At 38.4% G+C, this 144,114-nt stretch overlaps 1 protein-coding gene and 1 pseudogene across 4 annotated transcripts; both read right to left on the reverse strand.

The window, feature by feature from the left end:
* The window catches only part of LOC119527176, a 2,230-nt pseudogene extending 411 nt beyond the window's left edge, over positions 1-1,819 (reverse strand).
* A 22,810-nt stretch (positions 1,820-24,629) lies between these two features.
* On the reverse strand, positions 24,630-93,491 carry JAM2 (junctional adhesion molecule 2). 4 transcript variants are annotated; one of them, XM_037833168.1, is made up of 11 exons: positions 92,971-93,491; positions 56,213-56,278; positions 46,261-46,368; positions 44,729-44,881; positions 42,358-42,560; positions 39,804-39,903; positions 36,320-36,427; positions 33,465-33,480; positions 31,060-31,102; positions 28,751-28,883; positions 24,630-25,356 (listed from the first exon to the last, which is right to left on the reverse strand). In XM_037833168.1, the coding sequence occupies exons 1-10, from the start codon at positions 93,035-93,037 to the stop codon at positions 28,755-28,757; spliced, it is 993 nt and encodes a 330-aa protein (XP_037689096.1). In that variant the 5' UTR covers positions 93,038-93,491; the 3' UTR covers positions 24,630-25,356; positions 28,751-28,754. The 4 variants fall into 4 exon arrangements, with proteins under 4 accessions (XP_037689096.1, XP_037689087.1, XP_037689101.1 ...); XM_037833159.1 differs by lacking the exon at positions 92,971-93,491 and adding an exon at positions 87,562-87,667; XM_037833173.1 differs by lacking the exons at positions 28,751-28,883; positions 92,971-93,491 and adding an exon at positions 87,562-87,661.
* Between the last annotated feature and the right edge of the window lie 50,623 nt (positions 93,492-144,114).

The raw sequence follows: 144,114 nt of genomic DNA on the forward strand, positions 1-144,114 counted from the left end.
TCTCTTCCTCTTCCTCCTCCTCATCTTCCTCTTCTTCATCTTCCTCCTCCTCATCCTCCTCATCCTCATCTTCTCCCTCTTCAGATTCGAGTTGATCCCCAGACCATATGAGGCAGCTGTATTAACAAAGCCAATGGATGGGACAACGGTTCTTCTCTAAGAGGATGCCTCAGATGCAGAAGCACTGAAGAAATGCTGGCCGCCTCTTCCGTTATTCCAGGGGGAGTCATTGGAAAGCCCAAAACTGGTGTGAACAACTCTTCATTTGGGCCCATGACTGTGTCCATTAAGTCTTTTGCTGTAGGAGTAACTTTGAGAGACAAAGGTAGGGCAGTAGCTGAAACTGTAGTGGCCAGAGGTTCCAATCTCCTTGACAGCTGAGTAACACCAGGCACATCAGATGAGGGAGAGAAGGACTTGTTTTACCATCTTCACTGGCAATCTTGAGGGTAGAAACCTGCTCTAGTGTAACCAATGATAAAGTGACTTCTGCTTCTTGAATAGCTGGTGACATCTCTTGAGTAATAATGTCTTTAAATTTATTTCCCAACTATTGATATGCCTTAGACTCATATTCTGAGATGTTTTCCTTGTTGGATTCTGTGAAGTCTCCTGTATTTTGGAACAGGTTTACAACTGACACTTTTGTATCTTCCATCAAACTTGTGGGAGTAAAGGAATTTTAATCAGTGAAGGTAGCTGATCTGTTATCCTCAGGTGCTACTAGCAGGGCTGTCCCCATGTGTGTCTCCCCTTCAGGCAGCCCCAAAGCCACATCTGTAGCCTTTGTCAAGATTTCACCCCCTTCCATACTGTCATGGATTAGGTGTGTTGTCCGAGACATTTCAGTTGTCACCTGAATATCTATATTTTCTCCAATCTTCGGGGCCTTATCTGGCTTGCACGCTAAACTTGGTATCACCCTATTCATCACTTAAGACAGGCAGGTGGAACAGCTGTACAGACACCAAATGTGACCTCCCAAGCTCCCAGCGGGCTGTCAGTTTCTGGCTCAACACTTGAGTGCACACACAGTCTGCAAGCAAGTGCTTTGTGGCAGTAAAAAAGAAGTTGTCCTATGCTCTGTGGCTGTTTCCACCTTCTCTGTCATAGGATTGGTGGTTAGCATTTCATTAGTGTTCGCATAAGATGCCGGCGAATGTCCCAGACTTACTCCTTCCCGACTTTTGGTTGCAGACAAGCAATTATTCAAATACTTCAGAAAACCTTGTGTTGTTTCTGTGGTCCCTTCTACAACAGACCAGATGTTGGTACTACTAAAGGGCTCCTCTATCTCATCAATATTCAGAGAAACAGTTGCAGTGACAGCGATGGTTAACATGGCCTTGGAAAATCTGCTTTCAGGAGACATCCTCTCTGGCTGGCTGGAACCAAACACTTGCTCACCTCCTGGAACAACTGACTCATTAAGAATGTAAACACCAGGACCATTAGATAGTGTGAGCCTAGCTCCTACAGGGTAGGTTTCTTCATTAATAGGGAATACTTTATTTAATGATGTTGCTGATGGTCCTGCTGACACTACCGTTGGCTCTTTGGAGACTACCAGTTGGAGCATTTGCTTTGAAGTTATGGAGTTATTTTCTAAGTCATCTGGGTCGATCCTCTCAGATTGACCTCCTTTATGAATATGTGATAGCTCCCTCCTTTCCATTTTGGGGAAACCCAAACATTGAGCAGCAAAGTTGAGAAGCAGGAGGCTGCGGAAAGCCAGACAAATGAGCAATACAATTCGTCTGTTCATAGCAGAAGGAAAATGTGCACATAAATTGGCAGAGCTGACAATTCCAGTAATTGAGTCCTGTGCACTTTCAGGCGAGTAGCCTGTGAAAGGAAGCAGCAGTGCCGGCGCTCGACGGCAGCCCCTGCAGCGGTGGTGGCTGCTTTCTCCGCTCCTTGAGCACTTTTTTTTCCCTTTGATCTCTGAGCATTTTTAAGATCACTTTGTGGAAGACTTTGTTCCATTTGTCCACATTCTCTTCTTCATTGTGTTTTCTGGATTTTTATCCTCTTCCTTTGGGTGGACGATCATTTCTTCTTTCCTTGTTTGTGATGTTGTCTTTTTTTGCACACTGTTCATTTTAATATTTTAAAATGTTAACTCTGGGATTTATCCCTTGAGATGTCTGTTTCTTCGTTATGTAACCAACTGATGATAAGAAAGAGATTTTCTTGAACTTCAGCACTCCTACCAGGAAGGTCTACCCCAGTGTGTAACATTTTCCCGGATTTTCTGGTCCTCTGTCTTGTCCGTTTGCTTGTTAGTTGTTTTGGAGTCCTCATGTTTACAGGAGTTGGTTGTCCCTTCTTTCCCAAAAGCAGACCTCCCTCTCTTGGGTGTTGGAAGCTGGCCTTTGTCCCAAACTGTCCACCTTTATAGTTTGTAAGCACTTTCCCTTGTCTAAAACTGCTATTGCCTAGAGAGCAAACTATTAGAGGAGGGGCATGCCAGAGAGAACTTCCCCAGGTCAGTCTTTCCCAGCAGAAATGGGGCTAGGGACCCACAAATGGGGGTGCAGACTGGCTCCAAAATGCCCTGGGGTGGAGTTTAGGAAGTAGGCCAAGAGCTTCTGTGGCTCCCCAAAGCTGAGCTTTCCTGGCCTGCCCAGCAAATGCTGCCCTTCAGCTAACCGACCCCCTGAGCCCTGAGGAAGTACAATGTCCTTATGTCTCTACTGCCACCACCCCTGTAGGTGCAGGTTTAAACAATGTCTGCCACCGTCTTTGTCCAGGTGGATTGAAACAATGACTGCCCTCAGAGTCAGGTTCCCAACAATCCAAATTTGCTAATCAAGTTGTGATCTGTGATCGGCCGTGCCCACCCCTGGTCTTGGGTAAGAGGAATGTTATGTCCCTTTCTGTCACCAATGAGCTAGCAGGAGGCTGGACCCTAAAGTAGCTTGATGCAGGGAGAGTGGGGATGGGTGCTGGAAGTCACTGCATAGAGAGAGCAATTGACTATTCTTTACTCTCATTCATCAGCCACTTCTACCCGCTCTTCCCTGGATGCTACACAATGTTTTTCTTGCCTCTAGAGTTTCAAAAGAATTGTTTCAGATAGTTCCTGCTTGTTTAATAGTTGTTCTAGTGGAAAGACTGAGTCCTGGAGCTCCTTAGTCCATCATCTTTCCACAATGCTCTCTCACCATGCCTTTTTTTTTTTTAATTTATTAAGGAAGTTGTGGGCTTACAGAGCAATCATACATAAAATACAGGATCCCCATACACCACCTCACCACCAATGCCTTGCATTGCCATGGAACATTTGTTACAATTGATGATAGCACATTTTTATAATTGTACCATTAATTAAAGTCCATGGTTTAACTTAGGGTTCACTGATTGTGTAGTGCGGTTCCATGATTTTTTTTTTTAATTTTTATTCTATTACCATATCTACAACCTAACATTTCTCCTTTTAACAAAAGTGCTGTTAACTACATTCAGCATTGTGCTACCATCACCACCATCCATTACCAAAACATTTCCATCATTTCAGCTAGGAACCTGTACATTTTAAGCCTTAACTTCCCACTCCCAATCCCCACCCCATCCCATGGCAAACTATATTCTAGATTTTGACTTTATGAGTTTGCGTATTCTAATTGTTTCAAATCAGTGAGATGATGCAATATTTGTCCTTTTTTGTCTGGCTTATTTCACTCAACATGATGACTTCAGTTTTCCTCCATGTTGTCAAATGTACCAGAACTTCATTCCTTTTTACAGCTGAATAATATTCCATTGTATGTATACATCACATTTTATTTAGCTGTTCATCTGTAAATGGACATTTGGGTTGCCTCCATCTTTTGCCAATTGTTAATAATGCTGCTGTGAACCTCGGGGAACAAATATCTGTTTGAGTCCCTGCTTTCAGTTCTTTTGGGTATATACCTCATAGAGAGATCTTCAGGTCATATGGTAGTTCTGTACTTAGCCTTGCCTTTCTATATTGATATAACCAGCATGTGTCAATAGGGATCTTAATAAACCTTTAAAGAATTTCTTTGAAAATGTGAAGTGAAGAAGCACCTTCTGTTTTAGTTTGCTAGGCATCTGAAAGCAGATACCAAGAATTGGGTTGGCTTAACAATGGGAATTTATTAGCTTACAGTTTTGAGGCTGAGAAAAATGTCCAAATCAAGGCATCATCAAGGCAATGCTTTCTTCCTGAAGACTAGCTGTTGGTGATTCTTGACTCTTCTGCCATATAGCAAGGCACATGGTGGTGGCTGCTGATTTCTCCCTTCTCTTGTAGGTTTCCTTTCAGCTTCTTGCATCTGTGGCTTCCTCTTCCTTTGTCTGAAACTTATTCTCTCATAAAGGGCTCCAGTAATAGGATTAAGGCCCATCCTGATTAAGTTGGGTCCCACCTTAACTTTAGTAACCTCATCAACAGTTCCTACTTCCAATAGGTTCACACCCACATGAATGGATTAGCTTTAAAAACATGACTTTCTGGGGTACGTACATTTCAAAACCACCATACTCTACACTCTGGACCCCCAAAAGACATGTTCTTTTCATATGTAAAATACATTCATTCCATCACAATATCCCAAAAGCCTTAAATCATTTCAGAAATGATGTTTAGTATAAGGTCTCATCAAAACTGGTTATAGGTGTGGTCTGTCCTGGGGCACACTTCCCCTTAAGCTGTGGATGTGTGAAACCTAGAGAACAAAAGTTATCTGCTTCCAGTATACAAAGGAGGGACAGGCATAGGATAAACAATCTCATTCCCATAGGGAGAAATGGGAAGGAAAACAGAAATTGGATGGAAAACGGAGAAATTGGAAGGAAAAAACTCAGAAAACTTGCAGGGCATACTCCATTAGATTTCAGTTCTGAGAGTCATCTAAAGAACAATATTTTGTCCTCTGGGCCTGATGGAGAGGCAGCCCTGCTGTTTCCAAGTGCTTGTGTGGCAGCCATGCTCTCCTCAAATACTGGTGTGCTGCTCTCCCTGAATATTGGGGTGAAGGTGCTACTCTCATCAAGCATCAGGGTGGTGCCCAGACCCTAGGCTCCACCCTTGTCAAACATCAGGGTGGTGGCAGACTCTCTGTAATCCCCCAGGCCTCTGAGAAAACTGGGGTGGTAATACTCTTCCTGAACAATGGGGCAGAAGACCCTCCCTCACATGGCTGGGCTTGCTCTCTTGGCCCCAGAAGATGCTTTCACTCCCGTCCTCAGCTTCCATGGTTCTGCCTTTGAAGTATTTTCCCCTTCTATCTAGCCCTTTTATGTCTCTTTAGCCCAGGCTGGCAGTGGTTCTGTTCATACAGATCTTGAAAAAAACTTGTTGGTTTCACATGTAATAAACAGGGATCAAAACCATCAGGCAAAAGAACTTTCTGCAAATCTTTTCTGGATAACTGCACTTCCAATCCTGACTTGCATTGAAATGGCTGACTGTTTCCATGCTCAGTTAAACACTCACACAGAGCACTAGTCTCTGGGGACCCACTCTTTGGAAGCTCAGAATTTTCCAAAGCGTGAATTTCTGGTTTCTTTGTGCCCAGGAGTTCAATTCTCAGCTTATCCCTATCTTCTCACATATTACTATATGCTGCAAGGAGAAACGAGGCTGCACTTTCCACATTTAGCTTTGAAATCTCCTCAGCTAACTATTCAAACTTGTCACTTTCAAATTCTGCCTTCCATTTGACATCAGGACTCAATTTTGCCAAGTTCTCTGCCACTTTATAGCAAGGGCCATCTTTCTTCCAGATTGCAATGACACATTAATCATTTCTGTCTAAGACCTCATCAGAAGTATGTTTAGCATCCATAGTTCTGCCAACAGTCTCTTCAAAGCAATCTAGACCTTTTCTATCAAGCACCTCACAATTCTTCTACCTTATACCTATTACCTATTTCCAAAGCCATTTCCACATTTTTGGTATTTGCAATAGCAGCATCCCACTCCCGGTATCAGAATCTGTTTTACTTTGCTAGACTGCTTAAAGCAGACAGCATGAAATGGGTTGGCTTAACAATGGGAATTTATTAGCTTGCAGTTTTCAGGCTGAGAAAAGTGTCCAAATCAAGGCATCATCAAGATGATGCTTTCTTCCCAAAGACTGGCTGCTGGCAATCCTTGGCTCCTCTTCCACATGACATGCCACATGACTTCTGCTGGTCTCTCCGAAGGGTTTCATTGCTTTTGGTTTCTTGCATCCATGGCTTTCTCTCTGAATTTCATTCTCTTATGAAAGACTCAGTAAGAGGATTAAGACCCACTGTGGGTTGTGCCTTAATCTCATCAGACGGTTCTATTTCCAATAAGTTTACACCCACAGGAATGGATTAGCTTTAAGTATGTGATTTTCTGGGGTACATACAGTTCCAAACCATCTTGCCGTCTTCTTAAAATTTATTCCACTTCAAAAAAGGAATAGATTTATACTATAACATTCCATCCTAGCAGAAGACTAACCTACAAAGAAATACTTTTAAAAGATATACAAATATTACCTAATAGTATAGGTGTGATTAAACTAATAAGATAGGTAGAGATGGAGTTGAGGAGGGTGAAACAGTAAGAAGAGACAGCCCAGTTTTCTACAAACAGAGCTAAGTGGTCATAGGTCAGTTGAACTATTCTTATTTAAATAATTGCAGGCATTGAAACAGGGAATTTGCCATTTGTACTTTTTGAAGATAATTGAGAGTGTCAGGAAATCTAGTTGCACAGGGCTTTTCTCTAACCTCCCCAGTACTAGCTGTACTCCCCCCACCTGTGGCAGCCAAGCTGCCCTGGAACAGGGGGCAACTGCTGGTCTAAGTAGAGAACCAATTGACCTTTTCCAGCATATGCTTCATCTCCCTTTCTCTTTCCCTCCTTCTCCCACTCAGAATTCAGTTGAATTTTACCATTCATAATCTTTGATACCTATTTACCTGGTGCATGCTGTTTTTTATCTGTCTTGCAATTATGTGGAGTTTGCTTGAACATCCCCAATCTCTTTATCACATAAACGGAAAGATTCTTTTTGTGACTCACTGAAAAAATACTACATTAAGCACCCTCCTCTGTGCCCTATGCTACAGAGCTATATATTTATAGCCCAATTTCAGTCAAGCAAGTGTTCCCTCTGTTTTCCAGTTGAACTTGATGGTGGGCTTATGAGACATGGATCCTAACCAAGGGCTCATCCTCTTCCTTGGAGCCACTTCCTCTCTCTGGTGAGGTTGCCCAAACTCCACAAACTGCTGCCTTTCCCTCATGCTTTAGCCTACCAGTGCAATCCTTAACCTGCACTTAACCATTTGAGTCTTACATTTATACATTTACAAAGGGAAGTTGCACTCTCTTGTTAGGGCAAGTTGCAGATTCCTCTAAGAGTAAAATAGGAAAATTTATTTGTTTTTAAATACAAATCTATTGTTAGCAGTTAATCAGAATTTAACTGAGGCATGTCATCAGTTTGATTTTCAGTAATTTTTACCATTTACTCCTGGCAACATCTTTACAACTGCGAAAAGGAATGTCAGAAATGAATGGATTTTCATATAACCTCTAGTGATGTCTTTTTACTAACAAAGTTCTGTCCTGTCATCTGTCATTGTTTCTTCCTCATTGTGACCATTTATCTTCAGGTTCTCAAAAAATGCACACAGGAGAAGTAATGGCTGTAAAGAACTACTGCCCTGAATTGTCAGTATATCTTACACCCGTACCACACCAAACTCATTGTCATTTCAACTTCTGTGCTTTGTTCTCACTACTTACTCTAGTAGAAACAGGCAATGGCTCCCTTTGGATGACAGCTCAAGCTACTTTCTCCTGGAGGTTTTTTCCCAGCTCTATCCCTCTCCACCCCAGGTAGACTTGTGAGACTCAACTTCCCAACCCATAGAAACTTATACCAACACTATAGAAATTTATCTTTGCCTCAGTTTCCTCGTATGTAATAATAGTACCAACTTTTTAATGTCATGAGGGTAAAATGAGTTCATGGCAAATTGCTTAGAATAGTGCCTGGTACGTATTAGTAAGCACTTGATAATGGTTACCTGTTATCATCATTATTATTAACCTGTTGTGGTCTTCACTAGACCATAAACTCCATGAGAGCAGAAATTTTGTCTTATTCATGTGTATATTTCCAACATGTGAATAACTACTGTTGAATCAATGAATTTTCATAAAGATTTTATTAGGGGAAATGAGGGAAATAAATAAAAAGTATAAGACTCTTTGCCAGATCATACATTCCCTGTCCTATTTTCATACTCTTCTCTTAAGATATCTATGGAGTCCAAGGGACTAGAGATTTGCTTAGGTTGTTTGCTCCTATGTCTATCCCAACAAAACTTTAGAATACCTCCAACATACCTGTATGGTAAACTCAAATCCACTCCAAAGACTTTTCTCCATCTGTGGTCAGTTTTGTAATTTTATTTATCTTTTTGCTGGAGAGTAGCAGTGAGGAGAGGTTGATGAGTAATTGCTGGGGATTGAATCACGTCCTCCACAAAAGACATAATCAGGTTCCAACCTTTGGTTCTGAGGGCGTGAACCCATTTTTAAATAGGATCTTTGAAGATGTTATTAAAGATGTGCCCAAACTGAATGAGGGTGGGCCTTTATCCAAAATTGTGGAAATCTTTATAGCAAAGGAAATTGAACACTGAAGAAGAAGCCATGTGGAACACAGCCAGAAGCTGGAAATCAACAGAACCCAGAAGAGAAAGGAGAAGATGTTGACATATGCGTTTACCATGGGTTAGAAAAGTCAAGGAACTGCAAAGGTTGCTAACCAGACAGAAGATACTCACCCTGGGAGGAAGCAGTCCTTCTAGCCTGTGAAACTGTGAGCCAATAAATTCCCATTGTTAAGCCAACTCATTGTATGGTATTTGCTTTAGCTGCTAGGAAACTAAAACATGATGAAATAATGCCTGCCTGCTTTCCAACTTCAGAGTGGCATGGTACCATAATAGTTATCTATTATTGCATAACGAATTATCTCAAAACTTAGTGGCTTAAAACAACATTTATGTCATAGTTTCTGTGGGTAGGAATCTGGGAGCAGGTTAGCTGGGTAGCTCTGACCATCTTTTCATGAGGCTGTAGTTAAAGTGTCAGTTGGGGTTGCAGTCATCTGAAGTCTTGACCAGTTTGAGGAGCTACTTCCAATTCTCACTCACATGCCTGGCAATTTAGTATTGATTATACCTCATCAAGCTTGAATGTCCTTAAGATATGGTAGCTGGATAATCCAGGGAGAGTAACCCAAGACAGAAATCAAGGAGGAAGCCCATTGCCTCTTATGCCTAGCCTTGGAAGTCAATTACCATCACTTCTACTTTCTTCTGTTCCATAAAACCAGTCACTAAGTCCAGCCCACACTCAAGGGGAGGAAAATTAGGCCCCACCTACTCAAAGGAGGAATATCAAATTCTACACAGGTTTTTTTTTCTAGATCTTCTCAATCTTTCTCCTATATCTTCAATGCTTAGCATTTCTGAGTTTGGCTCCTTATTCCCCTTCCAATTCTTCCGCCATTGTATGATCATGATGACCACTAGAACCCCTTTTTAGGAGAGTGGTAAGGCAATGACAATGTGTGACCAACAATCTTAAGACCAGAATCTTGAAGCACGAAGCCTTCATGAAGAAGTGGTATGAAGGGAAACAATCACTTCCCCTTCAGATTGGTGGAGTGGGGTGGGGAGTGATGGTAGTAGAGAGAAACCTAGAATGTCTTTTATATCAGTCTTCTTACTTCTTACTTCACAATGGGAGCTGCAGAAATCTTAGCCTGAGGCCTCCACACCATCTTCCCAAGTTGTTTTCACTACTTATTTGCCTCCCTTTTCTCTACAATTCCCCATACCCACCTCCCTCCACATATCACAAAGGAAATTATGGAAGTAAATCAAGCTTTCTTGGTATCAGGGAAGGCAAAGACATTAAACTGAAGCAGCTGCAGGTTCATAATCTCTAAATCCCCTTCACCCACCCATCCCAGGCATGCTTTCTGGTTCATAGTTTCTTATGTAGAACCTGAGAGGAAAATCCCTCAGTCCCAAACATCTTCACCCAGCAATTACCCTGAGACCCTTATCTATGTAACTTCTGAATAGTAGACGTAGGGAAGGGAATATCAAGTCTGCCATTGGAAGCAAGCCAGTTTGCTAAAAATTTGCACTGTGGGTCATTTTGCAAGATGATTGTGGTGGTTTGAAATTCTGAGTACCCCAGAAAATCATGTTCTTAAAACTAATCTATTCCTCTGGGTGTAAACCTATTGTGAGTGGGGCTTTTTGATTAGGTTAAGGTGTGGCCCAGGGTGGGCCTTAATCTTTTAAATAGAGTCTTTTATAAATGGGATGAAGATGGAGAGAGAGAAAAAGCCACTGAAGCAAGAGCTGAAAGCAAGAAAACTCAGTAAATAAGGGAAAGACCTTCCATATACCTTGGCCATGTGATAGAGGAGTCAAGGATAGCCCACAATCAGGCTTCAGGAAGAAAGCATTGTCTTGGTGATGCTTAGATTTGGACATTTTCATGGTTTCAAAACTGAAAGCTCTTAAGCTAATAAATTCTGTTTGTTAAAAGCCAACCCCTTTTACGGTATCTGCTTTGGCAGCTTAGCAAACTAAAACAATGATTTAGTTTTCCAAATTTAATGGCTTACCATAAACATATTTTAAAGAACATTCTACAATATAATCTTCATTATAATCATAAATACATTCTAATTTACTACATAAGTGAATATATAGTTATGAATATATTCTGAACATTTTTATTATTTTAATGACTGTTGAAAGCTAACAGCAAGAGTGTTTGAATCTTAGGAACATATTCCTACCACTAAAATTTTTAGGGTATCAGTGAGATTTTTTCAGTTTCAACTGATTTCTGTACTTCTAACTAACTTTTTGGCCAACATTTTAGAATTGTCATAGTTCTTTTGAACTATGAAAGTTCAATTCATTGTTCATTGAATGTTCAGTTTGTCAACATTACCAAAATTATTGGTTTTCTTGAAACTTCTTTCATTTATGGCATTTATTTTGGTTGGGATGGTTTTAGTCACTTTTGAAGATTTTTATTGCACCTCATAGACTTCATAACAGCGTTTTAGTGAATGCTCAGGGGGCTGCAGCTGGAGAATGTGGGAGTGGACAGAAGGATCTTTCTGCTAGAGAATGATAAAGAGAATTTGCACAAAACATTCTGAGCTGCTGATCACCACTGGCTTGGCCTGTGATTTGCAGGGTCCTCTACTGCAAGTGTATACTAAATGTCTGAATATATGAGTTATAAATCAAGGTAGCAATCCGTTAAGTAAAATCAAGATCTCTCTTCCTGCCTTGATAAACACAACCTCTTTAAGTTCCAGAAGGCCAGGTTCTAATTTTGAATTTCTTGGATTCCTTGAAGTGATGCTCCAAATGCAGCAACATGCCAGAACCAGGCCCTGACCATTGGCTTGCTGCCTGTAGTCAAGCTTGAGAACTACTGCACTGTACATTCTTTTCTACCTTTTCTCCATTCCAGTTCACCATCTGTGAACGTTTTAACAGTTGTACTACAACAGAATGCCAGGAACCATCAGCTTTCCGCCTACTGCCAGCCCCAGGGGCCTCATTGCCAGCTGGATGGTAAGTCATCTAGCTACAAAATCCACATTGGCACCCACTTCTAGCTCCACTGCTGGCACCAACTGTCTTAATCAGTTTCCCTGGGACCTAGACTCTGAGGCAGAAATTTATGTGCATCTGGCTTATTGGGGAGCTGCTCTCAGGAATCAGTGTCTATAAGGGAGTGAGATGAAACTGGGTTGAAAAGTGTTTCTCAATCTCCTCACTATTGACATTTTGGGCCAGATAATTCTTTGCTGTGGCAGGCTGTCCAGTGCAGCATTCACCCCACCCCCTTAATGTGACAATCAAAAATGTCTCTAGATATTGCCAAATGTCCTCTGGCAAAAGAGATCCCAGCCAATTCTATGGAGAGCTCTTCAGACATGCCACAGATTGAGGCAAGAGGGCCAGTCCTCTGCACCCCACCATTGACCAATCTCTGGATCGAGTCTGCCCCTGGAGAAGCAGCATAACCTTTGGCAAGGCGAGCAATTCCTGGCTGGGAACAGTTCCTGGGTGGGATGCAGTATGTTTCGTCAGTAGCCAAGCCTCTTGGCAGCTGGAGAAATGAGTGCTTAGACTTGAGGGGGATATCTTGTGGTGTTCTGCAATGCCCACAGCATGCAGGGTCCTGCTGTGCTGTAACAGGGAGAGGAACCAAACTCTCAACTACCATATTGCTTGAATTTTAGTTTTCTTCCTCTGTCAAATCATGTTTCCCTGCAAAATTGTATGTAAGGATTAAATATAATGTCTATAAAGCACCTACCACTTAATAGAGGCACGATAAATGGTAGCTCTTGTCAATATAACAAAGGAAGCACTATGGACTTTAGTTAATAATGTATCAGTGTAGGTTCATCAGCTGCAGCAAATGTACCACACTAATAACAGACATTAATAATAGGGGAAATTGCAGGGGAGTAGGGGGAGGGAGTATATGGGAACTCTCTTCTCAATGTTTTTTTAGGTTTTCTGTAAACCTAAAATAGAAATTCTGATAGAAAAGAAGAAAACAGAGAGAGAAAGAAAGATGGAAAGACAGGTATTCAGAAAGACAGAAAAAAAGACAGATAGAAAGGAAAAAATGCTTATAGGCAGCAAAAATAGCCTACAAATTAAATTGCAGAACTTGAGAATTATGTGAACAGGTCATTGTGGCTGATTAAATGCCACATCTAGAGAGCACATCTCCCTTACTTTCTGCAGTAGTGTCATAGATCCCATGTCAAAGAAGAATGTTTTCTAAATATGTATGTCACAGCATGTGGTGGGCATTTTGGTTCTCAGGGAGCTGTTCAGAAGGATGCTGATGTATCTTAGCCTGTGTCAGAAGGTCACAAGCCAGTGGAATCTTCACAGCCGGCTCCTTTGGCTGAGCTGGGCCCAGTGAGGCATTGAGGTGCCCTCCTGCACTTAAAGACTTCATTCTCCTTTTCCTATTCCAGTGACTCCAGGGAAGCCACAGCTACCTAGAGAATGAGTTCTTCTCTTGCAAAAGTTAACTTAGTATGAGGTAAGGAGGATTTATAATCTGTGCAAATTAACAGACTAGAAGTATTCTGTTTCTGGACTTCCTTCTCCAGTGAAGGAGCCTCCCTGCTCCCTTCAGGGTGAGCACAATATTGAGCACCCCGTGGTGAGGCAGCACAAGGAGCCTTAGTTGTAGGTACCTTTCTGGGTGTGTTACAACCTATGCAGTACCTGTACAAATTGGAGGCTAGGGCATAATCTAGTTTTCATATTCCTTATATTAGTTCAAAAAAGTGAATTGCAAAAAAGTTTTAATTTTTAAATTTTTTTATTTATTTGAGGAGTTGTAGGTTTACAGAAAAATCATGTAAATACAGAGTGCCCGTATATTCCCCCTCATACATAAATTTTCCCTATATTAGTATTTTCAGTTAATGTGGTACTTTTATTACAAATAATGAAACAATATTATTATAATTATACTGTTAACCAGAGTCCATAAATTACATTTTTCTTTTGGTTGTTGAATCATAGGATATCTTTGTATGTTCTGGATATGAAACCCTTATCAGATATGTGATTTTGAAATATTTTATCCCATTCTTTAAGTTGTTTTCTTTTTATTTCATGCTAAAGTCCTTTGATGCGCAAAAGTTGTTAATTTTGATGAAGTCCCATTTATCTATTTTTCTTCGTTGCTCATACATGTAAAGTCTAAGAAACCATTGCCTAACAAGGTCCTAAAGATGCTTCCCTATGTTTTCTTCTAGGAATTTTATAATTTCAGTCCTTATATTTAGGTATCTGATACATTTTGAGTTAATTTGAGTGTGGCATGAGGTAGGGGTCCATGTTCACTCCTTTGCCTATGGCTATCCAGTTTTCCCAGCACCATTTCTTAAAGAAACAATTCTTTCCCCATTGAGTGTACTTGACACTGTGTCAAAAACAAATTGGCCATAGATTTGAAGACATTTCTGAATTCTTAATTCTATTTCATTGGTCCATATGGTCCATACATCTGCCCTTGTGCCAGTACCATGCTGTTTTAATTCTTGTAGTTTTATAATTAGTTTCAAAATCTGGAACTGAGAGTTCTCCAACTACTTTCTTCTTTTTGAAGATAGTTTTGGCTATTCAGGGCCCCTTACCCTTCCATATAAATTTTCCATATAAAATCCAGCTGGTGATATGACAGAGATTCCCTTAAGTGCTGGGAGCTAACAAAATCAAAGAAACCAGTGACAAAAAAATACCTAAAACCTTTCACCTTTCAATTTGCAGTCTTTACAAATTGGTCCTTCTTTGACTGTGCTGTCTTTAGAGTTTAGTTATCCTATGAAGAATATTAGCCCAAGACAAATGTGAAGTGAGGGGCCTCTCCATCTTTTCTGAGCCTGCATCTTGTCCAAGGCTTGTGCTTTCTCACAGCCTCAGGGATTTTCCCATTCACAGGAATCTGAATGCTGCCTCCACTCCCTAGGAAAAAGACATTCTCCCCCTTCCAAGTACTCTACTTTCTGTCTTAAAGCTGGTAATCTTTTGCTCTAGTCTGCTTTGACTGATTTTTATATGTTTTAGCTGTCTGCAAGCTGCTTCTGCCTGCAGGGCAAGTTCTGGGAGCATAAGACCGCAATGAGTCTCCTGGTTCAGTCTTTCTGGCTGCCACCTGATAGCTCAGCACTGACATACAGGCACCCCAATATGGGTATAGAGGTTACTCTGCTCCCTCTGGAACAGGGTGAGGGTCCCACAATGGGAGCACAAGTTGGCTCTTCACCACATCTAGAAGAGGTGGGGGGGGGCAGCTTTGCACCCTGAGCTTCTCCTACCATTTTTTAAAGCTCTCTTTTCTTGATTCATCACTCTCCCAGTTACTGCAAGCCTTTAACCATTCTCCAGAGTTCTGAGGAAGATGGTTTGCCATTTTTAGCCTGTTCTCAAAGATTCTGTAGGGAAACAGCACCTTGGAGTGTCTTACATTGCCATCTTATTGAACCAAAACACAAAAATTATTTTTAAATGACATCTTTTATCTGTTGCTACCATAAGTTCAAAGTATATTAGGCCATATGATTATACATCCACATTTTGGATTTTGTTTTTGCTTTTATTGTTGCTTTGTAATTTTTTTCATTCAGACAAATATGTAGTGATCACCTTCTATGAGGAAATCACTTTGTGACCTGAATTAGGTTTACTGGGCATATCTATGTATCTCAGGCTGTGGGGTTCTCTCCTCCAAAACTCTGAGCTCCTGAAGGACAAGATTGTGTTTCACTTCCATCTTTGTGTGTCTTATATCTGTATAGTCTGTGGCACACAGAGAACAATTTCATACTGAACACACAGAGCGTATTACTCATGACCTTAAATTTCATCCTAGGACATCTTATAATGTAGTTCACTTTAAGAAACAAAATCCTCAATAGAGTGAAGCTGTTTCTCTATGTGTCGCTCTCTCTATATAATAGAATAGAAAAAAATTAACACTGAAAAATTCAGTAAAATGTCCACATAGGAAAGTCTTATTCTACTCATAGGTGAATACCAGGATTATCTTACCTTGAATTGTATTGATGGATTATTCTTTCTTAAGGCTTTCACTTATCTGTTTTTCTTTCTTAAAAAAGTCAACATCATTAAAAAAGATTCCATATTAATCTATTGAACAGTTTGAGCTTGCTAGGATGAAAACAGAACAATTCAGTTTTCTCCTCTCACTGTCTTTAATCATGCTCTGTCAAATTATGCTTTCCCTAATTTAATGACATATGAGACAGATATCAGAGCCTTCTCGCCACTTGCAATTATTAAAAAATCCAGTTCAGTCCAGTTACAATTTAAAACTTCTGCTTTATATCCAAGTGCATGTTCATAGCCTCATCTCCTATTCTGACATGGGCCAGGCCTGCCTGAGGGTCAGGGGTCTTAGTACACAATTTTATTCTTTTTTTCCCCTTTATTAAATAAGTTGTGCATTTACAGAAAAATCATGCATAGAATACAGCATTCCAACATGCTACCCTTTTATTAACATCTTGTATTGGCGTGGAACATCCGTTACTACTGATGACAGCACATTTTTAAAACTGTAGTATTAACTATAGTCCATGGTTTAACTGACAGTTCACTGTTTCTGTAGTGTACTTCCATGGATTAAAAAAAAATTTATTCTGCTACTCTATATACAATTTAACATTTCCCTTTTTAATTACATTCAGATACACTCCTTTTCTCTTCTGAACCCATTTATTTAGGGGTGAGGCAGGGGAGGGAGAAATTGAAGGGGACATGTTTCTGTTATTTATCTAGTGCTTCCTTTAATAACAACATTAATAATAACCAAAGAGGGTATTATGTGCAAAGTTCTCTTCTAGGAAATTTTTATTAACCTCATTCAGTGTAGGGTTGGGTTTTTTGTTTGTTTCTGTGGCTGTTGATGCCCTTGGTATAGCAGGACTCCAAATTCTGGCTTCCTGGGAAGAGGCACTTATAAGATCTTCAGGGTGGATGGTGGCCTGCGGGCTAGGGGATCTCCCCATTGCACAGATTCCCTGAAATGGGAGGTCCACTCCAATTCCATGTGCTCCAACTCTCTCAGCTCCCACCCCAATGATACAGTCCACAGCCTTGTTTAAGATGTTTGCTGTGGGTTGGACACTGTCAAGAAGGCTCAAGGCGAAATAAGCCAGGCACAAAAAGAGAAATATTATATGCTACCACTAATGTGAACTTTGAAAAATGTAAAACAAATGGTTTATAATGTAGAATGTGGGGGAACTAGCAATAGAGAGCAATTAAGGAAGGGGGAACAATAATCCAAGAAGAACAGATAAGCTATTTAACGTTCTGGGGATGCCCAGGAATGACTATGGTCTGTTAATTTCTGATGGGTATAGTAGGAACAAGTTCACAGAAATGTTGCTATATTAGGTAACTTTCTTGGGGTAAAGTAGGAACAGGTTGGAAGTAAAGCAGTTATCTTAGGTTAGTTGTCTTTTTGTTACTCCCCTGTTATGGTCTCTTTGAAATGTTCTTTTATTGTATGTTTTTTTTTTAATTTTTTTTTTTCATAGTTGATTTAAAAAAGAAAAAAAAGTTAAAAAAGAAAACAAACAAGGAAAAAAATATGTAGTGCCCCCTTGAAGAGCCTGTGGAGAATGCAGGGGTATTGGCCTACCCCACCTCGATGGTTGCTAACATGGCCACAGACATAGGGGACTGGTGGTTTGATGGGCTGAGCCCTCTACCATAGGATTTACCCTTGGGAAGACTGTTGCTGCAAAGGAGAGGCTAGACCTCCCTATAATTGTGCCTAAGAGCCTCCTCCCGAATGCCTCTTTGTTGCTCAGATGTGGCCCTCTCTCTCTAGCTAAGCCAACTTGAAAGGTGAAATCACTGCCCTCCCCCCTATGTGGGATCAGACACCCAGGGGAGTGAATCTCCCTGGCAACGTGGACTATGACTCCTGAGGAGGAATGTAGACCTAGCATCATGGGACAGAGAACATCTTCTTGACCAAAAGGGGGATGTGAAAGGAAATGAAATAAGCTTCAGTGGCAGAGGGATTCCAAAAGGAGCCGAGAGGTCACTCTGGTGGGCACTCTTACGCACACTTTAGACAACCCTTTTTAGGTTCTAAAGAAATGGGGTAGCTGGTGGTGGATAACTGAAACTAACAAACTACAACCCAGAACCCATGAATCTCGAAGACAATTGTATAAAAATGTAGCTTATGAGGGATGACAATGGGATTGGGAAAGCCATATGGACCACACTCCCCTTTGTCTAGTTTATGGATGGATGAGTAGAAAAATAGGGGAAGGAAACAAACAGACAAAGGTACCCAGTGTTCTTTTTTACTTCAATTGCTCTTTTTCACTTTAATTATTATTCTTGTTATTTTTGTGTGTGTGCTAATGAAGGTGTCAGGGATTGATCTAGGTGATGAATGTACAACTATGTAATGGTACTGTGAACAATGGAATGTACGATTTGTTTTGTATGACTGCGTGGTATGTGAATGTATCTCAATAAAATGAAGATTAAAAAAAAAAAAAGAAGGCTCAAGGGCAACACCATCAATGATGCCCACTTGATCTGCAGAAAACTCGGACATACCTACCCTAAGAAATCATGGGAGAGCAAGTACTTCACCATCTCCCCCACTCTCTTCTTTAATATCTTTTTCCAAATCTTTTTCCCCTGCTCAAATTGGGGCTATTTCTTTCTTAGCAGATTGTTGCAATATTTGTAAAAGATACTCTTTAAAATTGCCACCAAGCTTATTTGTCTGAGGAAGGAGATGGGGAGTAGCATTCTTGACAAGCTCATTCTTGCACACAATTTAGATGATTCTCTCTCTGTTGTCTCTCTGTCTGTCTCTCTATGCCTGTGGTGAGGTAAAGGGAAAGGAGAGTGGACTGGGGTAATGGTTTCAGGGTAGCTCTGCCTCTTCATAAACACTGGAAGGGGTAAAGTAAACCAGAATGCAGGGTAAAAGATTATATTGTCTGTATTTTAAGACTTTAGTTTCTATGTGAGACCAAAGGGAGATTTATTTTGTCCAAAATTAAAATTTTCTATGGCACGCTATTTGCTTCTACCTGTCTTTTCAGCGTAAGCACCCTAATTCAGCTTTATTTGACATAGAATCTAGAATAGGGAATGACATCTTAGTATTCTGCACAAGTTGATATAATACCTTGATGCATTTCAGACTGTTTTCGGCATAAAATGAACAATAATTTGCAAGGTCCCTGAGGGACTGGGAAAAGAAAACTTGGAACTATTAAACTGCCCCACCTGGGGAATTCTTACTATTCTCTCAAGCAATAGGGGCTCCTAATTTACTCTAAAATGCATGAGCCTTCCTTAATGTGACATATTGCCCAAGAGTCAACCCCTGAAAATCAGCATGTTGTTCAATTGCGGTCTCTCACTCTCTCTCTCTCTAAGTTAAACTCTGCAAATAAACTCACTACCTTCCCTCCCTATGTGGGACATGACTTTCAGAGGTAAATTTCCCTAATACCATGGAATTAGTAATGGATTCATGATCTAAAGTGGGAAAAGAAATAAAGTTTCAATGACTATGAGATTACAAATAGAGTTGAGTCATTCTGGAGGTTACGCTTATGCAGATCTCGACCAGATATTGCCAACACTATTCCTAAAAACCCTAAGGAACACCCCAGTTTCTATCTAAAATCTACAGTGATTTCCCCAGTGTAACATAGTTGTAAACCACCTCCTTCTACTCCTTTTATTTAAAACTGCAATTTTCAATATACTTATTAAGTTTATTTTTCAGAGACTTAAAGCCTCCAGATTGATCCTAAGCCAGGTAAGTCCTGAAACCCAAAGGTAGCAGTATCTACAAGAAGGACAACCAGTTTCATTCTTCTACCCCATAATGTCAATGCCCCTTTTCAGCATGAAGAAGTTAGAATGGTCATTGCCCAGATTGAGGATGGACAAAAACAAAAGGAAGGAGTTGTAACTGAGAAATTAAGAATTAACAAATGATTATGATTACTGACTCACATATAGATGTTTTTTCTTTCTATATTGCAGAATAGGCAGAAGTTAATACCTGAAATTACTGAAACTCAACTAGTCCCAGCCCTGTGTATACTTACTATTGTAATAGTAATAACTCCATCTCCCCTTGTTTGAACAAAAAATCGCCAGACCAGACTATACATAAAAACCTGAACTCCTTAGACTCTGGGAGACAGATTTCGGGACCGACAGGCCATCCGTTCTCCTGTTTCACATGTAGCAATAAACTCTTTCTTTGAAACCCTGGTGTCATAGATTGGTTTGTGCACATCAGGCAGAGAACTCATCATTTTTGTTTGGTATCAATTGAACACAAAGTATATTTATGGCTTTCTTTAGAAAGTGGAGAAGTTGAATATATTATATATAAAACTTTTTTTCTTTCTCTTTTAATATAACATCCTAAACTTTAGAAAAACAAGTTTCTTGGTCTACAGCAAATTCAATATAATTAAATGTTAGTGAAATATTTGGAAGGAAAGGAGGCTGAGAATGAAAAATTAAATGACACTGGCAATTTTAGGAATCAAGCTATAGTTCTTAGAAACTTCTCAATTTTTATACCAGCATTAAGAAGCGCTAAGGAGTAGCTCACTCAGTGTTGAAAACAAAAAGATCATGAAATGGAGCTTTAAAGCAGTCTGCTTTTGATCACAAAGAAGTTAAATAGGTCCTTTGTTGACACAAATCATTCACTTGTTTTGAGAAGATTTCCTTAGTAGAAATTATACAGACATTTCACATTCTAGTATGTCTTAATTAATGCATTTTTAAAAACTTGGTCAAATAATTACATGGCACATATTTCAAAGCAATAAACAAGGTTAAGTAAAAGGTACTAATCAATGCAAGTTTATAGTTTACTCTGAATTTTCTGATCAGCAGTTACTACTAAAAACATCTCCAGAACTTATAGAATAAGAAACAAGAGATGGAAAATTAAATTTGAAAATTGGAAAAATATTTTAAGCACTTTTGAAGCACTAAGTATAAATGGACACCTAATAACAAAAAGGAGTAGGATAAGAGAAAAATAATTTCTGTGCTGCCTCAAATCATGGAAGCAATACTTTGTGTTGACTTAGATAAAATAACTGGATCCAATAAAAACCATAAAAATATTTTACAGAATACATTTTATTAATATTCTAAAAATCTATGGAGAAATTTTATCAGTAACTATTCTTGAACTTGCTCTTTCAGAAGTGTTCTTTTAACTTGTTAAAATTCATTCAGGCTTTATTGGAGACCTACTATGTGCTAGATACTGCTAAATACTTTGGGGCTTATAAAGATCTAGAAAGCATGGTTCTTTCTGCAAAATACTTCCAAATAGGGAGGGATATCAGACATGCACATGAGAGAAAAACCAGCAGTACCATATGAGGATCAATAAAGCAGTACAGGTATTTAGAGAAGAAAAACTTTTCCCAGCAAGGGCAGTGAGGGTAAATTTCTCAGAGGTGGAATTTAATCAGTTCCTTAAAGAGTACATGGAATCTACATATCTTGTGGCCAGGAGAATCAGCATTCTAGGTGGAGGAAGTATCATAAGTGTATTTACAGAGGAGGAAAAAAATGGATGTTAAAGTGACCATAGTTCAGTTGTTGGGTGAATGAGACAACCAAAGAGGAATTCCAGGCTAAGGAACTTAGACCTTGGTAATATATAGGTAAAGAGTGAAAGGAGAAGGGAGAAGAGGGAGAGAAGAGTGGACATTGTTCAAAAAAGTCATCTGACAGTATCTGATGGATGGGGTCAGGCGATGTAATGACTAGAAGAGGAGGAAACCTTTAGCACAGGAGAGATTGAAATTGTAACTAAGAGAAGGGGCACTGGGAGGAAGCAATGTTCCTGAGGACAAAAGGTGAGACAGTAACCAAAGCCAGAGATAAAAGGCTTGAAGGCAGTTACAGAAGAAACAAACATGCCAATGAAGGATGGATGGAGCCAGTGAATAAATGGCAGGCTAAGATAGGGAGATTTAGAGAAGGGACGGGTGCTAATGATGGTGGAATTTACATGTATTCATCAGGGTTAGTATCGATTTTTAAAAAACTAATTTTAGAGACTTGGTCCTCTGTGGAGAGCGGATAAGAATGAAATGGCCCACCACAACATTTAGACTGGAAAAAGGAGAAGGGGAAGACAGAAAGGTATTATATGCTGTGAGGTTAGGGAAGGGCAGACAGACTGGAGATTCTGGAAAATGAAGGGCACATGTGGTAAGAATGAAAGGCACAATTGTGAATGGAATCACCAAGGAATCGTATACTTGAAAGTGGTTAAAGTGAGAAATTTTGTTTCACGTTGTTACCATAATAAAAATAAAAAAAAAACCAAACAAACCAAAGCATGGAACATATACCACAAGAAGTAAACCCAAATGTAAATTATGGATATAGTTAATATTATCATAATCTTGGTTCATTAACTGTAACAAAGGTACCACACTAATGCAAAATGTTCCCAATAGGGAAAACTGTTTGTATGAGGGGGATATGAGGGAACTCTGTCTTTTTCTGCATGACTTTTCTCTAAACTTACAACTACCCTAATAATTTTTTTTTTTTTTTTTTTTTTTTTTTTTTTTTTTTTTTTTACAAAAAGAGAGAAGGACACAAGAATTTAAAAGGGAGGAATGTTGAGGGTAGAGGGAAAGCACTGTGGTCCTGGATCTAATGGACCTGTCACACAGGTCCCCACTCTTCACTTAACAGTTCTGAGAACTTAGCAAGGCATTAACTCTATTTCCTCATCTATAAAATAATGACACTGTCTACTTTATAGCAATGTTGGGACAAATAAATGGGATTTTATCCACCCATACCTCCATTTACCCCTATATATTCTCTGACATATATAAAGTGTTAAATAAATAGCTTATACTTTTATTTTCAGAGCAGTTTTTCAGAGGTTGGCAGGCATTTCAACTGAGAAATGAGATTTTAACCTTCAGCAGCTAAAGAGCTAGGCTTGTAGCTACAGATGATAAGAGGGTGTAGTTTCCTGGGTTTTATTTAACAATAGGTGGACAGCTCTTTGCCTGCACTGTTGAATGAGGCTAAAAATTTAACAAGATTGGCTATTTTTATTTACGTGGATTTTAATCATACAAAACCACCTGTGGATGAAGTAAGTTCTTTACAGAGTTGTACTGAAAAACAATTGTTCCAGATTTAGTTAGGTTAACCCCCCCCCCAAATAAAAATAAATTAAATCTAGTTACAACAGCAATAACAATTAGAACAAAACAAAACCTTGCTATTAAAGATTCCAGAATCCTAACGCTTATACAATAGCATTTCATCATAATAAAATCGAATAATCAAATCAAATAAAAATGCCTCTAAGAATTAGTGATTTTACCAATTGTTAGTGTTCAAGTCCTTCGAATAAAAACAAATGGAAACACAAGTCTCCAGACACCAGTGACCCACAGGTGGGTATTATTTTTAAAAATTAGAAAATCACTGCTCAATACTATATCCTTTGTGTGAGAGAAAGCATTCTTTATACAGTGATTTTTACTTAGCTGTATATAATATTTAAAGATAATGTGTAATATACTTGAGACAAAGTGTTAGCCATTAACACTGCATAAAATGAATCCTCTGGCCTATCATGTCTTGTAAAGAAGCTTTTCATCTACTAGTAAAGCTAAGGCACTAGATATTTTTTCCCACAATGTAGCTTAGTGTAATTTAAACTGAAGACATTGAACTTGTGTGATGGTAGGAACACCCGCAGGGGCATCTTTGAGAGTCTCATATTCCCTTGGCATTTGGCAATGCGAGAGGAAAGCATTCTTCAAATCAAAAAATCTTTCAGTCAAAGCATGGGCAACATCTAGCCTGACTTCTTACCAAAACTTACAGATATGTGTATTTTCATGGTTTACTGCCAACGGTAACTGTCTGGAGACCAAATGCTGTCCACTCCCTATTTTTGGAAATAAAGTTTTATTGTTACACAACCACACCCATTTGTTTATTTATTGTCTATGGCTGCGTTTGTGCGACCACGGCAGAGTTGACTAGTTCGGCAAAGCTTAAAATATCTACTCTCTGGCCCATCACAGGAAAAGTTTGCCAAGGAATGCATTAACCTTTGGGGCACAGCCATGTTAAGAAGCCAGACCTCCAGGAAGGGGCTCCACAGAGGAGTCGAGGAACAGGAATCTGACAATAGGCATCTCCCCAGTCCCCTAGTATCCAGGTACAAGGCTAGGAACCCGATGGGTGCTCCATTTTTTAGCGAATCTGGGGAATTTGCCTTGCCTGCTGAGCAGAAAGGACTACTTTAAAAGCAACTTATCCATGTTCAATGTTCGTCAAAAGTAGCAAGTGACCGTCTCATCCAAATTTGCCAGAAGGGCAGGAAATGTCCTAGCCTTGTTTTATTTTTAATATGAATTGAATAGTCAAAATAAGTTATAAGTAATTATGTTTTCAAGGGTCCAATTGTTCTTACTGTTTAATGACTCACTGGAATTTTCACTTTTTAATCCTAGCTGGGGGACTTTGTGATTCATCAGTTGAGAAACCAGGTGATTCCACCCGTTTTTTCCAGTTGAACCACCTTTTATGGTATGCATATTACGTGTCAAGTGGGGCACTAGGTGCTGGGAGCCACAGTGAGCAATTTCATCTCATTTTACCTGCAAAACAACTTCTTCCTTACATATCCCCACTTTGCTATCTGCCGGATTGTCAGATCACTTTCCCTAAAGGCAAGATTCCAGAATTTCCTGATTTTTTTTGGAGGGAGAAACCTGAAGTCACTGCTCACACAGGGAAGAGATCTGCAGGATTATGTGTAGGCTCCACTTGCATGAGTTCTGAATTCAAGCTCCAGGAGATGGTACATACTCCAGCAGTCACTGATACTCTTCAAAGGGGTCTTAAGGGAAGAAAACAGTAATAGGCAGCTCTGGAGGTGAAATAAGCCACTCGGATTTGTGTTTGACTCTCAAAATCATGTTTAATGAAGAGATGAAGGACAAACACCAGGAGAGTCCCATAGTGCACGTCTTGTAAGCTCTGGCTATTAGGTATATTTCTTCATGTTGCTTTTGGTTTTCATCAATGGTAGTAAACTCAAAGCACAGATCCTGGGATATAAAACCCACCTCTGCCACCTCCCCTCTGTGAATGTATTTGTGATAAAAGAATAACAGAATAAGGATTATATTAGGGGAGAAAAGAGGATTCTGGCAGAAATTAGACCAGATGTACATTTTGCCTCTGTCAGAGTATTTTCTGAATCCTCTAAATCAGACCCATGCACAAAGGGTGTGTGCAGTTAATATTTTCATGCTCTGTGGATTATTTTCACAATCAGTATGAGATATTTTAGTAACATTTTCTAGAAGTCAGACCATTTATTAACATTTCACAAACCCCAGACTATTACAAAGTATTTTGATTCTTTTATCTTAGTCCAGACACAAGAAGCCAGATGGTATTTTAGATGTTGACAGAACTGTGTTTAAAATGTTAACCAATTTCAGGTGATTTAGCAGTCCTAAAAATGATAACAAAATACCAATTTCATTTCCTCCGGTACCTCTTTGCAAATGTGAGACAAAGCAGAGTTTTATAATCATTTAATAACCCATGATTTTGGTATATCTCAAAGGTAGACTTCTTTTAAATTATAAAGGATTTTGTGTGCTTGAAATCCTAGGGAAAAAAAAAAAAGAAAAACCCAGTTTAAATATAATGTATTAATCCATATTGCAAGAAATAGATATAAATCTTATGGGTATAAAGCCATATAAACTATGAGAATTTTACAGATAAAAACCAGCACATATTTAACTAAATCTATTTTATCAGGAATTAATTAAATACTAGGAGACAATGTACTTTGAAACTCTGTCCAGAGAGTACAGAAATGAAACTAGAAATTAGAGCAGGATAAATCTTTTCTGCTCAAGTCTTAGCTCCAGTTTTTCTCATTTGTAGATTTACTTGCCTAGAACTTTTATAACTGAGCTTTCAAAATGTACACAAAAGAGATAATATATTAAACCGTGAAGACTTCTGTGACAGTATCGTAGGATGGTTCATCAATACGTATTGCAATCACCTTTTCTTTTTTACTTTTTCTACTATAGGGGCCGTAAAATGTAAAAACACAATATCCTAGCACCCGCCTCAGCTAGAGGTTGCCATGTGTCAGAGTTCTGGCAAACAAGATGTAAACAGAAGTCCACTGGTATAATCACTTCCCCTTCTCACTCCTTGGAACAGAAATGTAATTGCTGGAGGTAGGGCAGCCATCTTGTGACCCATAAGAATAAAAGCCACAAGCCAAAGAAGATGGAAGGAGTGCAGGCCATCTAAGCTATCATGGATCTGCTGCAATAAACTAGGACTCAGACTTCATGTTATATTAGAAAAGCAAATAGCCCTCCATTTAAGTCACCATTATGGGGTTTTCTGTTACCCCACCAAATGCAACCCTGATTAATGTGATACCATAGAGAACATTTACTTTAACCTTTTTAGTTTTCCCAAATCCTTAAAGAAATATGGTTTACGACAGACAGACATTTTAATCACTTTCACTTATATATAAGAATAGTGAGAACCAGAAAAGCTAAGTGATTGGTTGAGGTCATATAACGAATTAATATTTAAATTGGGATTACAACTCAGGTTGCTCGCTCTTTAGTGCAGTGTTCTTTTCATGTGCACACTGCCTACCACCCTGCTCATTTTTTCCTTCTTTTCCATAAATATTAGGTAAAAATCTATTTTTTAATAGTCCTTTCTCACTTCCTCTCTTAAACTTTCTGCGTCCCCCTCTTTCAAGTTGCACGTACTGCCATTTTGTTTTGGAAGGTTTGTTGGTCAATAATAGGTTTTATCCCCCTATCTAAAATACAAAACCCTTGTGGCAGGAACCAAAAACTACTAAACAATACAGTATTTCCAAAAACTCATAGAAAAGGAATGAGAAACTAAACTGTGTACTGAGTTGGTGGTGTAACCACATAGAGAATGTCCTAAGTGAATCTAAATCATAGTAATTTGACTTAATCTCTATAGTGGAATATAACTTAAGAAAAAACAGACCCACATTAAATTCTCAAATTGTGTTCTATAATTATATTGTTGCTAGTAGTGTTGGTATTGTAATTCTGAGACTTTGTACATATATTATGGGATACAACAAATGATAATTATGTTTGTGCAGTTGAAAACTGGAATTCTAATTGATCACCTTTGGAGAATACTAAGCATTCAACTCCTTATTTTGATAACTGGGAAATAAAGAGAAAAAAATCAAACATTTGTTACATAAAATCTCAAGCAAAATTTGGTTTGATCTCAAAGTGTTTAATGGAATCAGTTCTTGAATTGGGGAGACTCCAGTCACCATGAGGTAGAGAGAACTGTTCCTCTGAACAAAGAGAGCAACAGATTTCTAGAGGTAGAATAAGCAAGTACATTGGAGGAGAATTTCTATTGGTTAGTGCTGTACTGGTGGTTGCTTAGGAAAAAGGAAGTTAGCTGGGGATAACTGATAAAGATCCGGCTGTATTTAAATTTGGTCTTCTGGGTGAGAAGGGCATTTACAGTAAATAATAACTTGCTTAGTTTTTTGGTTTTGCTGAGATGGGGCTTAGCACAGGTGCCTCCATGTTGGGCCCCCTAAATTTTACTTATCACATTTATTCTTTCTTCATATGGCAATAATACCTCAGGTTAATGAACTATCAATGAGGAAATGTTCCTCTTTAGAGAAGTATTCCAACTGGTGGATGAAGAAGGAATGATAGAAATGGAGGATCACCATTTCGCAATGGTAGCAACAACCATCAGTGACTGCCAACATCGCAAAAGACACCCATGTCCTACGTACCTCCTTTGGAAGTACACAACACAACTAAGAAGCCTTCTTGCCAAAAAAAAAAATCAAGCCTAAATCTGATGAAGCCTTTAGATCTAACTGTACAACTTACTGGAGGGAAAGACAAATGTATTAAATGACATGACGGGATGCATTCAGCAATATTCAAACTGTGGGAAACTCTACAGGAAGAACAACTCATTTTCTTCAATAAATTATATTGTAAGATTAAAAAGAAAGAAGTAGAGAGAAAATCTATAGATTAAAAGATATTTAAGAAACTATCAACCAAATGCAATGTATAGATCTTATATGGCTCCTGATTTGAACAAACTTTAAAAACTAAAAAAAGATTATGACAACTGAGAAACTGGAAGACTGGCTAAGTAAATGAAAATTATTTTTTATGTGTGATAATGGTATTGTGGGTATATTTTTAAATGCCTTTATTTTTAAGGGAATATACCAAATATGTATGGATGGAATGATGTAGTGTCAGATTTGCTCTAAAATAATCCTGGAGCTAGTAGTAGGGAGAGAGAGATGAAACAAGACTGGTCTTAAACTCATACTTCTTGAAGCTGGGAGACAGGTAAATGGAGGCTCATTATACTATGCTCTGAACTCTTGTACATTTGAAATTTTCCATAATACTCTTAATTATAAAGCTGAAAGAATAATATTCTAAGTGGAAAAGTATGGCTCACAACTCAGAAGTCATTGACAAAATTAAATAAAGATAAAATGGTCTAAATAAAAAAAATTGAGTAATTGTGATCTTACTCACAGATCTTACATTTTAATCACCCTGTATCTCATAGGGAAAAGAAAAATACAGAATTTACCCCCGACAACCTACCCACCCACCCAGGGAGTAGTGCTTTGCCAGTGAAAAAAGAAACAGGGAGCAGTCCTTATGAGTAGAGAGTGGTATGGATTATGATTTACTTCCTTCCTTCTCTCTTTTTCTCTCTCTCTCTCCCTCCATCCACCCTCCCTCCCTCTCTCCCTTCCTTTCTTTCTTAAGCCATCATTCTGAGTGACCACATTTAATTTGGTATAATCTACTTCCTCTTGTAGTTTACTTCTAACTTTGGATAGCATACTTAAAAAACAAAGCCTATTAATAGGGTTTATGACCCACTAAAATACTGATAAGAATTTGATTCCCTTTCAAGACTCAACACAAAAATAGCCAGGGGCTGTCTGACATACCTTGTTAAACCCAACATGTGGATCCCAACCGAGGACAGCTTGAGGCTTGAATCCCAGAGTAGTTCAGAGCACTCTGACCACAGCCTGGTCTCAATTCAGAAAATCTCTGGGTGACTGGATTAATTCTGGGATTCTGTGAAAACTTCTAAACTGTTTAGAGTGAATCTTGTGGATTCAATTTAGTGTCTTAAGAAACTGCACTTCATTTAGATCAATGGAGGCCCAGTGTGACCCCTTCTTTCTCAACAGCCTTGGATCCTCCAGACCAGTGGTTCTAAATCAGGGGCCGTTTTGCCCCCAGGGGCCATTTGGCAGACTGGAGACATTTTTTATTTTCATGACTGAGGGGAGTGGGGGTGAACTACTAGCATCTAGCATTTAGGGATGCTGCTAAACATCCTACAATGCACAGGACACAACAGAGAATTATCCAGTCCTAAATGTCAAAGATGACATTTGGGGTCTAGGTCAAAGATGACTTTAGCTCTCAGCTGATGAAGGTAACTCAGAAGAAGACAGAGATTGAGTAAAAGGCCTTTGTTTGGCCACCTTAGCCACCAAGTGTCTCCTTCATGTTTGATGGGATGGGAATATTTTATTCCACATTCAAGAAGTACTTTCCGTAAGAGTAGGAGCAAATATGGAGTTACATGGTGCTGGTTCCCTAATTAAAGAATAATTTGCTTTCACGGACAGTAAACTTCAGAATAAGGTGATTCCTCTGATAGATCTGGAGTAGACAATGAATTTTAAAGTTAAATTTTGATAAATATTTTAAACATCAGTGACACTAAGAATCACTTAAGAAACTTGTTTACAATACTGATACCCTCACTCCAAACACCAAATCTACTGAAGTCTAAGAGAATCCCTGCTATAGAGGACTAAGGAATTCTGAGAACCAGAGCTCCATTTCTCAAGGAAGGGCTTAAACCCCTAGTAACTTGAAACATCCATCTCCACTGTATTTCTGAACAAATAATCCAGAATACTGAATATCTATCTATGGTGGGTTGAAACATGGCCCCTAAAAGATTCTCTTCCCTATGGAGCAAGGGTCTTTGCAGATATAATTAAGGTAAGGATTTTGAAGTAAGATTGTCCTGGATTAGGGTGGGCCCTAAATCCAATGACTATGCCTCATAAGAGATGGGAAAGGAGAAGACTCACAGACACAGAGAGGAGAAAGCCAGTTACTGGAGTTACACAGCCTGAGTCAAAGAACACCAGGAGTGATGGCCACCATCTGAAGCCAGGAGAGGGGCATGGAACAAAAGCTCCCCAGAGCCTCCGGAGGGAACCAACTCTAAGGACACCTGGATTTTGGGCTTCTGGGTCTCCAGAACTGTGAGAGAAGAAATGTCTATTGTTTTGAGCTGCCAAGTTTTTGGTAATTTATGGCTCCTGTCAGCAATAGCAGAGTGTCTCAGCTTCCTAGGGCTGCTGCAACAAAGAATCACAGGATGGGTGGCTTTAAAACACAGACATTTATTGACTTTCAGTTCCGGAGGCTAGAAGTCTGAAATCAAGGTGTCAATAGGGCCACATGCCTCTGAAACCAGCAGGGAGGAACCTGTTCCTTGTGTCTCTCGGCTTCTGGTGGTGGCTTTCCCGAAAGTCATGGTGTTCTCTGCCTCCGTCTTCACATGGTGTACCCGCATCTGTCCCTGTCTGTTACGTCCTATCTCCTCTTCCTATAAGGACTCCAGTCATATTGGATTAGGGCCCATCCTAAACCAATTTGGCTTCATTTTAACTAACAGCAGTCTCAAAGAACCTATTTCCAAATAGGATCATATTCACGAAACCAGGGCTTAGGACTTGAATGTACCTTTTCAGGGGACACAATTCAATCCATAACACAAAGGATATTTCACCTTCCTAAAATTTCCGAACGCTTTGATCAGCCATAGATCTATGGGAAGTGATCTTAACCAATTGCTTGGTCAAGCTTCCAGGAAGCAAGATACCTGGGTCCCAGCTCCACCACTATTTTCCTGTGAAAACTTGCATCTCAATTTCATCATCTATAAAATGGAGCTGATGATGCCAGACCTAGCAATACTAAGGAAGCAGAATAATAATAGAAAACCTCATAACAAAAAATCATGATACGGTAAATTTCACTTTCTATAATTACACTACAAATCCCAGACAGAGGAAGGAAGCTAAAATTTATTTAGCTCCATCTAAATACCAGTGGTAGATACTGGAACAAAAGACAAATCCACCACTTCCAAACAATTACTTTGCTTCCCAGCCTTCTTCCCTGAATATACGTTCCTTAGATATATGTAAAAGTTACTCACATTTTCACTCATTGTGGTGGCTTTCAATGTATAATTATTCTTCCTGTTGTAGAATATAAAAGATAGTATTTACTAGATTATCACTTTCAATTCTGAAAAACACATATCCTCTTTTAGTTAATATTACTCCATACATCTGTGCAGCAAGAATACAAACATTTATCTTAGACAGCTAGAACAAAAGGCAGCAACCACAATTAAGTGTCTTCTGTTTATAGACAATATTCACAGAGAAAGGTATATGTGACACCCTTGCATCTAAATGCAACCTAGGGTTAGTATACTAAAGATTTTTGGTGTACTAAACAAACCACAGACAGTTTTCAACTTATTATCATTTAACGTTTTTGAAAGCTTGATTTTAAGTTGACTATTATAATTTGAAAATTAATTTTTTTTCCAAGGAAAAGACGGTTTACACGGCGGCTAGGTTCCAGTTATCCAATTCATCATTCAATAAATTTTGTGGACCATGGATTTGAGGACTGAAAGGAGAGGTGTTTTAAAATAAATAGGGTAATTTTCCTACCAGATTGCCATGTGGGTTGATAGAGACACTGTAAATAAGGGAAGAATAACCCCCTCATCCCAGCAATCTCATCCTCTCTCTTTATGTAAGATGATGACCTTTCTCTGCTCAAAACCCTCCAATGATTTCCCATTTCAGTCAATAAAAGTGGAAGTTCTCACAATAGCCTGGAGCAGGAGGAACAAGTACACAATCAGGCCCACCCTGCTTCTCTGAATTCACCCTCTTTGCTGCTGCTTATTCTTATAACGTGGATCTTATTCTGGACTTCTACTGGGATATTATGAGACTTAGAGACCAGAGTTGAACAGGAAGTCTTCAAAAGACTTAGGGGATGACAAGGCATCCAAAGCCACAGCAGCTGGGAGAATGTCCACAGGCCGAAAGTTAGGTCTGCCATTTCCATACACATAAGAAGGACAACTGCAAACCAAGTGCATATAAATCGAGGACTTTAGTGATCTCATCCAGATGTCATACACTTACAACTCCTAAATTTTTATATCCAGTTAAGGTACTCCCCCAAACTCCAGATTTATATATTTAGTTATTTACTAAGTATCTCTACCAGTAGGTCTAATAAACTTCTCAAATATTAAAATTTTGAAACACTCCAGACCTCTCCAACTACCCCCATCCTCATTCACAAACTTGCTCCTTCTAAAATCTCTCACATTTCAATAAATGGTAACTCCATTCTGCTCATAATCTTGTACCCATCATTGATCTCTCTTTTTCTTAACACCCACATCCAGTTAATCAGAAAATTGTCAAAAATATGTCTTGCATTCTATCATTTCTCATCATCTCTGGCACTGCCACTTTGGTCCTAGACACCATTTTCTCTTGCCTAGATTATTGCGGTAGCTTCCTAACTGATCTCCCTGCCTCCCCCTTTTGCCACATTATGGTTGGTTCTCAACAGAACAGCCAGTCTGAGCCTTTTAAGGTTAAGTGATATGATGCTACCTTGCTGCTCAAAACCCTCCAATGACTTTCCACTCACTCAGAACAAGAACCAAAGTCTCTGAGATTGCCTAGAAGGCTCTCTCCATGATCTGGCCCTAGCTATTTCTGTGTACTCATCTCCTCCTCTTTGTGCTTCTCTCATTCCATTCCAGCCACACTGGTTCCCTTGCTGCTTCTCAGACACTCCATGCATGCCGGGCCTCCAGGACTTTCCATTTGTTGTCCCCTCTCTGCTTGAACACTCTTCCCATGAAGATTTGTATGCTTGCTCCTCTAACTCCTTCAAGTCTTTCTCAAACATCACCTTTTCAGTTAAGCATTTCCTGATCATCTATTTAAAATGTCACTCTTCACTCCCACCCTGTATAGTCTCTATCCTCATACCTGCTTTATTTCTCTTCATGTTACTTAATACCATCTGATATACTGTTTACTTATCTGCTTTCTTTCTGCCTCTCTCCACTAGAATGTAAGCTCCATAAGGCAGAGTGTTTTGTGTGTTTCATTCAATGTTATATCCCCATTCCCTAGCACAGTGTTGGGCACAAAATAGGTATTCGATAAATACTTGTTGAATGAAAAACATGACTGAAAGTAAAAATTTGTCAATTTTCAATTTAGCAAAATACAAAAAATACGTTTGTTAAAGTAGTATTTTGGAAATGTCTCTGAAGTCAAATGTATTGGTCTTATTTCTTTTATAAGTAATAGTTATTCACAAACAGGCATGAAACTGGAATTAGAATGTATTTCTCAAACTTGAGTAATTTCCCACAGAATTAAACCTATAAAAATGGGTTTCTTCTGTTTTTTAAAGAGATGATTAAACTTTTGTTTTTGAAGAGATGATTAAGGTTAAATTAGTTGTTATAGGACAAAAGCCATGCATTTTAAAAAGCATACTTACTGGAAGGAGGTTTCTTCTACAAAAGAAAATAGGAACATATTATTAATGAAGGAGTTGATAAGGTATGATACAGATTCATATAAAATGAGTTTTAGCTTAATTTCCTTTTCTTAAGGCTGACATTTGTACCTTCTAAATCAGGATTTGGTGAAGTTTTTCTGTGAAGGGTCAGATGACAAATATTTTAGGCTTTACAAGGCAGAAAGCAAAGTCAAGGATATTATGTAGGCACTTACACAAGAGACAATACAAATTTCCAAAAATGATATTGATGAAGCTCAAAATACAATAACTGAGTACAAATCCTTGTGATACAGGTCTATCATGAGAAGACTGTAACTGTTTTGGGGGAAAGCCATTTCTCTTACTTGGGCTTCACAGTTAGTGCTCCCTTTCACCAAATTGATTGCAAATGGTCATCTGTAAAAACCAGTCTTATCTTGGGAGCTGTTCTAGTTTGCTAATGCTGCGGAATGCAAAACACCAGAGACGGATTGGCTTTTATAAAAAGGGGGTTTATTTGGCTACACAGTTACAGTCTTAAGGCCTTAAAGTGTCCAAGGTAACACATCAACAATCGGGTACCTTCACTGGAGGATGGCCAATGGTGTCCGGAAAGCCTCTGTTACCTGGGAAGGCACGTGGCTGGCATCTGCTCCAAAGTTCTGGTTTCAAAACGGCTTTCTCCCAGGACGTTCCTCTCTAGCAAGCTTGCTCCTCTTCAAAATGTCACTCACAGCTGCACTGAGTTCCTTCTCTTTGAGTCAGCTCATTTATATGGCTCCACTAATCAAAGCCCACCCTAAATGGGTGGGGCCATGCCTCCATGGGAATATCTAATCAGAGTCATCACCCACAGCTGGGTGGGGCACATTCCAAGCAAATCTAATCAGCACCAAAATGTCTGCCCCACAAGACTACATCAAAGATAATGGCATTTGGGGGACACAATACATTCAAACTGGCACAGGAGCTATAGTGGTTTGGGGCTATGTATCCCCAAAAAACATGTTCTTAAACTTAATCCATTCCTGTGGGTGTGAACCCACTGTAAGTAGGACATTTTGATGAGGTTACTTCAGTTAAGGTGTGACCTAACTCAATTGGATGGGTCTTAATCCTATTTCTGGAGTCCTTTATAAGCAGAATGAAATTCAGACAGATAGAGAAAGCCACAGAGAGAGAAGCCAGAAGCTGGAAGTCAGTGGAACCTGGAAGAGAAGGCCACCAAGTGCATTGCCATGTGACAGAGGAGCCCAGGACCAGGGATCACCAGTACCAGCCCCAGAATGCCAGTCTTCAGGAAGAAAGAACCACCTTGATGAAGCTTTGATTTGACTTGATTTGGACTCCTTCCAGCCTCAAAACAGTAAGCCACCATATTCCCATTGTTCAAGCCAACCCACTGCATGGTACTTGCTTAAGCAGCCAAGGAAACCATAACATGAGCCGTAAAAAAACAGGTGGTGGCCAGATTTGGCCTATGGGCTGTAGTTTGCAATCTCTGTTCTAAATGTAAGATCAAGAAAATAATTCTCTTACATAGGATTTCTACCAGTTGAAATTAACTAACATTCTTAGCCAATGGATTCCTAATGTCCAAGTCAACACTTTAATTAATTCAGTATTTTAAGAAAAATTTAAGTCCTAATTGAAAATACTCAGATAGGTATTCTTTGAAGTACAGTTAACAATGACAAGAATTTTGAATCAATCTTATCTGTTGTGTACTCTCACTGGTGGCCAGTAGGTGGACTCAGCTGGATTCCATTCAGAAAATTACATTACACTGGACTAGATTGGAGCACTAGATACAAAAGCAGTTATTAATTCACAGAGCAGTTATTCTTAACTATAGGGAATCTCCTGAAACCATTTTCATGGAAACATTTTATGACATATACTATTCAGTTTATAGGTATTATTAAAAATCCTTAAAGTTTTATTTTGGTATAAAGTATTTTTAAAGCTAAATTCCAGAATTAATGTTCACTATATATCAGTCTAAAACTTGTTCCATGCTATAAATTTATTATTTCATCAAAAAAACTACTTTATATACTAGAGTCAATGGACTTTTTTCTTGGATTCTTGGATAATTTTAAGGTCTGGGGTGAAGATATGCATTAAGAGAATAAAATCGATTATGTTTAAATCTCATTCATATACCTCACACTGTAATGGGGGTTTAAGAGTCACAAAAGCTCTGTAGGGGTTGAATTGATATTTTTGAGCCCCAACCCCTAGTACCTGGGAATGTGACCTTATCTGGAATTAGGATCTTTGCAGATATATTTAGTCAATCACCCTTGCACTGGTTTGGATATAGTATGTTTCCCCAAAAGCCATATTCTTTAATGCAATTTCGTGGCAGCAGATTCATTAATCTTTCTGATTAGGGAGTGACCTCTTGATTGAGTGTTTCCACGGAGATGTGACTCACCCAACTGTGGGTAACACCTTTGATTAGATTATTTCCATGGAGGTGAGGCCCTGCCCATTCAGCCTTGATCTTAATTAAATCACTGGAGCCCTACAAGAGCTCAGACAGAAGGAGCTCGGTGCTGCAGTGGAGAGAGACATTTTGGAGACAGCCCTCGAAAGCAGACACTCCAGGGATTTATTCAGGGGTGTTCGCTGAGAATTTGCAATGAGACAGCTCTGCCTTTTCTCCCTATGTTTGTCAAGGTGCGTCATAACTCACCTGCATGTCACCCTGGGCATTTTCCACTCCAGAAAAATCAATGAAAAATATACTCCAGAGTTGGTTAGAACTTCTTGGAGAAATAATGTCTCATATGTAAACTACAGATCCACAGGAAGTCATCTACCAAAGAAAGGTGAAATTCACTTACTTGAAAAGTAGCCTTTCCTCTGCGCATAGCACACACCAAGGCCACAAACGGAAATCACTAAAACAACAACTACCAAAGCTGCTACGATGCCACCTATGTTGAGATCATCTGGAACATAAAGTAAACTGCATATAAGTTCATGTCAAATTTCTAAAATGGAAGAAATTCAAAAAGCTTCCCTCTGCAGCTATATCATATACATGGATAGTTTCATGCATTTGAAACCTCCTCATCTATTAACAGTACTAAGTTTGCAAGAATATGAAGTTTTAAAAAGTGCTATGATCCAGAAATAAAATGTATGGTATTTATGTGCATTCATTTGGAGATGTAATAATTCATAGGCCTGAATATCAGATTGGAAACAATCTTGGAAGTTCAGCATGTTCAAGTCTTCTACTACCACTCGCACCTCCCCCCAAATTTTATTTAAAATTCCTCTACATAATCCTTTGTGTCAATTTTACAAATAACGGAAAACTCACTCAACTCCAAAGAAATCTTATGCCACTGTTACTCTGTAAAACTGTCAGAAACATCTTCCTTCTTGAATTATGTGAGTGTAAACATACACATACACACACACACACACACACACACACACACACACACACACATGCTATTAAACTGCCATCTCATTGAGCTTAAAACAGATTAAATACTCTAAGGCTTTTTCATGTTGCTATTAAATCACATCTCTCTATCCTAATAAATTTGGATTTTTGTATCCAATTTTGAAATCTCTACCCTGTTACCAACTTGTAACAGGGTTTTCAGATATTCTTTTGGCGAAGAATTAGATTATTAACCTTCTAAGCTCAATATTTCTGCAATCGGGGAGCTGTACCCAAAATACCCTCATTCAAGGAATTAATAAAATGATGAACAGGTCTTTGTTTAGGAAAGATCCATGTAACAGGCTTTTAGAAACCTCCCTTCATGTAACATAAAGTATTGGCATGCTCCAGTGGAATTCAACTCTGTGTGAATCCATCTAAACTTAGTTTTATTTGGATCACATTTCTCCATCTTGCCCACAAGGATTTCATGAGTCACACTCTTCTGTCACGTAGAAACTTTCATTTATTAACATCATGTGAATAACCTACACTCTTTAAGGACACAATTCCTCAAAGGGGTCTTGATTTTTTAAAAAAGCAAGTATCTTTTGCATAGATAATAACTTGGAGAAAATATTTTATAGCATTTTTCTCAATAATAATTGAATAGTTTTAAAGCAGTGTACATTTTGAGAAATGTTTTTTTTTAGAAATACCATTTGAGTCTGCTTATCAAAAAATTTTTCTGGTATCAGAATTCTTTCCCAATGCCAAATATGTTACTAATTTTCTCAGATACCACTGAAACATCAACTGTTTTTTTTTTTTAAAGGAATCATTGAAAGGCAGAGAAAGTTGAACAAAGTAGAAAACATTAACTATTGTTTTGTATAAACTCAGCTCATATTTGCTTTGGCATCAGGGGAGTCAAGGAGAGGTCAGCTATTTACTTGGATACAAAAAGAGCAGAGAGGGGAAAACCCCAGAGTAATCAAAATTGATGACAAAATTAAATGAATAACTACATTAAACTCCTAAGACTCACACTCTACCTCCTATTTTCTTTGTAGTAGTCAATGAATTTCACATCTATGAAGGATTCAAACTAAAGGCAAAATCTGTCCTGTAAGTGCTAAGTTGCAGTATAAATTTTATTTTATTTTCTTCAATAAAATGGAAGATAAGAGTAGTAACTTAGAGATAAGTTGTTTTCATCCTGTTTGCCATTTACTGTGAGAAACTGAGCAAACAATAAAACCGCATTATGCCTCAGTGAAGATGAAACGTAGAAATCATGTTGTAATCAAAGTAGATCTACCGGTGAAACTTTCACATTTTAATTGTTTTGTATTTATTAACTATGTGCTAGGAAAAATGTTACTAGTCCATCAAAATCATGACTTTACAGATATTATTTACAATGAGGCTAAAGTAGACATTTCAATTAAACAGCCACTTCAACGAAAAAATAAATAAAAATAGTGCAGGTGGTACAAAGTTATGGTAAAACCATGAGGATAGTATGTGAATTAATGAAGTTAGGAAAACCGGATTAATGTATTGAAGTTTAAAGATATTCTGACAAATTTTTCTAATGCATCAGTTTTTGAAGAAATTCTGATGATATTTTTCTAATAACTCCAAAGCAGCTTTGAGAAGGATACTTTCTGATACTTTAAGCAAATGCTAGAGTTTTATTACAAATGTCAGCACTTGGATGAGTCTGGAGGATAAAATCAATGATATGCATCCCTGAGTTTTACAAAAAGACCTGAAATTCAAACCTGTTTGAGGAAATTCAAATATACCATTGAAACTTATACTTTAGAATATCATGAAAACTAATAAAAATATTCTTAAAAATCCTGTTTAATTGTACATAAACAATGCAAATTAGCGCACCTGTATCTGCACATCTCTAAGTGCACTGAATTTCTGACCCCACAAAGCTGAATACAAAGCTAGGGGCCCTCAGTACTCCATTTCAGGGTGCAGCCCTTCCAAGTGACCTTTAACCCCTTTTTGTCAACTTTTGTGCATCTGTCTCTATCTATGACACAACAATTTGCAAAACACATAGCTTTTACTCAAGTACGAATTAAATCACTAAAAATAAAATGTAAAAAATTAACATCCGTGCTCTGAAGTTCATATAATCTAGAAAAGATTCTTGAGCACTACTTTTATTGGACTCAGAGAGGTTCATTTTATGAAACACAATTTTTGGCAGCTTTTATAGCCACCTAGTCCATAACTATATTCAACTATATATTTTTTGGGAGCCTGCTGCAGGATAAGTATAAGCTCAGTATTTCAGGGGACTGAAAACATGAACAATGACAATAATCCAACCACAACAACGAAAAATAGCTAACGCTTCTATAAATGCTCACAGTGTACCAGTGCTATTCTAACACTTTTAAAATGTTGATTATTTTCATCTTCATAACAGCTTCATGAAGTTGCATTTTGATGAGAGTGAGGCACAGAGAGGTTAAGACACTTGCCCAAGAGTGTGCAGCAAACAAGTGGCAGATCTGGGATTCGAACTCCATGATAGACTCTCTGATCCTGAGGAATTTATAGATTACATAACTTTGGATTGTGTTTGAAAAAAAGATTCCTATACTTGAGCTGCCTACAGAAGAACATATTTTAAAAACAGTTGTTTGCAAAACTAAAAAATGTGTTAAATGTAATGCTAAATTTTCTTGGCTTGTTCAGGAGATGGCTTAAAAACAGCACCTTTGCTCCAAGGCAGTACATAACGTCAAGCTAATTTTAAACATCCCCTCCTCTTTTCCCTCCAAATCACTTAAACCTTTCTGACCCCTTGCTCCCTCCATCTGCCCACCCCTACCCCTCACAGATGATAACACATCCTAATTGCAAACCATTTGTTCTTCCCAGTATCTCACGCTTACCTACTTGCATCCGTTTCCCGGGACACCTGCGATATCCAACAGAATTTCGGGCCTCACAGGAATATTCTCCAGAGTCCGATTTTGAAACGGGGTTGAATTGCTATTTGCAGAGGGGAAAGAAAATTTACTTTTTAAGCAGTAAACTGTAAGTAGACTCCCAAACTAGCTATCTATCTTGAATTATAGCATCAAGTCGGTCATTTCCAGTTTAACAGCTTATAACTTTATATTTTTATTATGAATTTAAAAATCCGCCACAAACTCAAGGAGTAAATAGCTAGGCCTCCTGTTTTAATTCAACAGAGAAAGATTTAAATATAAGCTGGGAAGTTTCTTTTCTGTGTGTGATTTTGAAAAGGCAGAATTGTTAGGTAGACAGTAGACATTTTTTAGAGTTTTTCGCACACTACAGTATTAAATGACAGCTAGTTCTATTTCCTAGCAAACCCCGCTTTTATATAAATGAAGGCCCCCTTAACCTAAAAGGGTTACTGCACTTCCCAAAGTTACAAGTGAGTCTACTGTGGCAGCAAACATTAACACTTCCTCTAAAGAGCTAGAGTTACTACCAGGATGGAGGGCCGAGGAAAATCTTAATTGGTGTTGTTTATAGGATTATAAACTCGATCAGCTCCAGAATTTTTGAAAAGCCTAAAAAAGATAAAGCCCAGCCCTTGCTCCTTCCACCCCCTGCCAAAGCAACTGAAAAATAAGACTTTGATATAGAAGTTTCATTACTTTTACCAGTAGTTTTATCCCCTTGGTGGATTTCTGAAACTATTGGAAGGAAGGAAGGAAGGGAGGAAGGGAAGGAAGAAGGGAGGAAAGGGAAGAAGGGAGGAGAGGAGGGAGAGAGGGAGGAAACAGGAAGTGTCTTGGACTTAAAGGATCCTGCCAGGACAGTAAAGAGTGAGACCAGGTGCTCAGTAATTTTCGGTGCCCTCCTTGTCACACCTCAGTACAGCAGTGGTCACTCCCACTCGTCCATGGGAGCCTTGAACTTCTGAGGAGACCCATGGACTGGATCTATTTCCTCCCTTTCCTCTTTCAATTTTCTTTGCCCACCACCTGCACCCCTCTTCTTTCTATAAACTTCAACATGGTGGGGTCAAGAGCTTTTCCTCACTTATTTTCAGTCTATGGAACCATCTGTCACTTTCCCCAAAGCCAGAAGTCTTTGAGAATATTCACCATGAAATCAGGATCAAGATTACATATAAACAACAAGCTACACTCAAACCAAAAATGATCTTCCAGCACATTATCATCAGTAATTAAAAGGAAGCCCTTGTCCCCCCCACAATGGGGTCTTGGTTGGTCGTTTCTCACAACATAACCCATCCTAGCTCAACCCTGCTTCATTCCTTTGATATCACAGATATTTCACAGATGGAGGCCAGCTAAGGAAAGTGCGTCTCTATCATTTCAGCCTTGCCTTGGGCTCTTAGCACCTGCTCTGAGAAAAAATAAATTTGAAAGGTAAATATAGGAAAGTGTGACGGCAGGTTTTCTGCCCAGTTTCTCAGTATAAAATCAGCTGGACCTGCTGACTGCTCCAGCTGACTGCTGAAAGGGCCGAGGCCACAGGGCCTTCCTCAAGGAGGATTTATCCTACCAGTAGAATTTATTATTTAGCCATGTTACTGGTACACTTTATTATTTACCAGAGGATCCAATTTTTAAATGTTATGGTGTGCTTGTAAATTGAGAAATGAAAGGAAACATTATTCCTCCTTGTAAAATTCATTCCAATCATCGTTGTATTACCCTGCCTTTAGGATTTTTTAGATAATGACCCTAAAGTTTGCATTGCTATAAAGTTAGACCTTTTTGAACTACTATATAATATTAGTTTAACTGATTAAAAAAACAAGCTTTAAGCTTAATGACTTTTTTTTACTCCCACTCCTATCCCTAAAAGTCACAGCTGAAAAAATAAAAATAAAGTACTTTTAACTTTAAAGAGCTTATTTATAAATTCTCTTCAATATTCCTAGAAAGGCCTTTCAATTTGATTTTAAAGGAGGAAACAATTAGAAAGTCTGGGCTAAATCTAAAGCAGCAGATACTCAAGTCAGAGAGCCAATTGTTGATCTAGAATCACGGAAGGGTTAAATGACACAGACATCAGACAGAAGATTGGCTAGAGCCACTGTTCTCTCACAGCTAGCACTGGGGTCAGAGCCTCCTAAGAGAGCTTCCCTGCATTTCCCTGGTGATGTAAATGGAGACTGCACTTAGTAACTCTCCAGGCCAGGAAAGTAGTTGTAGTGAAATGCCTGAGCCATCATCATGAATCCAGCTTGGCCTGATTCAGGTAACTGGTGTAGGCTCTCGTGTGCTCAGTTCCCAGTTCTCTGCATCGTGCTCTCATCTTTTCTGGCAGCTCTTTCCAACACCTCTCTGTGCAGGTACCACCATCTTTCCTGCTACCACTCTTCTCCCCAATTAGCCAAGCAATGGTGGTCATCCTCTGTTCTCCATCATTTTTGTTCTTATAATTTTTTCATCCAAATATAAGATAGTTATTAGGCCAATGCTTAAATGACCTTACCAGAGTTCCAGATGTTCTATTTATTGTGTATGAGCTGTTGATGGTTTGGAGGCTAAATTTTGGATTCTCTAGCAAACGAATGCCATTCTTAAACCACGTGTATTCAGGAGATGGATTTCCTTCTTTCTCTTGACATCGTAGCTCGACCACCCTCCCATTCAGAGCAGAATTGGGTACTTCACATGACGGAACTGCTGGAGCCACTGAATGATGGAAGTCAAATGATATTGATTATTTATTTACAAGTCAAACAAGGACTTCAACTGCCAGTTAAAAATGTACTCACTGGACCCCTGTAACAGAGACTGGCTACTTGTTCAACAAATCAATTCCCTTTCTTCCAGGGCTTATAGCTAGACCATATTTGCTAGCTCCCTTGCAGCTAGACAGAATCTGATTCATGAGTTCTGGCCAGTGGAATGCGGGTAAAAATGATATATGCCATTTCCAGGACTGGTACATAAAGACCTTACACTACCCACATTAAGTCATCCCCTTTTCTCCCCTCCCATTACCAAGAAGGTGTCAGTCCCATGGTGGCCTTGGAGAACCATGTACTGAAGATGTCAGAACTGACATTAACTTTAGTCTCTAAAGATTTACCAAAGTAGATCAATAGAGCTCCACCTATCTGCCTCTGTCCCTGCCCCACCAGCCCTGCCTTAACTATTAGATTTCACTTATGTGAGAAACTTTCATTACATTAAGTTACTGACAGTTCAGGGCTTGCTTATCTGTTATAACCAGCAAGTTTTACCTTAGTTAATGTAATACCTGTTCTTTTTTAGATAAACAATTTCTGCATTTTTCCTCACCAGAGTTTGAATGATGTATTATGAATTTTATTTAACAGAAATCAAAACTAAGTATATTTTTTCAGGCCTGGTACTCAAACAGAAATCCCATTTGGCCTAGAACTAGCCAAGTTAGAGAATATCTGCACGAGGAGATAGGGTTATTCTGGTCCCAGAAATTTACTCAGTTGAGTGAATAACACTCAGTTATTCAATCAAACACTAACCTAGGTACTACTGTGAAAGGACTTTGAAGATATTATTAAAGTCCAAAAGCCATTGACCTTAAGATAGGGAGATTACATGGATGGGTAGGACTTAATCATATGAACCCTTAAAAAAGAGAATTTGCTCCAGCTGATCACAGAAAGAAATATCAGAGATTCAGATCACAAAGATTCAATGTACCTTCGCTAGCTTGAAGATAAAGGGGTACAAGTGTTAAGGATTATGGGAGCTCCCAAGTTGCTGAGAGTGGCCCTCAGGATAGCATGGAAATGGGACCTCAATCCTACAGTTGGAAGGAATTGAATTCTGCTAACAAGAATTAGCTGGGAGGGCGTTTTTCCCTAGAGCCTCTGGATGAGAACTCAGCCCAAATGACACCTTGATTTCAGCCTTGTGATACCCTGAACAAAGAACCCAGTCACATAAACTAATAAATGGGTATTTTTGTAAGCTGCTAGGTTTGTGATAATTCATTACACATTCCTGCAAGTTTCTCTGAATTAGATTTTTTTCTACATTAGTGCATTGCTAGTGTTCCAGAAAGAGAGTGCACAGGAAAAGGAAGAGGTATTATTTTATTCCCTTTGCTTGGTAGCTTATACTAACATCAGTGAAGGAGAAAAGTTCCTCAGCTTCTATCAGGTCATTGTCATGAGCTATTAATATATGTCAGGGATTCTTACAGTAGCTAAACATAGTAGTAGTGTAATAGAAGGGAATATTGACTATTGATTTAACCACATTTGGATCCAAATCCTGGTCCAGAAACTTATTAGCTGTGTAACCTTGGGAAAATGATTTAACTTCTATTTCCTCATCTGTAAAAATCAGCTTGGCCATGAGGATTAAGTAAAATTACATATGTGAAAGGGCCTAAACATATTAGCTGCTTGATAAATACTATTTTCCTTTTTTTTTTTAACCAATAACTTCCAATCCCTTGCCTGGTCCTAAATGCCATTATGTTCCTTTTCTTTTATTGCTTTTCTATCATCTTATATAATGCCATATTATATGGTGAAGAAATGATACATATGGAGAAGCCATGAAAAAATGAACTCCTGAGGAAAATGCTCTTGTGTGCAGTGTAAGACCATTAGGAATGAGCTCAATCTTAAAAGATTTCATGATACTGAATCGACAGTGTTAACATTTCAGTGCCCAATGAGGAGATGGGGAAGAAACCACCAGGGCAGTGCAGGAAATGTGGTACTTGGGGTCTCTGTAAGTTTACTGAGTGGGCTCTGAGTCAGGTCACTGTGTTCATGGACCAGCCCCTCGTGCCCACAGCTGGGGGTCGAGGAGGGTTGTGGGGGGTGGGGAGTAGCCACCCTATCCATGCACATCACCTAATACTTCTAGAGTGACCATATCCTCTCTCAGGTGTTGGCCTTGCTCCGATGGGACACTAACTTCACAACGATATTGCCCGGCATCATTTCTTGTAACATTTTTGATCCGTATACTGAAATCGATCATCTCAGCTCGATCTTTAAAATCACCTTTTAAAAAAGAGAAGACAATGGGTGTTAAAAACACAAGTAAATTTTTATGTATTACATTCCTAAAGTCACTTCATCCAGCAAACAAAAGCATTTATTTTCCTATTAATAAATTCAATTAAAAAATGAGTTGTATGTGTATGATTTTGACTCTTTTTTTTTAATGACATAACTCTGCAAAAAGGCATATTCACTTTCATATTTCCATGATTTATTTTGATGAATTCAACCCTCATTCCTGCTCTCATGCCCTTTCTAGAACTCTTGTAAAAATATTCCTGCCTTCAAAAGACAATGGAGAGCTTGGTTAATTGGCTGGAACAGTGAATTTATGTGTGGTGGCTCATAAGACACAACCACAGAAGAGAAGGTGAAGAGGGTCTTAAAAACATTCTTTTGGTTATTTTTCAATAGTAATGTATGCTGAATTAAAATAGTGTTTTTTATAATGTGCAGGTGCCAGAATTGGCAGCTGTAGAAAACTGAAGCGAAGGCAGCTGTGCTATCTCCCTGTCGCCTATAGCCTTATCTTGACAGATAAGAACCCGAGGGGTTTTTAAAATTTTCTATAAATTAAAAATTTTTTTCACTTTAATTATTTAAAATTAAAGAAATACTTAGCATTTTAAAATAATAATAATGTTTGTTATACTTTTAAAGTCATATTTTCAACTTTAAAAGTATTTATAATGGAAAATTTCAAGCATACACAAAATTGGAGAATATGGAAAAATGAACCCCCATGCACAATCATCCTGTAACGAAAATCAACCCATGGCCTGTCATAACCACTGGATTATTTTGAGGCCAATCCCAGACATCATGGCATTTCATCTGTCATTATAAATATTTTAAATTAAAAGTTCATTACGTATTCAACAGGAAGAGCAAGGAGTAGAAAGAAATAGATTAACACATTTTTATAAAAGCAATAGATAATGGTAGTTGTAATTACCTTCCCATAAGTCTTAATATCCTAGACTTCCTGGTGATGGCCTAGCTTTGTAAAGGGACGTGTGGAAACTGGGTGAAGTCATTACTTCTGAGCAGCTCCCCTCCACCCCCACCCTGCCAACATCTTTCCTTGCTTTCCCTGTAGAGTTGAATCTACTGGGCCAGTAAGAACAGTTGCATTTTGTGTCATTACAGCTGAGAAAGGAAGAGCCCAGGGACTTGATGAGGGTCACCTGCTTCTGTCTTCTGTCCTCTATTTTTGTGGCTGTTCTGTTTTAGGTCTCAAATACTGTTGGTTTCACCTCACACTTACAAAAACACATTTTCAGTAATCAGCCATGTCCTGTTCTCATTTCTCAGCTAAAGGATCCAAACTGTACTTGGTGTCCTCTTGCTCTCTCCTCACCAAGCCTACAGCATCTTACCTTGAAGAGCCTGTTGATAGTAGACAAATGAGACGCTACGCCCAAGTTTCTTCCACTCTAATCTGGAGGGAAGTGTCTTCTTTGGGTATTTACAGGATAAAATCGCTTCTGGGAATGAGAACAAAAAATACTTATTTTTGAATTGTCCTTACGAAATCTACTTTTTACTTAAGTAGTTAACATTTTAAAAAAACATCTTGTTATTCCCTCATATCTTCATTCATTCATTCATTCATTCATTCATTCATTCACAGATTATCTTGACAGGTACTACAACGGCTTAACCAAAGATGAACTAGAAGCATTATAGCTCTTCCACATAATAACTGGGTGACTGAAACTCCTTTTCCTAATTCTCCAAGCCTCAGTGTCCATCTGTAAAATGGGATATTTCAACGAGTTGTTGTGAGCCTTAAATTGCAATCGTATACACAAAGCCACACATGCCCAGACATAGTAAGTGCTTAGCAAATGGCAGCTATGATTAATTATTTACCTTGTTATTCCCGGTCTCAGTTTCAAGGAGTTTATAGTCCATAGAAGAGGAAGATTAAGATAAGAAATTTCAGTCCAACATGATGAGCACGAGGATGGAGGTACGCAGAGGGTACTTCACATTTAGTGTGTAAGAAAGGCCCTTAGTCTGGCCCAGGTCATGTTGGGGAACCCAAAGAAGTTTCTCCAATATGCTGCATTCTCATTCAGATCCTTTCTTTGCCCAATCTCTCTGTGAAACCATTAATACAAACTTGACATATTCTTTTAGTAAATCATTGTTTCCTACCCCAAAATGACTGCCTACAGCCTTGCCTCAATCCAGAAAAACAGTTAAAATATTTAATCTTGACATCAAGTTTAACTGCCTCAATGGATCTTACTAAGGTCACTTTATTACAGGAAATGTATTTTACTGCAGTTACACCACTGGAGAATTTCAGGAACCTACAAAGGAACCCCTTCTTTTGATTGTCCAAACCAGATGACTTGAGGGGGTTTGGGAATCCAGTGCTCATCTGTCGACTGCTGCAATTTGCCAAATGGAAGCCTGTTATTGTAACAATTTTTAAATGTTTCACCTAGACTATCTAGAATGGCAACCTCCTATTTCTGAGACTTGCTCCCTTTCCTCTACACACAAGGCATTTAGTCTGATCTAAAGAGCAAACTGTGAAATGGATGCTTACTTTCTTTTTATGGAAATGAGATTTTATTTTCATAAGAATCATCTAAGGAGACCGTTGTTAAAAGGACTGCGATGCTTTATAATTCGGACCGAACACAGCATCTTCGACTTGAAGAGAAATTGTGTTAAAATCCTTTCCATACCTCTGATTTTGAGTTAAACAAATTTAATGTATTTTTTTAAAAGAATGCAAGAGATTACATGATTCAGTAGATTAGAGAGCAATATTTATATTAGCATCCTAGGTTTCATTAAAAATAATAGCATATTATATAATCTGGATTTTATGCATGGTTTTTTGTAAACCTACAACTCCTCTAGTAAAAAAAAATTAATTCAAAAGTAAAATCCACAGACATGAGCTGAAAGCCTGGAAGAATATGTATGAAAATATTAAGCCAGTGGTGATCTTTGAGTGGTAGCATTATAATTTTTTTCATTTTGTTATAGTCTCTTTTTCAGTTCCACATGTGTTGCTAGAAATATAGTAACAGATTAAAAGTTAGTCTAAAACAGAAAATAGGAGAGAGAAAAGTAAAGCAAGGAAAAAAAGAACAAAAGGGTTTTTTTTCAAGGATACCTAAAATTTTTAAGCAGGTTGTTTACATTACAAAGAAACATCATTTTATAGACATGTTTACAAGTATGTTACAAAGACAAATGTGTGCTGAGGGACTTGTCTGAGGAAACACAGTTCTGTTCTGTTGATTAAGGAGACTGGGTGTTGGCCTTCCGGAATCTTGAACTTTAGATAGGTTTCCTTCCCGTACTTTGTTAAGTTTCCAACAATTAAACACACACCCATACTCCAGTTCATTTTTAGCCCATTCTCTGGGTCTTACACTGCTAGGTCTTAGGAATAATTTTACGCTCAAATAATCACATTGTTTCATATGTTGAGTTAGACACACACACATACCCCTCGATGAATGCTTCCCGGTTTCTGCCCCCACTGCTCTATCAAAACATACATCTGGGGAAATTATATGAGAAAATGATTTTCCTAAGCCCAGTGACTCCACTCCACCTTTATCCTCTTTGATGTGTAAAATGTGGAGAAGTGGTCTATCCAATTCTTCCAAAAGGACTTGAGCACTTACGTGTGCACAGTGTGGTTCTGAAGAGACGTCAGTGAATAAAACAATGATCCCTGCCCTTTTGGGTCTTACAATCTAGCAGGGAGAGACAGACAAACAAGAAATAAAAAAACTAAACTTACAATACGTTGGAAGGTGATAAGTGCTCTGGAAATAACGAAGAGCAAGGCAGAGTATGGGGAGATGTGGGAGTGCTGGGAGCAAGGGTGTAATTTTTTAAACTAGGAAGTCAGAGTAGCCCTCATTTAGAAGGTGACATTTGAGCAAAGATTTAAAAGAGGAAGGGGATTTGCTATAAGGTAGCCTGGGAAAGAATGTTCCCAGCCAAGGGAAGAACCAGTGCTAAGGTCTTACGGGAGAGCAGCCTGGTGTGGCGATGACACCTGTGCCCATAAGCTCCAAAGAAGAAGGAGAAAGTGGCAGAAGTTTCAGAGATCACAGGAGCCCGGACATGTAAGGTCTTGTGGGACATTTTAAGGACTTTGAGGGTTTTGAGCCAAGGAGTGATATGGTTTGATTTATGATTTAAAAGGCTCACTCTTGTATTGGTGATAAATTGTTAGGGAGCATGGAGACCTTCCGGAAGGTTACTCAGTAACATATGCGAGAGATAACAAATAGCACAAAACTAGGATGGTGGCTTGGGAAAAGCTGTCAAATTCTGAATATAGTTTTAAAATTTAAAGGTACAGCCAATGGATTTGCTGAAGGATTTGATGTGAGGTGGGAAGTAGAATCAGATCACACATGCACATACACATCTTTTTATTGTCTTTCTATATTTCTAGCAATGAGCATGCAATTCAGAAAAATGAGATTACATACAACATTTAAAAGGAAAAACCATAATTCTAACACATAGAAATCACCATTGGGTTAACTTTCATATATATTCTTCCTGGCTTTATGCCTGAGTAAATTTCTAATAAAACCTGGGATATTATTATAAATTTTATGCACATGCTCTCTCTCTCTCTCTTTACACACACACACACACACACACACACACACACACATTTGTAATTTTATTTTATTTCTTGGGTAGGAGAAATAACAATATATCTATATGCTGATGGTAACATTCGAATAGAATTTAGACATTTGATATAGAACGATAATGGAGAATTTCTAAAACAATGCTTTTATACAGACAAGAAGGGAAGAAACCTATTGCACAAGAGACAGGATTAGCTTCAGATGGGAATTTCCTCTACAGTAACAGGCAGGAAGGCCGAGTATAGGGGCAGATTTTGGTAAGTGGGTGGAGATGGTGGGAAATCATTAGAAGTTTACTTCTGATTAGCATCAATGGTCTCAGAAAAGCAAGATGATCAGCTGAGAGAATAGGGGAGGAGGGCTTGTGAGTCTGATGAGAGAAAATAAGGGTGAAATATTTGTCTTGGAGGGTGGGAGAGTGAATGGACAAGAGCTGCATGGTACAACTGCTGGGCAGCACTAACGGTCCTCTTGAGATTTGTGGTTACGCAAGGGAAAATCAGAACAGTTGTTTTCTCTAGCCACACGCAGTTGCATGAATGCATGGGGCAACGTTGGTGAAGGTTGTTTTTATTGTGGTTTGCCAAGTGAGAGAGGGGCCATAGAATTGAGATGTATGCAAAGGGATGATTAAAATGGCTGACCATGGAATTTCTGATTTATAGAAAGGGAGAGAAGATATAAACAGGGGAAGAGACAGCAAAAAGCTCTTAAGAGCAGAGGATCAGTTTTGAGGAGGTGGATACTACAGGAAATGAGCCAGAATGACAGGAAATAGTAGGGAGAGAGTGAAATATATGAAACTGAGATTGTGGGGCAGTTGAAGTTATTGCCAAAAAGAGAGAAAGTCTAAGGTGAAGGTGACGAGGAGGACTGGCTGACTGGAGGAGAGCCCTGTATCCTTGGAAACGATGGGCTTTACCTTAGGGAACCTTTCCAATCTTCACTCTTCTTCCTTTCTAGAACATTATCCATTGGTATAGGGCATTGGTTCTCAAGCTTTAGGAGCATCAGCATTAATCACCTGGGGGACTCCAACCTCAGATATTCTGATTCCTTAAGTCTGGGTGAAACCCAAGAATATTCCTTTCTAGCAAGGTGATGCTCTGCTGGTCTGGGGAACACTTTGAGAACCACTGTATAGTGTGTTTTATCTTTTTAAAGGGCTTCACTATACATGATATGAACTCACTGTCAAAATACCCAACCTGTGTGAGGTGACAGGCAGGTCTAACTTCCCAGCTTTTACAAATGCAGACCTTTGAAGATAGATGGCTTGATCGGAGACAGATAACCAGGGAAAGTGTGAATTTGGTCTAATCACTCCTCAATCTTTCTCTGTCTCTAATATTTCATATACCTGGATTATCTCCATGGATTTGACTTAGTTCTCTTGAATTTATGCCATTTGTACTCTCATTATTTTTTCTGTTACACTTGTGCCAAGTTCTCCAAAATTTATTTTCGATACCCAACTCTCGTACCTCACCTCTAAAATTTACACCTAGATTTTATCATGGAATTTGTATTTTCCCATTTTGAAGGTGAATATCTTGAAGCTACATAAAAATAATAAGATATTTCAAAAGATTTTTGTATTTTCCCTTTTTACCCTGAATATCCATAAATTACTGAGTAATATGACCATCATAATTGTTATCCTTCCCACCTTGACATGTAACTTGGGTATACCTACCCACTTTCCCCCCAATTTTATAATTTCAAAATATATACGGGATATAAGGGATACTTCCCTTCCCTGCGACTTCACTCATAATATAGCTGATTCTGTTTGCCCAACTGCAAAATCTCCTTTATAGGCCTTTATCATGAATGATATAAATATTCACTCTCATAATGTGCTCTAATATTTTTATACTTGCCTGGCTTTGTATAAAAGGCATATTTCTGAAAATGTGTGAAAATCCATGTTTTTTAAATAGAATTCTTATTGACATGCCATAACTATTTTACATCAAGCAAATATTCAAACATCTGATGAATATTTGATTTCAGTGGTCCCCTACTACTTTAGTTTTAATTTTCTTTAATCTTCCCTACTTTCCTCCCCTTTCCCTGTCCTGTCTCACACCAACTCCTTCAACCACAATTCTGGCAAACACACACATGCACACATACACACTTACCCCAATTATACTCCCAAAGCTCCAGTCTGTCTAGTACAAAGTTAGCTAATGACATGCTGTTTAGTTACCTTTGTCAGATCAAGGTAACCATATCAAGATAGAGGCTTTAGAAACCACATGGGCCAATCAACTTCGTAGTTTAATGGCCACAGAAGGTTCCTTTAACCAGCCTTAACCAGGCAGCTTAGAGATGCAGGCTACTGATCATAAGGGGAATTGAGAGCAGAGGTGGGTCTGTGTAAATTCCATACAACCAGTGGCAAAACCAATCAAAGGGATGTTTTAATAGATTCGCTTTATACAGGAAGGTCAGTGTTAGAAAAAAGCAGTGCTTAAACACACTGTAGGAGCTATTTTTAAAAGATGAGCAATGTAAAAACCAGTTCTTAACATTTTAGGGATGCAAATATGAGTTCAATTGATTTCCTTGATGTGGACATGTACTGTCATTTTATCCATCCATCTTATTGATTAAATTTTTATTCATTAGTTTGCTTACTAGGGGATATGCCCTGTGAGGCCAGGATATATTATGTAGTGTATGTGATCATACCTTCAAGCCCCTAAAACCAAAGTGCTGACACGTGCATGTGCTTACTCTCTCACACACATGTGCAAGGCATGTGCATGATCCCTAGGAAAGAGCTTGCTGATGAAAACAGGCTGTTTAGGGACTAGCACCAGTTTTGGATTTTTTTCCTCCCATCTCTGTGCAGTTGTTGCTTTTATGGTGGCTACTATTTTAACCTTAACCTTAAACTTAAACTTAACACAAGTTCAGTAATTTGGTGGGTCAGTGGCGGAAGCATCGGGGTTAGCAGTGCTGTTATGGGCTGGAAGACAGAGGTTGTTAAACTTCAAGAAACTGATGAAAGCTATGGACTCTCTCCTCACGCAACAGGTGCACACACACATTCACACAGGGGCAATTTTATAGTTTTGAGGGATTCACAGATCATTTGGATACCTTCCAGGCATCCCAGTTAAGGACCACTAAGTTTGCATTGCATTTTCCTTTCCTCTACCACTACAAAGGTAAGTGGGAGTAGGGTGTTTTTCTTCACCATGTTTGGCCAATAGTTGGTGAAACTATTGGAATTATGGGGACAACATCTGCAAACAAAGAACCAAGTGAACCTGGAAGCTAACTACCCAAATTTTTAGCCAAAATTCAACTCTCACAGTCAGCATCATTTTCTGAATCTGGCTGTCAGGCTTATGATGTCATAGTATGGAAGTTTTTCAACCTTGGAGTTAGATTTCTGCTGGATACTAGATGTGTGATATTGGGCCAATTACTTAACTTTTTGAACATTATATCCATATCTGTAAAACAGGAAAAATAGCAGCATTCATCTCACAAAGTTGTTGAAAAATTAAATGAGATAATGTATCTACACACTCGGTGTACTTTGCGTATGGTACGTGCTCCATAAATGACCATTCTCATTTTCACCCATGAGGAATTTCTCTTTAGTTTAGTTGTAAGCTTGCCTTGATATGACAGAAGGCCATACTTTTAACCATTACAAATCTACCTGTAAGTCACTCAGATTTTAAATAAAATGTTATTCTCTGTTTGGGGAGCAGGGAAAGTAAGAAAGACAAAATAATAAAGACAAAAAAAAAGCACATTAAATATAAAAACACACCAAGCTTTTCTTTTAAGATGATTATTTAGTTACCAAAAAGATCTGTTTTATTTGGATTAAGAAAAGATAATTCTTTGTTTAGAAAAAGTATTAGCAGTATCATGTAACAATATAATCACTTTTGGGAATCATGAATTTTCCTTTTTCTAGGATTCTGTACTGCTGACTATCTTTTTATTTCATTCTCTGTGTTCAAGTTAAAAATGGTCAAACTCTTATACAACACAAAAGGAGAATTAATACTACCAAGTAATTCAGAAGAACTATCAGAAATTACTTCTGAGGAGAAATGCTTGCTTTAATGCCTGCTATTAAACCCTGATTTACAGCTTTTAGACACTGTCTGTGTAAGGCTGAGTATGCAATTTACCAGCCTGGCAGAGCTGCTTTCAGTCTCATTCTGGCACCACTAGGGGAAGTGATGCAGAACAGCAGCCCTGAAAAGAACAAATTAATTCACTATTTCTTGACCTCAGAGAGACAAAAGACAAAAAGACAACAACAAAACAAAACAAACCAAAAAACTGAATAAGTTGGCTGGAATGCATATACACAAATCACAAAATATTTTAGACTTTAAGTAATATAAGGTTACTGCATAAAATATGCTAATACTAAATTGTGGAAGAAGATGGAAATTTATTTTTGCTTTATGAAGAGCCAAACTGGAATGACTGAGGCACATATAATCAAGTTAAAACGTGATTCTTAATTAAAAGGAGAAGTGAAACAAGAAAACAGAAAATACTTATTTTGGAGTGATGCAAGACTAACATTTATTTGATTGCAATAAATTATGGAAGGATTTTCTGTATTTAAAATAAAATACACATTGGAAAAGAATAAGTTTTGGTGATGGACAGTGATGACAATAGAACAACATTGGGAATGCAATTAACAGAACTGAAGTATATATTTGACTGTGGTTAAAAAGGGGGAAGTTTTAGGTTGTATGTATGTTACTAGAGTAAAAATTTTTAAAAAAGCAAACCACAGGACTGTATAGCACAGCAAACCCTAATGTAAACCATGGATTATAGCCAATAGAACAATTATAATAGTATGCTTTCATCAACCGCACTAATGCAAGGTATTAATAATGGTTGGGGAGGTAAATGGAAACTGTATTTTCTGCATTTTTTTTTTTTTTACAAACCTACAACTTCTCTAATAAAAAAAAAGCAATGTAAAATTAGTATCATTTTGAGTTCCTAATTCAGATAAGCGTGGCACTCAGGGTTGGGGGGCAGAGATGTGTACCACTGCATCCAGTTGCACCCAATAGCACAAACCTCCAGGAAATTGAGAAATAGGAAAAAGTAGCTTCACTTTCTTTGTCCATCACAACCATCCTGATCAATCTTTTTCCTCTCCCACCCTGCTCTCTTTTTTGGCCCTTCCAGTCTCCTTTTTTGGCATCTCACCCATTCCTGATTGTCTGTCCAATAAGCACACCATGGTCCCAAATTACTCCTAATCACTAATTTCCTCTTTCCACCTGCTATGGGTTGAATTGTGTCCCCCAAAAAGATATGTTGAGTCCTAATCCCCAGTGCCTCAGAATGTGATCTTATTTGAAAATAGGGCCTTTGCCAAAGGAATTAGCTAAGATAAGGAGGGCAGGCCCACAATCCAACGCGATTGGTGTTCTCATAAGACAAGGAAAAGAGAGAGACAAGAGACGAGAGAGGACGGCCATGTGATCATGGCCAAAGACTGGAGTTATTCCGCCACAAACCAAGAACACCTGGGCCACCAGAAGCCAGGAGAGAGTCTTCTCTAGAGACTTCAGAGGGAGCATGGCCCAGCCAGCACTTTGATTTTGAACTTCTAGCTTCCCAAACTTTGTGAGTTTTAACTCACCCAGTTGGCAGTACTTTGTTATAGCAGCTCAACAAATCTAATGCACCGTCTCTCCTCCATTTAAAACTACTTCATGATAAAGAGTGAAGGCTTAATCATGTAAAAATATTAGGACTTAAGAGGACCTGATGAACCTGAACAATTACTTAAATAATGTGTTATTTAAGAGAGAGTTTTGATGGTTGGGCTAATTCTGCTTATAGTATATTATCTTTTTACTTAACAAGCACATAGGAGATATTTCCTATGTGTCAGGCATTACTGTTAGTGTTACATAGATACTGACTCATTAATTATTCCACCCTAGTCCTCATCTTTTATCTTTCTTTCTTTCTTTCTTTCCAATCTATCTCTCTCCAGTCCCAAGAATTTAAGACATGACTGAAGAAGTGGGACCAGATATTTGGGACCTATATCTTAAATATTTCAATCTCTGGCCTAAACAACTTTTAAGAAATATGCATTCTTCTGGTTGCCTAATACTAATCATGTTCTAGGTCATTTTCTAGGTATGCAAAAGGTCAATATTTGAAGTAAACCTATAAAAGCCCTTATAAATATTTTAAGAAATTAACATAAATAACAAAAGTAGACCCTTAAAATAGTCTATAGGCATGTCATCATAAATCTATATCATAGGGACTACAGTGTTAATTTCCATTTATCACATCAACCTGGTTAGAAACTTTTTCAAGATCTCCATCTCCTAGTTTCATGAAATATATTAGCTTTGTTGCAGATCATTTACATAATAAGGGACCTTCTTTGTACATCTTGTCTTTCACCTGAATGTCCAAAATTTCCACTGAGAAGATGATTTTTGAGCTGTGCTAATAAGCATGAGTAAGAGTTCACAAGGCGCAAGCAGCACAAAGTGGTGTTGCAGGTAGAGAAATCAGTGTGAGCTGAGGTTGAGGATCACAACAAACAGAAGTTCAGGAAAGATAACATCACATTTTATCTGCATGAGTTATTTAAACAATTCACCTAGTGAAAATCGTTAAGATACTATACCTTCATACTCTATTGCTGTGATTGGTTGAGGGTCTTTTGGGGCAGCGAATCCATAGGCCTTATGGTCTGAAAGAATAAATCAGATAGGGGTAATTAAAATAGTACAAAAGTCCATTTCCAAGTATTTGAATGGGATTCAGTACTAGAGAAAACTGACCTAAAGTTGGGTAACAGTTTTATACAGTCCATAGCACATACGTTTTAGAGCATCAAAACAGGAATAAATAAACCAAACCTCATACATGTGTCTTCTATTTTCTGAATCGTGGTTTTGGCCTTTAAGCATTTCCCAAAGCAGAACCAATGAACCTATTTGGGCCCTTCTCTGGACACTGCACTCTCACTAGCCTGATTGCTAAACAAGAGATCATGTCCTTAATTCAGCTTAATACGCAATGTAATGTCACAGGATACTGCAATTAAAATCAAAGGTAATTATTTTTAGTTCTTTATGCAAGGATATAAATTGCTTTACTAAGCTATCCCTGACCCATAGCATATAGAAAATGCTTATATCATATAGAAATGAGTCATTTTCACACTTTTGACTATTAAATGTTCTATATGATAAATAAAAACTCTCTGCATATAATTATATGAATGGAAAAACACATGTAAGACACCTTCGGTTTTTCTTCCCAAAGCATTTAAATGATTTTCCAGGATCAGACTGTAGGATTGAAAGGACTGATCAACTGTGGTGGCTAATGTGATCTGGCAATTACATGACAGTAATCATGATGACAGTGATGATGGTGATATCATTATGACCTTAAACTTATATAGAAATTTCTATTTTTAAAAGGAGCTTGCAGATATTTATTTTTGCTCACTAAATTTCAATGTTTAAAAAGACCTGGTGATGCGGGTGTTACTATGACTTAAACAACAAAGTAGAACCAGGATCAAAACTTTCTATTTCAATCTTTGACATGCATCACTTTATCACTTTGTATTATTTCACTTTATGGATGTCATTCTATAATCCAGTTGAATGACCATGTTTAACAAATTTTAAATAATCATTTCCTTTAAATATGTATTTCTAAAATATAAATGCCATGAGGGCAGGGATTTTTGTCTGTTTTATGCTCTGATATAGTCCAAAGGCCTAGAACAATGCCTTGACATAAAGTCAGGGCTCATTAAATATTTGCTTACTTACTGAATGAACCTACTCCTTAGTGGACACTAATGAGAAAAGTCCAGTAAATGGGATCAGATCAAACTGACAACCGGTGAAGGATTCCTGAAAACAAGCATTTCTTCTGAGAAGTTGTTGTAAGCATACAATATTAGATCAGTGTTATTTCAAAATCAGAAAAATGAAAAACATTCTTGCTGTCAAGACTTTAAGCAAATCAATCCAACTGTCATCCTTAATTATTCACCCCCCAAAAATCATATATGAAATAATCTAACACCAAATTAAACAGATCACGAAAAATCTAACAAAGGTTGTTTATTGAACATATATTTCTACAGTTTACTAGCAATGCTATTCCTCTGTTAATGCTATCATCTATCCTCTGCCTCTGTATGATCTACTGACTCTGTTTCACCAAGGCACAAATGACCTATTTGTCCAATGGACACTTTACTGTCTTTATATTACTTGGCCTCTAAAGGTGACAACTGATTGTTGACTCCATGGAATCTGTGACGTGACTCCCTCCTAGTCCTTCCTGAACCTGCTGCTTCATTTCATCTCCTTAGTGGGTTCTTCCTCCTCCTGGATCTGTACATGGATTCAACATATACCTACTGCTTTCCTAGCTCAATTCACTGTTTTCTATAAAATCTTCTATACTCTCATTGTCTCAACTACCATTTATTTACTGGAAACTCCTGTGCCTGTTTGGATATATTATGTCCCACAAAATGCCATATTCTTTGATGCAATCTTGTGGGGACAGATGTATTAATGTTGATTAGGTTGGAACCTGTTGATTGAGTGCTTCCATGGAGATGTGACTTAATCAACTGTGGGCAAGACCTCTGATTGGATAACTTCCATGGAGGTGTTACCCCACCCATTCAGGATGGGTCTGAATTAAATCACTGGAGCCATATAAAAGAGCTGACAAACAGAAGGAACTCAGAGGAGCTGTAGCTGAGACAGACATTTTGAAGATGGCCATTGACATCTGACACTGACATTTTGGAGAATGCCATTTTGAAACGCAACCTGGGAACAAGCAGATGCCAGCCACGTGCCTTCCCAGCTAACAGAGGTTTTCCAGATGCCAAAGGCCTTTCTCCAGTGAACGTACCCTATTGTTGATGCCTTACCTTGGACACTTAATGGCCTTAAGATTGTAACTTTGTAACCAAATACACCCCCTTTATAACATTTCTGCTGTTTTTCAAACAGCAGCATTAGCAAACCAGAACAACTCCTAAAACCATATCTCTAGCTCCAATCTCTTAGGTCAAATCTATAAGTCCCTTTTTTTTTTTTTTTTTTGCTGCTAGACATCTATATTGCACGGAGGCACCACAACACATGGGCAAAACTAAATGCATTGGTTTGCCCACAAACTTTGTTCTCTTCCTACAATCTCCAGTCACTCATGGAAGAAACTCAGGTATATCTCTTGATGTGTCCTTTCATCCATCACTCACCAGTTTCTATCTATAAAATAAGAATGGTTGTGGCACCCAGGACAGTATTTCAAAATCATTGCCTTTTCTCTTCTTTGCCCTGTCCCACCTTCATGCAGCCAAGGGCTCTTTGCTTCAAGGAGAGGATGTGCCCAGCCCAAACCAGAGACAGAACAAAGAGTACTTCTTGACCTTCCGTATTTAAAAATCCATGGCCACAGGGAAATGGAGAAACTATGGAGAAAACTCAGAGTTTAGGCAAACATTTAGGATAAACAATCATGAGTATTATATAACTTCTTCCCAGACTTGAAAAAAAATACCATGGGGTAGAAAGAAGGTGAGTTAGAGAGCATGGACATTTGTAGGAGTCTTAGTTTGCCAGGGTTGCTGTAACAAAGTACCACAGGCTAGTAGTCTTAAACAACAGAAACTTATTGCCTCAAGTTCTGGAGTCTAGAAGTCCAAAAATCAAACGTCAGTAGGGTCATGTGTTCTCTTAAATGGGAGAATTGGTTCCATGTCACTCTCTTTGATTTTGATGTTTCATTTTTCTTGGTTGCTCAAGCAAATACCATGCAACAAGTTAGCTTAAACAATGAAAATTTGTTAGCTCATGACTTTGAGTTTAAAAGAAAGTCCAAATAGAGGCATCATCAAGGCAATGCTTTTCCTGAAGACTGGTGTTCTGGGGTTGGCTGCTGCTGATCCTTGGTCCTGGGATCCTCTGTCACGATGGCAATGCACATGGCGGCCTCTCCTGGCCTCTCCATTTTCTTCCAGGTTTCATTGATGTTCTGCTTTTTTTGCTTCCTGTGGCTTTTTCTCGCTGTCTAAATTTCATTCTGCTTATAAATGACTCCAGTAATAGGATTAATACCCATCCAAAGCAAGATGGGTCACACCTTAACTGAATTAACTTCATCAAAAAGACCTACTTACAATGGGTTCACACACACAGGAATGGATCAAGTCTAAGAATGCTTTTTTCTGGGTTACATACAGCTCCAAACCACCACAAGTAGATGCCCAGAAATCCATGATGTTGCTTGGCTTATGGCAGCATATCTCAATCTTTGCCTCTATCACACAGCCCTCTGTGTGTGTGTGTGTCTCCTTCTTACTGACTGTCCAAATTTAGAAGTATACTTGGCTTCTACCAACTAGATGCCAGTAGCACTCCCAACCCAGTCATGACTATCCAAAACATCTCCAGACATTGTCAAATGTCCCCAGGGGGAACAGATTCACTTCTGGTTGAGAACCACGGCTCGAGACTTACAGTTATGCTGGTTTGAAGAACCAGGGATGGAAATGAATCAATAGACTGAAGGAGAACAAAGAACCATGAGTTCGAGGATTTTGAAAGTTCCTATGAGATCAGAATTGCTTAAACATGAAAGATGATTCATTACACATCTGGGAAGGAGAGAAAAACCTTACATACAACATGGCATCTTTTAAAAGTTTATTCATCTATGTGCACACCTACATGTATAAATTAATCTTCTACTGTGCTCAGTGTTATCACTCTAAATTAGAGGAACACATGCTACTCTGGAAAAGTTTTTCTTCCTTTCTTTCTCACTTAAAAAGGTGGACAGCAAATCTGGTTGAGAAATTATAAACCTCAAAAATCCTGCGGCCTCAAATAGCTCCCCTATCCAACACTGTTCAATTATTGAGGTTCTATATTCCTAAATTGCAAATATCTTCATCAGGGAAATTAGCAAATCTGGTGTCTATGTGAAGTGTGTAAGACTGAATGGTTTCTTTTTCTTGACAACTATAAATACTTCTGTTCTGTTTTGCTAAAGCTACCATTATGCAAAATACCAGAAATGGATTGGCTTTTGCAAAGGGGATTTGTTAGGTTACAAATTAACAGTTCTAAGGCCATAAAAGTGTCCAAATTACGGCATTAAGAAGAAGATACTTTCACTAAAAAAGGCTGATGGTGTCCGGGACACCTCTTTCAGCTGGGAAGGCACGTGGCTGGTGTATCCTGGTCCTTTGCTCCCATGTTCTGGTTTCAAATGGCTTTCTCCAAAATGTCGCTGGGCCCCTTTCTCTTAACTTCTGTGTCTCATATCCTGTGCATCCTTGCTTGTTCTCCCAGGGTGTTTTTCTCTAAGCATCTGGGGATCTTCTCTTAGCTTCTCTGGGGCAAACCCTAGCCTTCATCTCTTAGCTTAGCATCGCCAAACGTCTTTCTGCCTTCATCTCCAAGCATCTGGGTCTGTGTTGGCTCTTAGCTCCCTTAAGACTCCTGTCAACTAATCAAGACCCAACCTGAATGGGAGGGGTCACAGCTCCATGGAGAGAATCTAATCAAAAAGTCTTACCCACAGTTGGGTGGGTCACATCTCCATGGAAACCTCTGATTGGACAATCAAAAGGTCCCACCCACAATATGTCTGCCCTCTACAAGATGGCTTTTCCTGGGGTACATAACAGTTTCAAAAAGGCACAACATCTGTATAAAATAGTATCCCATGTGATTCAGTCTAAGGAAATGTCAGAGCTACCAAGAAGGAATTTCAAAGCAACTCTTCTGCTTGTATATTACAAAAATCATGAAGTCCAAGAAATTTTTTTAATCACCCCTCCCCTTTTCCATAGGCTTGTCCACATATCACCTGTTCTTTTTTTTCTCTCTCTCTCTTCTTCCTATATTTCTCTGAACTCTTCCCCTACCCCCAGTGTGCCTTTCTTTCCCAGCTTCTCTTCTCCTTCCCCAATTTTATTTCACAGAATCCAAAAGTAGAGTCCAGATCTTTGGAGAGCAGAGGATGGGAAGAGATAGAGCTGGCTAAGCTCAAGTCTTCTTAAATCAGTTGCAGAAAAAGCCAGAACCTCCTATGTTCTTGTTGCATTACTTCTACATTTAATGATATAATCCCTGTACATTTTTACCAATGATTCTGATTGCAAACCACTGTTCTGTGTAACTTCTTTGTAGAACACTTTGAACAATTCTCATTTCTCCTCTAGTAATGTGTGATTTAGTGTCCTCAGAGAGGTTCCATTTTTGATTGGCAATCTTTGTGATTTTGAATTTCTTTGCTACACTTTTTAGACGAAACAGTGAAGACTCATGTTTACTAGAAACCAGTAGAGGGAAAAATCTGGGCAAAATAGTAAACAATCTTTGTTCCCCCAGCATCATCATATCTTTGAACTTTTTAAACACCATGCTGCTTACTGAGAATGTTTATTTTCTTCAGCAGACTCAGGCTTTCTTTCATTTAAAGCAAACTTTTGTATAATCTGCGGTTGAAAACACAGGAGCTGGATTGAATCATTTTCCCTCTTTCTCTATTCAGCTTTCAACTTGCTAAAATTTCCTTTGATAAAAATTTTTAAAAACCACTTTCAGAGTTCTATGGAAAATAACAGCTGTTAACTTTAGGAATTTTGTTGATGCCATCATAAATTATAAATAAATATGTAGGGAAAAGATGTGTCCCAAACACTAAAAAGGAGGGGATTAGTTGAATTGGCAAAACTACGAAGAAAAAAAAATATTATAAAGGGGATTACTTTAAATAAATTAATAAATAAAAAAATATTTCTTGGCAGGTAAATAGTTTTCTCCATGATAAATACCTCTTCTTCTAGGTATTCGCTTCCTCTTATTCTATTTATTTCAGGGTTTACTTGAAAATAATTAAAATATGTGGTCACATGTTGAACTTATCTAAACAAAAATATATGGCATAAAGGTTCTGAATCTTTAAAACAAATTTATTTATTATAAGATTTTTACCTTGTTTTAGCCTTTCTAGTCTTAGAATTCAGTTTTATTTTTTTTAACTTGCCCCTAATAATGATCTTCTTTTATTATAACGAAATGTTAGATTTTATATTAACATTTTGTTAACATATGTTAGGAATAGTCTATTTGCTGTTCTCTTGAACAAATTTTTATTCTTTCTTCACATTTCCAGAATAAATTAAATAGGAAAATAAACAAAAATTGTCATGTAAGCCTGCTGGGTGAGGCCAACCATTTTTTAAAGTTAGCTACAAAACATCTTTAGTAGCTATGGATGTGTTTCAGAATCACTGGCAGAAGTTCATAAAATGAGGTTAAGAAGATGATTATTTCCACAACTGCTAAAACTCAAAGTCAATTCCTAGTCAAATGAAACCTTTTGTGCCTTTTGTCCAACTTTAAGAATAATAGTTCTGGTATTCTTCATTATTCATCTAAAATAATTTGGTTTAATAAGAATGTACACTACTTTATCCCACCAGTTTTTAAATTTACTACAAATGCATTGTTTAAATTAATACATTTAATTGAAAAATAATTAGGAAAACTTAGAATGTTTTAGTGGTTTTCTTGTTTGTTTTAAAAGTATGGTACATTTTATAATTGTCCTGTAAGGTTGAAATTATTTCTAAATAAAAAATTTAAAGAAAAAAAACACAGTATAGGTAGTACCATATATAGAAGCAAGTTATAAAAATTGTGGATACAAATTATTTTTGTGAATTTTCAAAAATAGACATATGGTTTGATAATCACTGATATAAAATGTTACCAACTTTGATAATCACTGATATAAAATGCTACCAACAAATATAAAAATTTGCAGAGGGCAAGCAATAACAAACATAATACTCCAAAGTATTTATTATGGATATATATTTATACAGAGAGAAAACACCCCAATGAGGCAGGTGTTAGGAGTTATATAATATACTCATCTATCTTGCTATAATTCAACCACTAGTTTTAGGGAGGAGGAGACAGAGACGGACAGACAGACACATGTCCTTCTAGTCCCTCAAATTAGATATTCCAGCCCTTTCTCTTAATCAGACATTGATACCCTCTTTCTGGGGAAAGGGAAGTGAAAACAAGAGTGTAAGGAGAAACTAAAAAAGGGTTTGACTTTAGAGCTACCTGTGACTGATGTCCTGGTGAATTAACGATGACCTAAAGAATTTAAGGGTGATTCTGTCTATGAATAAATTTTCTCCATAGGAACCTGACATCTAAGTAAGATGTGATTCCACTGTGTTAATGTCCTCATTTGACAGATGTGACAATTGAGATAGTTTGAGTAGCTTATTCAAGGTCACAACACTAGAAAGCAGGGAAACCAAGATGAACAGCCTGTGAGTCTGGCTCCACAGTCCTCTCTCTTTTTTTCTCTCTCTCTCTCAACTCATGGCAAGACCCTGGGAGAAGGTATACTGAATGCAACAGTGCCAGGCACTGCGAGGGGCTTACATCCATTTTCAAGCTTTAGAGTCATAAAGATATTATTCAGAGAGTATATTACAAATTGTCATTTTAACAGTGACAGTATTACTAGACAACTGTTTATGGTGAATGGGCTAATTTGAATAAACCAAGTATATTTATTATATACAGCTCTAAAGTTTTATGCACCCCTCCCCCTTTTATAGTTCTCCAATAATTTGAGTACAAGAGGGAATACTGTTGTTTTAGTGATGAGTATAAAGTTATTTTCATATAAGTTGTAAGCATTAATAAATTCAGGAAAACTTTCAAATCATTCTGTTACCTAAACAACTGGATGTTCCAATTTTCAGTGATACTAGATCTAGATGAAGTAAATAAAGTTCTCAAAGTAAAATGAGTTCTCAAAATTTCCAAAGAAATGTCCTTCAGCACATCTTCAAATGGGTTAGTGGTGGCCAGTGGTATAGGAAAGCCATCAGTGGGTTGAATTTCTCCCCAGATACTTCCCTAAATGAACAAAGTCATTTTAGGATTCTGCCATCTTTCTTGATATTCCCCAAGAGACAATCTTAGCCAAAGACAATTCATTCATCAGTGACATTATAAATTTTAGATAGATAGCAACAGTCATTCCAATCCAGTAGACTCCCAAGACAAGATAAAGAAATGTCACTTTCCAAAATCAGTGTTAATAAGCTCAACAGAAGCCACAGTTCTTGACCATTCTATGTTCAACTGGTTCCCACTAACATCAAGGAAATAATAAGATTAAGGAAATAATGGCCCTAAAACTTTATTAAGGTAAAAAGGGAAACTGTTACTAAAGAGATCAGATTTAAAAATAGACTCATGGCATGACAGCAGAAAGCATGAAAATGGGAGTGGGGGAAATGACAAACATTCCTTTCTCTTCTCACTGACTGACCCATATGGTCGGAGTTGTGTCACAGGCACACCCAACAGTAGAAATGGCACATCAGGTTTCAAGAGTTTGATGACATTTTAATTTAAGATTATTCATTAGGCTTTAATCTGAAATCGTAATTACCCCTACTTCCCAGATCTCAATATGGTCTGTCAATACCGATTAAAAGCCCAGTTCTACCACCATCATTTGGTACTTATATTTCTCAGTATGAATGAACATACTAATATAATTGTCCAATAAATAATTTTTGAGATTAGGTACTGTGAATCATTTCTCCTGAGTTTAACAGGGTCTGGGCAAATGGCTAAATCTGAGTTTCTGAACTTGAATTCTGAACCCTTGTTCTGAATCAGCGTGAGAATCTGGGAACCCCTGAACTGAATATCCTAATAAATGATACATAAACAGATTTACTTGGGGGATAATTAAATGTTTACTTCACAGTCATTTTACATTCATAAAACCAATTAAACTATGTATGTGAGAAAAGCACTCTACCATCTACCAAACTCCCTCTTGCTCCCTACCTTCCATGGATATTTCAGTATTGTTTTTAATTTTCCTCTATACCTTCTGAGTTTTATTTCTCAGCCTTAATGAGTGAATTTCACAGTTCAATGTGCCAAATGTTTTTACTTTTAGAAGCCACAAACATGGATTTGTGATATGAACTGTGTTTTGCAGGCATTAGCATAAAAGGTATCAAAAAGATTCTCTAAAATCACATCTGTTAAATTTGTAATCTACAAATGTGGTTGTCTTTGCATCGCTCAAAAGAGGATCCCACTGTGAATGTTTTCGATCTTTTTCTGAATTAGAAGATTTATAAAATACGATGAATAAGCACAATAGATGAAGCAGATTCACCATGAAGTTAACAAGGCTTAACCTTGGGGTCCCCACTTTCATGGGCACTTCACAAGGTCCTGGGGTTGGGGGGGCAGGGATAAGAAGGCCCCAGCAATGTGTGTAGATTTTGTTAAATTTGCAAGAGTAAGATATTTTTGTATTATTTTTCCTAAAGAAGGACCCAACCTACCCACCCCTGCACACAATTATGGGCTTCTCCTTATAATGAGCTTATTCAACTTTCTACATCTGACCACCTACAAAGCTGGGATGAAGAACATAATTTCCAGGCACCATTGCCTGATGGTTTAACCTTTATAATACTAAAAATTTTAGGTGAACAACTGCTTATACCAGAATCTTAGCTTTCTAACAAACTTCAATTCTTAAAATATGAGAGTTATATGGATTTTATTTTTCAACACTCCTGCTAGATAATGACTCATCAAAACTTAGGCCCTTACATTTCATACACGTGTTACTAATTAAATTCTATGACCACAAATGCTAACAGAAGAGATCTGAAAACTAAGAGAAACCCTCCCAGTTTGTTATTCTTTCTTGTTTCCTTTGATTAGTCTTCAGGAAGCCAAAGGAAAAAGAACCATTTATTTTGAAATGCAGAAAATGGGAACAATGGTTTGGCATTGTTTAATTGTCATATTTTACAACTGGCAAGTAAGATTGCTTGGAATTCCTTACACTAATTTCGTTACCCTAATTTCTAGGGTGTTCCAAACTGAAGGACTACAATTTCCCCTCTTCTTTGGTAGAGACAGTTCTCAGACTCACCTTTTTCAACACTGGTCCTACATATCCAACTGAGACCCAAAACCAAAACACACTTATCAGTTCTGTCAACTAGACCAGTAAAAGAAACGTTTTAATGAATGTCTGGATACAAATCACTGGGGCTTTTGGACCTGTACTCTGGAATGGCCAAGGAATGAGCACATGTTATTAGAGATCCACTGGCTATTAATTTTTGAAACTCATTCAGATCAAGTATTAGAAAGAGGAACAAAGGTATTTGTGTCCAAATATGCCAGATTCTATTTGTCATAATATAATTCAGGTGAAATGGCTGTTTGATATTGTATTTAGGATTACTGGATTTATGAAAGAATCAACTAGATATTTGAAAGTTTTGATTAAGTGGTATCAGAACTGACTTCACACTAATTGGGATAATGAGCTATATATTATTTCACAACCACCATTTTCAACACTTAAACTTTTGACTAAATATAATCAGTTATCTCATAAAAAGCAATATTAAAGCCTAGATGGATGAGGAAAGTGGAATTTATTAAAAATGTGTACTAATTCTTTACTATAGATGGAAATAGAATCATTTTTGGCCTTTCGGAAGGCCAAACCGATATATAGGAAATCAAACTGACCTGGGTTTGCAATCCAGAGAATTACTAGTCCTATCACCTTGGGCAAGCTACAGCCTTAATTTTCTAAGCCTCAGTCTCCTTTTTGGAGACTTCATTGTTGTAAAGATTAAATAACATACATAATTGATAACAAGTTCCAGGCCTATTAATATGCCTTATAAATATTAGTAGTAGATTCTCTATCAATATTGTTTTTCTTCCCCCTAACACTCCCCATTGCCTTTTATTCAATCTGATGATGCAAATTGAGAGTTTCATAAATTGATTCCTAATCATGTATTAGGATGGACTGTAAAAGTATAGAAATGAATTGCAAGGGTTATACTTTTTTTTTTCCTTCTTAAACAATTAGCATGACTTCTCCATTGTAGTGACTGCTTATAATGGGAAATCCTAGATTTAAATGCTACTTCTTCTTTTGTCCTTGTTATGACAATTTTGGATGGTTATAACCTCTTTGCACGGTGTTTCAGCATCTGCAAGACATGAATTATAATGATGATGCCTTCCCTAACTACCTCAATTGAGACAATTCATCACATCCTTCTCCTTGATACATTTTCTGTCCTTAGCATCCAGATCAACACACCTTCCTGATTTTCCTCCTTGGAGCTCTCATCCTTGATCATCTTCTCTTCTTTATCTGTACTTCCTTCCTTAAAGATATTTTCCAGACATAGGGCATGAAATACTACCAGATACCATCAACTCCCAAATTTATATCTGCAGTATAGATTTCCTCCACTGAACTCCAGACTCAGATCCAAAAGCCTATTCAACGTAGCCACTTGAAGGTTTAACAGACATTTCAAACTCAATGTCCAAACCTCATTGTTTCTTCCAAACATGGTCCACCCATGGACCTCCCAACCTCAGATGGTGACTCTATCTATCCTCTTGTTCATCCTTAATGACTATTTGTCACAGCCCACATCCAATTCATCAGCAAGTCCTGTTGGCTCTACCATCAAAATGCATCCAGAATCTGACCTCTTCTCACTACTTCCACTGCTACCACCCAATGTGCTGCCATCACCTCTGCCTGGATTCCTGCAAAAGCTTCCTGACTAGCCTTCTGCTTCTACCCTGCTCCTCTAGAATCTAATCTCCACACATATGCCAAAGTGATTCTTCAAAAAATCAAGTCAGATTATGGCACTCTTTTGCTCAAAACCTTGGACTAGCTCTCCCTTCCTTCCAAGAATAAAGGTTTAAGTCCTTACTTTTCCCTAGAACACCCTATACAATCTGGTCCTCATTGCCTTTCTGACGTTTTCCTCTACTCTTCCCTTCCCTCTGCTTCAGGGACACTGGCCTCTGTTTTTCATTCTCAAAAGACCAGGCTCTGGTTATTTTCTCTTCTTGGAAGACTCTCCCCTCAGATGTCTACTATTCCAGTACTCCATTGCCTAATGGTGAACGTCTATGTATTATTCAAGACTGCACTCAAATGTCAAGAAAGGTAAAGCCTTCTCCAACCCCTTTTAAAGGAGAGAACATCTCCATGTGATGGGAGAGCCAAGGAACCCAAGGATTGCCGGCCAGGCAGAAGGTTACTGACCCCGGGAGAAAGCAAGCCTTTCAACTTCCAAAACTGTGAGACAATAAATTCCCATTGTTTAAGCCAACCCACTGTGCGGTATTTGTCATAGCAGACTGGAAGCTAGGGCACTTAGATATTCCTTCTTCTATCTGAAATAGTACTTTTTATAAGCCTTTATTAGTGTTTATTACAAACTATCTTTTTTACATGGCTGATTCGTCTATTGGATAGTTTAACAACATAATGCTAAGAATGCTTTGACTCATGTTTTACACAATTATACAATATACTTGTACAAAATTATACAGTAGGAAATAATTAAATGTCTTTTTTAAACAGAATTGAGCATGTTTTCAAATCAGATGTTCAAATGCCTTTTATTGTATTTTCATACAGTATAAACTATATTTTTGTATAGCATAATCTAGATCTTAAATAGACTATAAACTGTATTTTTAATCTACTGTAGCACCTGGCATACTAGGCTCACAAATAATATGAGTTGAACTAAAACTAAAGTGTTAAGTTTTATTAATGTTTTAACATTTGTTTGAAAATATTAAAGTTTCATAGCCTCTTTATACAGATACCAAAGAGTAATTTTGCCATTTCGTAATTATAAACTACTTTCACCTTAATGACATACAAAAGAAAAAAAGAACATAAACATATTTTAACAAAATATATATCGCACACGTATGCACACACAGTTATTTGGCAGTGAGTTCTATTGAGTCATTATTTTCACCATTTTTCTCCCATTTAATTGTCTTCCCCTCATATCAGCTAAAAGTGAACCTTGAAAAGGAAAAATCTGGTTCCCATAAAAGAGGATATATAATTTCCTATTGTCAAGGGTCACAAACCTCAGAAGTCAGTACAGTGATGAAATATATATGATTTGCGTTCATTTTAATTCATTGGTTTTCAACACTATCAGAACCTGTTTTTATAGTAATTTTTGACGTCCCCTTTATGATCCTAAAACAAAATTTATGGATAATATACTATATATAATTTATAGCTATTATAATATATATTTAGAAAACTAAATATAATTCTCCATTAATATTAAACAGAAATAAAAGGAAAACAATCTATAAAATTCTATATATTTCAATGTATAAATATTTACACATGAGTACAAGAAGATACAATGAAGAAGTTAGATAATTGCCCACACTTATTATGATAAATTAGATTTAAGAAAAGTAAGAAGATCAGAAGCCATTCCAAATAGTACAGGAAAATAAAGAACAGTTTTACTGCAGACACAGAACAGAAACTCGTATATTCCGTTACATATCAAGGCTGTGAAAAAAAATACTGTGTTTATACATAAAATAGAGTAAGTTCTAGGATCATATAATTATAGATAAAATTTTCACCTTTACGAGCATGCAGCAGGAATTTGGCAAGTCATGAAGGATGAAAGGTGAAGGATACAGGAAAATTCTTTAGTTTGCAAGATTGTCTGGCACCTGGTGTGATATTTAACAGCGCTGGTCTTACCCAGTAAATGCATAGCAACCACACATCATTGTGACAATCAAATATGCCCCACAAAATTCCACAGTATCCCCTAGGGCAGCACCACACCCCCTCCTGTTGATGGCCCCCCATTTAATTCCTTGAACACATTCTAAGCTAACAGACACTCAAAAGCTTAAGTTTATAAACTGAGAATGTTACCCGGTTATGCAGCTAATGTAACATGACCATAAAGTTAGTATTTTAAAAATTATGGTCTATATTATGTTCTATTGGTGGTGCTCATTGTCACAAAATAAACCACAAAAGAGGTGCTGGAGAGGACACAGGGTTTATTCAAACCTTTAGTGTACAGTTAATACACATTTCAACTCTGTTAACTTCTTAGTTCTCCAGGCTTTTAATTACTCACTGCTCCAAATCTAAGCCCAATATAATTCTTCCTACTCACAATATGCTGTGTATCGAAGGAAAACCTTTCCAAGTAAGAAGAATTGAGCTAATTTTGATGAGTTTAGCTGGGATGATTGGGGACTCTTAAGTATCCTCATCTTCAAGAATAATATGCCCAAAGATAGATAATAATTTCTTCTTCTTTTCAGGAATGTTCTAACACATTTTTAAGATAGTCTTAAAGCTCTCTGATTTAACTCTTTAATAAAAACCTTTGAAAAGACAAACGTATAATGAAATCATAATCCAGTTTTCTCCACCTTCAAAGATGTAATACAGAGGCTCACATCAATTAAACTCGAAGTGCATGGAGCCTAATTAGGAATCGTGGACTCAAGCTTTTGAAAGAGTCCCAAATACTTTCTGGCTGATCCTGTTCCCATAGAAACGAAAGTCTGGAAGTAGCAAAAGACAACAGATATTACAAAATGGTACAAAAGAAATTAGCTAAAAGAGTTATTCTTTGTTTCAAAAGAAAAACCCAGTGTGTCCCATTCTCAGATGGCATATAATAAAAATAATGCATATACAAAATTTAATCAAAGAAATGGATGATATAAAAAAAATTCACCTTTAAGACACTATCAATGTTTTTCTTTTAATGTGAGCTTTTAGAAGAAAGGCCAGAAAATTATGGAGATATCCTATTTCCCTTTTAAATGTTCTGTAATGTCATTAGGGTGACTAAATTGGATAATAAATCCCTCTCAGTATTGGATATGCACATATTTGGATATTTTCCCTGTTAGTTAAACAATATTTTTAGATCATGAAATATTCATTTCAGGGTTATGGCTTACCCTTCATGTTAACATTGCTTTGAATTCAATTTGAGTTGAGCATGGTAGAGTACATTTATAAACATTAAGTGACAGCCATGCTGTAAAAACACTAAAAATCCAAAATTATTTTAATTAAGGAGGTATATGGAAGTCCTGTATTTTATGTATGATTGTCTGTAAACCCACATCTTCTCTAATTTTAAAAAAAGTATTTTACTATTAAAATACTTAGAGCATTAACCACATTCTAAACAGAACATTCCAATTATTTTCTTATTATGATAGAAAAAATGAATCATAATTTTTACCCTGTGTGATCTGCATGCTGATTCTATATCTATAAAGCACAAGACAGGGACTCCCTTTTTCTCTGTGCCTTTATATTGCCAAAGTGAACTCCAAAAAGAGCAACTTCATTTTCCCTAAAACCTCACCAGCCTTCCACCTTTCCTTACACTTTCCAAACAGTGCATCCTCTGAATCTCCATTTCCCAAATAGAAAAGAAAGTGGAATTTGAGACAGCAAATCGAACTTCAAATTCTGCTTCTGCATATCCCTAAAAATATTTTAAGCCTCTGTTTTTCATCTATAAACTGTAATAAAAATAGTCCTATGTGCCTCACAGGGATGCTAACATGAGAATTAAATAAAATAATTCCTGCAAAAGCATTTTGTCAATTGCAAAGTTCCATTCAAATGCTAATTTTTTAACTCTTTAATCTCTCAGGTTACCCATTACTTCTTTTCCCATCATTCTCCATAACTCCCTGATAACAACTGACTTCACAAAATTCCTCCCTGGCTTCCATGACTTCGGTTCTTTTGGTTATTGATTGTTTCTCTGGGCACTTTTTCTTCATTGTTCTGTTCTTTATATTCTTCCACTAAGCACATTCTCTAGAGTTCAGTCCTTTGCCCCCTACTCATCTTTCTCCACTTTTCTTCCAGAGCATATCTACAGTTGTTTTCATTCATCACTTAAATACAGGTAATAGATACAAACAACTTCAACTGCACACTTCTCATCCTCTTTGCAATAGTCTATGGAGACATTTCTAGGTGGATATTTTGTTGCCTCCTGAAATATAATGCATAATCATTCCTTCTCAATTTAAATACCATGATTTCAGGTTTACAACCATGGATTTTCTGTTTGATTTCTTTAATATTCCCTTAATATTTTTTATTCTGGTAACATATAACATAAAATTTGGCAATTTAACTGTTTTTAAATGTACAATTCAGTGGCATTCATCACTTTTACAGTGTTGTGCTACCATCACCACCTTCATTACTAAAACATTTTCATCACCCAAACAGAAACCCATGGCCCATCCTCTCCCCAGTCCCTGGTAACCTCTAATCTACTTGCCATTTCTGTGTATTTGCTTATTCTAGCTATTTCATATAAACAAAAACACACAATATTTGTCTTTCTGGGTCTGCCATATTTCGCTTAGCATGACGTTTTAAAGGTTCATCCACGTTGTAGCATGCATCAGAATTTCATTCCTTTTTATGTCTGAATAATAATTCCATTGTGGGTGTGTCCTACATTTTGTTTATCCATTCACTTGGGTTGTTTCCACCTTTTGGCTCTTGTGAACAATGCTGCTATAAACAAATTGTTATAAAAGTATCTGTTTGACAAATGAATATTAACCTTGCAAAATGTTGAAAAAGGAATGGTATTGGGGAAAAAAATATAATCAATGCAACTGGAGTCTGGGATTAACAGTAACATTGTAAATATGCTTACATTAAATGTAACAAAGGCAATTTACCAAAGCTAAATGTCTGTGAGAGGGGGTGTAAGGGAGGGTATGAGATTCTTGGTAGTGGCGGTGTTGTGTGACCTTATTGCTGTATTTTATTTTATTTTTATTTTTTCTTTCATCCTTTTTATTATTCTTTTGTTTTGAGTAATGAATATGTGTAAGTGTTGATTGTGCTGATGAATGCACAACTACATGATGATACTGTAAACAACTGATTGTACACTGCGGATGATTGTAGGGTATGTGAATATACCTCTATAAAATTGCAGGGAAAAAAATAAACAGAGGGATACAAGTGTGGACAGAACTTGGAGAGAGAGATGTACATATTGACCATTGGTGGGGAAGTAGAATGGTGTAGCCTATCTGGAGGACACTGTGGTAATTCCACAGGAAGCTAAGTATGTGGGTGTCATAAGGTCCTGCAACCTCATTATGGTGTATATGCTTGGAAGATCTGAGAGCAGGGACATGAATGGACATTTGCACACTGGTGTTTACGGCAGCAGTATTCACAAGTTGCAAAGGGTACATCCACTGATGAAAAGAATGGTGAACTGTGGTGTATGCATACAATAGAACATTGAGTAGATACGAGAAGGATGAAGCTGTGAGACATGCAACTAGATGAATGACCTTGAGTACAGCATTTTGAGTGAAGCACGCCAGAAATGAGAGGACAAACATTATAATTCCTCACTAATATGGACTAACTGTAATGTGTAAACTCTGAGAACTGAATCTTAAAGCACAGCTCATCAGGGAAATACTTATTATAACGGTCTCTAGATTGTAAGTTCTTGCAGCAGGCACATCTATTCCTGAACTGTAATGGTTATCTCTAAATTCCGAGACGCTGAGTTCCTTGTGTATAACCTGCTGGTCTCTGGAACTTTGGGTATCTATGTGACACCCAAGACTCAGAGCTAGAGCTTGGCAGCTATGAATGTCAGTATTACATCATACAGCAACTGTTGAAAGAGCTGAAAATGAATTCAGATTTCAATTAGAGATATGAATGAAGCAGATCTGGTTAGGATTAAGGCAAATCAGACCAAAGGATAAAGGACGATACTGACTGGGTTTTAAAACTACAACTTTTGTGTGAGACCAAGGGAGGAGATGTTTATTTGGTGCAGGATCTATATTTTCTGTAGCACACTAGATAATTTAACATGTACGGTTTGAACAGCATAGGTGCATGGAGCTTTGAATGTGTGAATGGGAAGTGGGATTTGGTGAGTCTGTACAGGCTGGGGTGAAATCCTGAAACATCCCAGAGTGATTTGGGCAGAGAGTAAAAGTGTATTTGCTGTCCCCCTGGGTTACTGTTGATATTCTCACAAACGTTGAGCACTTCCGATTTGATGCGCCAAGCCCTCCATCTGGGGGCTTTCCCTTGTAAGGCCAGCTGCTGCAAGGAGTCTTGGAGAGACTCTTAGGTACAATTATAAGTAGGCTTAGCCTCTCCCTTGCAGCAGCTAGCCTTACAAGGCGACCCAGGGACCCTGATTCTTGAAGACAACTGTATAACTATGTAGCTTGCACAGTGTGACTGTGTGATTGTGAAAACCTTGTGGCTCACACTCCCTTTATCCAGTGTATGGACAGATGAGTGGAAAAATGGGGACAAAATTAGATGAAGATTAGGGTGGGATGGGGGGGATGGAATGTTTTGGGGATTCCTTTTTGCTTTTATTTTTATTTTGGAGTAAAGAAAAGGTTCAAAAATTGATTCTAGTAATGAATGCACAACTGTATGATGGTGCTATGAACAACTGATTGTACACTGTGGGTGACTAGGGTGTGTGAATATATCTCAATAAAACTGTATTTAAAAAAGTAAATGAACAATGGGGGAGGAGGGGCATGAGATGTTTTGGATGTCCCTTTTTATTTTAATTTTAATTTTAGTTTTGGAGTAATGAAAATGTTCAAAGATTGATTGTGGTGATGAATGCACAACTCTATGATGATACTGTGAACAACTGATTGTACACTTTGGATGATTGTATGGTATGTGAATATATCTCAATAAAATTGCATTTAAAAAAAGAATCTGTTTGAGTCCCTGCTTGCAGTTCTTTTTGGGTATATACTTAGGAGAGGAATTGCCAGGACATATGGTAAGCCTATGCTTAACTTTTTGAGGAACTGCCAAACTGTAGTGGCTGTACCGTTTTACATTCCTACTAGCAATGCATAAGAGGTCCAATTTCTCTTGGATGGTCCCTATATTTAATCAACCACTTATTCTCACCAGTTTCTATTTTCAGTGTCTTCTGGATTTAACTCTTCCTAAACAAATTTGACAGCTGCCACATGAATCCTAGATTCCATTACCTAATTCCTGAGCTATAGTTACCTCTCTCTCACTAAAACTGTCCTATATGTAAGGGTCAAAATTATTGTTTACCCAAAATATCATTTGATATATGTGTGTGTGGTTGTGTGTGGGAGGGTATACTGCTTCATCTCAAAACTTCTAGTGGCTTCCTGTTGCCCACTCCATCAAATAGAAACTCTCTAGCATAATATACAATCAACATGATGGACACCAAGTTACTTTCAGAGCCCATTTCTTGCTCCTTTCCAAAGCAGACTCCTTTTTCCAACCAATAATAACTCTGAAAGAATCAGCTTAGAATTAAAATATGTTCTTTTAGTGAAGCAGTGGGTATATTTAGGGCAGTGGGTATATCCACTATGGTGGATACATTACATTATACATTTGTCCAAATCCATAAGACTATATAATGCAAAGTGTGAACCCTAATGTAAACTATGGACTGGAGTTAATAATAATGTATCAATATTGGTTTTGGAGTGGAAACAAGATTACACTGTAGCCCTCTAATAGAATATACAACGTAACAAATATACTACATTAATGCAAGATGCTAATAATAAAGGAAACTGGTGGAGGGTAGGGGCAGGAATGGAGGCATATGGGAGCTCTGTACTTTCTGTTCATTTTTTCTATACTCCCAAACTTCTCTAAAACTAAAGGCTACTAATCAAAAGAAAACATATTCTGAACCACAAGTAAGACAATTTTATAATTATAGGCTAAGTGTGGAAAGTTTTGTTTTCCTTTTTGAAAACACAAAATGTTAAATTATAAAGGATATGAATGATCATTAAACCAAACTACCTTATTTTACAAATAAAGAAAACAAGACCCCCCCAAAAAAGTAGATTTTCTAAAACCATACGACTACCCTTGGGGACTGAATTATGTCCCCCACAAAAGGCATGCTCAGGTCCCAAACCCTGGCCTGTGGGTGTGAACCGTTTGTAAATAGGTCCTTTGAAGATATTATCAGTTAAGGTGTGCCCAAATTGAATGAAGGTGGGACTTTATCCAATATGGCCAAAATCCTTAGAAGCAAAATAAATTGGACACAGAAAGAGAAGCCACAGAAGAGCAAAAAACCGGAAGTCAACGAAACACAGAAGAGAAAGGAGAAGACGTGAATTGCCATGTGACAGAAAACCCAGGAACCCCAAGGATCAGCATCAGCCAGCTCTAGAATGCCACAATCTTTGGCACCTTGGTTTTGGACTTCTTTTAGCCTCAAAATTATGAGTCAATGAATCCCTGTTGTTTAAGCCAACCCATTGTAGGGCATTTAAGCAGCTGGGAAATTAAAACAATTATAAGAACAAAACTAATTTATTCTAGTTTTTTGGATCCCAAGCTGATTTAATTATGCCATGTTTTTTGCTTTTTTATGAACAAGCTCGACATTGATGATTTAAGGCATAAACAGTTTCTTTGAGCATAAAGTAGAGACATTTTCTATGGATATTAAGCATATAAATTCAATAAAGAAGAATTGGCAAATATATATATTGGAAATATAATTTATAAAGTTAATCTATTTGCAAAGTGAAACAATTCTACCCACCATGTGTGTGAATATAGCCTTGAGTTTCCATATCGGAGAATTTATGTCTCTGATATTCTTTCAGGCATAAGATGGGAATCCACTGTCCTCTGAAAAGAAACATTTGTATTCAACCTACACATTGGTGGGATAACTTTACTCTATAAAAGAAGGATTTCTGTAGCCCATGTCCAAAATTATTTGTCCTCTTATTTTCTAACAATAAGAAATAAATTTCCTCCAACATTTTAGTCCACATGATGGCTGGTTTTAATGATCTCATCATTATTCACAGATTTTGGCATCTCACTGCTTACGATAAATATTTCAACATATAATATGGTTTTAGAGACACATAACCATTTCTTCAAATAATTAGGACCTTAAATACATATTCTGTTTGAGGGCTATGATGCAATCTTGCTTCATAGAAAGAGGTAATGGAATGAGAAGTGAAGTAAAACTTCTTCCTCTGCTAACATCTGCATTCTGTTGCTCAGCAAGGAAAAAATTTCTGACATAAATGACTAAGATCATACTGTGCATACGCTGCTGACACAGATTCTGAAGTGCATCTACACTGGCAGCTAAATGTCTCTACTTCTTCCATTCTTTCCCCACAAACAGCATCTTCTCTAAAGAAGCCTTAAAGCTTTGGGATCATCAGGGTTAAAGGAACTATGGTAAATTAAATCATACAAAGAATCCATGTGGAACTTCATATTTAATTATTAATGTCAAGGCTTTGAGCATTAAATGAGTATTTTAGAAGGTATGATCAATTTTGAGATTTGCCTAGCCTGGTAAGTCAAATGTTGGATACGTCCCTGCCTGTGAGGCGGCCATATGTATTCTCTTGTGTTGTTTGGAAGAATCATAGATTTGATGAGCAAGCTTGATTGAAGCAGTTTCCATCAAGCAAATGCAAGATAAAAATATTAAATTTTGAGGAACTTAATCAACTCTCTTTTTTATATTCATTTTTTCTTGCCATCAGTCTATGCATATGACATGCACTCAACTGAGTGGATATTCTTACATTTTATGGAATAAAATATTAAGGCCCTTTAAAAGGAAATGAACTGAAAGTTTCATGGTACATCATGAAAAAAAACATAACTGTAATATAGTGGATTTACTAATGGACTTTGTTGTGCAAGCCAGATCTTAAAGTTCTAGTTAATGACAGGATTTTTTTTTAAGTAAGCATTTTCATTTTTCTATCTGTTAGTGTGGAAAAGACTAAATAGATTAAAAAGGGGACTATTCAAACAGAATTTGTGTTTCCTATACAAACCACTGTTGTTAAGGTGTGAGGTTAAGACAGCAGACATTTCAGATTTTTCAAATAGACTCACCTTGGTCTACTTATTTTCTCTCTAAACCAGTAGATCCTAAGGTGGAATGTGTAAGAAAACCCAGAGGGATGCAGAAAATAAATACTAAAATTTTTATATATCTATCTCATTCTTCTCTCTTCTGTTTTTATGACTTTAAATAGTTTGCTATTATGAAAATTTTCAAATACACACAAAAGTAGAGAGAATAGTATATTAAACCCATCATCACCGATATTCAATGGTTATAAGGATTTTGTCAGATTCACTTTATCACTTTTTGCTGTTGATGAGGAATTTTGAAGCAAATAACAGACAATTTTATTATTTTAATAGGTATCACTAAAAAATTAGAGACATTTAGTTAAAACACTATTAGAACAAGTAACAAAATTAAAAATAATTCCTTGGCATAATCTAGTATCTAATTTATAGTCAAATTCCCCTGAGGTCCTTTTAGAATTGGCTTATTTGAATTGGGATTCAAACCTGTTCTTAATGTTAACCCATTTCTGTGGGTATGAATCCATTGCAAATAAAGAACTTTTTAAAGTTATTATTTTATTTGAGGTGTGACTCAACTGAATCAAGTTGGGCTTTAATCTGGATTACTGGAATCCTTTAAAAGCAGAATGAAATTCAGACATAGGAAGAGAAAGCCACATGGAGGATCAAAAGCTGGAAATCAATGGAACCCAGAAAAGAAAGGAAAAGATGCTGCCATGTGCATTGCCATATGACAGAAAAGCAAAAGAACCAAGGATGGCCAGCAGCCTGCCCCAGAAAGCCACAGTCGTCTGGGACAAAGCATCACCTTGCTGATGGACTTACAGCCTCAAAATCACGAGCCAATAAAACCCTTCTCTTTAAACCAACCCATTGCATGGTATTTGTGTTAGCAGCTGGGAAATTAAGACAGACACTATTTTAGTCTACTGAAGCTTAAAACATATTTGCAGCTATATTTTGTCCTTCAAAATATATTCTATAATTCAGTGAAATATTATATTCTAAGCTCAGACTGGAATAATTATTTCCTCTGTGTGCTTATATCACTGATTGGATGTACAGTTAGGTTCATTTATTTCAATTTTTAGAGATGGTTGTTTTAATGAATTTCATTGTTTGAAATAAAATTATTTAAATTTCCCAAATCAAATCTATATGATAAATTATATTTAGAGAAATCCCTGTTCCATTCCTGTGCCTTCTATCCAGTGTCAATGGTTTTCATTTAACATCCCAGTGTTCCTTTCTTAAATAAAATATAGCTCATTACTTTGTACTGTTCTGTACCTTGCTTTTTTTCACTTACTATATTCTGGAGATATCAGCACACAGAGATCATCTTCATTCCTTTTTATGGCTACACTGCATGCCACTGTGTTTGTTTGATATTAGCCAATCCCTATTGATGAGCAAATGTCGTTTCCATCTTTTAATAATAAATAATTTTGAAATAAATAATACCATGTATAAATGAATATTTTCAAGTGCCACTTTGGAACAGGCTACCAGTAACAAGTCAAAGGCTAGATATATAACATTTTTACATATTGCCAAATTCCCCTCCATAGCAGTTCTATCATTACACAGTCCCATCAGCAGTGTATGAGAGCACCTGATCCCAAGCAGCTTCACTAACAGGATAGAGATGAGTTATATGCTTTTGCCAGTCTGGTAAGGAAGAAATGCTGCCTCTGAGAAGTTTTGATGTGAATTTTAAGTTATGCTGAGCAGGGCATCATATTTCACAAACTATTTCAATTTTTCTTCTAGAACTGTTGTGTGTTTTTATTTTGGCCACTTTTCAATTTTGTTGTATTTTACTCACATTCATTTTTGTTTTGTTTTATTAAAGCAGCACAAATTTTTCATTTTACATTCTGTATGTTGGAAGACTGAAATGGTGTCACCAGACTAAAATCAAGGTATCGGCAGAGCTGCCTCTTTACTGGAGACTCCAGGGGAAATTCCATTTCCTGCTCATTAGAGTTGTTGGCAGAATTTAGCTCGAGGTTGTAGAAGCCAGGTCCCCATTTTCTTGCAGGTTATCAGCTGATGGCCATTCCCAGCTTCTAGAGACTACCACAGTCCTTGGTTCCCGGCTTCCTTCCTCCATCTTCAAAGCCTCCACCTTCAAAGAGTTGTGTACTTCTCATGTTGAATCTCTCTCATCTACTTTTCTTCTTTTGCCTTCCACTTTTTTGTTTGTAGCAGTTTTATGAGATACAGTCACACACCATACAATCCACTCAAAGTATACAATCAATGGTTCACAGTGTCATCACATAATAGTGCATCAAATTTTTAGGGACTGTTTTGGTTTGCTAAAGCTGACAAAATGCAATATACCAGAAATGGGTTGGCTTTTACAATGGGGATTTATAAGCTTACATCTGAGGCCATGAAAAATGTCCAAACAAGGCATCAACAGGATGATACCTGGACTCTGAAGGCCGGCTACCAGCAAGCTTGGGCTTCCCTGTCAAATGGGAAGGCACATGGCAGCATCAGCTGGTCCTTCTCTCCCGGGTTTCATTGCTTCCAGCTTCTGGCTTCAGTGGCTTCCTCTATTTTCAGTGTGTCCTTTTTTAGCCTCTGTCTCTCTTACCTTCTCTGGTGCTTTTTTCTGTGTTTTATCCTCTTATAAAGGACTCCAGTAAGAGGATTCAGACCCACCCTACAGCACTCATCAACTGAAATAAACTAATCAAAGGGTCCCACTTATTACAATAAGTCTATATCCACAGGAATGGATTAAATCTAAGGACATGATCTTTTCTGGGGTCCATAAAACCTCCAAACTACTGCAGGGACTTTTTGTATATCAGTGACCAGAACTCTTTGTCTGAGACTAAATTGCAAATATCTTTCCCCCATTAGTCATTTATCTTTTGATTTGTTTATGTTTTGTTTTTTTTTTCATACAGATGCTTTTTTAATATATAGTCAAATGTATTAATCTTTTCCTTTTGTTTCCGAATATTGAGTCATAGTAAAGAAGGCTTTTCCCCCACCTCCAATTTATAGAAAAATGCACCTATGCTTTTCTGGGTGTCTGGGGGTAGTATGGATGGGCTATAGTTTTATTTTTTTTAATCTATTTATTTATTTACATTTAGATTTCAGATATTTGAAACTTATCTTCATGTACATTGTGAGGTTCAGATCCATTTCCCCCAAGTGGTTACCCAATTGTTGTAACAACATTTATTAAACATTCTCCATAGTTTGAGATATTATCATCATATATTAAATTTCCAAATGAAGTTGTGTCAGTTTCTTGACTTTATATTCTGTCTATTCATGTACTAATCCCTCAATTCTGCCCCCTAAGGTTTTCCTGGTTATTATTGCTTCTTTATTTTTCCATTATCTCATTCATTTTGAAATTTATTCTATTTATGTTTTTGTAGTAAATGTGATATATTGATATAGAAATATATGCACATAACTTATAATCAAAGATATATTAGGGTATATGCTCTTTTTAAAAGAAGCAGACTATGCAATCAAAAAAGTTTGAAGACCACAGCTCCAAATAGTGTTTTTCTGGTATTCCAACATCCTCAGACCACTCTTACGGAGTAGTTTAACAGAGCTGAGAGTCTTAGATGTGCCTAATCTTAGCATATGACTAATGCCAGACTGTCAAAGATGATACCCTTGGACAGAGATGTTGGATCCATCTGGTTCCAGGGGTAATTCTTACAGTGTGAATGAGCAGGTGTTATAAATCATAAACTGTCAAGATCTCACAAGAAGATGTTACTTTTGGAATATCTAAGTCATTCTGCAGACTAATAAAAATGAACTAGAAAGAAAAGAAGGAGGAGGAGAAGTTGTTATGACTACTGGATAAGACTGCCTAGGAAAACCATCTTTGGCTTGGAAGTAACGATCACTATGAGACCCTGTCCTCTCATTTCCCTTAATAAACTATTGCCTATTATGGTGCATGGACTATTTTGATATCAATTTGAGTGGGAAAGAGATTGGACTAAGAGGGGAAAATTTGGAGTCCACTGCTCCAGAGGGTGTTTCACAACTCTGTAACATCCTATGATCTGTTTTATCTCAGACCATTTTTAAGGAGTATCATTTAATTCAGCTGAGTTTTTAATCAATGGTTACTAATTAATGAGGAGCTTTTATCTGCTTCTGTGCTACAAGATGTTAGGCAATTAGCGAAATTTCCTAAAATGCTATAAGGTAGTCGCTATATTTCCTTGTAATTCTAGGGAAACTACAGTTATTAAGTGAAGGAAGGAGTTCCAGGAGCAGTAAAATCATACATTCATAAGGCATGGCTAATTTTACATGTGTCCTGGGATTTTTATTATTTAAAAATTATGTAACTTTATGAATCTAAGGAAAAACAAACAAACATTAAGCCATGAGTTATTCACTTCTATTTAACTAATTAGTAAAGCGCTAGCACATGCCAGGCACTGCACCAGGTGCTAGGATGCAAAGATGTGTTGTCTCTGCCCTCAACAAACTCACACTCCACAGAGACACCTCTGTGCAAATTATGACAGGACAGCCCAGTAAGTGCCTTCAGAGAACAAGGAATGTACAGACAGCACCAGGAGTATAATATGCGGTTGGCATCATAGCCTTGAATGGTTGTATGGGAAAGTCTTAAGAGAAGAGATAAGGAACGTTTGAGTCAGGTCTTCAGGGAAGAATTGCATTTGGTTGCAAGGAGAAGATTTGGTCCCAAGGAGACGATTACAACAATCACAGCAACCACAACGACCACAGGAAAAAAAGGTCATTGGGAAGGAGAAGCATTCTATCTAGGCAAAACGGCATAGATGTTCACTTGCTTACATGCATATACACATACAAGGCACCAAAGAGCCTGACTTGTTCTGGGACTAAAAACATTGTATGGGGTCAAAGCACAAGGGTACCATCTGCTTATCTTGAATTTTTATATTAATTTTAAAACCTCATTGTGTTAAGATTATTGGACAAGTAGACCCTTGAGTTTTTGCTTATTCCACACTTTCAGTTCTGCTTCTGATTAGAATCCATTCTTACTTCAAAGTTCCTTTAGAGCATTTTTAGAAAAACACAAACACACTTCTACAGTTTCGAATTTAACACTTTTTCAGTAGCTCCGCATATTCCCGTTTTATTTGTGGTCATTACTTCTTCTTTGGTGTCTCGAGAAACAAATAGCATCAGTTTGCACTTGTCTGGGAACCTTTGCTGGAGCCAGTTGTCTCTGTCCTTTCCCAGCTTTGGCCCATATGTTCTTCTCCTTTGGACTTTTTAATTGGATCTTGGTTGAGATTTCCCTCTTTCTAAATTTGGTCATTGATTTGGAAGTTTATTTCCCTTTGTTTTAACATTTGTTGTACAATTTATTTGGGGTGGTTTTAGCTAAAAGGTAGACACCACTGCATTGCAGCATATGAGTCTTCAAGGCCTCTCTCAAGACTTTATGGTGAAACATGCTTGTGAGACCTAGTTTTGGGATGTGACTTAAACACTAATAAAAATAATTTTTTGGAGGAAGGCACAGAACACTATATATAATATGATTTGATTTATTGAAAAGGTGTAAAACAAGATGAATAGTAAATTTTTATTTTTAAAGAAATTATACAGGTACACTCATAAATGCTGGAATAGGATTCTGATTTTTCTGGAACTGTATGTAAGAAGCTTAAGAGTGGATTACCTGTGAGGAGTGTAATAGGAGTCAGATGGCTGGAAAGGACTTATTTTTCACTTCAGAACCTTTCTGTGCTCTTTGAATTTACCATATGCTTATACTATTTTAGTTAAACATATAAGTAAATGCATTTAAAAGCACTTAATTTTGGCTTTGATTGTGTCATAGTAAAGTATTTAGCAAGTTTTTACAATGTGAAGAAAGCTAAGACTAAAAACAGCAGGTGACTGTTTTGACAAAATGAGAGCAAGCAAACTAGAAAAGCCTAGCACAAAGCAAAAAGACCAGCTTATGCCTTTCATTCTTTACAAATATGAAAAGAAATCTTCCTCAAATTGTCCCTGTGAGAAATTTTGAAAGCTAAAACCAAATAAAACAAAACAGGAAATCCATCAAAACAAATAAAAATTTTATTTGCCAACGGGACAAGAGAGAAAAAGGAAGACTCTCCAACAAAGAACCAAAATTTCTGTCTGGTAAGCTCACAAAGACTTGCTCAGGACTTTTTGAGCCAAAGCATTGGACAGCTAGGAGTGTAGCTCTTGAAATACTTTCACAGGAGTAGATTCAGTGTGGTTCTTTGCTTCTCTGCTCACAAAATGTAGTAACAATTCAATAATTGGAGAATATTTATTACCACTCATTGGCCTGAAGATTTAGAGAACAGGGTTTTTGTGATACTGGCAGAAGGCATTCATTAAAACACACACATTCTCTCTCTCTGATCCACAGACTCACACACACAGTGACATAGAAGGCCACTCACCCTATCTATCAAACAAAATAACCCACCAAAGGGAGGAAACACTGGGAAACACTGAGGACACTGAATACTGAAAGAAGACAAATCCAGTGTGAGGAATAGAAAAATACTGAAAGAAGATAATAAGTAGCCAAAAAGTCTACTGTTTCTGTATGGATGGATGAGTAGAAAAATGGGGAGAAAATCTAAATGAAAAATAGGGTATGATGGGGGGATGATTTGGGTGTTCTTTTTTATTTTAATTTTTTATTCTTATTCTGAGTCTTTCTGGTGTAAGGAAAATGTTCAAAAATAGATTGGGGTGATGAATGCACAACTAGAAGATGGTACTGTGAACAGTTGATTGAACACCATGGATGACTGTATGGTATGTGAATGTATCTCAATAAAATTGAATTTAAAAAACAAAAAATAGTCTACTGTTTCATGTTGGGAGCTGAAGTGAACACTGGAAACACTTGCAACCTATATGATAAAATAAACTTTAAAACTTTAAAAACCAGAAGTAACTTTTTGTAAATACTAGATTAAATTTAATTAACTATATTTCATAATGCAAAACAATTCTCTGTGATCATATGTTTATGCATGTAATTATATGTGCATATATTTGTATATATATATTTCAATAAATAAACTACATAAAAGAAATAATTATAGAAGCAATTGCCTGGATCACTCTGATAGCATTGTAACTGGTCTCCCCACATCAACTCCCCACCCCCACCCCCCCATCCTGTTCATACTTCATCCACTGTACTCTCTCTGAAATGCAAATCTGACTGTGATATTCCGTGTTTAAAAGTCTTCACTGGTTTCTCCTCACCCTTAGGATAAATCTGAAATCTTGAATATGTCCCACAAAACCCTCCACCATTTGGCCACGGCCTTCCCCTCCAGCACCTTCTGGCACTGCCCTCCCCTGTCCTCCAAGCTCTGGCCATGGTGAATTCTCACACTCTTCCTGCTGGCTCTTGCCCAATGACTTCTGTGCATGCTCTTCTGAAAAAGTCTCCACCACCCCTTTCTCCTGCAATATATTCATACACAGAGAAACTTTAAAGAACACATTTTAAAATAAATTCCTAAAGTAATAAAAGTAGACCAAGCTGTTAAACTAGTATACTGCTTAAGAAACAACCCTATTATCTGTTTCTTTTGTTTTTTTGATATGGTTCTCATAAATGTAGGAAATCCATTAAAAGTGACAGTATGGATGTTAAACTGTAGTGCCACAAAATTTTTAAGAATAGTAACAGTGGCAAGCAGTTTCCTAAATGAGCTATAAACATACTAACACATTTAATTCTCCTTAGAGCTCTATGAGGTAAGTATTATTATTGGGATTATCAGCATTACAGATGGGTAAACCAACACACACAGAGGAGTTAAATAATTGGTCTCAGTTTACGCAGCTATTAAGCGAATCCAGAGTCTAGCACCAGAGTACATGTTCTTTACCATTACACTATGCAATCTGAAATTAAACCCATAAGAATAAAGTTCTAGATCACTAGGAATTCTCATTTAAAGGCAAAATTATGGTTGCTCCATAGGATCTAGAATATTCTTGACCACAACACTGATTACTCTGCTACTGTGCATGTTCTAATTTTGGTTGATGTGGTAGGCAGAATAGGCCCCAAGAAGTCCACATCATAATCCCAGGAATCTATGAATCTATCAAGTTATATGGCAAATGGGAATTAAGACTACAGGTGCATTATGGCTCCTAATCCTCTGACTTTGAGATACAGAGGTTATTCTGGATTATCCCAGTGGGCACAATGTAATTGCAAGGATCCTATTGTATAATAAAGGATTTGGCTGGTTTTTTTTCCCTGGGTCCTGGGAGACATTCCCTAAATCTTCGGAATTCCCAGTAATAGGAGTATCTTTGTTGTACGCGGTAGGCCCTTCAGACCACACTTGATAGTTTATGCTAAGGAGCTGACTCAGGTAGGACCAGCTACACTGGTAGTCTTAGGGTGGGGGCTGGCCATGCTAGACAGGCCACCTAGGTGATTAGAGGACTGGGGCTTGCAGCAATGTCTTATCAGCTGGCCCACTGGGGAAGGGGGAGCTAGAGATGGAGTTCAACCACATGGGCATTGATTCAATCAGTCATGCCTACAAAATGGAACCCAAACAAAAATTCTAGACATCAAACCTCAGGTAAGCTTTCCTGACTGGTACTATACATCCATGTGCAGGATAGTGATGTGTCCTGACTCCATGGGGAGATGACACAGAAGCTTCAGATTTGGGGTCCCTCCCAGACCCCACCCTTTTTGTCTCATCTATTCTTTTGGCTCCTTCTTATTCATATTATTTTCACTGTAATGAAACTATATCATAAATATGGCACTTTCCTGAGTTCTGTGAGTCATTCTAGTGAATTATTGAACCTCTTAAGTGGATGGTGGGAACCCCCAAACTTGTAGCCAGTTGGTCAGAAGTGTTGGTGGCCTGGGATCCCCTGAACTTGTAGCTGGTACCTAAAGTGAGGACAATCTTGTGGGGTCTGTGCCTTTAACATGTGGAGTCTGACCTAACTCCAGGTAGAGTCAGAATTGCAGTGCAGTTGGCATTAGAAGTTACTGTAGGTACTTACATAGGTAAGAGGGAGGAAGAAGAGAGAGAACCAGAGAGATGGAAGTCTTCAGTTGCAGGATTTGTAGGTGAAAGAGTGGGGCCATGAGCCATTCTTGGGTGGGTGGTCTCTAAAAGCTGGAAAAAATAGGAACATGTATTCTTTCCTAGAGCCTCCAGAAGGAATGCAGCCCTGCCAACACTCTGATTTTAGCCCAATGAGACTGTTGTGTGTGTGTGTGTGTGTGTGTGTGTGTTGTTTTTACGTTTGTGGTCATTTGCTACCACAGCAATAGGAATCTAATACAGCTGGATTGTTTTTCCGAGTTCCAGCCTTGTTAACAGTGATACTTTATGAGAAAACAATGCCCTGTCTTTAGTTTTCTTTTCCTGCTTTTGCCAGAGGAAGTTCCTGACCCAGGTTCTGATTACTCTTTACCATCTTCACCCTCATCCTCCTCAAAACATCAATATGGCAATACAGGTGCAATGGAGAATTGACTCGATCGTGCATCCACTATATCACTATGGGTTGAAAACATTATTTTAAATAATGGCCTTTACGGATTTCTGGAAGTCTGACTTCAATAGAGACAGCAGTGCTTGCCTGTATAATCCCATACATCTTCTCCACCAAACAACCAATGTACTGAAACCTTGGGAAGAGCAAATGTCTGTAAATTCACATGAACTCCTTTATTAGACGGCTCATGTGAAAGGATAAACCAGAATTCTCAGTCATAGGAAACTTGCTGTTCTCTTTATACAGAGGTTGTTTATTTTTTTACTTTTTTTTTTATGTCCTTCCTGGCACAGTCCTGAAATGTTTGTCAGGTTCACCAACAAGCCCATTTTGACCTTTATGTTCATCAGATAACTCAGACCATGCCAGAATGGAAGAAGTTCTTTTCAGAAAATTATGATGCTTTGTTCTTAACAATATTTACAGAAGGCAGAATTTTCCTGGCATTGGTTCTCTGGAGTCTTGTTCCGGGACAGTTCTACCATGGAGGCAGGACCTTCTGATTTCACAAGAGAACCAGGACTCTCTCCTCCACCACAGTCCTTATCAGTCAACAAGAGCTTACAAACTCAGGCCAAGTTGCCTGACTCAGGTTCTAGTCCAGATTTGAGTACCAGCTGTAACCAGCCATGTAGGATCAGGAGCAGAGCACAGCTTTCACTCCGACCCAACTCCTTAGATATCAGAGATCCCAGAATGCATGACATCTTTACCCAAAAAAATATGGAACATTTGCTCCTTCTGTTTTTGGAGGTATCAGCTTAAATGTCATTTCAGAGGGACAGGACACCCCACCTACTAAGTTAGGGCTTTGTGATTTATATTGCTAGCATTAATTCCATCCATAGATTTCTTGCACCCACTCCACCTGATCCCCATCCCACCTAATCAACAGGTATGTACTTTATACTTACTAAGTACCAGGCATTATGGTCAGCATCAGATATGCAGTGGTGAGCAAATATCAAGAAATTCCTTTCCTCATGGAACTTCCATTTTCTTGGGAAAGAAAACTATATATCAACTAAACACACATAGTGAGTGTCCATATATCAGCAGGTACCCTGAAACTGCAGTTTAAACAAAGATAACAACAAAAAAGCAATACTCCAGACTACTAACAAAGAAAGAAAGAATGCTGATAAAACAGAAGAAATAAAAGGAAATAACAGAATAAGCATGATAACATGCATGGTAATATTGGGACAAAAGAGTGGGACTGTTATATTTAGGAGGAATATTAAAGAGATAGGTATGTAATTAATTAGCCATACGAAATCTATTAAATCTTTTCTTGAATGTGAACACAAAAAGGTCAAGCACTGGGATAGAGATATATGGAGAGGAATGAAGGTCAGCTGTCTATGGAATCAGTTCTCAGATCTTCAAATCCCAGCTCCACCTCCTCCCAACTTACACAAGTGAGCTTAGACAAGTAACTTAACTTTCCTGAGTCTGACATGATTATCTGTAAATTGAGTGTGTGTTCTGCCTCACAGGGTTGTTGAGAACTTAGAATGTTAAACACTTTAGAGCAGTGTCCACTTTATACATAAGCCTTCAATAAACTGTTTTTAGATCTGAACATGAACCCTGAGCAGAGAAATCACAGATAGGACTGTGGACAAAATCAGCCCTGAAAAACATGCCTATGGGCCAAAAACCAATAATAACCAGTAGCAACGAGCACACCTAGTGCCCAAATATTCATTTCTAATACCACTCTCTAATAAAAGGAACCAGAGGTCCTTGGATAAATGGCTGATTCTAGAAAAGAGCAGGAAATATATAACATGAACTTGGAGCATCATGTAGTGACAGAAAGTAAGAAAATGCTAAACACAACCCTCCACACACACACACACACAACGATGGGGGTATGTCAAAGAGACACAGGATCCACATGAAAGAGCTTCCAATTGCCAAATCTGGAACAATTTGAGCAAAAATAAATAAATAAATAAATAAAGCAATGTTGAATTATAATCCAAAGTATAAAACAAATACTTATAGTCCTTACTGATATAAATAAATTATTGAATAAGTAAATAAATAAGGAAAGAATAGATAGATCTTCCATGCAGAAAAAAACCAATTTATTTATGTAGATACTCCTTTGTGCTGATTTGTATATATTATCTCCCCCAGAAAAAGCCATATTCTTTGATGCAATCTTGTGGGGACAGAAGTATTAGTTCTGATTAGGTTGGAATCTGGATTAGGCTGTTTCCATGGAAATGTGGCCCTGCCCATTCTGGTTGGTTCTTGATTAGTTCACCGGAGTCCTATAAAAAGAGCTCACAAACAGAGGGACCTCAGAGCAACTGAGAGTAACATTTTGAAGAGGCGCTTCAGCTAAGAGAGGACAAAACACCCCAAGAGCAACATTTTGAAGAATGCCATTTTGAAACATAACCTGAAAGAAAGCAGACACCAGCCACGTGCCTTCCAGCTAACAGAGGTTTTCTGGATGCCAATGGCCATCCTTCAGTGAAGGTACCCTGTTGTTGATGCCTTACCTTTGTCTACTTTATGGCCTTAAGACTGTAACTTTGTAACCAAATAAACCCCCTTTATAAAAGCCAATCCATTTCTGGTGTTTTGCAAAACAGCAGCATTAGCAAACTTGACCATCCATCTTCAAGGAGGTGGAGTGTACCTCTTCCCCCTTAAGGGTGGGCTGCATACAGTGACTTCCTTACAAAAATACAGTATGGAAAGGGGAGTGGGGGAGTAACTTTAAAGCAGGCAAACCTGACAAACACTACCTCAGTCAGGTGATCATGGTTAAAGTCTACAGTCATAAATCATGTTGATAGTATGTACCCTTGATATCGTGTGATGAAAATGGTACTTTACCTCTACAATTTTCCTCCAAATAGCCCCAGTCTAGCCATAAGAAAAACATCAGAGAAATCCCAGTTGAACATTCTATAAAACACTTAATCAGTACTCTTCAAAACTGTCAAGGTCATCAAAAACAAGGAAAAGCTGAGAAACTGTCGCAGCCAAGAGAAGCCTAAGAAGACATGACTACTCAGTGTAATGTGGGATCCTAGATAAGATCCTGGAACAGAAAAAGGACATTAAGTAAAAATGAAGGAAACCTGAATTATGTGAGGATGTTAGTTAATAATATTGTATGAATATTGGTTTATTAATCATGAAAAGTGTACCATGCTAATGCAAGATAGTAATAATAGAAGAAACTGAGTAGAGAGTATATGAGAAATCCCTGTGCCACCTTTGCAATTTTTCAGTAAATCCAAACTTACAATTTTTGTAAAAGTTATTTTAAAAAAGAGAAGAAAGCATTCTTGTAATTCCTGACCTCTTGGTATTCCATGAACAATACAGAAAAGGTCCCCACAATGCTTCCAAATTAAATTCCTATAGGAATCAGAATTAGAAGAACCAATGCTACATTTTCTCAAATCCTGAATATAATATAAATCTTTTTTTGCCTCTTAGTTGTTCCTTGGCTACAAAAGCAAATTCAGGGTGTATTGTTTCTTTTTTTAATTTTAATTAAATTCAAATTAAATTAATTTAAATTATTAATAATTAAATTATAATTGCTCATTTAATTAATTTTAATTAATGGCAATTCTACCAAAAAGACTCAGGCTTTTATATTTGAAATTTAGGATTTTCAACACAAATTTCCCTGTAGTTTTGTTTTAATTCCTCCAGTCTGCTTCTTTGTTGCCTTTCAGCATTTAGCGCATTTTTTCGGAGTTTGTCAAACTTCAGCATGAAACCCACTGTGGTTTTAAAACGGAATAATAGTTTCATTGTGCAACGTTGTCTTCTTGGTTTGATTTCCTATAATATAGGTCAGCACATGTCCCTTCACTGAGACAAGTTGCACCTTCCTCCCCCTCTAAGGGACACAGCTCACACCACCCTGTGCTGAGCAATAATCACTTCGGCAATGAGAGCATGAGAAAGCCACTGTATCTTGCTATTAGATACTAATAGGGTAGGTTGTTTTAAAGTATTATAAAACCAGAACTTGCATAGCAACAATAATAACGAATTCTAAAAAAAGTGGGGGGGGGGGTGGAATGAAAAAGAAAAAGAACTTCGTTGCTTAAGGTCCATTGTAGTTTCCTCCACTTTTCCTAAAAAGTGAACGTTAAGGGAACAAAATAAAAGGAAACGTTCTCAAGATTTTAAATCTCATGAACCCGGAATCCGTGAAAATCCTGTTCAAAACCATCCCGTGAACTTGGCTTTGGGACGCCCCACCCCCACCCCCCGCTACTGGATCATTCAGCTTCTGCATCTTTCTAACAATCATCCCCTTGGACGTCTCCTGAAGACCCGGCAGCTGGCTAGAGTCGCCAGATCAGACTCCTCTAACTGACCGTAGATGTGCAGGTGGGGAGGATAAAAGTAATTGTGATTCGGCAGCCACGAACTCAACTCCCCACCCTCACCCCCACCCCACGCAAGTGCACGGCACATTACCAGCACGTCTGGGACTCTGTGCAGCCCAGAAAACTCTGACACTGCCTCCTCCCCTGACACTTCAAGTGTGGCAGGCGCCTCCAAGTGATGCCATCTTGGGATCTTAGCATCAAATAAGTACTTAGTTGAGTTTTGCATTGTGCCCACGGCCCTCCGTCTTTGAAAACTTCTCCCACTTTGCTTGCACAAAGATGGGACCCTGCCGGTGTGGACCCTTAATTTTCTCTAATTAGAATTCACACAAGCAGATGCTACTTACAATAAAACCCGCGCCTCCCGCTTCCCGGCTTGCAGCGTGGAAAGGCAGCTGCCCCGCAGCAGACACCCTCAGCCCCGGGCCCTGGAGACCGCGGTCTGCGAGGGTGGCGTCGAGGGGCTGAAGGTTTGGGTGAGGGAGGTGGGAGGTGGGAGGGGGCGGGTACCCGAGTAACTTACAGCCCAGGGCGACCACCAGGTAGCGCAGCAGCAGCAGGAGGAGGGGGTGGCGCCTCCTCCTCGCCATCTTCCCGGGGGCCAAACTGTCTGTGCCTTCGAGGTCGAGGGTCCAGGCGTCGGGAGCTCCGGAGGCAGGGCGGGAGCCCCTGAACTTTTGGGGCGGGAAAGAAGAAACTCGCGGAGGGGAGGGAGAGTTGCGGAGGGGGTGGATCCCGGAGGGACGTCAGTTTCCCCGCTTCCAGGGGGCGCCTTCTCAGCTGGATGCCCAGGCGCAGGTCTTCCCGCTCCCGGGGATGGGGAATCTGGGGCCGTTCTCTTTGCGGGTGGGCGAATGGTGAGAGGGGCAGGGCCGTGGAAGTCTGACGAGGTGTCCGCGGGGTCCTAGCGAGGAGGCTAGGGAAGGAGAGTTGCGGAAGGGACAGCCCTGCGGCTCCTTCCCCCGCCGCCCGCGCCGCGGGGATTGATCCGCTTTGTGTCTAGTCCGGCGCGGGGCTGCCAGCTGTCCCCAGGGCGGGGAGCCCGGGGGCGGGAGGCGCGCGGGGATGGGGATGGGGGTGGGGGTGGGGGAGCCCCGCCTGCCCTCCTCCAACTCCTCTCCTTCCCTCGGTGGCACAAAACTTCTTTTTCCGTTCCAAGCCAAGCGGTGGAGACTTTTGGAAAATTTCAGGCCAATGGGCGAAGCTACCGGGGAGGCGCTTGGAGGTGATGGGTTCGCCGCCTCCACCTCGGACACGAGCGAAAAAAAAAAGCAATCGAGACTCTTGGGGGAAGGCAGGTCTCAGATTTTAGCAGTAGCTTTTGCCCCTTCTCTGTTTAAGCTTTTTGCTCCTTGGAAACTTAAGTGTATTTTCTGTTCTTGGCTTTTTCACCTGCCAGAGTTAAAAGTTCATCTAAGGGTGTGAAATATTTGTTTATCGTGCTTTTGTCCTGTTATATAACGGCTGCCTTTGGAGTTTTCCACATGTTAAAACTCTACAGCTGCCCTTTGTCAGGTTTATTTTTGGTATACTGTGCTTTTAAAAGGGAAACCATTATGAATGCTCTGTTTCTTTAAAATTGGCCAGCACTTACATTGCACACACTACAAAGGTTAAACAGGCAATTTTTATATTTGCTCCTGGGACCAAAATATGTTTGGTGCATTTAAGAGCTTCTACATTGTCAGGTCTTGAAAAAGGCCATTCCGGCAAGAATCTTTTTAAAAAAAGATTGATTTAGTGGTGTTCTCACAAGAATTCAGCTGGCTCAGTGGACAAAGGCAACCAGAATTTAGATATGCAGAACTGGGAGGAATGAGGCATCCTTGCTGTTGCCTTGGTGACAGTGATGGAAGCTCTGTGCTGGTGGCAGGGGGTGGGGGTGGATGTGAGTGAAAGGGGCATAGGACCCAGGGGGCCCAGAAAGGAAAGTCTAAATGGGAAAAATGTTAAAGCCACAAGCCCAAGTCAAACAAGAAGAATGGGCACAGATTTAATGACAGTTGTCAGTTTTTATGGACAGTAATGGGAGACAGTACTTAGTGCTTTAAAAGAAAAGTTGTTGGCATCTTCTTTTCTCATGCTTGCTATGTCTCTTTTACTCCTCCCTAAGGATACATAGAAAAAGGCATACTTTTTTAAAAATTCTGTTACATTCTTTGTGAGAAATTGATTTGTTCAGTTTTTTAATTGTCACCCAGTCAAGGCATTTGTCAAATGGCTGCAATGAGCCAGATGTAGCCATTGGTGAAAAGGTTTTGAAGGGACAATAGTGTAAAACATTGAGATTTTGCTGCTAATGAGCTCACAGTCTTGAGGAAAGAGAGGGTCCCATCTGAAAATAGCTGTAATGCAATGTGATAAGGGCTCAAAGGACAGAAAATAACAAAATATGTTTTTTTTACAGAGAGATTTCTCAATGGTTGTGCCAGTTTGGATGTATTATGTCCCCCAAAACGCCATTGTCTTTGATGCAATTTTGTGGGGGCAGACATACTAGTGTTGATTAGGTTGGAATCTTTGATTGTTTCCATGGAGATGTAACTCAATCAACTGGGTGAGAACTTTGATTGGATAATTTCTATGGAGGTGTTACCCACCCATTCAGGGTGGGCTTTATTAAATCACTGGTATGCTATAAAAAGAGTTCACAGACAGAAGGAGCAGAGAGCAACTGAGAGTGACATTTTGGAGACAAGCTACAGCTGAGACAGACATTTTGAAGATGGCCGTTGAGAGCTGACACTTTGGAGAATGCCGTTTTGAAACACAACCTGGGAGCAGGCAGACACCAGCCATGTGCCTTCCCAGCTAACAGAGGTTTTCTGGATGCCATTGGCCTTTCTCCAGTGACAGTGCCTGCTCCAATTTGCTAATGCTGTCATTTTGCAAAATACCAGAAATGGATTGGCTTTTATAAAGGGGGTTTATTTGGTTACAAAGTTACAGTCTTAAGGCCATAAAGTGTCCAAGGTAAGGCATCAACAATAGGGTACCTTCACTGGAGAAAGGCCATTGGCATCCGGGAAACCTGTTAGCTAGGAAGTCACATGGCTGGTGTCTGCTTATTCCCAGATTGTGTTTCAAAATGGCGTCCTCCAAAATGTCAGCTTTCAATGGCTGTCTTCAAAATGTTTCTCTAAGCTGCAGCTGTCTCCAAAATGTCACTCTCAGTTGCTCTGAGTTCCTTCTGTTTGTCAGCTTTTAGATATGGCTCCAGTAATTTAATTCAGACCCACCCTGAATGGGTGGGGTAACACCTCCATGAAAATTATCCAATCAAAGGTCTTGCCCACAGTTGATTGAGTCACATCTCCATGGAAACACTCAATCAATAGCTTCCAACCTAATCAACATTAATATATCTGCCCCCACAAGATTGCATTGAAGAACATGGAGTTTTAGGGGACATAATACATCCAAACCAGCACAGTACCATATTGTTGATGCCTTACCTTGGATGCCTTATGGTCTTCAGACTGTAACTTTGTAACCAAATAAATCTCCTTTATAAAAGCCAATCCGTTTCTGGTATTTTGCATAATGGCAGCATTAGCAAACCGGAACAGTAGTGGAGGCAGAATAATGCAGTATCTAGTCTCCCAACAACTCTGTAAGGAAGGGAATGTTGCCATTCCCATTTCACAGATGAGAAAACTAGGTGGAGAGATGCTAAATGGCTTGCCCAAGGTCAAGGATAAGGGGAAGTTCCTTCTGTTGGGGGGAGGGGGAGGGGCTTTACTTGATTTCTTTATTAAGCCTTAAAAAATCAACCAAACTGAAACCCCCAACCCATAACCACATATTATCTTTTGTAGCAACTTAATTATTTTATAAAACTAGCATTTATTCTTATTATATTCTCTTTCTAGATAGAGTAAAATAGTTAAACTTTAAATAAAATGTAACCTGAAAGTGTGACACTTAAAATATAAAAAGCCTCACTGAACTATAGTCTGTTGACTCTTTGAAGTAGTGAGACGCAAAAGCGTATAACTACTGTAAAGTACCAGACTGCCACCCGGATGCCTGGATGCTCGTGCTTGCCTGGATGCTTGGATAATCATGCTTTATTAAGTAGATATGTAACCTTATTGTAAATGTAAGTTTCCTGAAGAATGTAACATTTCCTCAAAACTCATGACTGGCTATGCCAGCAAACTCAGCAAACTCTTATCTTGTCATAGTGTCTGTGAAACTTTGAAGGATTGAATACTTGTACCATGATAAAGCACTGAACTGTAACCCAGATACCTGAATATTTGGATAATGATATCTTACATTGTAACTCATGACTAGCTCTGCTAAGACATTCTGTCTCAATTTATGTAACTGGACAGCAACAGGACCCTCATCTTATTTCACAACCCTGAAGCATGGGACCCCTGCATGTAGCCCCTTAATGCACATGGACCCCTAATAGTTATCAAAGAAGTAACATGAGTTAGCCCAGAATTAACCACCTTGCTCATTACCCTAAGCCCACCTGCTTTTGTGTGAATACTATAAAACTTCCAAGTTTCTGTATTTTCGGAATACAGATCTGAAGTTCGAACCTCCAGTTCTCCTTGTGCTGCACACCACAGTTAAAGCTTTTTCTGTCTTTGAAATCCTGGTACCTCAGAATTGGTCACTGAGTGCCTTGGGTGGCAACTCTGAGTTTTGTCTGGTATCAGCTGGCGACCACAAAGGGATCAATGAGCCACAAGGAGTCTGACTGCCCAAAGTTCAGCTGATGGGTGGGCAGAGCAATCGAGTCTTTGTGCCCACCTAGACTGGTTAGTCTAGGGACACAGTTGCTGAATTTGTCCTGCAAGGCTAGTGTTCCAGGCTTGTCAGCGCTTTTAACATTTCAAAAGGAGAAACAGTTCCAAGACCGGAGTTCAAATTGGGTAAGGAGGTTATCAAGGGAGAAGTGAACCAGGACGAAAAAAAAAAAGTGTTAGAGTTCTTGGGACCTGGTTTGAGGCCGAAGGTCATATCTCCAAACAATTCCCCTTGCTCTAACCACTTTACCTTTTAAAAGAGGATTGGAGTCCCTCAAATCTGGGTTTGAGGCCCCTAAAAAATAATAGTTTGAGTCCCTGAATGTATAAGTGCACCTTGTATTATATACATGTGTGTGTGTTTGTGTGTGTGTGTGTGTATGTAGTTACTGATGTATGACTGATTGTTGAATGTAGAAACTGGTAGTCATTGATAATTAGTGTTGATTATATTAATAAGCTTGCATAACAGAACTATTGGTATGGGGAATGTGAATACTATTTCTGAATGTAGCTCATTTAGGCTGCATTCTCAAGAATTGGGATGAATTCGCTTATGAACCTGTAAAAAAGCAGAGATTCTTTCATTACTGTTACACTGTCTGACCTGGCTATGCTTTAATGACAGAAAAGAAATGGCCTGAAAGTGGAAAAACGACAAAGATATTTTACTGCATTTAGAGCTATTCTGTAAAGGAAAGAAGAAATGGGATGAATTAATATATATGTTGAGTCTTTTGTTTGTCTTTCCCAACAAGCTGTGCAATTAAGAAATGGTAACGTCTTACCTGTGATGTTGGTAAAAATTCAAACAGAAGTAAAAACTGTCCTTCCTGATTCTAATTTGGAGGACCCAGTGAACCCTGTATTAAACCTCCCATCCACTCCTCTGCTTTCACCTAACAACCAAGGAGCCAGAGAAGCAGGAGGGGAAGGAATATCTCTTTTGCCCCTCTCACCTCCTTCTCCCCCTCCACCCCTTTCTTCCCCTTTGCTTCTAGTTCCCTCCCTTCCTTTGCCACATCTTCCCTCCCACCCCCATACTTTATCCTGCAACTTTTTATCCCCCACCCCTACCCAAATTAAAGAAATCAAAACTAAAAATAGAAATGGTCCCTTCCTCAAGTACTCTTCAGGGTACCCAATTTGGCCAGGGTGGCTGTCTAAGACCTGCTGCAGAGCCATAAGGTAGCTCTCTAAAGCCAGCAGCAGAGACATCAGGCAGGTCTGAAACACTAGCCACAGAGCCACCAGAAAAACTTATTCTCCTTCGAAGTATGGCGTAAATAGACGAACAAGGGAGACTGAGGATTTGTGTATGTGCATACCCCTTTTTCCACCTCAGATTTGTATAATTGGAAAAATAATCCTCTATATAGAGAAGATCCCACAAGAATGGAAAGTTTAACCTCTTCCATATTTGCAACCTACAATCCTAGTTGGACAGATATGCAAGTGTTTTTAAATACACTAATAACAGGAGAAAAAAAGAGGGTGGTAATAGAGACAGCCAAACAAGAAGCTAATAGACTACAAGGTGAATTGCCAGGTAATCCGGTACCTACCGTTGCACATTTAGCTGTACCAGTGACAGACCCAGGGTGGAACCCAAATGGCAGCAGAGACTGAACCAAATTGGAACATTATAAAGACTCTATTATAAAGTGAGCATATGAAATGGACTTTCTAGGCCCAGAAATTTGCAAAAAGTTCAACAAGTAATGCAAGGGCCTACAGAAAACCCTTCAGCCTTCCTAGAAAGAATTTATGATACTTACAGACAATTCACTGGTGTAGATCCAGAAAGCCCAGAAAATGCTAGAAATATAAATATGACTTTTATTTCTCAAAGTTTTCCTGATATAAGGAAGAAATTACAAAAATTAAATGGAGTACTAGGATTACCTATCTCTAGATTGGTGGAAATCACTTTTAAGGTCTATCATAACAGGGATAAAGCCAATGAGATCGATACCTCAAGAAATGATCAGCAGCAGATGACCAATGCATGGAGAGACAAGCAGCCCTTATTGAAGCAATGATCAGCTCAAGACAAATGAGGCCTTTGAACAAAGAAAAGGTAAGACAGCCAGGCCCACCTTATGGAACCAGAGAAATCCCTGGTAAGCTGGAGATTGATCAATGTGCATACTCAAAGGAAAAAAGGCATTGGAAGACAGACTGTCCCAGATTCCCTCAAGGAAAGATTTGGAAGGAAACAGGGCAACCCAAATTCCAGATGCCCCAATGAGACAATGAGCAAGGCAGCAACTTGGAATGAAGAGGCCCGGGGGCTCCACTAGAGGAGATCTTACTCCTCTCCATCTCTCACCAGTTGCCTCAGGTGACTATGCAGGTGGAAAACAACTAATTGACTTTCTTGTCAATTCAGGAGCCACATATTCAGTGTTAAACACAAAATCTAATGCAATTTCTAACCAATCAGTTGCTATAGCAGGAGTATCCAGTAAAAGCACATGGAAGCCCTTTTTACAACCTCTAGATTCTTTAATCGGAAACAAAAATTTAAAACCCAGTTTCCTGTGTGTTCTAGTTTCCTAATGCTGCCAGAATGCAAAACACCAGTGATGGATTGGCTTTTATAAAAGGGTGTTTATTGGGTTACACAGTTACAGTCTTAAGGCCATAAAGTGTCCAAGGTAACACATCAGTAATCAGGTACCTTCACTTGAGAATGGCCAATGGTGTCCAGAAAACCTCTGTTAGCTGGGAAGTCACGTGGCTGATGTCTGCTCCAAAGTTCTGGTTTCAAAATGGCTTTCTCCCAGGACGTTCCTCTCTAGGCTGCAGTTCCTCAAAAATGTCACTCTTAGTTGCACTTGGGGTATTTGTCCTCTCTTAGCTTCTCCGGAGCAAGAGTCTGCTTTCAACAGCCATCTTCAAACTGTCTCTCATCTGCAGCTCCTGTGCTTTCTTCAAAGTGTCCCTCTTGGCTGTAGCTCCTCTTCAAAATGTCACTCTCAGCTGCACTGAGTTCCCTCTGCCAGTCAGCTCATTTATCTGGCTCCACTGATCAAGGCCCACCCTGAATGCGTGGGGCCACGCCTCCATGGAAATATCTCATCAGAGTTATCACCTACAGTTAGGTGGGGCACATTTCCATACAAACAACCTAATCCAAATGTTCCAACTTAATCCCCACTAATATGTCTGCCCCACAAGATTGCATCAAAGAATATGGCTTTTTCTGGGGGACATAATACATTCAAACCAGCACATTGTATATGCCCAAATGTCCAGTTCCCTTGTTAGGAAGAGTCTTGTTAACTAAACTCAGTGCTCAAATAACCTTTTCCCTAGAATGGTTCTCAATAGAATTGACTCCCGGACAGGCCTGTGCTCTACAGGCTGCATTGCTGTTTGCAGAAGGAAACGAAGATGCTACCCCTACCCCAGAAGAGATCTTAAAAGCTATCAACTCTGAGGTTTGGGCAAATGGGAAGCCAGGACAAGGAAAGACTGCAAAACCAGTCCTGGTAAAACTTCAACAACAAGGTATGATACAAAAAATTAAACAGTATCCCCTCAAGTTAGAAGCTAGAGAAGAAATTGCTCCACTAATTGAAACCTTTCTAAAACATCAATTACTACAGCCTTGTCAATCCCCTTAAAATACTGCCAGTTAAGAAATATTGCCAGTTAAGAAATATTGCCATTTAAGAAAGCCAATGGGATAAATGGATATCAATTTGTACATGATCTCTAAGCTATCAGCCAAATCATAGAAGACAAACCCTGTAGTTCCCAATCCCTATACTTTGCTCACAACCTTATCAGGAGACTTCTGCTGGTTCATTGTCTTAGAACTAAAAGAAACCTTTTATTGTAAACCTCTTGATCCCAAATCTCAGGAACTCTTTTTTTTTTTTTTTTTTTTTTTGACTGGGAAATCCTACTACCAGGATAAAAGAGCAGTATTGTTGGACAGTCTTACTATAATGATTCAAAAATGCCCTGACAATATTTAGAGGAGCATTAGCTAGAGATTTAAGGGAATTACAACTCCATAAGGGAATATTGTTGTAATATGTAGATGACATCTTAATTGCAAGTTACACTGAAGAAGACTCGAATAAAAATACTAGACAGACTCTAAACTTTCTGATAGGGGTCATCAGATTTCTAAGAAAAAAGCCCAAATTTCACAGCCATTAGTAAAATACTTTGGATTTAAATTATCAAGAGGACAAAGAGATCTACTACCAGATAGAAAGGAAGCTTTAGCCGGAGCATAGCAGAACTAGTCAATAAAAGATAACTGAGGATTCTGAGGAATGGCAGGATTTTATAGAATCTGGATTCTTAACTTTGGATTTATAGTAAAGCCATTATATGAAGCTGAACAAGAACCCCTAGAATGGACTGTCAAATGTAAAAAGGCCTTTCAAGAAATAAAGGTAAGAGTAGCCTACACTAAAAAAAAACAAAGTTATGGCCCAGTCAAAGGAACAGACTTACACTTCAACTGAGATACAGGTATTTAAACAATTAATGCTAAATCAATTCAAAAAGTTTAGGGAAGATATAGCAAAAGAGATGAAGCACATAATGCAAACACTGGACATACATAAGGTAGAAATTGAAAGTTCGACAAGCCAACTGGCAGGATCTATGGAAATGAAAGGCACAATACACGAGATGAAGGTCACAATGGAGACCTACAACAGCAGATCTCAAGAGGCAGAAGAAAGCACTCAGGAACTGGAGAACAGGGCACCTGAAAGCCTACACACAAAAGAACAGATAGGAAAAGAATGGAAAAATATGAGCAACATCTCTGGGAACTGAATGACTACATGAAATACAGGAATGTAAATGTCATGGGTGTCCCAGAAGGAGAAGAGAAGGGAAAAGGGGCAGAAGCAATAATAGAGGAAATAATCAATGAAAATTTCCCATCTCTTATGAAAGACATAAAATTACAGATCCAAGAAGCATAGTGTGCCCAAACAGAATAGATCTGAATAGGCCTATGACAAGATACTTAATAATCAGATTATCAAATGTGAAAGATAAAGAGAGAATCCTGAAAGCAGCAAGAGAAAAGCAATCCATCACATACAAAGGAAGCTTGATAAGACTATGTGTGGATCTCTCAATAGAAACCATGGAGGCAAGAAGGATGATATATTTTAGATACTGAAAGAGAAAAACCACCAACCAAGAATCCTATATCTGGCAAAACTATCCTTCAAATATGAGGGAGAGCTTAAAATATTCTCTGACAAACAGACAATGAGAGAGTTTGTGAACAAGATATCTGTTCTACAGGAAACACTAAAGGGAGCACTACAGATCAAAAGGAAAAGACAGGAGTGAGAGGTTTGGAACACAATTTTGGGAGATAGTAGCACAGCAATGTGGGTACCCTGAACAAAGATGACTGTGAGTATGGTTGAAAGAGGAAGGTTTGGAGTATGTGGGACATCAGAAGGAAAGAGGAAAGATAGAGACTGGGACTGTATAACTCAGTGAAACCTAAGGTGCTCAATGATTGTGATAAAAGATACAAATATGTTTTTACATGTGGTAGAACAGATGAATGTCAACATTGCAAGGTGTTAAAAATAGGGTGGGATGGGGGGAAAATACAATCAATGCAAACTAGAGACTATAATTAAAAGAAACATTGTATTATGCTTCTTAAATAAAACGAAGGCAATATACCAAAGCTAAATGCATATGGAGGGGCAGGACATGGGGAAAGGGTATGGGACTCTTAGCATTGGTGATGTCTGACTCGTTATCCTACTTTAGTTTAGTGCTATCTTTCCTTTTGGTGCTTTCTAGCTGTTACAGGGTTTTGTTTGTTTGTTTGTTTTACTCTCTTTCTTTTTTGTTTCTCTTTTGTTTCTCTACCTTCTTTGACTCTTCTTCCTTCTTTGTGGAAGAAATGGAGGTGTCCTTATATAGATAGTGGCAATGGGGGTGAATACATAAATACATGACTATACAGGGAACCATCAAAAAACAAATAAGCAAACAAACAGAAAAAAAACAGAGGTAAACTAGTCTTCATATTAGGAGTTGAAAAGTATATGCAAGGAAGGAGAGGCTAGGCCTCCCTAGAATTGTGCCTAAGAGCCTCCTCCCAAATGCCTCTTTGTTGCTCAGATGTGGCCCTCTCTCTCTAGCTAAGCCAACTTGAAAGGTGAAATCACTGCCCACCCCCTACGTGGGATCAGACACCCAGAGGAGTGAATCTCCCTGGCAACGTGGAATATGACTCCCGGGGAGGAATGTAGACCTGGCATCATGGGATGGAGAACATCTTCTTGACCAGAAGGGAGATGTGAAAGGAAATGAAATAAACTTCAGTGGCAGAGAGATTCCAAAAGGAGCCGAGAGGTCACTCTGGTGGGCACTCTTACGCACGATATAGACAACCCTTTTTAGGTTCTAATGAATTGGGGTAGCTGGTGGTAGATACTTGAAACTATCAAACTACAACCCAGAACCCATGAATATTGAAGAAAATTGTATAAAAATGTAGCTTATGAGGGGTGACAATGGGATTGGGAAAGCCATAAGGACCACACTCCCCTTTGTCTAGTTTATGGATGGATGAGTAGAAAAATAGGGGAAGGAAACAAACAAACAGACAAAGGCACCCAGTGTTCTTTTTTACTTTAATTGCTCTTTTTCACTTTAATTAATTTTCTTGTTATTTGTGTGTGTGTGCTAATGAAGGTGTCAGGGATTGATTTTGGTGATGAATGTACAACTATGTAATGGTACTGTGAACAATCGAATGTACAGTTTGTTTTGTATGACTGTGTGGTATGTGAATATATCTCAATAAAATGAATATTAAAAAAAAAGACCCCACTGTAGGATCAAACCCAGCTGCAGCAATAAAAATAGGATCTAAACAAACAAACAAACAAAAGTATATGCAAGGGACAAAGTGGAGATTTTTTACACCAGGGCTATTGGGGCCTAATGATTTTACTTGTGGTCAAAAGTTCTCTAGAAACATGGAAAGTGGTAAATTGCAACAATGATAGCAATGATGATGATATGATAAGGATGATAATAGCAGCTAACACTTACTAATGTATGACTTACACATATAAAACTCTAAATGTATTCTCCCATTTCATCTATCACTACAACTCATATAAATGAGTACCTGTGTGTGGTCTTTAAATAAGCTAAAGAAATTTTTAAAGTACAACAAATTGAGAATTACTACATGTAAGAAAGGATAAAATGGATTTTGATCGGATGAGAGGATTCACCAGCCTAGAATATCATTGTTATTCTAACTGTAGTATTGCTGACATCTAAGGACAAATAAATTACGTCTGAGTAGACTAAGAAACAACAACAACAACAACAACAAAATGGGATCCTAGACACTGTAGATATGACAAATGCAGATCCCAAAAAGTGGCCAGTTGATCTTAAGACCTCAGGGCACTGAGTTTCCTTCTTCTATAATACAATTCTAGAGAATGCCATCCAATATGCAGAAAAATTAGATGATCAAAAAGAACAGTTCACTATTATAGCAAAGGAAGGATATCTTCAACTTTGGGATGGCTTAGTATTGTTGACACCTGGGTATGGGTGATTAAGTAAAAAAGACCCTCTTTGCTAGGAACAGAGAAACCATTCCCAACATAACCCACATAATACAAGAAATCTAGGATAGTTATTAACTGAGCAGTGCCATCAAACCATAATATTAGAGGAAACACCGGTTTGGAACAAACTGACATGACCAACCTTCATTTATTGGGTGGCTCCTAATGGAAACCAATGGATAAGTGGTACCAATCTGGCCCTTGGTTATTCCCAGTATGGACAGGTCAGTGTACTCTAGACTTATCCTGGACCCAAGGGAGTATTCATAAAACCTTACCACCAGCAGCAAACTTACCATTACTGAAGGCCCACTGGGCCTGATCAATATTTTGCTAATATGATCATCCAGCTGTTATATTTTTACCTTCACTAGGTATAGAAGAAGATACAAAAAGAATAGAAGCTTTAAAGGTATTCACTCATCTGCTTTAAATGACAGCTTGCATAGTATGTTGCTGGCCTGACCACCACCCCACTGTTCAGAGAGAGGAAAGCCTGTGCCTTGGAGGTGGCAGAGTTTGGGTGCCACCCTGATGCTTGAGAAGGGCTGGGCTAAGAACAAGGTGGTCTCCCCAATACTTGGATATGTTGGCGCACTCACCCCAGTTTTTGGAGAGAGCAAGGCCACTGCGTAAGCCTTTGGAAAGGGTGGAACTGCTGCTGTCTTAAGCCCCAAGGATAAAACACCTTTCTGTAGATGACTTTAAGATTTTGAAATCTAATGGAGTTTGCCTTGTAGGTTTTAGGAACTGTTTGGGTCCTGTGACCTCTGTTTTCCTTCCAATTTCTCCCTATTGCAATGGGAATACTTATCCTATGACTCTCCCTCCTTTGTACATTGGAAGCAGATAACTTGTTCTAAGTTTCACAGGCTCACAGTCAGAAGAGAATTTTGCCTTAGGACAAAACACACCTATTACTGGTTTTGATAAGACTTTGTACTTCATATAGCACTGAAATGATTTAAGGCTTTTGTGATATTGTGATAGAATGAATGTATTTTGCATATCAAAAGAACATGACTTTTTGGGGTCCAGAGGGTGAAATGTGCTGGTTTGAATCCATTATGTACCTCAGAAAAGCCATATTCTTTTAATCCAGTCTTGTGGGGGCAGACCTATTGTGGATGGGTCATTTTCATTAGATTGTTTCCATGGAGATGTGACCCACCCATTCAAGGTGTGTCTTAATTGTGTACACTGGAATCCTCTATCAGAGGATAAAAGGCAGAGACATTTTGGAGAGATCTCAGAGAAGTTGAGATATGTAATCCAGAGTTTGCCCCCAGGAGAAGCAAGCAAGGACCCATAGGACCTGAGACAGAAGCCCAGAGACATTTTGGAAAAAGCCATTGAAACCAGAAGCTAAACCCAGGAGAGAATGTTCAGCAGTGCCTCCCCATGAGACAGAGGAACCCTGGATGCCATTGGCCTTTCCTTAGATAAGGTATCTACCTCTTGATGCCTTAATTTGGACATTTTCATGGCCTTAGAGCTGTAGATTTGCAACCTAATAAAATCCCCATTGTATAAGCCAACCCATTTCTGGTATATTGCATTCCAGCAGCTTTGGCAAACTGAAACACCATGGGAGTCTTTTTCTTTCCCTCTAAACTCTGTTATATTCTCCCATGATCCTACTGCCCTGCCCCAACACCTGTCATAATCACTTTCCCTTGACACTATAAACAATTTTGTCAGGTGAATATAAATGGGGACTTGGTGTTTTAGGACACCTCACAATTTTTATTCTTTCCACCCACTCTGAATTCAAAGTGACACATTTCCTAAAACAAGCAATGAAGAAAAGGGCTGGGTTTAAATCGAGTGACTTCTCACAACATCTCAGATGAGGTATTTCTGTATTGGCTGGTTTATTTTTCCTCATGGGTGTGGAGAAGGTGCTGGAAAGTGTGCCCACAAAATGCAGTTTATACAAAATAGAAAAAATAGACCTCCATTTCCAGAACCACAAAAATTCCCAAGTGTCTTTGTGCTGGTTTGAATGTATTATGTCCCCAGAAAAAGCCATATTCTTTGATGCAATCTTGTGGGGCAGACATATTAGTGGGGATTAAGTTGGAACAGTTGGATTAGGTTGTTTGCATGGAGATGTGCCCCACCCAACTGTAGGTGATAACTCTGATGGGATATTTCCATGGAGGCATGGCCCCACCCATTCAGGGTGGGCCTTGATCAGTGGAGCCATATAAATGAGCTGACTGGCAGAGGGAACTCAGTGCAGCTGTCAGTGATGTTTTGAAGAGGAGCTACAGCCAAGAGGGACACTGAAGAAAGCACAGGAGCTGCAGACGAGAGACATTTTGAAGATGGCCATTGGAAGCAGACTCTTGCCCCAGAGAAGCTGAGAGAGGACAAATATCCCAAGTGCAACTAAGAGTGACATTTTTGAGGAACTGCAGCCTGGAGAGGAATGTCCTGGGAGAAAGCCATTTTGAAACCAGGACTTGGAGCAGATACCAGCCACGTGCCTTCCCAGCTAACAGAGGTTTTCCGGACACCATTGGCCATTCTCCAGTGAAGGTAACGGATTGCTGATGTGTTACCCTGGACACTTTATGGCCTTAAGACTGTAACTGTGTAACCAAATAACCCCCCCTTTATAAAAACCAATCTATCTCTGGTGTTTTGCACTCTGGCAGCATTAGCAAACTAGAACAGTGTTCTATAAATTTTAAACTCCTTTGGGTAGAATTCAAGGTCTTGAACTAATGGGTTCCCTATGACCTAACTACCCTATCTCTCATCATTATCTCTTCAGACTATTTTCTGGAATAAGCCTGATTTCAACATTCCATTCACATGTGCTCATATACAGACTCATGCTTGCCATAACCCCTACCCCGTTACAGCCAAATAAGCCTATTTAGGGAAACCCACGGTATCTCCAACATGTAGCCGATGTTACTCCCCCAATGGGACATCTTTCTTCAGGTACCCTATAACAATACAGTGCTAAAAACATAATTCTGAGAAAAAAAACTGACTATACTCACCTGGTTCTAATTACTATAAGCAGGAACATCCTCTCTTTCACTTTCTATTGTTAGTTTCTCTGTCTTTCAGCACATATGGAATCAGCTCAATGGTTGGTTTCTTTATTGAATGATAATTAGAAATCCCATTAAGAATTAGGTAACATGCAAATTATTTTTACTGGAACTTCCTGGGAGGAGGAATTCACATTTAACAATCGTATGCTGGAGTCAAAGATGAACAGGCATCAATTAGTTTATAAGCATGGAATCCTAAAAACTAGGGAGAATGTAGGGATAATTTCCAACATCACCTGGTTCCAAGCATTCCCCCCACTCCCTTCACAGTAAAGGAAGATGGGGCCCAAAGTGGCTAAATAACTTAGTTGAGATCTCACACTCAGATAAGAAAAGAGCCAGGCCTGGAATGAACCCTAGTTATGTCTTTCCTGTGCAGTCTCCATATCAGCATAGATCCCTCTACATTTTCTGGGAGAGATTTTTGCCTTTTTATATATTACTTGACCCAGTTATACCATATTGTCCCCCAGAGAGCTCTTTCCTAGAACAGCTACATTTAATATATGCCCTTAACTAAAGAGGTGTAGGGAGAGCAAGAACTCTCCATTGGTTGCAGGGAACTATTAAAATCTAACTCAACATTTTGGATCTGGGGTGATAATTTGAGATGAGAAGATGCTGAAAGGATTTAGGATAGACTCAGTGATTCTTCCATTTGGCCACTGCCCTCCAGAACATTCCTAAAGATGATGACGATGATATTAACTGTTAACGTTTGTTGAGTAAATGCTATGTGCCTGGCACTGTGCAAAGCACTTTACAGGCATTATCTAAATAAACAACTCTGTGTAGAGATATTATTATTTCTATCTTTCAGATGAGGAAACAAGAGCTTAGAAAAATTAAGGCCCCATGAAGTTAAGTTGATGTTACTTGGTGATAGAATCAGATACAGGAGACAGGGTCAGGGATTTGGAAAGAGCACAACTGAAAATTTTGTAGGCATGAAGGTCTAGGGGAGACATATGTGGTTGGAACTCTCAAAATGGGTACAGAATATGAATATATTATGTTCCATTTAGATGTCCACCAAAGGGCATCCCTTGCAGAGGAGACTTTTAAGTAAACAAGTAGACAAGATGCTGTATCTCGTAGATATCAAGATTCCCCTCTTCCCCATGCTTGCCTATGCTTTCATGCTCAAAGTGAATATGACAGTGGTCATGGAAGCTATTTTTGAGCTGAACAACATGAACTTCCCTTCACCAAGGGTGATCTGGCTACTTTAGCAGATGAGTACCCAACCTATCAACAACAAAGGGAAATGCTGATTTCCCAACATGGCCTCATTTTCCAGGGTAATTCATGGTATATTGATTGCAGTAGTCCTTCCTTTTGTCTTCTCATAGATAGTGATGTGGATTTCTTTTTGATTCCCAAAGCATTTCTGTCAGCACCACTTGTGAAACTATAGAATGTCTTATCCATACCTCATTCCCTCCTCCAGGGAATGAGGAAAGGGAGTGCAACTAGAGACACAAAACTATTGGTTTCACTAGTCTTATCACGTACCTACCCCTCAGAAGCAGCTATCTTGAGAGAACAGTGAATTGGTTTGTGGAAGTCTAGTCATGGTGTCAATTAAGAGACAATAACCTATGAGTTTGATGCTCTCTCCCCTTTAGCCAGAATACATAGTGTGTTGGTGTGGAGCTGTGTTTACCACAGAAAAACATGTTCTTAAACTTACTCCCTTCCTGTGGGTGTGAACCCATTGTAAGCAGTACCTTTTGATGGGGTTACTTCTGTTAAGGCGTGGCTCATTTCAATCAGGATGGGTCTTAATCCTATTACTGAAGTCCTCTTTAAGTGGAATGAAATTTAGACAGGGAGAAGGAAAGCACCAGGAAGCAGGAGCTGAAGGTCAATGGAACCCAGAATAGAAGGGAGAGGTCAGGAGAGGCCACCATGTGCATTGCTATGTGACAGAAGAGCCAAGTATCACTGGCAGCCAGCTGCAGAAAACCAGTCTTCTGAAAGAAAGCATCACTTTTATGATGCCTTGATTCGGACTTTCTCTGAGCCTCAAAACTGAGTTAGTAAGTACCCACTGTGAGCAGCCAAGGAACTAAAGCACATGGGGCCAAAACTTTGGGTGAAGATGGGAATGGCCCCTCTAACCATTACCCACAAAAAGAATTTTTGCTTCTCATCCCTGTGACCTTGGCTTAAGTGGACTAGGAGGTCTTAATGCACATGGGAGAAAAGTTTCCACTAGGAAATAAATTTATGCATGGTTCTGTTAAATAGAATCTGAGACTGAGCCCTGGAAAATTTTAGCTACTTTTTTGCTGAAACAACTGGCAGTAAAGAGACAGTGTACTGATAGTAGGAGGTGATTTATTCTGATTACCTCGGGGAAACCATGGGGACAAAGAACACTCAGTTGGGGACCAGGGGATTCTATGGTCCCTCTTTGCTTAGTAGTCCTGATTAAAGGAAACTGTAGCAACCCAAATAAAGAAAAGACCAATAAGGACTCAGTTCCTAAAGAAGTGGAGGTTTCTAAGCACCCATCAGGTAAACAACAGCTTCAGTTGAGATGCTGACAAGGGTAAGTGGAACATAGATTGGGTGGTGGAAGAAGGAAATTATGATTATCAATTTAGGATTTGAGATCAGCTGCAGAAATTGGGACTAACACAATTTTCTTTTTGTTTTATGATCATTGTTCCTCCCCCATTTCCTGCTTTTTAATGATACAGTTGGTAGCTAATGATTTAGATTTCAGGTTGGAGTATGTCCAAATTGACAATCTCTGGTTATAGTATCTGATGACATTTTGTGTCTCCTCTGAGTTGGGAATATGATATGAGGGGGAAAAGGGGTGAACTATGCTCTATGTCTTCTGTTTGCCCCTCCAGAGACACTCTCCACCTTTCTGAGGGTCTGACCTTTATGGACTGCCTCATCCCTCCACCTTCTGGTAGAGATTAGCCAATGGGAAGCACTAGTAAGAGACTGAAGGGTGGAGGAGAATGAGGTCTGAGTATCTATTGCCCTGGTTTACTCCCAGCTGTGTCACCGTAGGTTGTCTTTGATCTCCTACCAAAGGCAGCAGCTCAGGCAGCCCCAATTTTCTCCAGATTCCAGGAACTGTAGCCTTCTTTTGTTCCTTTAGACTTAGGGGTGGTATTATTTGCCTCCTGTTGATAGTGCAGGGGTACTGAGCATCACTTGTTGGTTTTCCTTTACCCTGCACAGACCTGTTTAAACAGTTCCTTTATCAAACTCTTCTCCATTTCCTTCCAAGATCCAGATAAGAAGTCCCTCATTTTTCTTACATCTTATCCTCCCTCCTCCCCTAACAGCTGAGTTGCTCATGCCTGCCCCTCCTCTTAGCTAGGTCTTTGTATGCCCACCCACCAACCCATTCTCTCTCTCTTATCTTGCAAACTACTCCTCCATTATATCTTTCTCATTGTGTTAAAAATAATCTCAAATGTCTTGTATTTAGAAAAAAATTCACGAGACCTATCCTTATCCTTCAGCCATCACCCTGTCTTCTCTGTCACAGTTTTCTTTATTTTCTGCTTCCATTTCTACATCCCCATTCATGCCTCAACCCACTCCTATGTCCTTCAGCCCCATGATTCCACTGAGGCAGCTCTTAAAAGAATATATTTTGCCCTTCATTGTACATGATCTCTCAGAAGCTTTTGACATTTTAAACACCTCTATATAATAGAACACAGGACTCTCTACTTTCTCTGTCATCTTTATAGTTGCATCATCCTGTACATTGTCAACAAATGTTGGGGGGGGGTGGTACATGGAGTAGAAAGCTCCAGGAATCTACCTGTCCACCAGAAAAATGACTGAATAGGCAGAAACTGTCTGAACCAAAAATTTTGAAACTCCAGAGTCTAGTAGAACACCATGGAGTATCCAGGGAAGAGCAAAAGGAAGAGGCTGCCAAATTGTGGAAAAGAAGAGTGAATTTCACCCTCTGTGCATCCAATTCCACCCCCCCACCCCCCAGCCTCCTGAAAGGCAGCAGTGGCCCCAGCTCTGGCTCCTGGTTCTGTCTGCTGCTGCCAGGTGGGATATAAAGACCTAGTTTCCCAAGATCCAGGGGTGTGTGGTCTGGTCACTGATCACTGCTTTTGATCAGCTACTTCAGATTGCTGGGGACCAGCTCTGAGGGCGAACATTTTTCCAACACACATTGGGGAAATGGCAGAGGACTCTTAAAGACAGTACACTTTTCTGCATGGAAAAGAGTTGAAGGGCTGTGTTAACTGGGCAAGTGCCAAATCAAGAAGACATGGTTTGAAAAGCCACAGGGGAAGCCCCTGGTGCCCTTGCTGGGTCTTCCCCCCTCCCTTCCCCAGTTCAGCATGGAATCAGCCTAAGCTCCCAATGTGAATCCTTGGCCTTGTTCTGGTTAGGAAAGACTGGCCTAGGAAAACTCTTAGCTCCCCACCCCACCTCAATTTTCCCTCTAGGCAAAATCAGCTTGGGACACTAAAGCAGTATAAGAAATTAGTCAAAAGCCTAAGGCAGAGGATTACCTGCTTTAAGGCCACAATAGAGCACCCAGGAGAGGGAGAAAGTCTATTTCATAGGGAGTAGAGGGGGCATTTGAATTCCTGTAAACAGGGCAACTCCTAAGGCCACTAGCAAGCAAAAGTCCAGGACAAGGCTCAGGCTCAGAAAAGACAAGTACCTGCACTTTGCATTCACATTGGGCTGTTCTTCTTGATGGACAGCTGAACACAAAGTCAATTTGCAAAGACTGTGAAAGGTGTTTTTGCACTGGTTTGTTTGTTTTTTAAAACACCTGACACTCAAGGAAATCTCTGTCATAACATCAGCTGGATATAAATTCAAGAAACAGACAGCTCATGGATTAAATAATAGAGTTAACACTTTAAAATATTAAAATGGACAGTATACAGCAAAAAGCTACAAGACCAGTAAACAGGAAATGATGGTCCATCCAAAGTAACAAGATGAAAATCCAGAAAACATCAACAAAGAAGATGAGACTGTGGCACACTGGTAGAAGACTTAAAACAATGATCTTCAATATGTTCAAGGATTTGAAGGAAAATAAAGAGAAAGAACTAAAGGATAACAGGAAAACAATGAATGAACAATATGAGAATCTAAATGAATGGGTAGAAATTTTATAAAGTAAACAAACAGAACCACTGGAGTTGAAGGCCACAATAACTGAAATGAAAATTTTCCTAGAGGGTTTCAACAGCAGATTGGAGCTGGCAAAAGAAATAATCAGTGACTTCAAAGACAAGACAATTGAAATGACTCAGGCTGAGTAGAAGAAAGAGGTAGTAATTAGAAAAAGTGAAAACAGCCCAAGGGATGCATTATGGTAGTCCCAGCAGGACAAGAAGGAGAGAAAAGGGCAGGACGAATATTCAAAGAAATAATGGCAGAAAACTTCCCAAATATAGAAGTAGATGTAAACATGCACATCCAAGAAGTATAACAAACCCAAACAGGATAAATTTGAAGAGAAATATGCCCAGACACATAGTAGTCTATCAAATGCAAAGGTCAAGGAAAGAGTTCTGAAAGTTGCAAGAGAAAAGCAACATGTTATGTACAAAGGAGTCCCAATTAGATTAAGTTTGGATTTCTTATTAGAAACCATGGAGGCAAGAAAGCAGTGGGATGAAATATTTCATGTGCTGAAAGAATACAATTTTCAACCAAGAATTTTATATCTAGCAACACTGTCTTTCAAAAATGAGGAAGATGACACGGCGGGGGGCAAGATGGTAGAGTGGTGAGGTGTGGAATTTAGTCTCTTCTCTAGGGCAGCTGGTAATTACTCAGGAACTGTATGAAACAGGGTTTTCGGGGTTTCCAGTGACCAGTCACACATCATACACTAATTTGGAACTGGTGGAAAAGCTGAGATCACAGCAAAATTCATAAATTCCTCTGACCAGGGGTCTGGCACCCCTCCTCAGCCAGACCTCATGGTCTGTCTTGCAGCTGGCTCCCTGAAAGAAAACAAAACAAAACAAAACAAAACAAAACAAAACAATCTGCTGGGAGCAAGAAGGGGGGCTCAACCCAGCCTCAATTGGAGAATTAATTAACAAATTAATTAATTAACTTTTGGAGCTGGGGGTGGTAGACAAGGGCTGGGCTCTGGGAAGGAGGGGCACATAAAAGTGGGTACCCATTACCTGGCTCAAAAACACTTGTTTTATTTTTTTTTCTACATTTTGTCCCTTCTCCTTTTTCACTGACTCCTTTCACTTTAGTAGCCCACAGCAAGGGTGGAATTAAAGCTGTTGGAGAGCAATTATCAGGATAATAGCCCAAAGCACATTTTTAAATACTCTATTCTGACACGACATTGACGAAACTTCCAGGCTGGGGAAAGGCTTTAAAAAGGGACTTTTTTCTTTTTTTTCTTTTTGTTTGTTTATTTAAAAGTAACATATGTGGCTTGAAAATTTAAAGTAACATATGTGGTTATTTTCTATCGGACAGCCCAAGTTGAAGGTCTAGGCTAGTCTTGGGAGGAGCTGGAGTACCCAGAACTTCTTTGAATTCCAGATTCACTTCTAAAGAAAGTCTCCATGCCAGTCTTTAATTGGAAGCTCAGGTTGACCAAGGAATTAAGCTGGAGTTGCCCCAAAGAGGAGAGGGGAGAAAGGAATAGTCCCCCTGGGAGACAGCTGGAGTTCTAGGATTGGGAGAGTGGAGAGATGTCCAGCTCAATTAGCAGCCCTCCTTCTCGGAACTCAGACCTCAGAGGCTAGAATTCAGAAACTAGCTTCTGTCATCCATGCCCCAACAGGATCAGTCACCAGGAGAACTAAACGCACTGCACCTCCTCACACTGGTGAGGGAGATGCAGGTTGGTAAGCACCACCTGCTGGACATGATAAGAAAAGCACTGAGTCTAGAGGCCTCACAGGAGGGTCTCATTCTCAGAGAAACTCCATATCCTCCTCCTGAGACCTAGGCCTCTTTTGACTGGGAAAACCTGACTGGGGTCAAGTATATCTGAGGAGACCCTGTCACTAAAAGGCTACATAGAGGCAGGGCAAAAAACAGAAAAACAAGAGGTGAAAAATTCTGATCAACTAAATAGAACATAAGTTAGAGCTCCAGAATAAATTGAACTGAACACCAAAGGTTAGAGAACAAAGCCAAACCCCAGGCATGCAAGGATGGTCAACATAAGAATACCAATTAATGTAATAAAACACATTAATAGACTGAAGAAAAAACATACATGATCAGCTCAATGCAGAAAAGGCATTTGTCAAAATCCAGCACCCCTTCTTGATAAAAACACTTAGAAAGTTAGGAATAGAAGGAAGCTTCCATAACATGATAAAGAAGACACATGAAAAACCTGTAGCCAGCATCATACTCAATGATGAAACCCTGAAAAACTTTCATTCTAAGACTGGAAGCAAGACAAGGATGCCTACCATTACCACTGTTTTTTAACATTGTACTGGAAGTTCTAGCGAAAGCACTTGGAAAGGAAGAAGGAAAATTTTCCCTATTTGCATAGGACATGATCCTTTATATGAAAATCCTGAAAAAATACAACAAAGATCCTAGAGTTAATAAAGGAATTCAGCAACGCAGCAGGATAAAAGATCAACACATAAAAGTCAGTAATGTTTCTATATACTAGCAATGAAAAATCTGAAGAACAAATTAAGAAAAAATTCCTTTTACAATAGCAACTAAAAGAATCAAGTATCTAGGAATAAATTTAGCCAAGGATACACAGAAAACTATAAAACATTGCTAAAGGAAATAAAAAACCTAAATAAATGGGAGGACATTTCATATTCATGAACTGAAAGACCAAATATTGTCAAGATGTCTATTCTATCCAAAGTGATGAACAAATTCAAAGCAAACCAAATAAAAATTCCAACAGAAATAGAAAAGCCAATCATCAAATTTATGTGGAAGAGTTAAGGGGCCCTGAACAGCCAAAAACATCCTAAAAGAAAAAAAAAGAATGAAGTTAGAAAATTCACATATCCTGGTTTTTAAAGCTTACTACAAAGATTCAGTGGTCAAAACAACATGGTACTGGCACAAGGACAGTATTATAGACCAATGGAATCAAATTGAAAGTTCAGAAACAGGCCCTTGTATCTATGGCCAGTTGACTCTGACAAGGATGTCAAGTCCATTCAATTGGGAAGGAATAGTTTCTTCAACAAATGGTTATGGGAAAACTGGATGTCCATATGCAAAAGAACGAAGGTGGGCCCTTTCCTTACTCCACATACAATATTTAACTCAACATGTGAACTAAATATGTGAAACAGGACTATTAAACTCCTAGGAAAAAAATGTAGGGAAGCATCTTTAGGACCTTGTGTTAGGCAATGGTTTCTTAACATTAACATTAAAATTTACACCCAAAGCATGAACAACCAAAGAAAAAATAGATAAATGGGACCTTATCAACAAAACTTTTGTGCCTCAAAGGACTTTATCATGAAAGTAAACAGACAAGCTACACAATGGGAGAAAAATTTGGAAACCACATATCTGGTAAAGGAATATTATCTAGTATATATAAAGAAATTATTCAGCTTAACAACAAAAAGACAAACAATCCAATTTAAAAATGGGCAAAAGACTTGAATAGACATCTCTCCAAAGAAGATATACAAAAGGCCAGAAAGCACATGAAAAGATGCTCAACATCATTAGCTATCAGGGAAATGCAAATCCAAACCACAATGAGATACCATTTCACACCCATTAGAACAGCTGCTATAAAAAACAACAACAACAACAACAACAACAACAACAAAAAACAGAAAATATAAAGTGTTGGAAAGGATGCAGAGAAATAGGAACACTCATTCATTGCTGGTGGCGATGTAAAATGGTGCAGCCACTGTGGAAGACAATTTGGCAGTTCCTCATAAAGCCAAGTACAGAGCTACCCTATGACCAGAAATCCCCTTCTAGTTTATACTCCAAAGAACTTAAAGGAGGGACTCAAACAGATATTGCACACAGATATTCATGGCGGCATTATTTACAATTGACAAAAGATGGAAACAACCCAGGTGTCCATCAATGGAAGAACGGATGAACAAATTGTGATATATACATACAGTGGAATATTATTCAGCTGTAAGAAGGAATGATGTCCTGATACATGCAACAAAGTGGATAAAGCTTGAAGACATCATGTTGACTGAAATAAGCCAGATACAAAAGGACAAATATTGTATGATCTCATTGATATGAACTAATTAGAATACGCGAGTTTGTAGAGTCGGAAACAAGAATACAGGTTACCAGGGGCTGGGATGGGGGTAGGCAGTGGGGAGATATGTCTCAATTGGTGCAGAGTTTCTGTTTGGCAAATGGAAATGTTTAGGTAATGTATAGTGGTGATGGTAATACAACATTGTGAATATAATTAACACCACTGAATTATAAATCAGAATGTAGTTAAAAAGGGAATTTTAGGTGGTATATATGTTGCTAGAACAAAAATTAAAAAAATAAAAACCTACCTTAGGGCTGTACAACATAAACAGCGAACCCTAATATAAACTATGGACTATAGTTAAGAGAACAAAGATACCACACTGATGAAAAAAGTTAAAAATGGGGTCAAGGATATGGGAACTCTATTTTGGGACTAGTCTTTCTGTAAATCGACAACTTCTCTAAAAAAATGGTAAATAAATAAATGAGTAAATGTTGGTGTATGTCTTAAGTCCAAGGCTCTCTCCTCTTCCCATCTTTACTCTTTTCACAGGTAATCTCATAGACTTCCTTTCTTTTCATAAAATAGCCCAACACGTATTACTTCAATGTTTTTATCTATAGCTCAGACCTCTCCTATGTTTGACAGTTCCTCTAGGATGTCTCAAAGGTGGTTCACAATCAAGATGAAGACTCGATTTGGGGATCTTCCCCCAGTCTCCCTTCACAGCATTATCTTCTTCCACTGCTTTCTATCTCACTGAAAGTCACAATCAACTATTTAGTTGCACAAGCCAGAGTCCAAGGAGTCTTCGTTGATACCTCCATCTCTCTCTTTTTTTTTTTTTAATCATCATTTTATTGAGATATATTCACATACCATGCAGTCATACAAAACAAATTGTACTTTCGATTGTTTACAGTACCATTACATAGTTGTACATTCATCACCTAAATCAATCCCTGACACCTTCATTAGCACACACACAAAAATAACAAGAATAATAATTAGAGTGAAAAAGAGCAATTGAAGTAAAAAAGAACACTGGGTACCTTTGTCTGTTTGTTTCCTTCCCCTACTTTTCTACACATCCATCCATAAACTAGACAAAGTGGAGTTTGGTCCTTATGGCTTTCCCAATCCCATTGTCACCCCTCATAAGCTACATTTTTATACAACTGTCTTCGAGATTCATGGGTTCTGGGTTGTAGTTTGATAGTTTCAGGTATCCACCACCAGCTACCCCAATTCTTTAGAACCTAAAAAGGGTTGTCTAAAGTGTGCGTAAGAGTGCCCACCAGAGTGATCTCTCGGCTCGTTTAGGAATCTCTCTGCCACTGAAGCTTATTTCATTTCCTTTCACATCCCCCTTTTGGTCAAGAAGATGTTCTCCGTCCCACGATGCCGGGTCTACATTCCTCCCCGGGAGTCATATTCCACGTTGCCAGGGAGATTCACTCCCCTGGGTGTCTGATCCCACGTAGGGGGGAGGGCAGTGATTTCACCTTTCAAGTTGGCTTAGCCAGAGAGAGAGGGCCACATCTGAGCAACAAAGAGGCATTCAGGAGGAGACTCTTAGGCACAAATACAGGGAGGCCTAGCCTCTCCTTTGCAGCAACCATCTTCCCAAGGGTAAAACTTATGGTAGAGGGCTCAACCCATCAAACCACCAGTCCCCTATGTCTGTGGTCATGTTAGCAACCATGGAGGTGGGGTAGGCGAATACCCCTGCATTCTCCACAGGCTCCTCAAGGGGGCACTACATCTTTTTTTTTTTCCCTTGTTTTTCTTTTTTTTTTTTTTTTTTTAACTTTCCCTTCTTTTTTAAATCAACTGTATGAAAAAAAAAGTTAAAAAGAAAACAAACATACAATAAAAGAACATTTCAAAGAGACCATAACAAGGGGGTAAGAAAAAGACAACTAACCTAAGATAACTGCTTAACTTCCAACATGTTCCTACTTTACCCCAAGAAAGTTACATAATATAGCAACATTTCTGTGAACTTGCTCCTGCTATATCCATCAGAAATTAACAGACCATAGTCATTTCTGGGCATCCCCAGAACGTTAGCTTATCTGTTCTTCTTGGATTATTGTTCCTCCTTCCTTAATTGCTCTCTACTGCTAGTTCCCCTACATTCTACATTATAAACCATTTGTTTTACATTTTTCAAGGTTCACATTAGTGGTAGCATATAATATTTCTCTTTTTGTGCCTGGCTTATTTCTCTCAGCATTATGTCTTCAAGGTTCATCCATGTTGTCATATGTTTCACGAGATCATTCCTTCTTACTGCCGCGTAGTATTCCATCGTGTGTATATACCACATTTTATTTATCCACTCATCTGTTGAAGGACATTTGGGTTGTTTCCATCTCTTGGCAATTGTGAACAATGCTGCTATGAACATTGGCGTGCAGATATCTGTTCGTGTCACTGCTTTCCGATCTTCCGGGTATATACCGAGAAGTGCAATCGCTGGATCGAATGGTAGCTCTATATCTAGTTTTCTAAGGAACTGCCAGACTGACTTCCAGAGTGGCTGAACCATTATACAGTCCCACCAACAATGAATAAGAGTTCCAATTTCTTCACATCCCCTCCAGCATTTGTAGTTTCCTGTTTGTTTAATGGCAGCCATTCTAACCGGTGTTAGATGGTATCTCATTGTGGTCTTAATTTGCATCTCTCTAATAGCTAGTGAAGCTGAACATTTTTTCATGTGTTTCTTGGCCATTTGTATTTCCTCTTCAGAGAACTGTCTTTTCATATCTTTTGCCCATTTTATAATTGGGCTGTCTGTACTATTGTCATTGAGTTGTAGGATTTCTTTGTATATGCAAGATATCAGTCTTTTGTCAGATACATGGTTTCCAAAAATTTTTTCCCATTGAGTTGGCTGCCTCTTTACCTTTTTGAGAAATTCCTTTGAGGTGCAGAAACTTCTAAGCTTGAGGAGTTCCCATTTATCTATTTTCTCTTTTGTTGCTTGTGCTTTGGGTGTAAAGTCTAGGAAGTGGCCTCCTAATACAAGGTCTTGAAGATGTTTTCCTACATTATCTTCTAGGAGTTTTATGGTACTTTCTTTTATATTGAGATCTTTGGTCCATTTTGAGTTAATTTTTGTGTAGGGGGTGAGGTAGGGGTCCTCTTTCATTCTTTTGGATATGGATATCCAACTCTCCCAGCCCCATTTGTTGAAAAGACCATTATGGCTCAGTTCAGTGACTTTTGGGGGCCTTATCAAAGATCAGTCGGCCATAGATCTGAGGGTCTATCTCTGAATTCTCAATTCGATTCCATTGATCTATATGTCTATCTTTGTGCCAGTCCCATGCTGTTTTGGCAACTGTGGCTTTATAATAAGCTTCAAAGTCAGAGAGTGTAAGTCCTCCCACTTCGTTTTTCTTTTTTAGAGTGTCTTTAGCAATTCGAGGCATCTTCCCTTTCCAAATAAATTTGATAACTAGCTTTTCCAAGTCTGCAAAGTAGGTTGTTGGAATTTTGATTGGGATTGCATTGAATCTGTAGATGAGTTTGGGTAGAATTGACATCTTAATGACATTTAGCCTTCCTATTCCATGAACATGGAATATTTTTCCATCTTTTAAGGTCCCCTTCTATTTCTTTTAGTAGAGTTATGTAGTTTTCTTTGTATAGGTCTTTTACATCTTTGGTTAAGTTTATTCCTAGGTACTTGATTTTTTTAGTTGCTATTGAAAATGGTATCTTTTTCTTGAGTGTCTCTTCAGTTTGTTCATTTCTAGCATATAGAAACATTACTGACTTATGTGCATTAATCTTGTATCCCGCTACTTTGCTAAATTTGTTTATTAGCTCTAGTAGGTGTATCGTTGATTTCTCAGGGTTTTCTAGATATAAGATTATATCATCTGCAAACAATGACAGTTTTACTTCTTCTTTTCCAATTTGGATGCCTTTTATTTCTTTGTCTTGCTGGATTGCCCTGGCTAGCACTTCCAGCACAATGCTGAATAACAGTGGTGACAGCGGGCATCCTTGTCTTGTTCCTGATCTTAGAGGGAAGGCTTTCAGTCTCTCACCATTGAGTACTATGCTGGCTGTGGGTTTTTCATATATGCTCTTTATCATGTTGAGGAAGTTTCCTTCAATTCCTACCTTTTGAAGTGTTTCTATCAAAAAGGGATGTTGGATTTTGTCAAATGCTTTTTCAGCATCTATTGAGATGATCAATTGATTTTTCCCTTTCGAGTTTTTAATGTGTTGTAATACATTGATTTTTTTTCTTATGTTGAACCATCCTTGCATGCCTGGAATGAACCCCACTTGGTCATGGTGTATGATTTTTTTAATGTGTCTTTGGATTCGATTTGCATGTATTTTGTTGAGGATTTTTGCATCTATATTCATTAGGGAGATTGGCCGGTAGTTTTCCTTTTTTGTAGCATCTTTGCCTGGTTTTGGTATTAGATTGATGTTAGCTTCATAAAATGAGTTAGGTAGTGTTCCATTTTCTTCAATGTTTTGAAAGAGTTTGAGTAAGATTGGTGTCAGTTCTTTCTGGAAAGTTTGGTAGAATTCCCCTGTGAAGCCATCTGGCCCTTGGGCATTTATTTGTGGGAAGATTTTTGATGACTGATTGGATCTCTTTGCTTGTGATGGGTTGGTTGAGGTCTTCTATTTCTTCTCTGGTCAGTCTAGGTTGTTCATATGTTTCCAGGAAATTGTCCATTTCTTCTACATTATCCAGTTTGTTGCCATACAGTTGTTCATAATATCCTCTTATAATTTTTTTAATTTCTTCAGGATCTGCAGTTATGTCACCTTTTTCATTCATTATTTTGTTTATATGGGTCTTCTCTCTTTTTGATTTTGTCAGTCTAGCTAGGGGCTTGTCAATCTTGTTGATCTTCTCAAAGAACCAACTTTTGGTGATATTTATCCTCTCTATTGTTTTTTTGTTCTCTATGTCATTTATTTCTGCTTTAATCCTTGTTATTTCTTTTCTTCTACTTGGTTTAGGATTGGTTTGCTGTTCATTTTCTAGCTTCTTCAGTTGATCCATTAGTTCTTTGATTTTGGCTCTTTCTTCCTTTTTAATATATGCGTTTAGTGCTATAAATTTCCCCCTTAGCACTGCTTTTGCTGCATCCCATAGGTTTTGGTATGTTGTGTTCTCATTTTCATTCGTCTCTATATATTTAGCAATTTCTCTTGCTATTTCTTCTTTAACCCACTGATTGTTTAGGAGTGTGTTGTTTAACCTCCAGGTATTTGTGAATTTTCTAAGTCTCTGATGGTTATTGACTTCTAATTGTATTCCATTGTGGTCAGAGAATGTGCTTTGAATAATTTCAATCTTTTTAAATTTATTGAGGCTTGTTTTATGTCCCAGCATATGATCTATTCTGGAGAAAGTTCCATGAGCACTAGAAAAGTATGTGTATCCTGGTGATTTGGGATGTAATGTCCTGTAGATGTCTGTTAAATCTAATTCATTTATCAGATTGTTTAGGTTTTCAATTTCCTTATTGGTCTTCTGTCTGGTTGATCTATCTATAGGAGAGAGTGATGTGTTGAAGTCTCCCACAATTATTGTGGAAACCTCAATTGCTTCCTTTAGTTTTTCCAGTGTTTCTCTCATGTATTTTGTGGCACCTTGATTGGGTGCATAGACATTTACGATTGTTATTTCTTCTTGCTGAATTGCCCCTTTTATTAGTATGTAGTGGCCTTCTTTGTCTCTCAAAACATCCCTGCATTTGAAGTCTATTTTATCTGAGATTAATATTGCTACACCTGCTTTCTTTGGGCTGTGGCTTGCATGAAATATTTTTTTCCATCCTTTCACTTTCAGTTTCTTTGTGTCCCTGTGTCTAAGATGAGTCTCTTGTATGCAACATATTGATGGTTCATTTTTTTTGATCCATTCTGCGAATCTATATCTTTTAATTGGGGAGTTTAATCCATTTACATTCAACGTTAAAACCGTGAAGGCATTTCTTAAATCGGCCATCTTATCCTTTGGTTTATGTTTGCCATATTTTTCCCTCTCTCTATTAATATCCTTTATTGTACCCATACCGAATCTCTTTAGTACTGAACCTTTCTCCAAGTCTCTCTGTCCTGTCTTTGTTTCTCTGTCTGTAGGGCTTCCTTTAGTATGTCCAGTAGGGCAGGTCTCTTGTTAGCAAATTCTCTCAGCATTTGTTTGTCTGTGAAAAATTTAAGCTCTCCCTCAAATTTGAAGGAGAGCTTTGCTGGATAAAGTATTCTTGGCTGGAAATTTTTCTCACTCAGAATTTTAAATATATCGTGCCACTGCCTTCTCGCCTCCATGGTGGCTGCTGAGTAGTCACTACTTAGTCTTATGCTGTTTCCTTTGTATGTGGTGAATTGCTTTTCTCTTGCTGCTTTCAGAACTTGCTCCTTCTCTTCTGTGTTTGACAGTGTGATCAGTATATGTCTCGGAGTGGGTTTATTTGGATTTATTCTATTTGGAGTTCGCTGAGCATTTATGATTTGTGTATTTATGTTGTTTAGAAGATTTGGGAAGTTTTCCCCAACAATTTCTTTGAATACTCTTCCTAGACCTTTACCCTTTTCTTCCCCTTCTGGGACACCAATGAGTCTTATATTTGGACGTTTCATATTATCTATCATATCCCTGAGGTCCATTTTGATTTTTTCAATTTTTTTCCCCATTCTTTCTCTTATACTTTCATTTTCCATTCTGTCATCTTCCAGGTCACTGATTCGTTGTTCAACTTCCTCTAGTCTTGTACTATGAGTGTCCAGAATCTTTTTAATTTGGTCAACAGTTTCTTTAATTTCCATAAGATCATCCATTTTTTTATTTAGTCTTGCAATGTCTTCTTTATGCTCTTCTAGAGTCTTCTTGATTTCCTTCATATCCCGTACTATGGTCTCATTGTTCATCTTTAGTTCTTTGAATAGCTGCTCTAGGTGCTGTGTCTCTTCTGGTCTTTTGATTTGGGTGCTTGGGCTTGGGTTATCCATATCGTCTGGTTTTTTCATATGCTTTATAATTTTCTGTTGTTTTTGGCCTCGTGGCATTTGCTGAACTTGATAGGGTTCTTTTAGGGTTTGTAGACCTATTGAAGTCCTTATCTCTAATTTATCAGATCTACAGCTTCGTGGAGTACACTTTCTCTAACTAACCAGCAGGTGGCATCCACGAGCCACCTGTTCTCCACAAGCCAGTTCTCCCCTGCTTAGCCTTTTTTTTGGTGAGTGGAGGAGTGAGTCTTGTGGGGCCCAATTGGTGTACCAAGCTTGCGTGTGTAGTTGGTGTTGCCTGCCCTGTATGTGGGGCGTGTTTCTGGGCAGTCGGGGAGGGGGGGTGGCCCTAACAATCAAATCTCCCTGATGATCCTAGAGTTTTAAAGCTGCTGCAATAGTCTAATCCTTCAGTTCAGTTCTGCCACAGTTTGTCTCTGCCACTGACCCACAAGTCTTTGGTATTGGCGTATGGCTCCTGAGACTTGCAAGTGGGCCCCTCTTCCAGGCCGTGCACCCCGGGTCCTCTGTTGAGGGATGACTGTGCTATGTCACAGGTGAGTGCCGTCCCCCCAGGGCAGTTCTGGGCTGCTGGGCTGTGTAGGGAGGCTCCCAGTCTGCTCAAATGATGGCTGAATGGGGCTTTGTTAATTCACACTGGTCCATCTTCCCAGCTCTGGGACAATCAGCTGAGGTTGCAGGGAAGGCTAATGTCCACGCCCAGTTTTGTGGTGTGTGCCTGTTATTTGAAGCACTTCCATCACACTGGGTTGTCTGGGGCAGCTCTGGGCTATGGGGCTGGCGATGGGCAGGAGTGTTTCCTGTCCACCAGGATGGTGGCTGTGAGCGGACACCCCCCTTTTCTTGGGAAGTTGTGGTGTTTAGTGAATTTTCTCAGCCACTGGATTATTGCCTTTTGTCTCAGAGCTCTCTTAGTTCTGCTCTTGACTTGACGTGCCCAAATTGCAATTCTTTGAAGCTTTCTGTATTGGGCTTCTTAGAGTAATTGTTTTAGAAAAAGAAAAAAGGATAAAAAAAAAAAAAAAAGGACCCTCCTCAGAGATCTAATGGGTTATTGAAATGCTAATAGACAAAGCAACCAGGGCCATTAAGGAAAGGTCCACAGGGCAGAGAGATCAGCTTTTCTTTGGGATTTGCATATGCGCCTCAAGGCCTGAGCTCCGCCCTTCCCCTTTCTGTGTTCACCAGAACTCCAAAAATCCTCTGCTTTTATTTTGGAGTTTTTCGTGTTATTTTTTTTTTTTTTCTATGCCTGTCTCCTCTCTGCTGGGCTGGCAGCTCTCAGATTCTCTGGTGTCTGGTCTCAGTCTATCTATGGTTGGAGTTTGAATCAGTAGAATGAGTTTCCGAGAAGGGCTACCACTGCAGTTCTCCCTTCTCCTTTCCGGAGCTGGCAGCTCCTCCTCCCACGGGACTGAGCCTGGCAGGGAGGGGCGCGGGTCCCCTGGCCGCAAAAACTTAGAGATTTCGCTGATCTCAGCAGTTCGACATTTTCATGAGTGTTGTATGAAGTATGCCCGAAGTCAGATTGCTCTGTGGTGTCCAGTCCACGCAGTTCCTGGCTTTTTACCTACTTTCCTGGAGGAGTAACTAAAACTTACAGCTCACCAGTCTGCCATCTTGCCCCGCCTCCCACCTCCATCTCTCTTATCCCTCAATCACCATATTCTGTTGATTTTACCTCTTAAGTGATGAAAGATGTTTACTCCACTCTTCCACTCATCTTCCACCAGTTTTTTCTTGGATTGTTTACTACCTAGTAGACTCCAAACACCTAGTTCTACCCTCCTCTGATCCATTCTCCAGCCTGGAGGAACAATCACATTCTCAAGATACACGTTTGACCATAGCATTCCCCTTGCTTAAAGACTCAATGGCTTTGAGCAGCTTTTAGGATAAAAAACAAAATCTATAACAGGGCTTCATCCCTTTTTCTCATTATGCTCCCATGGGGCATTGCACATTCTCTTCCCTGTTCAAAGGCTGTTCTAGATTCTTTTTTTTTTCTTTAGTATTATCTAGAATTTATTGAATACTTGCTTTGTGTTAGGTACTATGCTTATTGAATAGTAGCTTTGTATTAGGTACTTTGCAAAGCTCTTTTCATATTATTTAATCAAATCCTCACAACAATCATAATGAATAAGTAAAACTACTATTTTGATTTTACAAGTGAGTTAATTGAAAGAGAGAAGTTGAGTAACAGGCCCACGGTCACCAGAGCTCACAGGTGGTAGAGTGAGATTCAGAACCATGGTATGTTTGACCACTATGTATACTATACCCATTTACCTTCATCTTCATCTGGTCAAGGTCTACTCACACTTCCAACTGTGTTCAACTGCCATTTCTTTAGGAAGCTTCCCTGACATTTCCTACTACATCAAATCCTATTATTGCAAGCTCTCTTAAACCCCCTTCCTCTCTTGGATCATAGCTGGGATTTTTTACTTAATTGATCACAATCCATCACCAGCTGTAGACTGTGGAACTTCATGAAGTCAGGGTTCTTGTTGTCTTTGTATTATTATTATATCTGCATTCCTGCCAATTAGTAAATGTTTGCTAAATATGTGGCTATTGGATGAATATATAGACCCATATATCTTTGACACAAGTGGAATAATACTTAAATATTTTTAACCTAGTAATGTGTTTTTAAGCCAATTGCACTTATTAATATCTCCATATGCCAATATCAGTGCTAACTCCTCTGACTTTTAATCTCATTTGATTCTACAAATGACAGAACTCAGAGTCCAAGCAAGGTCCAATAAATTGCTTCAGGTCACCCAGCTGGCCAATGGCAAAGCAGGGATATGATTCCATGTCTGTCAATATCTAAAGCCTTTACTCTCCAACTCTGCCATATTGCCTGCACTCTTATAACCCTCTTTCCAAGTTCATCAATCTATTGAAATGACAGCTTTGTCTTTACTGTATCTACAATATAACTTATTTCATGGATCCCTTATTTTATTTAGTTTTCTGTTGTTTACTTTTAACACTATAAAGAAAGCTGTGTTGCAAATCCTTTTATCTTTGTATGCTTGTCTGATTATTTCCTCAGGGTCATTGATAAATAAAGGAATGAGGCAGTGTTTAAAGTGATTTGATTAATATGGCTAAATTGGCAACAGTAATTCTTCTAGTAGATTTTATGCTATCTATATGTCAAGAGTGTATTTCTGTCATTGTGCCAAAAAAGAAAAAATATGACTTCAAAAATATCTTTTGGATTTTTGTTAATTTTTCTTAGATACAGAGGGAAAAATAGAATACACTGTAGTCTTTCTTTGGGCCTAATTCTCAAGATACACTTTTGAAGTTCAGAATTTAGTATGTACTCCACCTAAGGCAGAATGAATAGAAGTTTGTGAAACAAAAACAGGGTATTTATGATTTATTTGGTGTTTACCGTGAATCCTGAACATATTTTTCTCTAATTTGCATAGTCAAATTCTTAAATCTGATGGAATTCTACATGAAAAATTACTAGGGTCTCAGTAATCTAACAGATTGTTGGGAATGTGTCAGAGAATGTGGATGAACTGATCTACCTTGCTACAGCAAAAATTGGATGTGACAGACAAAAAACAGAAAGATGCCTTTTCATTCCCCCAAATTTATGAATTCTGCTGTGTTCTAGAATCTGTCTGGTTTAAACCAGGTGGAGTATTTTAGTTTTTCTGGAATGCTCTTTTTGACCCCGTTGAAAAGTAAATAACTGGAAGAGCAACAGAAGATTAAAATTTAGTTCTACAACTAATATGCTGTGACAACTTTCTGTCTGCCACACAAGCCAAGATTTATCTTTTATGTAAGAAAAGGTTATTATTTTTTTAAAAACACACACTGAAGAATTCAGTGTAAAATATATGTGTAATTTATATTAAAATACTTCAGCTATAAAAAAGAAGATGCAAAATGCAGCAAATTGTTAACCTAGGTGGTGGTATATGGCATTTTTTATACATTTTTTTCTTCTTTTCTCTATGGCTGAAATGTTTCATACTTTTAAAAAGTTGATTAAAAAATTTAAAAATTAACCTCATCTCCATAAATAAGGAACTAAAATGTTTTGCATTGATTCAGTACCCTCTTCTACCATGCTAAATTGCTGGCTCTTCAAAATAGTAAAATAGATAAAAGTCACTTTCCTTTACGGTGTTCCTGGATCCACTTATTCACTAGACCCAAGAGAAATGATCACTTTCAAAACAAGTTTAAATTTACAGGGGCCTTGACTGAGAGTTGGAAAACAGATTCATCAGAGAAAAACAGAAACTTGACTGCTTCGTTGTTTCCATCTCCCAGTCTCCAACTGATTCTAAACCTCGCTTTGTCTTGGAGAAGGGCACAAGGAAAGAAGGGAAGGAGGGGCAGCAAGGAGAGACTTCACAAGGGTTTTCACTTGCTTAGACACACCCAACTCAAAAAATAACATCGATGACTTTTAAGAAAGAGACTTGATGCGTACTCACGACTTGAGAAGAAGGACTGGGGGCTGGGGTAAAGGTCATAAAAATGGTTTAAGGCCTGGCATATTTTTCCCACTCACATATTATCTGAAGATTTCCCAATTGAGTAGAGGATTGTACTGTATTCCAGTGCTTCTCAGACTCCAACCTTCATCTGGATCACCTGGGGATCTTGTTGAAAAACAGATTCTGATTCAGTTGGTCTGAGGTGGGCTCAGAACCTGCCCCCAAGTTGCTAAAAAGCTCCCAGGTGATGGTGATGCTGCTATCCTGGGACCTCACTGAGAAGCAAGGCAGTATTAGAATATAATTGAGTAGCAACATCTTTTTCTGCTATTGAAAATATCAAACTGCAGGAAAAGCTACAGTAAGACTGCTCATCCCAGATTTTCTTACCATATAAAATCTGAATATTTACTCTATGTCAGGCATACTCAATGGGAGCAGTATCATCCCCAAAGGGGAAAAAGTTGCTTTATTGGGATGGAAAATCTTACTCTTTTTTTTTTGTATAAAGCACAGATACATAGTACATATAAAGCACAGATACATAGCATATCTGTGGTATTAAGTGTCGTGGGGGTAATTAGGAAAAAAGTGTCTAAAAAGGCTAATCGATGGGAGGAGATCATAAAAAAGTCTTGAGAAACACTGCTTTAAGCCATTATAAAATGTTGTAAGACAGGGACAAGTAAAAATCAGCCAGTTCAGCTTGTTTATGAATTAAGTATCAGGTACCAAAATTCGGGACATCTGCTATATATTATTATCTTGGTTCTTAATAAATTCTCATTTAAAAATAAAATGAACATTTTTTATTCAAGTAAGGACACTGGGTTGAAGTTTCCATCTTTTCAAGAATCTAAATATTATGGATTGCAAAGAAAAGGGATGAGAATAAAATATACGATGATTATTAACAATGATTTATATCAACAGGGAAATTAGCCTAAATTGAACAAAAAGCCATCAGAATATAAATAAGTGAAAAGTTTAATTAAAACAGAAATTACAAACCTGCTCCTTCCCTCCTCCCTGCAATGTTTATCATGTTCACTGCCCTCTATATACATTTCCTTGTATTCCTAATCTATCTTATGGGTGGCTATTTTCCTAAGAACAGAGTAATAGGAGTCCTTTTAGTTGCTATAGGCTTGATTCAGAAAATGTAAAATTAAAAAATGCATAATTCCTTTGAACTACAGATGTGCATGCTACGGTTTGAACTATGTTCCCTCAAAAGATATGTTCATGTTTTAACCCCTGGTCCTGTGAATACAAATTCATTCGCAAAAAGGATGATTCAAGATGTCATCAGTTAAGATGAGGCCAAACTGGATTAGGGCCAGACCTTAATCCAATATGATTGGTGTCTTTGTAAGGAGGGAAATTTGGGTACAGACAGAGAGATGGCCATGTGTGGAATGCAGAGGCTGAGTTATAGCACCACAAGCCAAGGAACGTCATGGAACAGCTTCTTGTCTTTAAGAGGAAGCGTGGCTCTGCCAACACCTTGTTTTCAGCTTCCGGCTTCTGGAACTGTGAGATAATAAATTTCTCTTGTTCAGGCCCGCTTGTTTGTGGTACTTTGTTACAGTAGACCTGGCCAACTAAGACATGCACAAAACTGCCTCCCTGGCCGGAATGACTGTGCAGCCAACCTCAGAGCCAATGGGCCTCGTGGCTGCTGCCAGGACAGGGAGCCCAACAAAAGCAGCTTCCGTCGTCTCCCATGCAGTAGAGTGAAAATCATCCAAAGGTGTCCCAAGGGTTGAAATGTGAAGAGGCCAGTGGCAGTAATAAACACTGGCTTTACTGAGTGCTTACCATGCACCTGCTAGTGTGCTAAATGCATTAGATGTGTTGACTCTTTTAATCATCCCCAAATGCTATGAGGTAGATATTATCGTCACTCCAATTTTTTGGGTGATCAGTCTGAAGCATGAGGTGCAAATAAAGTCACAGGGCTAAGAAGTGGAGAGCAGGGATTTCAGCCAGGCAGTTTGTCTCTGCAGCCTGTGCTACAATTTCACTCTCTCAAGCACTGTTTATATGCGTCGCCTGTAGCTAGTTGTGGGTGGTTTTTCCTTTTCTTCTCAGGGAGGACAGGCAAGTGTCATGAAAAAGGGACTAAGAATGACGCATCCTCTCAGAAGGCCAGTTAGGACTTGTCAGGACATTTTTAAGAGCAATTTTATTGAGATAAATTCACATACCATACAATTCACCCATTAAAAGTGTACAATCCATGATTTTCCTATACTCACAGGGTTATGTAACCATCACCAGAATTTAATTTTAGAACATTTTTGTGCTTCCTAAAATAATTCACATACTTTTTAGCAGCTCTCCCCATCTCCTCCCTCCCCTATTGCCCTTCTTCCCCTGCTAGCCCTAAGCAAACACTAATATACTTTGTCTCTACAGATTTGTCTTTTCTGGACATTTAATATAGATTGACTCACACAATACATGATCTTTTGAGATTGGCTTTTTTCACTTAGCATGTTTTCCAGGTTTGTCCACATTGTAGCATGTACCAGTATTTCATTCCTTTTTTTTATTCTGGGTATATTCCATTATATGGCTATACCACATTTTATTTATCTACTCATTAGTAGATGGACACTTAGATTCTTTTTACTTTTTGGCTGTTATCAACAATGCTGCTATTGACATTTATATACAACATTTTTTTGTTTGTGGTTGTATGTTTTCATATCTCTTGGGTATATATCTAGGAGTGGAATTATTGGGTCCTTTGTCAACTCTGCTTAACATTTTGAGGAACTGCCAAACTATTTTCCAAAGTGGCTACACTATTTTACCTTTCCACCAGCAAAGTATAAGGACTCCAGTTCCTCTGTGTGCTCATCAAAGGACACAGTCTGTCTTTTTGAGAACAGCCATCCTAGTGTGTGCAAAGCCCTATTTCTTTGTGGTTTCTAGTTGCATTTTCCTAATGATTAGTGATGTTGAGTATCTTTTTATATACTTATTTAGTCATTCATATATCTTCTTTGGAGTATTGTTTATTCAAATCATTTGCCCATTTTTAATTGGGTTATTTGTGTTTTTATTATTAACTGTAAGAGTTCTTTGTATATTCCAGATACAAGCCTCTTATCAGATACACGATTTGCAAATATTTTCTCCCATTCTGTGGGTTACCTTTTTATTTTCTTGATGATACCATTTGCAACCTGAACTTTTTTTTTCCAAAACAGATTTGTAAAAATTGTATTTGTTACACTGTGCACAAACCAACCTTTTGTACTAGATAAACATCAACTACCTTCTCCTGAAAGATGTTTGTAGTATTTCTTAGGTAGCTTCTGTATATATATTATGCGAAGTGAAATCATGATTTTAAAGCAATGACTTAGGGAAACCAACCCTAGTTTGTGAAATCATGTTCCTGTTTTCATTTAAAAATCATAGGATTGTGCTTTGGTACAAACTTTTTACATCTAGCAATGTAAAATACTAACACATTTGAAAAAAAAATGAAGTAAAGACTCAGAATCACTTTGATTCAATGCTCTAGTGTTTTTTAAAAAATGAATTAAAAAAAAAAGCAAAACTTGGAATTTTGGCATGGTTGGTGTGTTTCTCTTCATCTTACTTTTTGACTGGCTGCCTGTAGGCTGATGACAATGCAGCTGAGCCGTTTTGTGCTGCTGCTGCTGCCATGGCCGTTAGATGCTGCCAGAATCACAATTGTGTCTGTCGCTGCTGCTATGGAAAGTCCCAAGATAGCTGGAGTCTCTACTGAGGAAGGCTTGGCTCAAATCTGCTGTCAGCAGAGCCAAAACTGAGACAACACAGCTGCCTGGGACTGCATAAAACTTCCTAGTCCAGTAAGGTCAGTCACAGCAGCCTGCTGAGTGGCTATGGTCTATTCTTGACTAGTTGAACCTTGTACAGCACACTGTTGCCCTGGCAGTTGAGGACTAGAAGTTGTGGGTTGCTGAGGTCATTGTCGTGGAGTAAACTGACAGCTGCTGCTGCTGTTGCAGAGTGTTAAAAATGAGTGAACACCTGGAAGCTGGGGTAGATTAAGGGCTTCAGACTCCAAGTGTTTTTTAAGCCGAATGGAACACTGGCTTGAGAAGGCGCCAGCCCTGTGCGCTACACCTAGCACTGCCTTTGGTGGCAGACATCCTGAAGGAAGAAGGCCACTCAAATGTATTCCTGTAGGACTTGTAGCACCAGAGGTTCAGCCCAGAATGGGGTTTGAACCACTCGTCAAAGCCATCATCAAAAATCAATTTACCATATAGAAAAAGCAGATTCATAAAGTCAGAAACTAGAATACAGGTCACCGGGGGCTGGGGCCATGGTTGGGAATGGAGAATTAATGTTTAATGGATACAGAATTTCTATTTGGCATGATGGAAAAGTTTTAGTAATGGATGGTGGTGATGGTAGTACAAATTAATAGCACTGAATCATGTATTTTAATGTGGTTAAAAAGGGAAATTGTAGGTTGCATATGTGTTACTGTGATTTCTGGAAATGGCTTAGTCATTGACATGTATTTAATAAATTATTTCTCTCAGGGCAAACAAAACAAAAACAATTTACCATATATGTGTTTTAATTTTCTAGGCTGCTTGAGTAAATACCATGGAATGGGTTGACTTAAACAGTGGGCATTTATTAGCTTATAGTTTTGAGACTAAAAGAAAGTCCAAACCAAGGTGGCATCAAGGCAATGCTTTCTCCCCAAAGACTGTAGCATTCTGGGGCTGGCAGCTGGCAATCCTTGATCCTTAGTTTGTCACATGGCAAGGCACATGGTGGCATCTCCTAGACTCTCCCTTCTCTTCTGGGTTCCACTGATTTCAGCTTCTGGCTGCTCCAGCTGTGGCTTTTTCTCTCTCTTTGTCTCAATTTCATTCTTATAAAGGACCCCAGTAATGGGATTAAGACCCATCCTGACTAGATTGGGCCATACCGTACTGAAGTAACCTCATCAAAAGGTCCTGCTTACTATGGGTCCACACCCACAGGAATGTTTTTCTGGGGTATATATAGTTCCAAAGCACCAAATGAGGGTTTATTTCTAGACTCTCATTTCTATTCTACTGATCTTTATGTCTATCCTTATGCCAGTAGCATGCAGTCTTGATGACTGTAGCTTTGTAGTAAGATATAAAATTGGAAAGTATGAGGCCTCCAACTTTGTTCTTTTTCAAGATTGTTTTTGTTCTTTTGGGTCCGTTGCATTTCCATATGAATTTTAGGGTCAGTTTTTCATTTTATGCAAAAATGGCAGCTGGGATTTTGACAGGGATTATATTGAATCTGTAGAACAATTTGGGGAATATTAATGATTTTAACAATATTTAGTCTTCCAACCATGACAGTGGAATGTCTTTCCATTTATTTAGATCTTCCTTAATTTATTTCAACAGTTTTGTTGTTTTCAGTGTGCAACTCTTGTACTTCAGTTATTTTTATACACAAATATTTTTACTTTGTTTGCTGCTATTGTAAATGGAATTGTTTTCTTATTTTTATTTTCTGAGTTGTAATTGCCAGTGTATAGAAATACAATAGATTTTTGTATATTGATCTTTAATAATCTTGATGAACTCATTTGTTCTAATAGTTCTTTTTTAACAAATTCTTTAGGATTTCTATACCCAAGAGCATGTCATCTTTAGGTCAAAATAGTTTCTAATCTGGAGGCCTTTTATTTCTTTTTGTTGCCTAATTGCCTTTGCTAGACTGTCCAGTACAATGTTTATAGAAATGTTCTTGATCTAGGGGAAAGGATTCAATTTTTCACCAGTCAGTATGATGTTAGTTGTGGGTTTTCATAAATGCCCCATATCAGGTTTAGGAAGTTCCCTTCTATTCCTACTTTGGTAAGTGTTTTTATCATGAAAGGTATCGAATTTGTCAAATGCTGTTTTCTGCATCTCTTGAGACAATGGTGTGGGTTTTGTCCTTTATTCTATTAACATGGTGTATTGCATTTGTTGATTTGTATATATTGAACTACTCTTGCATTCCTGGGATAAATCCTACTTGGTCATGATGCAAATCCTTTTAATGTGCTATTGAATTCAATTTGCTAGGATTTTGTTGAAGATTGTTGTGTCTATATTCATAAGGGATATTGTTCTGTAGTTTTCTTTTCTTATGATGTCTTTGTCTGATTTTTGTATCAGAGTAATACTGGCCTCATGGTATGTGTTGAGAAGTTCTCCCTCCTCTTCTATTTTTTGATAGATTTTTTGTGAAGGATTGGTGTTTACTCTACTTTGAATGTCTGGTAGAATTTATCAGTGAAGCCATTTGGCTCAATATGAAACAAAGTCAATGAATGTATCATCCTTACCTCTGTGTTTAGAGAATTCTTGTCCACTGTTCTGGTTTGCTAATGCTGCTGTTAAGCAAAATACCAGAAATGGATTGGCTTTTATAAAGGGGATTTATTTGGTTACAAATTTACAGTCTGAAGGCCATGAAAATGTCCAAATGAAGGCATCAAATGTATACCTTCACCAAAGGAAGACCAATGGCGTCTGAAAAACCTCTGGGAAGGCACATGGCTGGCATCTGCTGGTCCTGGGTTGTGTTCCAGCTCCTCTCTGAGCTCCTGTTCATTCTTCAAAATGTTCATTCTTCAAAATGTTGCTCTTGGGTGTTTTGTCCTCTCTTAGCTTCTCTGGAGCAAACACTGGGCTAGCATCTCCAAAGTGTCAGCAAAAATCTGCTTTCAGCGGCCGTCTCCAAAATGTCTCTCTCAGCTTCTCTCCAAAATGTCACTCTGAGCTGCTCTGAGCTCCTTCTGTTTGTAAGCTCTTTTATAGGACTCCAGCGATTAAATCAAGACCCATGCTGAATGGGCAGGGCCACCTCCATGGATATACTTCAGAGTTATCACCTACAGTTGGGTGGGTCGCATCCCCATGGAAACAACTTAATCCAGATATCCCACAAGATTGAAGTAAAAGATCATGGCTTTTTCTTGGGGGACATAATATAGCCAAACCAGCACATCCACCATGACCACATTACCATGTGGTTGGCTAGGTGACTTCATGGTTCAAACACCTCACCAACTTTGCCACCATGTACTCCCATCCTCAAGTTAGCTAGAGGAGCCCTTGACTATCTCCTTCAGTGTCCAGTCCATTTAAATTCTCCATATTTTGTCTGGTATATGGAAGGGCAGTAGTCCCTTTTTCATCCTGCCATGTGTCCCCATCACTACACTCCATATCCATCTCTACTTCTTTTGCTCCTTCATTAGTTTGCCCTCAGTCAGAGTTCCCAGTTGTCTACATTGAAAGGCAATGGGAGGTAGTCTTCCATGACAGTCTAGTCCATGTCCCCTGATGCACATCCTTCTGCCATTCAGTGAGTGCCTTTAAGTTTGTTGCATGAAGAATCCATTGGTCCCTACTCAGTGAGGTCAAAGGGAGATGGAAATGGGGCCAGGATCAGTTTCCCCAGGCATTCCTGCTAACTTCCTCACTTGTATTTCATTTGAATGGTGTGAAAAACTCATCTCGTATTTCTCCTTTTTCCATGTACTTAATCACCATCACAAATACTATTAGGAAGGAATGGGGATTATTTTTGGTATGAAAAAATATTTCATAGTCTGATAGAAACCTACAGGAAGACTAGATTATGTATAATTTTACTTGGATGCCTTTGCTTAGCCTCTGATTCTATTGCAGAGAAGTACCCAAAATGTCCAAGTTAAATACCTAAACTCCAAGAAAACCTTTTCTTTTTTTAAAATAGTGACAATTATTCTAAGGGTTTATATAATTTTTAATTTTGAATAATTATTTATTTGATGACAATTGTGAGACATTCTCAAACCTGTCATATGTAGAAAATCTGCAGTCTGAGGGATTGCTAGTGGCATTTGCAAGCATGGCAGAAATTTAATAAACTGTCGCCAAACCATTTGCTTGTTTGAATGCCAAGCTTTCCTTCCCCACATCACATGCAATGTCCTGCTGCCAACAGTTATCAAAATACTCCCACAGTTGTCATAGAGAGAATTATTCAGAGTTACTATTTCTTTATACTTCTTGTCCATATATTTCATTGCTTTGTCACTTCTACTTGGACATTTATTTGAAAAGCTGATGAAAAACATCAGTATGGAACAGTTAGACATTAAATAATGGATTAAGAAAGTAAGACAATCTGAGATAGAGCTGTGGATATATGGATACACAGTACAACAGAAATTGGAAAGGAGGACTTTCAGCTTTTACTGTCTAGATGTCCTGAATGTTTGAAATTTTACCGAAAGAATATATAGCTTGAACAATTGAAGACAGCAATAAATAAGGAAGAGAGTTAAGGGAAATGGATTATAGAGGAAAGGTACTAAGAAAACTCCGCTTCAGACTCTCAACATTGTGCTATATGTCATTTTGGTGTAAATAACCTCGTTCTGATGAAAGATTACAATTGTGTGGTACAGACTGTAAAATAGGGTTTTAGAGATAAAATTCAGCACTTTGAATCACAGATTGACTAGGAGTTGCAATCACTGGCTCTGAGCTTACATTTTTCTGTCATAACCACAAGAGGTAAATACCAGGCCAGGTAAAAAACAAAACAAAACAAACAAACAAAAAAAACAACAAAAACTGTTGTACCTGAAACAGAAAAAGTGGAAGATAAGAGAGTATTCCTATTAGATTCTGTACCTCAATCAGAAAATCTGGGAGGGGCCTGGTACAAATCACTTATCAAAAATTCAAAATTGCATGAAAGTGTAATCTTTTATGACTATTATAATATTTACAACAGTGATATGAAATAAACAATACCTCAGCTTTTGTCTTGTATGTTAATGCCTTCTGATGGACACTTTGGCAGTACTCATCAAAATTTCAAATGTGCTTACCTTGGTCCAAGCAAGTCCACTGCTAGGAAACTCTTCTGAAGAAATACTTATACCAGGGCACAGATTTTGGATGGATAGGTGTTCATTACAGCAAAAATACTTCAAATATCCTAATTGTACATCAAAGACAGTGTGATTAAGTAAATTATTGTCCAACCTGTACAAAATCAGAAGGCTAGGAAGTGAAGAGCTGGGATTGAGCCTAGGCAGTCTGGCTCCAGAACTAGCCTTTTTAAAAAAAATTTAATAATAAAATTGATTATTAGGGCAGTTTTATGTTTCTAGAAAAATTGCATAACAAGTACAGAGAACTTCCATATATCCACCAACATACATTGTTTCCCCTATTAATATCTGGCATTAGTGAGTACATTTGTTACAATTAATGAACCAATATGGATTATTAGTAACTAAAGTCTATAGTTTACATTAGGGTTCACTGTTTGTGTTGTACAGTTCTCTGGGTTTTGACAAATGCATAAAATCATGGATCCACCATCATGGTATCATATGGAATAATTCACTGCCTTAAAAATGCCTGGCTGATCTATTTGAGCCGGGGCTTTTACCCCTCACTATACTACATTTCATGCGTTGTTTTCAGCTGGTGTACATGGCTTCTGGGGATCATGACTTACCTCGTCGCTTCTCCCCAGGATAAGTCAAGATTAGATGGTGGGGGTAGAGGATATGGGCAGGGACCAGGCAGTGAAGGTCAAGAATTTAAAACAACAATAAAAAGTGGAAAAAATGATATGTATTCTAAAAGACGGGGATTCTGCAGGAAAGCGCTTTGTTCCACCAAAAGAGCATTACCTTAATCAGTTCTCATGTGCCACTTCCCAGGAGTCTGAATTCGTACTTGGTCTAATAGGCTTTGTTCCCTGAAACAGAATGGGGGCTGAGGGAGGCCCTTATTTCTGGAGAACGTATTTGTCCCTTTTCATCAAAGAAGATCCATATAAACATGTGTTTCAGGGATTAGTACATCTTTGAAATCCTTAGCAAATGGAAGGAGGAACCTTCTTGTTTTTTCTTCTGAAGGATTTGGAGGAGCTGCTACATTCTGGGATGATTCAGAGGGTTGTAAGAACTGCATGCCAATTTCAGGAGTCTTGGCATTTTCTGCATGCTCTCATGTCTCCAATTATCCCAGATGCTACTCTAGCATTCTGTGTGACTTTGAGCCAAATACTAGCCTTTCTATGACTCATCTTCTGTATCTATTAAATGAGAGGCGTGGAATAACTGATCCATTCTATCCCACCAACTAGTGCTTTGATTTAAAATTTTCAATACTTAATGGATTATTAGCATTTTACTGAACATTATTTGATATCTATTAAGGTGGGTTAAAATTTTTTAAAAAATATTTACTTTCTTAACACAATTCATGTGGTTACATTTATGTATACATATATTTGTAAAATTAAACAAAATATTAATTTAAGAACTCTATACCTTGGTGATTTGTATTCTGGTTTCTCTTTTTTTTTCTATTAGGAAAGGAGTGGTAAGTTTTTTTATGGTGTAAGGAAGAAAGGGATGATTTAAGGAGGAATGGAAGCTGAAGGAGAGGACTATGTATGCATCTTTATATTCAACTGCCTTCCATTTCTTCACAAAGTCCCCACTCTAACTCACTAACACACACACACACACACACACACACACACACACACACACACACACCACCTCTGTCCATAAAAGAATTGGAAAGAAGTGATATTGAAATAAGTAGAGGAGGTACCATTTCCCTCATGGTATCACAAACAAACAGGAAGAAAAGCTTGGCTTGAACCTGCTTTTTCCTCTCTTGTTATTTCATCGGAGTACCTGAGCACGTCCTCACAAAGCTGGCCAAGAGGAAGTAGTGGGGGTTAAGCACTGATATAATTGTCAGATACAAGTGTGTTTGGTTTAGGACCTGTAAAATGCACATCAAGTGTTTCTTTAATCGTTGAATTTTTAAAATATGCTGTGTGGTAGCCACAAGAATGTGTTTCATACACATCCAAGGACGAGGAGTGGAATTGACTGAGGGCCCCAGCTGCTTAGCTCTGAAATCCTTTGCCACATTTGCACCAAGGCCATACTTCCCACGGGCTGTTCCCAGCCAAAGACTGAGCACAGGGAGGACACTAAGGCAGGCCCACTCCTGGAACACTCGGGGGTCCTCTGATGGTTGACTTTGGCTTGAGAGCACCTGCTGACCACAAGGAACCTTCTTTAGACTATGGTCAGGAATGTTGGCACCAAAACTTCCTTCCTTCTGTCCTTCATGTGGGGTCAAATTGACTGTTCTCCTTCTTGTGTTCCCCACACACATTTCCCCTAATAATGTTCTTGCATTTTTAATCCTGTCTTGGCATCTGTTCCTCAGAGGACCCAGACTAGCAGAAACTGATTAAAAGCATGTCTTTGCAAGGGATAGAACCATATGTATGGTATGTTGAATTTGGGTAAAAAAAAAAAAAAAAAACAAAACAGGGGAAAATAAGGATATACACTGTGGTAGTTTGAAACTGTTATGTACCCCAGAAAAGGCCATGTTCTTTTAATCCATTCCTGTGGGTGTAGACCTATTGTGGGTGGGACCTTCTGATTAGGCTATTTCAACTGAGACGTGACCCACCTCATTCAAGGTGGGCCTTAATCCACTTACTGGAGTCCTTTATAAGAGGATGAAGCACGTATAGAAGCTAAGAGATGAAATTAAGAGAAGCTCATGCACACAGAGAAGCTGAGAAGCCACTGAAGCCAGAAGCTTGAAGCAACAAAACCCAGGAGAGAAGAATCAGTAGATGTTGCCATGTGCCTTGTTATCTGACAAAGGAACCCAGATTTGCCAGTAATTGGTATTCAGAGAAGGTACAATCCTGTTGTTGCCTTAATTGGGACATTTTCATGGCCTTAGAACTGTAAATTTGTAAGCTAATAAATCTCCATTGTTAAAAGCCAGTCCATTTCTGCTATAATGCATTTTGTCAGCTTTACCCAAACAAAACAAATATATTTGGGTTAGCTGATATAAGCATAAAGAATATACAAGACACTAATGCCAGAGTTATCTTATGTGAGAGAAGGGCAAGAACTTATGGATGGAGAAAAAGGCCAAGAGGGAAACATTTCACTGTGTACATTTTTGTGTATTTTTAAAATTTTCAAGCCAACTAAATATATAATAATTTGAAAATGTAAGTCAAATATTTGGATAAAAACTATGAAATAGAGAAAGAAAACAAAAGTATAGTCATTGGACTAAGTCAGATCTGGGATCTTGGGAAAATTACTATGATAGATTGGATTCTTGATCCCAGTGATTTGCTTTCCTCCCAGAAACAGAATTATGTAAGCTCATCCAGTGCCTCTCTGTAGAAGTGTGTACCTCCCGCCTGACATTGGGCTGACCATGAACTGTCTGGAGCCAGGGACACATGAGATATATGCCATGCCTGAGCAGAAGCTTTAGGAGCCCCTGCACAGTGTGGTCTTTGCTTGCCTTTTCCCCTAACACAAAAGCTTGTGTCCCATGTAGGGGCTGCTTTTTCATTTTGGATTCTGGAATAAAGTTGCAACTAGAGGTTTCAACATAGAGGTTATTCCTCTAACTTCTCATTTTGAAAAATTTCAAAATAAAGTTGAAAGGATAGGACAATCAACACCTTCAGTTAGATTCATGAATGGTTGACATTTTGCCATGTTGGCAAAATTTCTCTGGTTCTTTTTCTCAATATCCTCTTATGTTTTCTGAACCATTCAAGGGTAGTAGGTATAATGATACTTCAACCCGCAACATTTCAACAGGTCTGTCCTAAGAACAAGGACTTTCTCCCATATGACCACAGTACTATATCATATCTAAGATATACAACTTCGAGATAATAATATTATTTAATATATAGTCTATATTGAAATTTCTCTGTCACAATAACATTCTTTGTAAACTTTTCTCTTTCTGAGTCAAGATAAGAGCAAAGATCACGCACTGTCATTAGTTGTATGTGTCTTTAGTCTCCTTTAATTTTGAACAGTTCCTAGACCTTTTTGGATCCATCTTTCATGAAATCGATATTTCTGGAAGAGTTCAGGCCAGTAGTTTTGTAGAACATCTCTGTTATGGATATTTCTGATTTATTTTCCTTATGATTCATTAGATTCGTGTCAAACATTTATGGCAGGAATACATAATCCATAGGTGATTCTATTTACATCACATTCAAGAGACACAATTAAGTTCAGATTATCCCATTTTGAGTGATGTAAGTTTGATCACTTTGTTAAAGTGGTGTCTTTCTGTTGAAAAGTTTCCTTTGTGCCCTTGTGTTTAATAAGTAATCTGTGAGATGATATTTAGGGACTGATCTGCAAGAATGGGAAACCACTGGTTTTAGCATTCACTGATGATCGCTACCTGAATCAATTATAACATTCATAGTTGCAAAACGCTGATTCCCCTCATTCTATTATTTCTACTACATTTATTATCTGGCATTCTCTGTAAAGAAAATATCTTCTCCTTCTCCCTCCCACACATTTAATTTTTTATCATTATTAAATTTTAATTCATGTTTGGAGATTTAAAAAAACTTTTTATTGTGGGAACATACATGCAACTCAAAATTTCCCATTTTAACTACTTTCAAGTGATTCATGATGTTGTGCAGCCATCGCTTCTGTCCATTACTAAAATTTTTCATCACCCCAAACAGAAACTCTGCACCCCTTAAGCAATAACTCCTCATCCCATCTCCTCATTCCTACCACTGGTTATCTGTACTCTATTTTCTATCTCTATGAATTTGCTTATTTTAGATTTTTCATATAAGTGGTATCATGCAATATTTATCTTTTTGTGTCTGGCTTATTTCACATCATGTCTTTGAGGTTCATCCATGTTGTAGTAAGTATCAGAACTTCATTCCTTTTTATGGATGAGTACTATTCCATTGTATGAACAGACCACATTTTGTTTACCTGTTCATCTGTTCATGGATACGTAAGCTGTTTCCACCTTCTGTCTATTGGTGTAAAAATATGTGTTTGAGTCCCTGCTTTCAATTATTTTAGGTATATATCTAGAAGTGAAATTAACAGGTCATATGGTAATTCTATGTTCAACTTTCTGAGGAACTGTCAAGCCCTTTTCTACAGCAGCTGCACCACTCCAATCTCACAAATAGAGTACAGGGGTTTCAACCCAACCTCATTAACAATTGTTATTTTCTGTTTCTTTAACAACAGTCATCCTAGTGGGTGTGAAGTGGAATCTCATGATTTTGATTTGTATTTCCCTGATGACTAATGATGCTGAGCCCGTTTTCATGTGCTTATTGAGGCCATTTATATATCTTCTTTGGAGAAATGTCTATTCAAGTCCTTTGCCACTTTTTAATTGGGTTGTTTGTCCTTTTGTTATTGAGTTTTAGGGGTTCTTTATATTTTTTGGCTATTAAACTCTTAACAGATAGATGATTTGTAACTATTATTCCCTGTTCAGTAGGTTGTTTGTTCCATCTCTTTCTTTGAAGAATAAAAGTTTGAAATTTTGATGAAGTCCATTTTTTTTCTAGTTTTTCCTTTATTACTCATGTTTTTGGTGTCATATCTAAGAAATCACTTCCACCATCCATTTAATTTTAAGTATCAATATGGATTCATGGATTTAAAAATATATAATGTTGTAACCCTCCATCATTATTCTTTTGTTACTCAAATTGTCCAATGTGTGGTCAATGGAAGCCCCTTTAAGCTGTGTTCTTTTAACATGTTTTGTCTCTCTTTGAGCACTTTCTTGCTCTCTGGAACACTTAGATATTCCAGGTTCACCTTGGATATTTATTGCTGCAGACTCGGATTCTTGTAGGTAGGGATGGTATTTAGAAACCAAGAACTGGGCACTAAATATGTTCATTTTTATTGGTGTCATTGTTTCTAGAGCCTTCTAGTAAACCTTCGAGATTTTGTTGTTACCACAGCGTAATCTAGAAAAAGTTACTAAAATTTTCTAAAATGTAATTTCCTCATCTGTAAACAGTACCTACCTCATTCTGGGGGATAATTACAAGATAAATATGTACTATATTAGTACAATCCCTGGGACATAGTAAGACCTCATAAATGCTACTATTTCATGGATATATGGAGAGTTCATTTACTAACCTCTATTAACAATGAGGCTGTAGAATGTAATTCTAGCTTGCATAATTGTGAAGATGAAACAATACCATGCCCATGTATGATTACCAAGGGACCTGACACATAAGTGGTCAATAAATGTTTGCTATTAATTATTGTCATTGTCATCATTGTTACCAACATCATCACCTCATCACCTTTCGGTTAGTCCCAAGGGATATTTTTATAGGAAAAGACAGAACAGAGAAAGATGGCTATAAACAGGCTTACTCCAAACTACCTTGGTTTTTAGGTGATGAGAAGAAAAGAATGTTAGGTACTCTGTGGTGTGTGTGTGTGTGTGTGTGTGTGTGTGTGTGTGTGTGTGTGTATGACAGAGAGAAAGAGAGAGAGAGGAGATATTTGGGAAGAGAGTTAATAAAGAAGGAGGCAAGCAATAGTAAGGAAATTTTTATGGGAATTCTTAGTCAAAGC

Source organism: Choloepus didactylus, chromosome 1 (assembly GCF_015220235.1).
Source record: "Choloepus didactylus isolate mChoDid1 chromosome 1, mChoDid1.pri, whole genome shotgun sequence".
Taxonomy (NCBI): domain Eukaryota; kingdom Metazoa; phylum Chordata; class Mammalia; order Pilosa; family Megalonychidae; genus Choloepus; species Choloepus didactylus.

Bases quoted from the DNA above. Each gene is read 5' to 3' on its own strand.
- JAM2 (XM_037833159.1), bottom strand. From the start codon at position 87,646: ATGGCCCCACTCTTTCACCTACAAATCCTGCAACTGAAGACTTCCATC. The intron at 46,369-56,212 runs GTATAGTATCTT...TCTCATTCCCAG, and splicing joins CACAGCAATAGAGTATGAAG to AAGCGATTTTATCCTGTAAA. The intron at 36,428-39,803 runs GTAAGCGTGAGA...TTTATGTTCCAG, and splicing joins CGGGAAACGGATGCAAGTAG to ATGATCTCAACATAGGTGGC.